General features: G+C 33.9%; 6 protein-coding genes, 2 long non-coding RNA genes, 1 other non-coding gene and 2 pseudogenes across 11 annotated transcripts; 5 read left to right on the top strand and 6 right to left on the bottom strand.

Annotated features, from left to right (window-relative positions):
* Positions 1-9,196: 9,196 nt before the first annotated feature.
* LOC108834915 (two-component response regulator ARR5) lies at positions 9,197-11,296 on the top strand. Its single transcript, XM_018608228.2, has 5 exons — positions 9,197-9,530; positions 9,655-9,731; positions 9,819-9,896; positions 9,990-10,060; positions 10,800-11,296. Exons 1-5 carry the CDS (start codon positions 9,380-9,382, stop codon positions 10,972-10,974), a joined length of 552 nt encoding a protein of 183 aa, XP_018463730.2. The 5' UTR covers positions 9,197-9,379; the 3' UTR covers positions 10,975-11,296.
* A 25,010-nt stretch (positions 11,297-36,306) lies between these two features.
* On the top strand, positions 36,307-38,647 carry LOC108838839 (protein EDS1B). The gene is made up of 3 exons (XM_057000195.1): positions 36,307-36,673; positions 36,754-37,500; positions 37,718-38,647. Exons 1-3 carry the CDS (start codon positions 36,371-36,373, stop codon positions 38,435-38,437), a joined length of 1,770 nt encoding a protein of 589 aa, XP_056856175.1. The 5' UTR covers positions 36,307-36,370; the 3' UTR covers positions 38,438-38,647.
* Positions 38,648-43,832: 5,185 nt separating this feature from the next.
* Positions 43,833-46,087, top strand: LOC108828312 (protein EDS1B). The gene is made up of 3 exons (XM_018601963.2): positions 43,833-44,241; positions 44,318-45,049; positions 45,169-46,087. The coding sequence occupies exons 1-3, from the start codon at positions 43,918-43,920 to the stop codon at positions 45,895-45,897; spliced, it is 1,785 nt and encodes a 594-aa protein (XP_018457465.2). The 5' UTR covers positions 43,833-43,917; the 3' UTR covers positions 45,898-46,087.
* A 1,613-nt stretch (positions 46,088-47,700) lies between these two features.
* LOC108841054 (uncharacterized) lies at positions 47,701-51,568 on the top strand. Of its 2 annotated transcripts, XR_001948045.2 has the most exons (7): positions 47,701-47,863; positions 47,933-47,998; positions 48,106-48,160; positions 48,271-48,346; positions 48,455-48,597; positions 48,732-48,799; positions 48,894-51,568. It is a non-coding gene; the product is annotated as an uncharacterized LOC108841054 (long non-coding RNA). The 2 variants fall into 2 exon arrangements; XR_008942738.1 differs by having other exon boundaries at positions 47,933-48,346.
* A 3,119-nt stretch (positions 51,569-54,687) lies between these two features.
* Positions 54,688-57,311, bottom strand: LOC108835444 (probable serine/threonine-protein kinase At1g01540; annotated as a pseudogene).
* A 953-nt stretch (positions 57,312-58,264) lies between these two features.
* LOC108835436 (uncharacterized) lies at positions 58,265-61,984 on the bottom strand (annotated as a pseudogene).
* A 24,471-nt stretch (positions 61,985-86,455) lies between these two features.
* Positions 86,456-88,818, bottom strand: LOC108819576 (glutamyl-tRNA reductase 2, chloroplastic). The gene is made up of 4 exons (XM_057000173.1): positions 88,462-88,818; positions 88,193-88,385; positions 87,853-88,094; positions 86,456-87,731 (listed from the first exon to the last, which is right to left on the bottom strand). The coding sequence occupies exons 2-4, from the start codon at positions 88,380-88,382 to the stop codon at positions 86,625-86,627; spliced, it is 1,539 nt and encodes a 512-aa protein (XP_056856153.1). The 5' UTR covers positions 88,383-88,385; positions 88,462-88,818; the 3' UTR covers positions 86,456-86,624.
* A 7,531-nt stretch (positions 88,819-96,349) lies between these two features.
* LOC108820305 (E3 ubiquitin-protein ligase SIS3) lies at positions 96,350-98,985 on the top strand. 2 transcript variants are annotated; one of them, XM_018593272.2, is made up of 11 exons: positions 96,350-96,367; positions 96,477-96,593; positions 96,688-96,726; positions 96,892-96,958; positions 97,051-97,124; positions 97,224-97,362; positions 97,446-97,538; positions 97,623-97,688; positions 97,795-97,914; positions 98,138-98,251; positions 98,391-98,985. In XM_018593272.2, exons 2-11 carry the CDS (start codon positions 96,565-96,567, stop codon positions 98,727-98,729), a joined length of 1,080 nt encoding a protein of 359 aa, XP_018448774.2. In that variant the 5' UTR covers positions 96,350-96,367; positions 96,477-96,564; the 3' UTR covers positions 98,730-98,985. The 2 variants fall into 2 exon arrangements, with proteins under 2 accessions (XP_018448774.2, XP_018448768.2); XM_018593266.2 differs by lacking the exon at positions 96,350-96,367 and having other exon boundaries at positions 96,407-96,593.
* A 3,709-nt stretch (positions 98,986-102,694) lies between these two features.
* Positions 102,695-103,927, bottom strand: LOC130508776 (uncharacterized). Its single transcript, XR_008942961.1, has 2 exons — positions 103,123-103,927; positions 102,695-103,050 (listed from the first exon to the last, which is right to left on the bottom strand). It is a non-coding gene; the product is annotated as an uncharacterized LOC130508776 (long non-coding RNA).
* A 5,235-nt stretch (positions 103,928-109,162) lies between these two features.
* LOC108828974 (uncharacterized) lies at positions 109,163-112,333 on the bottom strand. The gene is made up of 5 exons (XM_018602623.2): positions 111,829-112,333; positions 111,005-111,138; positions 110,769-110,916; positions 109,668-109,774; positions 109,163-109,512 (listed from the first exon to the last, which is right to left on the bottom strand). Exons 1-5 carry the CDS (start codon positions 112,169-112,171, stop codon positions 109,471-109,473), a joined length of 774 nt encoding a protein of 257 aa, XP_018458125.2. The 5' UTR covers positions 112,172-112,333; the 3' UTR covers positions 109,163-109,470.
* Positions 112,334-116,375: 4,042 nt separating this feature from the next.
* Positions 116,376-116,482, bottom strand: LOC130508813 (small nucleolar RNA R71). Its single transcript, XR_008942994.1, has one exon. It is a non-coding gene; the product is annotated as a small nucleolar RNA R71 (small nucleolar RNA).
* Positions 116,483-130,062: the final 13,580 nt, after the last annotated feature.

Raw genomic sequence — 130,062 nt, 5'->3', positions numbered from 1 at the left:
ATTATAATTAATAAGTTGATTAAAAGTTGGTATGTTTGTAAAATATTTGTGATGGTTTATTATGCGATACTAAAATGATTTAATAATAACTTACCAATGTTAACACATTATAACATTACAAAATATTTAAAACATATTATTATGATAAAATATAATAATTACAATATATTATAATTAATAATTGTATTATGTTTGTTTTTTATTTGTTTAAGTTAGATTAAATTTATAATTTAAATAAATTTGTTTTGGAAATTTATATTAAACCTTTTGAAAGAATATTTTGTTTCGTTTATATATGTATATATCTTTATATATGTATATATTGATGTTTAAAAATTATGGTGAATATTCTTGATTTATAGTTTTTATAAATAAAATGTTATACTGTTAGTGAATTTAAATTAAATTTTGAAATGTACATATATTTTATTTCTAAACTTTCAATATTAAATTTTTAATTTAAAACCTTAAAATATTTTAGAAAATAATTTATATTTATTTATAATTTTAAACCTTAAAATATTTTAGAAAATAATTTATATTTATTTATCTGCAACCATTCACAACTGATTTATAGCATTATGTGATTATTGGAAAACATCAATATCCGAAAGTTGTGTTTGTGGTGGTAGCTGAGAAATAAGTTAAGAAATAAGTTATACCCTTAAAAAGTTCGATAAAAGATTTGTTTACAAAAAAAAAAAGTTCGATAAAATATTGACCTATTAGCTCTATTTGACTATAGTTTATTTCGTGAGAGTGTTAGAAAATTAATAAAATACTCTTTTTATTATCTGTAATTTGAACGTCTGGATCGATTATTATCGATTAATTATGTTATTACAATGATGAGAATATTACAAAGACGATTATACAGCCGACAATTCTACCATCTTATGAGAATACACGCCTGACTGCACCTCTCCGAGCCGTCATATGAGATCCATGTTCGATGGTACGCCATGCACCAAGCTGAAGATCTCCTGTAATTCATTTCTCCATAAACTGCATAATTTGGTATTTTCTGGGGTTTGAACCCCAAACCTCCGGGTGTAGAAGCATTACATGAATCCTTAGTCAAACCATTGGACCAACGGGGCTTCCACATTATCTGTAATTCAGATAATTTTGAAAACCTAATTTCTTAGTGGCAGTGAGACGTACAGCTTGAAGCCAAGATTTTAAGATATGTCAGTATAGTGTTTCCATGCATGGTGCTACTAACGATGGCAGCAAATGCCAAATAGGCGGATACAATTCTTCCTATCTCCTTATAAATAATTATTAGCTCTATAGATATATTTGCTGCCAAAAAAAAAATATAATAATTATTAGCTCTATAGATATATTTGAACTGGAAACAGTTGTGGATAATTATAAAAAATATTTTACATCACATCACTTATATAAGTGACTCTGATTATAAATATCACAAGTATCGTAACTACACATCCTGTAGTTGAGATAATTTAGGCTTTTTAATATATTTGTTAAAATGGATAATTTTATTTGGGGGTTGTCGTAGTTTTTGAAAGAAATAGCAACACATCACTTTTTTGTATTTAAGTAAAATTAGTTTCCACTTGGGATTAAAACTTTTTTATTGGCGCAAATTAGTTGATCTAGAATTCCGTTTTTAACCGATGCAAGTTAAATAAAATAGCATCATTTTTAGAAAGATTGATGTTAAAATATATTTATAATTACATAATTTTATTTAAAAAGTTCGTAGCATCACTTTTTAGTGATACAAAATATGTATCAGTTTAATAAGTGATGTTAACCAAAAAAATAAATGCATCAGTTGTTTAACCGATATAAACTTATACAATAGCATCATTTTTGTTAAAATGATATAATATTTATAAAAATGATATCATTTTATTGAATTGATGCCAAGTCAACTGATAATAACATCAGTTGTTATAATTGATGTTATATTACATATTTTTTGTTTCATTTAATAATAAGTGACTTAAAAAAATATTACTTATTTTTATGATACAATTTAAGTGATGTAATTCAATCCTTTTTTTTTGTAGTGACACATGAAGCCACTTAATACCATAAGTTATCAATACTATTAAAACAGGAGCGATATTTATCGACTACTTTTTGGACTATTAAAAAAGTCTATGTTAGTCATTTCTATAATAATCTAATTAACTTAACATATTATATATATTCATATATTTATATATCTAATTTAATTGTAATTAAATATACATAATTCCTTAAATAGAGGAACTAACTAACTAAGATATTATTTTTATAAACTAATCAATTTAATTTATATAAATACGAAATTTCATTAAAAATAAATTAAATTTTATTTATTAATGTAATAAGTAATTATATATGTCTATTAATTCGTATATATACAACTATATATTAATCCTAATGAAAAAAACATACATGAAAACTTTTTATCTACTTACAAGTAGTCTAGATTGGACAATTTCATTGATTTATATTCTATTTTTTCTCTTACAACTAACTTAATTACTATTAAATATATACTATATTCAATCTATTATTTTTATATTTTCAAAATAAGATATCTAAAAAGATATTGTCAAGTATCATTTTCCAAGATTTTATTTTACTAATATCTTTTAATATCTTTTTATTTAATATGTAAACATAAAATTCTTTTAAATATTTAGTTTTAAATAATAAAATTCGTATTAATATTAATAAAATTATTTACAAATATTAATTCTTTCATTATAGAACAAGAAATAATACCCATAATATTTATATTCATAATTAAATTAATACATAAACTAAATATAAAGTGACTTAATTCATTTATTAAATATTTTACAAATCATAAAACTAAAGACTAACATACATTCATGAATTTTACCACATATACTTCAACGTATTAAAACAAAATAGTAAATTAAGATATATAAAATAATAAATAATTACATAGTTAAATTAAAATATTAAACATAATTCAATATAGTATGATATGGGTTGAATGAAATATAATTAATTTATATAATATTAAAGTAAGCTTTGACCAAGATAAAAATAAAAAAATAAATTTTTACAATAATTTACAGTTTTAAAATATAAGTAAATTAATAAGGACGGGTTATATAAATGAATTATCTTAGTTTCATAAAATTATATTTATTAATTTTAATTTAATTATCTATAAATAAAAAATTTAATAAAAATACATGTATGAAATTTCTAATTTTCAGTAAATAAATTGTTGGAAAAAATGATTCCGTATATCCGGGTCAGGAAAATATAAATATAGTATCTTTATTTCAAAAATAACAGAACGGTTTATATATCTCTCTAACAAAAAAGGAAAAATCATAATTGAACTGAAACAGAAATCCAAAACGAAAAACAACCTAAAACCAAAACCAAAATCGAAAACTGAACATCATATTTAAACACATTGATGAAAAAAAGACGAGTTAAATAAATTTGTCAACAAAATATATATATATATATATATATATATATATATATATATATATATAAATATCTTATGTCCCAACGAGAATCATCAAAATGCAAACTTTTAAGATTGATAATAATCTCAGACATTTAACAAACCCAATACATAAGATGATGACAAAAAAAAATCTCGCCCGCCCTTTGAAAGGGCGGGTCAAACTCTAGTCTATACTATTAAAAGGGAAGCAGTTTTGAAAAGTCGACTTATACAAGTTGTTTTGGACCCTTTCATTAATCTACTTAGACCAACTAAATAATCTTTCTAAATATCTTCTAATTATATTAGCTCCTATATATAAGGTTCTGATTTAGAGTATCATTAATATTATCAGAATATTATCTATATACATCTACAATAATATCCTTAGAATATTGTTCTTATTTAGTACTATTACCTTTATTTTATTAAATAATATGGTTACCATATCTTACATTAATATTCACGTGAATTGTAATCTATCTTATTAAAACAGAAACATTGTGTTGGACCTAACATTTATTTTGTAAGTTTTTAAATTAAATACACATTTATACTTTATAGTTAAACCTACATTAAATCACTAATATTCTTTTCTTTATACTACTATCCATGTTTCCAAACAATATATTTATTTCTTTATACTACTATCAATGTTTCCAAACAATATATTTTTATACTACTATCAATGTTTCCAAACAATACAATAATTAATCTTAGTTATTTTATATCTATCATTTTCTCTTTAAAATTTTGTAGAAACGTTATAATTTCATAAATTGCAAAATAATGAACTTTAAAATTTGGATTATAAGACTACAAAATATGAAACTATTACAATTTAAATCCAATTAGATTACATATCGGTCATCCATCAGTTCAATCGGTTAGTCTCGGGTTTTAGTGATTTTTTTTAATATGAATATTTTAAAAACCTAAATTGAATTGTCAGATCTCCGGATTAACCGGTATAATTACAATCGGGTTGAATTTAGAAAAACTGATTTAAATACAAAAATATTTTAAATATACACTCTTTAAAAATTACCAAAATATTTGTTAAGTTATTAGTGAAATTTTTCATCGTAAAATATTCCGCGCTTCCAAAGCGCGGGTCAAAATCTAGTGTCCAATTATAATGTTAGACGACGGCTAATACATCACAAAACCGAAATTATATCGAGACATTCATATAATAATATATGCTTAGACGTAATAATGTATTTGAAAATTTGTGGTCCGGGTTCGGATTGATTCATTTCGGGTACACATCAATAATTCAATGAATACATGTAAAACACATGTATTTTCTGGGTAGATAACATCTCTAGATCGGTTCGAATTTTTAATACCATGAAAAAAATTTAAAATATCTAAAATCTCAAAAATACTCAAAAACAAAAAAAAATCACAAACACAAAAACATACCAGAAAACTCAAATAAATACCCAAAATATTCGTATATCCAAAAAAATCCAAAATTTAACTTTAAATTTGATCCGAGGAACCAAAAAATATCCAATTTATATTTTAAAATTTTGAAATTGTACCCGAACCCGAAACTACAATTAAAATTAAAATTAAAATTATTCGTTATACTGTAAACATATTTGAAATGCTCAAATATAGCTAATTACACAAAATAATTTGGGTTTTTTGGATACACTAACTAATGTACACAAAATATTTTGGATAATTTTGGATACACTATGGAATTTCGTGTAAGACATGGACTCAACAAAGATTTGCGGGTCCAAAAAAGATATTCAATAATACTTTTGTTCTTAACTTGGACCAAACCCAAATCTGTATCTTTTGAGTAGGTTTTAGTTCATTTTTTGGGTCTGAGTAAAAACTCAAGCCTAAAATAGAATTACATAAAAATATATATACAAAATCTCAAATAAACTAATTCATAAACTAAATAATTTTGAAAATTTCTTCTTCGCCATAATATTTTTTAACATAATAATATATAATAATTAAAATATATGATTTTATTTCAAAAAATATAATCCATAGCGCGGGTCAAAAAATCAATGAGAGAGAAGGTTTGGCAATTCAAGTTTTGGGGACGGATACAAATCGATTCCTTTCAGGTCTTTGTTCTTTGAATTCTAAATTTTTGGACATAACTAGGTATTTCAAATATTTTGGTTCGTGTTCAGGTCTGTCTTTCTGAGATTCATGTCGGTCTCGGTCGATAATTGAAAATACCTATAAGAATACATAAAAATTCCAGATTGGTTTTGGGAGTTCAGAACCCGGAAAATAATTTAAATACCCGAAAATCTCCAAAAAAAAAATACTGGAACACAATCTGAAAACCCAAATAAATATTTAAAAATTCTTCAATACCCAAAACACCCAAAATTTTACATGAATCTGACATGAAGAACCAAAAAGTTCTTTTTTTTCTGAATACCTGAAATGTTTTTTTTTAAATTGAAATTTTATCCGATACCAAAAAATATAATCGAAAACAAAAACTCGAAACTTAAAAAAGTATTTGTAATCCCGAAAACATATTTGAGATCCCAGAAAACCTAATATACCCAAAAATTAAACTAGATACCCAAAAATATTTAAAATACATGAAACAAAAAAAAATACCCAAAAATATTCAAATACTCAAAATGATCTGAATATGACATGAAATCTGACCCGATAAACCAAAAAGTATCTAAACTTTCATCAAAATACCCAAAATATATTTCTAAATTTGAAATTTTACCTGAAGCGTGAAACTATAACCGAAAACAAAAATCCAAAACTTAAAAAAATATTAGTAGTATGACATCATATTTAGAATATCAAAATATATCTAATATACACAAAAGTTTCAGGTAATTTGAGTACTCTATCAGATCTCGAGTAATATCTAGAATATCAGAGACCGTTGGTTTAAGAAAATACTTAATATATATTTTGCCTTTGACACGAATCCGAACCAATATCAATGCATTGTCAGTCTGTACATATCTTTTTTACTTGTATTTAATAAGAGAACAAAATCCGCGCTTTCAAGCGCAGGTCAAAATCTAGTTAATGCTTAAAGCATCTTCGTCCCGACCTCAAATTTTTAAATTTTTAAATTTTTGTCATTCCAACCGTATATTAAATCTTCAAATTTTGAGGTTTTGGATAGTGACATCTCAAATTTAAAGTTTCATTATTCAGAACCTCAAACTACTATTCATTTTCTTCTTAATCCTTACAATTATTTTTTTCACAAACACATCTACTAATTTTATTTACAATAACTTAAACACACCAAAATAAAATAAAATATAATAAATATTACATAATATTAAAATAAAGTGCACACAAAATAAAATACATTAAAAACTTAACATAAATTAAAAAAATTATATAAACATTCAAATATACATATCTTACAAGTGGTACCCAAATACAGAAATTCATTGGCTAACTGGTATGTGTCGTTTTATTATATTTGTAGTTTTTTTTATTTTTATTATATAATATTGTAATATTTTGTTTTTTATAATATATTAAAAATATGTTTTATATGTATTTGTGAAGTTTTATCATTACTAATAATTTTTATTAATGTCGAAAATTATAGTATAAATAAATAAATAAAATTTTAAAGTTTTTTTGCGATTTCATGATTGGAGTAATCAACCCTCACATCTTTATTTCGAGGTTTTGATCTTATTAAAATAAGGTTTTAGGTTGGAGATGTTCTTGGAAAATTAAAAAATTTGAGTAGCCTAAGAATCATTATTTCACATTTTGGAGAGATCAAATCGTTAATGCTAAATTAAACTTAATAGCATTTGCATCATGTTAAACTCTCTAGCCTTTCTTCAAGAAAAAAGCACGCTCTTGGTGCTCCGAGCGGTCCTAACCATTTTCTGCGGTGCAACATCATCTCTTCCCCATCAGCCAAACTTCACACGTAGTGATAGTTGAAATTGACCAAAGTGTGCGTCCATATAATACATTATAACTTGAATATAGTATGGATTTTCAGCTATTATATATAAATAAATAAATATATATAATACATATTATCCTTTTCTCTTTTATTTTTATATAAGAGTATGTTTAATCTATAACTTGTGTTTTCTAAAAGCGTTAAATGAAAAACGCCAAATTTCAAATCATATTGGAAGGCCATCATATTGGAAGGCAATCTACTAAATAACAGATGTAAAATTTTCAATCATTGATTAATTAAGATAAAGTTATGATTGTTAGAGTCAATGCAAATAATCAGTTTAACAATAAAATCCTCACAAATAAATTTATCTCAAAAGCACAGGCAGCCAGAAAAAGAAAACTGGACTACTTGCTTACAACTACTTAAACATCTTTTTTTTTTCAGGTAAAACAGTACGTTTTTTTTTTTTTTAACTCGAAGAAAGTTGAGATACATAGTGTCCATAAAAAACCAAAGACAAAGAACATAAACCAAACAAAATAAAATAAAGACATAAACTGAGCCTAAAACCCATATATGTCCACAAATCTATTCCTTCCATATTTCGAGAAGAATTCGATATCAATGGAGGTGACCTAAAGAACAAATGTCTTGAGCAGTCCCAACCCTGAAGAGAATATCACCAAGCCATATTAGAACCAGCAATATCAGAAACAATCGAGAGGTCAAATCTATACCAACTCCAGCAGCTGCTATCCATGTGAAACTTGCATGACCAGAAACCACCACTAAAACTAAGATACAAGGACAAAAGACCTTGAAACGCTACTTGGGAAAACGTCAAAGAAGACCACCAGTTCTTACACGCGGACACTCGCAAGGCAGCCAAGTGACCTACAGAACAAAGACTGCCCACCTCCTCGCAAGAGAAAAACTGAAGATTAAGTTAACTGCTTCGTCTAGAAACCATCTCCCAAAACCACAAAGGTCCAAGATAAGGTCTAGTAGATACCTCCACAGCGAACATAAATCACAAAAAACGAACCCAAAAAGCTAACTTAGGATGCGACGAAGTGACTGAAACAACAAGAACCAAACAAAAGCAGTATTCCCACGACTTCAAACTAATATTAATTCACCACACAAGAACATAAGTTTCGGTGATCGAGATGCTAGAAAAACCATCCTTCCTAGAGACACAAAGCCGACGATAGAGATGTTAGAAGAACCATCCCTTCCCAGAGACAGAAAGCCGGCGGTAAAGAGCTTTGAGAGCCTCTTTCCCTAGAGTCTTACCCGCTCCCGGTGGTGGTGAGAACCACCAACCACCGGAGCCAGAAAAAGAAGACCGACGGCTACTCTTCTAACTAGGGTTTTTTTGCAACTCAGAAAAATTGAACTACTACTTAAACATCATCAGAAGTTTTCTTTATTAAATGTTTATTACCGGATATTACATTTTCTGTTTTAGTACATTTTGTTCAAATGGAAAGTTCAAGAGAAATACGAAATTATAGGAAATGTACAAATACAAAATCAAAGTTCCATGATCTGATTCTGAACAATACTGGAGAGAGATCGTCATGATACGATCTATGATTCATTTTCCCTTCCAGAATATCCGATATGATTTTTTTCACCACTCAGAATATTATTTGACTATTCTTAGAAAAGTATATATAAAGAAGTCGATCACTTTGATTTATTTTTTCCGCCAGAAAACTTTATTACAGATGATTATATTTATATTTGAATTTGACAATTTTGAATATGACTTTTTCTGAAAGAGAGTAAACAAATAATATTCCACGCGCAATCGACAGACAAAATCCCACAGATATGCAAAGATCTCTCAGAATCTCTCGATATCATATTTCCCTCTCTTTTCCCCCACTCTTCCTTATAAATCCTTATTTCTCCATCCTCCTTTGCAAAGTCAAATCTCTCACTTTCTTCTCAAATCATAAGCAAATTCTCTTTCTCTCTCGTTTAACGATCTTTGATTCATTATGGCGGAGGTTTTGCGTCCGGAGAAGTTGGACATATCCAACGACACTTCTTCCTTGGCATCGCCGGAGCTTCTTCACGTTCTCGCCGTCGATGACAGCATCGTCGACCGTAAATTCATAGAGCGATTGCTCAGAGTATCTTCTTGCAAAGGTAAGAAGTGATAAGTTTCTATTCATCTCGAAGACTCTGTTTAATGTTCGAAATCTGACAGTTTCTTTTTGAATTTTTTTTTTTTGTAACTAAAATAAATTATCTTTTTTGAAAATTTGATCAGTTACTGTTGTCGATAGCGCGACAAGAGCTTTGCAGTACCTTGGATTAGATGGAGACAACAGTTCTGTTGGATTTCAGGTAATAAATCTGAATTGCAATGATCCTTGATTAGTGTTGGGAATCCATTCAAATTTGGTATTGAAGTTTCTGAATAATATTTATCAGGATCTGAAGATTAATCTGATAATGACGGACTACTCTATGCCTGGGATGACTGGTTACGAACTACTGAAGAAGATCAAAGTAAGTATTTTTTTCTGATGATTCAATTGATTCGAAAAATAAAAATGGAAGTTTTTGATCTAACCTGCTGTATGTTTTTTCGAATTCTTATAGGAATCATCAGTTTTCAGAGAAATACCGGTTGTGATTATGTCCTCAGAGAACATCTTGCCTCGTATCGATAGGTATTATCTTCATCACCATCCCTAGTCTTTGCTTTAAGTTCATTATCGTCTATTAATATGCATGATTAACCAGTTATAGTAATTTTATTAGATTTTGTTGCATTTATTACTTTGGGATGATCAACGGGTTTGTTAAGGGAAACTTTTAGTTAATCAGGATTTTATTAAAAGATACCGTTAAGCAATATGCATTGACCTAATTAAATTTATTTTTATAATCATATCAGGTTAGTAAGATAATGAAAATGATATAGTTTCTTTAAACTATCATGGGTAACACTGGTGGTAGTTGTAACTTTTGATCAAAGTTAAAGATTTGGTGTCACTTTAGTGGGTCCTTAAAAGATTTAATAAAAGGATATTAGGAATATGTAATAATAAAAAAAATGTTTCTTGTGGCCCCAACATAAGAAAAGAATAATCCGCCATAATAAGTTAAACAAGATCTTCTCTTGAGATTTGATTTTATTGCCGGTGATGTGTTTGTTAATAACCCCGAATTTTTAAATATTAAATATGTTTTTAGTTTTGTTTGCATAATCTTTGGTAGGGTCTATTATAAATCCAATCCTCGTGATAGACACCTCACATGCATTTGTTTATTATTAAGGAACCATCTTTACCAAATTAAAGTCTAATCATGTAGTTTCTTATTGTTATGAGCTGGCCATTTTCTTGATCCAAAGCTATCAACTTAAAAGATTAGATCACTAATATTTGATTCTATAAAAAAAATCAGATGTCTTGAAGAAGGTGCTGAAGATTTCTTATTGAAGCCTGTGAAGTTGGCTGATGTTAAGAGATTAAGAGATTCTTTAATGAAAGCTGAGGAAAGAGTATTCAAGAATATTATGCACAAGAGGGAGCTAGAAGCTAATGATATCTTCTCGCAGCTAAAACGCGCAAAGATCTGAGTCTTCTTTGGTTCTTATTCCATGATATGAACTTACAAAGGCTCAAACGTTGACAAAAAAAAGGCTCAAAGATTCAAACGCACTTCAGCATGTCCTGATTCCTTCGACTAACGATTTTTGCGAACGTAACAGCCTTTTTAGCTGGTAGAACTACAGACCGAGGAGTGTTTTTTCATAAAATAGAAATGTAAATTGATAGTCTGAAAAAGTTGGGATTCATTAGAGAGGACAAATACATTGTTTTTTTTTCTTTACATGAAAAATGTAAAATGATGATGCTAATTTACAACTAGCTAGGCATTTTGTGCCTTTTTGGCCTTCAGTTTATATGGCAAAGTGTTATTTACTTACGAGCTAAGCGAAGGCTTTTAGCGAGTAAATTTCTGGAGGCTAAAAAACCGTTTTGATGTAGTTCTAATAGAATAACTAGATATCGACGGTTTCTTTTTCATTTTTATAAATATATTTACTTATTTTAGTTAATTAGTGGTATACAATTTTAACGTTAACTATATATCTAAATGTTTATAAACCTATTTCAAATATAATAATTTTATAGTTTATATGGTGTAATTAATCAATACTTTAAAATCATCATATGTATTTTTCGCTTCTTATTATATATTTATGTTAATTTATTTAGATTTAGTTAAACAAATTAATATATACATGAGAAAATATATTTAAAAATTATTTTGTATCAAATTAATATTCAATTCTGACCCGGCAACCTTCAAAGTCGTATTTCCTATTTAATATTTTTTTCTACATTTATTCATTTTAAAATATTCTTTTGATATACAAAAGTGTAAGTATGTCAATTTTTATACATGTAACATATAGTTTGTGAATGTTAAATCTTTAAGTCATCGTATTATATTTTAGCATTAATATTTTATATTTATAAAAATAGAATTATAAATTTATCAATTTAATATAATTTATCATCTTTAATTAAATATAATATTTTCATCTTAACATGAATTATTATCATTATTATTATTATTATAAAATAGATAAAAATAAGCTATAATTTTGTGTTTCATTTTATAAACGATAGTTGAATATATATTAATGCATAATAATGGTTCATTACTACAAAATTAATTAAAATATTTATATAAACATCCTGAAAATTAAGATATTGCTAAACTATTTTCAACAGATTTTTTAGAATTATATATATGTATATATATATATATTTATATATTTATAGTTAAAATGAAAAGATGTCATGATTAAAATAGTTACAAAAGTTTTATATTAGTAGCTTTAATGAAATACATGTTAAATTTTATACATGTATTATATAGTTTGCTAATGTTAACCCTTGTTACAAACATATTATATTATGAAAATAAATATATACAATATATAATTTAATTATTTAATATAATTTATCATATTTAGTTCAATATAATAATTTTCTCTTAATATGATTGATTATTATTATATAATAGATAAAACAAGATAAAATTTAATCTTCATTTTTAAACTATATGAATGTATGATAATGTTTTAAAACTAATTACGAATTATTAAAAATATTTACATAGAATTTGAAAATTAAGATCTGGTTAACATCTTTTAAAAATATTTACATATAATTTAAATATGTGTCTGTTAACCAATCTGATTTTATAGGAGTCGATTGTTATATTGGGAATGATATATTATTGAGTCATATTATTATGAACAAATGAATGATAAATCATTTCTAGTGAGTGTTCATTTTTTTAAATATAACACATAAATCAAGGTTATAACTTCTGTTTTAATATATAAGAGGTTAACAAATTTTAAATATTTCGGCACTAAATGTTAAGATTTTTATTCAAGTTATATGGTTAAATTTTTCAAATATTTTGCTTTAATTTAGGAAAGACAATCTAGAAATATCATGTATATATTGTCCCCATCACTCACTATTTTGCAAGGTGGTTATATAATCTGGATTTATTTTGTATATTTTGAAATACTTTTAGAAAATGATTAATTTATAAATTGTCAAAAATAAATTTATATATTTCAAATTGTTTAGTCATATCTTGATTTTTAAAAAATATGATTTTTATGAGAATACTATGATGTTTATAAACAGGATTTATAACCCACTGCGATTTATAAAATACATTAAACTTTAATTTAAAATATAAGAAACCATATTGACAAACATGTATGTCTTTTTTTTGACATCAAAAGGCTATTCTATTACTCAAGCTTGAGGTGGTCTGGATAACCAGACCGGAATAGAAGACAAACATGTATGTCAAAATAATTATAAAATACATATTTTATATTCACAATGACTTGCATGCATTGGGGACAAAGGATTTGATAATGGCTCGTGCTTTAACAACGTTTGTATTTTCTGCTTGTTATGAACCGATATATATATATATATATATATATGATCGACATATTTCTTTATCATTATCTTTATGTTATATTGGTATTTATCTTATAGTTAGGATAACTATAAAATCATGTATATTTACGATGGTTTTAAGTTAATGAAAGACCAAGCTTTCCCCGTTACTTATCAAACACGTTATCAGCAACGATACTGCTTTAAAAACCCTAGCTAATCGCCAACCATAAACACAGAAACCAAATAGCCTTCTTCTTACCGGCTGATGTTTTGCATATTTCTATTGTTTTATCTTCATAAGTTTAGAATAGGATTTAGGCATGCTTAGGCTGCATTTTGCACGCATGAGTCCTTATCAGGTATTGGAGTACCACATGGAGCATTTGGGATGCATTGGGGACTCAAAAGAGGCAAAAGAAGTGACTTAGAGACGACCAAGGCCACAGCGACCTCAGTGCAGCGACCCTCGCCACTCGCTGCGACCTCATCACCCGGAGCGGCCTCAACCCAGCGACTCCCACCGCCTGCTGCGACTCACCCTCCTGGAGCGGCTTCACCTCAGCGGCCCGTGCTGCTCGCTCGTCTTCTCCGGAGCGACCCGTCCCAGCGGCCCATCCTGGTCGCTGTGAATCACTACCTGGAGCGGCCTCGGCGCAGCGAGGAGACCAGCTCGCTCGTCTCATCTGCAGCGACCATGCGGAGCGACCCCTCCTGGTCGCTCCGAACCCGTTTCATCTCGAACTTAAACATTTCTCAAGGGCATTTTAGTCATTTGTATGCACTTTTTTCTATTCTAAAACCTAAGTTTAAGTATTGTGTAAGCCACCAGAGGCTAATCTATCTTTTGTTACTTGGTAAACATCAAAAACTATTGGAGATTTCATCTTTTGGATCATTGATTCTCTTGTTCTTATTTTATTTATTGTTGATTTCTGTTATTTCATCTCTGTTTATGATCAATCTGAAACTCAATATGGGTTTAAGAATGATCATTAACCTTAGTGAGTAATCCACCATTGAATTCATGGGTTAGGAAGATTTAGGGTGATTAAGTTAGTTCTAGGATATTTTAGTATAAATCAAACCTTATTCCTTGCCTAGGAGAGTATTCGTAATGCATCTGTTGAGTTGGCCTCTCAAAAGTTGATCTTTAGACATCTCCCACCCACAAGGTGTTCAATGATATGTCTGAGTCAACTCTCCTAAGCTCTTAACACACTTTACCAAAGACATTTGTTGTTAAGGGTGTTAAGATAGCCAATAGACTTGTTGTTAATGATTGCTTCTATATTATTCACCCAAAGACATTTGATGTCTGAAATATGTTAGCAAAAGAACATTCATCTAGACATAGAGTTTGTTTAGGATTGTGTCTAAGCTTAAGGTTGATTAGTTTGATTGATTGTTGCCATCCTTAGTTCGAAGCTTGATCACCCAAGGTCTAAATTCCTATACCCATGAGTTCTCCTACTCATAAAAGAGAGTTCATTGATTTACTGTTTTTATTGTTTAGTTATTGCATTCTAGGTTCTAGAAATCATCAAATCATCGATTGCGCTTAGATTAAGGAAGTACTTGCATGCTTGGTGCTTTGAATCCCTTGGAATTGGTTCGACATTTCACTCATATTACAACATTTGTTTTAGGAGCTTTGAAACTCCTAGCATCAAATTGGCGCCGTTGCCTGGGAACTTTGAATGTTTTAGGAGCTTTGAAACTCCCCCAAACTTGTCCTTTATTTGTCCTCAAGTGAACTTTCTAGGACTCATAGGGAAAGATGTTTGAAAGCGGGAGCTCATAGCCAAGAGAAACACACAAGCACTCGCTTCAACATAAGAATTCAGCACAAGCACACTCTCCTTTATTATTCTCTAGCTTCTCTAGGCCTATCTTAACTCAACATTATTCATTCACACATTCAGTTCAGCCAACTCTCACATTCATTAAGCAATACAACAAGTGAGTTCTATGCAAATGGTCAATTGGTCCAAATCATTTGGGTAAGGGAAGGCTTTTTGTTCTAGTGATCAAGGGGCTCAAAACTCATTATCTTCAAGGGGGTTCACTCTCAAAACAAGTAGCCTTGACATTGCACATAATATATCTAAGAAAGGGATCAACTAATGCATACAATGCTCAATCTTCATTGTTCTACCCTTTTTCAAACATACAAGTGACACAATTATTCCCCAAGTTACACCCCACTCACATCTCTCACCCAAAAATCTTAAGAACACATCCACAAACTCTTCAATCAAGGGAAAAGATTTAAACTAAAAAAAAAACACAACCTCTTAGCTCATTCACATTTTGCTAGCCTCCTTTTTTTTTTCTTTTTTTTGTTTTCTTTTTTTTTATTGTTGTTTTCTCTTTTTTTTTTTTTAATTTTGGGGCCAAGACTTTCACAACTCGAGCTAGAGGTTTTATACAATTCCCAATAAAACAATTAAGCACAAAAGTTCAATCATTTTCTTTCAACCTTCAATTTCCCAAGTCAAACTTCACAACACTCACCCCCCACCTATAGCTAGACAATAGTGTATCCAATCTAGCAAAAATAAAGACTGAGCATTGTCGTTCCCAATACTCTCAAGATTATGCACATGCAAGACTTTCCGAAAAAGGCCTCACTCAACAATCAATGAAGGCTTAAAAGGAGGAGAGGGTTTTAGGGAGTGGACTGCCACTAGAGATTGTTAAAAAGATCGGCATAAAAGGCGTGACAACTCTAGTGTGTATATCCATGACTCAGCACACAAGGGACCATTAGCAAGAAATTAAGTTCATTCAGTTCATTCAAGGTTGTAGTTGGCTTAAGAGATTGAGTTTCAGAGAGAGTTTTCAAGGCTCGAAGCTTACAAGGTTTTCAAGAGAAGCGCATGAACTAAACGAGGCTAGACAGTGCTCTCTACAAGGCATTTTAAATCATTGCTCCCAATGCAAATGAATGCAATCTTTATGCTCTAGACTCTCCTAAAAGTGCAAATGATGCAAACTAAATGATTCTTCTTTTTTTTTTTCAATTTTTTTTGGCTTTTCTATGCAAATAGGTATGCGAAATGCAAGACTCAATGCAAGACCATCAAAGCAAACATGGTTAAATACTTGGTACCTCTCCCAAACTTAAGTCACACAGTCTCTGTGTTGTCAAGCTGAGAGAGATACCGAAAATAAATCCTAATATACAAAGAAAAGCTAGTATATACAAGAGAAGGTTACGGAGTACCTCCTATGGGTAGCGAGTAGAGGCAGATGCCTCGTACTCATCGGTGTCAGGTGGGAACGTGGTGTAGTAGCCGCCTGGCATGGTGTTGTGCTCCTCGAATCGTGGCTGGCTAGAGATCTCCAGGATCTCGATTTCCTCCTCAGAATCAGCAAGGGAGGACGATTTGTTTCTCGAGGAAGAGGGGAGGATGGGTGGGTTTCTCCAGCGACGTTGTTGCTGCCTTTCAGTGAGAGGGAAGCTAAGCACTACAAGAAAACACGATTTTAACGACGACCATTTTCCTCGCTAAATCGTCGTAAATACGTATTTACGACGATTTAGCGAGGAAACGCATATCGTCGTTAAAGTTTGGTCGTAACGGATATTTAATCGCCATTTCGTCGTAAAAGTACGAGGGACCCATTTCGTCGTAAAAGGAAGGTTAATATTTCGTCGTAAAGAACACGTAGATTTCCACGTAAAGTGGACGCTATATTTCCACGTAAAAGACACGTAATATTTCCTCGTAAAATACACGTAAACTATCCTCGTAAGAAAAACGTAAATAATACTCGTAAAGTAAACGTAAATAATACACGTAAAATAGACGTAAACTTTCGTCGTAAAGGGAACGTAGAATTTGACACGTAGATTCGTCGTAAGGTTTCGTCGTTCTTTACACGTCCACTTACTCGTCAATTCCTCGTGAGTTAACGAGGAATTTGCTTCGATTTTTATAACTAATTTATTTTTTAAATTTAAATTTTAATATTATAGAAAATAATTATTTCAAAAATATTAGAAATATAAATAATTACTAATGCGAAAACATTAAAAATTTGGAATAAATTAAAACCGAAAATATTATATAAATAAAAGTTTAGAATTTTAATATTACATAGAAAAAAAAAAACTAAGTCGGGCCGGGGCGGTGGATCGTTTCCCGGTAGAGGTCTTCACTCCTCCTCTGTAGTTCCTCCTCTTGCTGCTGAGTACGAGAAGGCTCGGGAACCGGGTTCCGTCGTCGCATATCCGCCAACAACTCCTCCCATTGGGGATTTCCAGAAGATATAACTTCCAGAAACCCCTCCACTCCACCCATACGAGCTTGGAATGATTGGCGCGTAGACTCCAACTCCGTCTGCGTCGACGCCAACTGAGTCCGCGTCGAATGTAACTCCGAACGCAGCTCAGTGACTTCGTCGGCTCGTCTCTGACCATAAGACGATGTCGCTCTTGGGACATCGTTGACGGAACCGATTCCCAACGTACGTCCCTTTTTCTTAGGGACGACCTACAAAGAAAAAATAAAGTTTAATGTTAATAATTTAAAAAAATAGATTAAAAGTAGATTAAAAGGTAAAATTTTTACCTCCTCGTAAATCTGATCCACTTCTTGAGTGGATAATACGACCGGTATTCCATCGGGAGATTGCTGGGTCAGCTGGGTTTGGCGGTCTTCAATCCGAGCAACGACATCGTTGTAGATTTGCTCGGACCTCGGATCCACAAATACCCCCGCCTTGGTCTTGTGGGTCCTCTTGTAAAGCTCTTTAAGAGACGGGAGTTGTCCCGTCTCTTTGGCCTGAAAATATTTAAAAATTAAAATGTTAGAATCAATATACATATATAAGTACATATTAATTATTAAAATATTTAATATGAAAAAAAATTAGAAATTAATTACCATTTCCAAGCGGACACGGGCATGGGGTTTTTGACCCGTACAGTGAAGCATCGGACCGTTGCCGTGCTCGTCTTTGGTGTTACGAGAGGCGGAGCAGGCGTTGGAGATCGCAATGGATGATGGCAGCTCCCAGTAACGGATGAGACCATCGTAGACATCCTTGGTCAGCTCAGCGGGTTGCCCGTCCTTGTAACCCTTGTAGATCCAGTCCTCCTTCCAGTTGCCTACGGTGTCCAACAACCGCTTCTTCGCCTTTGCGGTGAACTCTCGTTTCACGTCCTCGTGAACCCCGATGGACCAATGGTATCTTTGCTGCATTTTTAAACCCAAAAAAATTAATAATTAGTTAAAAAATATTAATGAAATAAAAGTTAATAATAAAAATTAAACATAAAATAATTATTTTAAAAAACTTACAGCAAACATCTTGAACCACGTGTTTCTAACGTGGTGCGGCGTCTTTTTCCAGTTTAGGTGAGCCTGTGAGAAGTATCCTTTGATGATATCGGATACGCTCGTAGCGACAGAATTGTCGACCCCAAACCTGAAAAAAACAAAGTTAAAGTATTAAAAAAAATATTAATAGTTTTAAAAATATTTAAATAAAAAAAATTACGTACCACAGAATCCCCTCTGGTCGGTCGGGGTCTAAAACCGGTAAACCGGCTCGGCCTGGTTGAGCGAGAAGATCCTCAACCGTGTACCGAGCAAAAGGAGCAGTCGGCGGCACCCGCAACTCCGGATGAATGTATCCGGGTGCAACTGGATCTGGAACCGCCTGAGGTGCAGCATGTGGGGGTGGTGCACCAGATGGAGGAACCGGTGGTGGCTGTGACTGAGACTCCAGGACAATCTCCGGGATGGAGGAACCGGGAGCTGAAGATGATGATCCAGCAGCAGGATCACCACAGAACATCTGACTGTAGTGGGGGGTTTTCTTCTGCTTGTTCTTTCTAACCATCTGAAAAAAAAAATTCAGATTGTTAGAAAAAACAAGTAGAAGAAATCAAACTAATCAAAATTCTCTTCACTAACCACCTAATCAACTATAAACCTATCTAAATTCACTAAACTAAACCACCTAATTCTAGAGAGAGATTAGAGAGAACCTTGGGAGGTGTAGGAGAGGAAATTGGGACGAAATGAAGTGGGTGGTTCTCGCGGGTATATATAAGATTACAAAGGGACGTAAAGTTCTCGTAAATTTACGACGAAACAGCAAGGCCCGTGTCATAATTTACGACGATTTTGCAAGGCCCGTCTTTTTAACTTTACGACGAAATTGCAAGGCCCGTGTTTTTTGTTCACGTGGATATTACGACGAAACCGTGGATTTAGCATTTGTTTTTTACATTCCCTAAACCCCAAATTCCTAATTTTTATTATTTTTTTAATCATGAAATTTTAATTATATAGGTTTAATTTATTTTTTAAGTGAATCGTAACCGTATATATATAGATTGAGGTTTGGGGTTTAGGGTATAGGGATTTCATAAAAACATGTTAATTCCTCGTAAACAAGCGTGGTTATTACGACGAAAAAAGAAACAATCCTTGCTAATTCCACGTAAGCAAGTTTCGTCGTAAAGACCTCGCAAGCTTACGTGGAATTAGCAAGGATAGTTTCTTTTTTCGTCGTAAAGGACACGTTAATTACGAGTTTTTAACGAGGTTATTTTGTAAATCCCTAAACCCCTAACCCTTTACCCTAAATCCCTAAATCCCTAAACCCCTATCCCATTACTAGTAACATCTATATGTGTTAAGTTAATTTAATCAAGAAATTTTAAATATGCATGTTTATTAAGTCTTCTTGAGTGAATTGAGTTTAGCAATGTAAACCTTATATATGATTCACTTATAAGTTAAGGAAGTTTTGGTTAGTTTTGGGTTTGATGTTTTAAATTCTTAATTTTTTTAATCATACAATGTTAATTATACAGGTTTATTGTGTCTTCTAAGTGAAAACATATATAGATTGAGGTTTGGGGTTTGGGGTTTAGAGTTTTAGGGATTTAAACACGAAACTCGTTAAATCAACGTAAATTAACGAGGTCTTTACGACGAAACAGCTAAAAGGCTTGTTATTTCCACGTAAGCTGATTTCGTCGTAAACACCACGCACGCTTACGTGGAATTTGCAAGGCCCGTGTTTATTTTTAACGTGTGCTTTACGACGAAATCAGCTTACGTGGATTTTGCAAGGCCCGTGTTTTTCTTTACGAGGAATTAACGTCGATAACCTTAAAATCCCTAAAAATGTAAACCACAAACACCAAACCTCAAACATCCTTTAACTTATAACTCAATCTCAAACACCAAACCCCATACCCTAAACCCCAAATGCATTAATCAAGTCTGAAAATAAATAATATTTTTAAAAAATTACATCATCAATCAGATACATCATCATTCTCTTCAACACTAGAAACATCATCACTTTCATTAAACTCGTCCTCAACAGCATCGTCAGTGGTATCGTCGGGAAGATCTTCATACTCATGATTATGCGGATCAATGAGTAGGATGTCTTCCATTTGTTGTTCAGGTTCTTCGACTTCATTGATGTGTTCTTCTTGCAAAGGTGGTTCTTCTCCACCGATTATTCGTCCACGGGGTGTAACTTTGATAACAGCTAACCAACTTATTCCAGATTCTCGCAACCTCGGGTATGGTAGGAAGCTAACTTGGTCTGCTTGCGAAGCTAATATGAAAGGCTCGAATTTGTTGTACCTCCGTCCACCATTGACAGCAACTACACCGAATTTGTTAAATCGAACACCTCTGTTGACCACGGGGTCGAACCAGTCACATTTGAATATGACGCATTTCAGCTTCAATAACCCAAGGAATTCCACTTCAATAATCTCCTGCAAGATCCCGTAGAAATCGGTTTCGCCTTTCACACAAATTCCATAATTGCTGGTCGTCCGGTGTTTACCATACTCGTACGTATGAAAAGTAAAGCCTCGTGAGAAATACATTGGTGATGTGGTGACCTTTGCAAGTGGACCCTGAACTAATTCGTGAAACCATATGGGATAATCTAGATCCTCATATTCAACCTGCAAAATTAAATTAAAGAGAACATTGAAACAAACGTCTTTCGTTACACCCCGTGGACGAAAGAAATATCGGATTGGAGTAAATACCTGACTCTTCAACCATTTAATAAAGTGTCGATCTTTCCTTTTATCTACCTCACTTGTGGATATACCTGGGATAGCTTCTTGGACTTGACTAACAAATAGGCTGTAAAATGCACATATTTTATTAGTTATATCATCATTTGAAAAATATATTTTAATTACAATTAGTTTAGAACTTTCCATATATGTTACCTTTCAAAATAGCGCATAAATGGATCCTCACAATTAAGTAGAATGTAAGTGTGTGCACTATGGGCGTCTTCATCACTCGACCACCAAACCTCTTTCGTTTTCCCACCCATTCGTCCAATCTGGCTAAAGATATCCGGAACACCAGCAACTGCATATGTTGGGGCAACACCACCATCATCATATCTTCTTGGAGCTCTTTGTCGGGTCCGTACATTAGGTGCAAAGTAGTACGATGTGAAGTGAGATGTTTCTTCCGTCAAACTTCCAGCAATTATAGAACCTTCAACCTTTGCGAAGTTTTTTGCCTTTCCCTTCATATATTTCATGGCCCGCTCATACTGATACATCCATCCATAATGTACTGGTCCTCGAAGCAATGCCTCATACGGGAGGTGGACAGCTAAATGTTCCATGACGTCAAAAAATGAGGAAGGAAATATCATCTCCAAGTTGCACAATAAGATTGGAATGTTCTCGTGAAGTTGTTCTACGACATCCTCTTTAAGAGTGCGAGTGCTCAAGTCCCTGAAAAATGCTCCAATGGCTTTGTATATTCCAAAAACAATTAAGCAAATTATTAGTGCATATTTTTGAAAAATAAATTAAGAAATTAATTAGTGTGAGTAATAATATATTACCTGCAAGTGCTTCATGTACTTTTGTTGGAAGTAGCTTCGCAAATGCAAAGGGAAGTAGTCTTTGCATAAAGACATGACAATCATGACTCTTCATCCCGGAGAACTTTTGGCCCTTTTCAACACATCTAGAGAGGTTTGAAACATACCCATCAGGAAACTTCACTGCTGATGCAACCCAGTTGAACAAGACCGACTTTTGTTCTGAAGACAATCTGAATACCGGTACAGGAACTTGTCCATTGCTTTTATATGTAACTCGGGTCTTGAGCAAATATCAGGCAAGTCCAACCTCGATTTTTGATTGTCTTTTGTCTTCCCTGGAACATTCAATATTGTATTCATGATGTTCTCAAAAAAATTCTTCTCAATATGCATCACATCTAGGTTGTGGCGCAAAAAAAGATCCTTCCAATACGGCAACTCCCAAAATATACTCTTCTTGTGCCAGTTGTGCTGAACTCCATAATAATCAGGCATATTACCGGGAACATGCCAATTACCACCACAACGAACTGTTTCTTGAGCTCCGTAGTAATCGATTTGCTGTTCAATTTGTTCTCCAGTTAAATACGGAGGAGGAGTGTCTCTCACAACCCTTTTCTGCCTGAACAATTTCCTGTTTCTTCGATAAGGATGATTAATGGGAAGAAATCGCCGGTGACAATCGAACCAACTTGTCTTCCTACCGTTCTTCAGCTGAAATGCATCTGTCGTTCCATTACAATATGGACAAGATAATCTCCCATGTGTAGTCCACCCAGACAACATCCCATAAGCAGGAAAGTCACTTATGGTCCACAAAAGCATCGCTCGCATCGTAAAATTTGTCTTCGTTGAGCAGTCGTACGTCCTCACCCCTGTTGACCACAAATCTTTCAACTCTTTTATCAGTGGCTGTAGAAAGACATCCAGAGACCTTTTTGGATGGTTCGGACCAGGTATTAATATGGTCAAGAACAGAAACTCCCGTTGCATGCACATATCTGGAGGCAGGTTGTATGGCGTCATAAAGACTGGCCACAATGAATATTGTCTCCCTGACATACCGAAGGGACTAAATCCATCCGTGCATAATCCCATATACACATTTCGGCTATTGCTAGCGAATGGTGGATATATTTTGTTAAAATGTTTCCAAGCTCTTGCATCTGATGGATGAGTCATCTCACCATCCGTCTGAGTATGCTCGGCATGCCATCTCATTTTTTCCAGCAGTCTCCTCAGATTGGTACAATCTTTTCAATCTGTCGGTAATTGGTAGGTACCACATCCTTTGGTACGGTACCCTATTACGTCCTCGTCCTTGCGGTTTGAATCATGGCTTCTTGCAGAATCGACACTCTTCTAACTTCTCATCATCTCCCCAGTAGAGCATGCATTTGTCGATGCAAACGTCTATCATCTCAGAAGGCAACCCCAGACTATAAACTAGTTTCTGAATCTCATAATAAGAATCGGCAGAGACATTGTCTTCCGGCAAATACTCTTTAAACAAGTCTGTCCATGCATTCATGCAACTTTCAGTTAGATTATGATCAGTTTTAATACTCATCATTCTAGCAGCCAACGACAATTTAGAGAGACCTTCTCTACAACCACTGTAAAGTGGCTGATTCGCAGCATCTAACATTTCATAAAACTTTTTTGCATCTATGTTAGGTTCTTCAACTTCATCATCATCATGAGCAACAAATGCATCAGCTACCATATCATGAACCCTATCATAATTATCTACCATCTGCTCCTCCTGATGGTATCTATGTTGATTATGCAAATGATCAACCGGTTCATTCTGAAAATTGCTATTACTACTACTAGCTTCATTCTCATAATTATAACCTTCTCCATGTTGAAACCAGATATAGTAATTTGGCATGAAACCTCTATTTATAAAATGCTTCCAAACATTTTCACGAGTTGCCAGTTTTAAATTGTTGCATTTTCGACAAGGACAAAACATCTTACCGCTTTCTTGGGCGAGCGGTGTAGAATCTGCTTGATGCATAAATGTCTCTAGTCCTTCCAAATACTCTTTCGTCACTCTCCCGTTAGCATCTCTATGCGTGTACATCCATCTCCGCAACTCTAAATAATTTCCATCACCAGACATTTTTTTTTTCACGCTTTTAGATTTTTTTTTCTTTTGCATGTGGTGCGTTTCAAATGTTCCTCAAATGACATATTTATAGGAAAATTCGAAATTGGTAGGTGAGATTTTACTACGAATTAACGACGAAATATGGGTAGTTAGACAAGATAAAAAACGTGTGTCACCTAAAATTAGGTGACACTCGCAAAAACCACGTAAATATTTTCCTCGTTAATTACACGTTAATTATTACGTGTTCATTACGACGAAATGCTGTTTCCTCGTAAAAACGACGTTCCTTTACGTTTGTTTTACGACGAAACTCTTTCGTCGTTAATTAACGACGAAATAACGTGTTTATTGTCTTTTCACGTAACTTCCTCGTAAAGGCTTCGTAATTTTACGAGGAAATTATTTCGTCGCTAACTTTCGTCGCTAAGCCCGTGTTTTCTTGTAGTGAAGGGCTGAGCGGTTTGGTGGAGGTTGGGGTACTGGGTCGTCTGGGAACTCAAAGTCCGCTCTGCTACATACCGCTATACCTCCCTTAGTCAAGACATCAGCTATCTTTCTCAAGATCTTGGATGTTGACTTCGCTTTCCGCTTCGCAGTCTTGCTCATTTCCTTGCACTTTTTCTTGAGATTTTCAATCGTCCTATCTTGAGCCTTGTTCCATCTCTGGAGCCTACTGATATGATCAAGGGCGTCGCGAAGGGCACCAGGGGGAAGGGTTCCGGAATATGGTGTGAATGTGTAGCGAAGCTGCCCATAGACGGGCTCAACATCCTCATCTTCCACTGTATCAGCTTCTGGCATAACTCTTCCAATATTCTCTTCAGCTTCCGTGCACGGGCCGATGGGGTCAAGGGACCCATGCTCACCAAGGAAAGCACCCGTAGGAATGATGAAGCTGATACCGCAGGGCCCAGCTAGGCTTGTCAGCTCTCTGTTTGGGAGGACCACCTCGGCCTTTTTGCCCTCAATCTTGTAGTGGTAGACGTAGTCACCCTTGTATCTCCCACTAAAGTAAGTGGCTTGCCGCAAGTAAGGAGCATCCAAGAATATCGGTGCTGTCGCGTCATTTCCCAACGAGATACCCTTGAACTCAAGCAATGGTGTGATCAATCCTCCAATCCCAATCTTTGGTGAGGAGCCACCGGTGGTCCAAGCCCAATCTCTGTAGTGCCGAAGACATCCCACAAAGAACCTGACCCATCCAACCTCTGAGTAGAGCTCCATGGAGAAAGGGAGCTGCGTGTGTGTGGCGTAGGGCTTAATGGCTGGGAAGAAGAGGTACATGTCTTCATCAGTGATGGTACCAACTTCCTTTCGTGGGTAGAAGATATGGACCAGTAGCCTGTGTAGATAACGCACTGAAGGATGCCTGATATGAGAATTCTTGTCTTTTCCAGTAGTGCGTTCTTTACCACTGATCAGCTTCCAAAGCTTCTGGGGGAGGTCGTCGGTTTTTTCAGGAAAAGAGTACTGCAAATCTGGAAAACCCATCACTCGCTCGATTTCCTTGAAGCTCATGGTGTAGCTTCTCCCATGCACTGTGAAGGCGATCTTTCCCCATTCTTCCCTTGCGTGCTTAGTTTTGTGAACAGTGACGAAGAGGGAAGAGAGGAACTGGCATGAGACATCTTTGTAGAGAGGATATGCCATGGTGTGAAGCTTGGGCATCTTCAAATGAACCAGCATTGCCTCGATATCAGCTTCAAGACCCAGCTATCGCAGCAACTGAACATCCGCAAACCTCGTTGGCATCCAATTTATCTCATTCTTCAGATGGTGATAGAGTTGCTTAACAGTTGGCTTCTTTTCTCTGTCTTTTTCAACCACAGCTCCTTTTCCCTTAGACGTTTTGGCTCTCTTTGGTGGAGCAGGCTCGTCTGCACTTTCAGAATCGCTCTCTTCAATCTCAGGCACTGTTACACTCTTTCCCGCTCTCTTCTCCTCTGCCAACTTTTTCCTTTCAGCTGCCGCTGCTTGCCTCTGTATCTACTGTGTTCCAGAACCAGATGCGGGCGCTTTCCCTCGAGCGGCTTGCTCCTTAATCTCCTTTGCCGTCTTGGTTGTCTTAGTCATTGTACCTGAACACAAGACAAACTTGGAAAGGAGTAAGTTGAATGAAGCAAGAATCACACTTTTCAAAATCTCATGAGATGAAAGTTAAGATGAACAAAGTGATTCTAGAGTCATAAGAGTTTCAGCTCAAGCTTCTAAACAACTTATCAAGCAAACTCAACCACAAACACACTCAATTAGGACCCAATTCGAAAATCCCCAAATCCATGAACCCTAATTTGCAAAAGTTCAATTTCAACTCAATTTCACCATGGAATCAACAACCCAACTTAATATATAAGCTTTCCCTAGTCTATTTCACAACAATCAAGCAAGAAAAAACCCAAAATTTGATTTTGAAAATCTAGAGTTCATGGACTTACGAAATTGGTTTCAAGAACACAATACCTTGCTTTGGATGGATGGAAAAGGTGAATATGTGTGGGGAAGTAGACTACAGGGGCGAAAGCTTGGATTTGAGTGAAAGAATGAGGTGATTTGGTGAAGATTTGAGTGAGATATGGGGTTTGAAGTGGTGAGAGCTTGAGAGAGTTTGTGAGTTGAGGGAGGGGACTAGAGTGAGGGAGAAGATGTCGTGGGGGGGAGTTGGGTAGGTGTAGGGTCGGGTTGGTCCGGTTAGAGTGGGTAGGATCGGTTCAATTAGATTGAACCGGGTTTCAGATTAGAGAGCTTACCTGACCGAAAGCCGGAGCGACGGGAGTGACCCGCTGAGCGTAGGCCGCTGCACGAGATGGAGCGACGGGAGCGACCCGCTGAGGAGCCTCGCTGCCGATGCTCGAAAATAACGAGCGGCCGGCTCTAGTCGCTGGGGGTGAGTCGCTGCGGGCTGGAGTGGCCAGTGCTACCCGCTGCCCCTTGGTCGCTCTGCACCTGCAACACTGTTCACAACACTTTTTTTCATTTTAATTATCTATCGCTCTTGTGTATCATAAATCTGATTAATAAAACAGCCGACATCACAACCATAGCTGGTACATCTAATCTAATCGAAGGCTGCGGCCAAACATGCATTTTATTGCCTAATGGTACACATCTAGAGATAGATGATGCATTGTATACACCTAGCTCTAATAGGAGCCTGTTAAGTTTCAAAGACATAAGACTTAATGGTTTTCATATTGAAACCAAGGGTGAAGGAAATAAAGATTTTTTCAGATTTATAATATCACCCAAGGCAATAAAAGAGTCCTTGAGACTATGCCATCATGTGGGACTGGACTTTACTATGTTAAGACCAGTCTGGTTGAAGCTAATGCCGTGATGAACAAAGAACTCAAAGAAGAGTTCACTCTTTGGCATGACAGGCTGGGTCACCCCGGTTCAGTGATGATGAGAAAAATCATAACAAATTCAAATGGTCACAATTGGAAAAATAAAAGAGTTATCCCTAAATACCTCATATGTGAAGCATGTTCACAAGGAAAACTAATCACTAGGCCATCACCAGCCAAAGTGAATAAGGAAATGATAAATTTTCTGGAAAGAATACAAGTTGATATTTGTGGACCGATACACCCACCCTGTGGGACTTTTAGATTTTTATGGTCTTAATTGATGCATCTACAAGATGGTCACATGTTTGTCTCTTATCAACTCGTTATCTAGCACTTGCGAGGTTGCTGGCTCAGATTATAAGACTTAGAGCACACTTTCCAGATTTTCCTTTAAAGACTATACGTCTTGACAATGCTAGTGAATTCACTTCCCAAACTTTTAATGACTAATGTATGTCCATGGGGGTAAGTGTGGAACATTCTGTAGCACATGTCCATACTCAGAACGGCCTGGCTGAGTCTTTTATAAAAAGAATTCAGTGGATTGCCCGACCACTCTTAATGAATACTAAACTCCCAATATCAGCTTGGGGACATGTTGTGCTACATGCAGCCGAGTTAATTAGACTCAGGCCATCAAGTGAGCATAAATAATAAAGGGTCATGAGCCAGATATTTCCCATCTAAGAGTTTTTGGATGTGCAGTCCAAGTGCCTATAGCACCACCACAGAGAACAAAGATGGGACCTCAAAGGAGGATGAGAGTATACGTTGGATACGATTCCCCCACTATCATTAAATACCTAGAGCCAACAACTGGTGATTTGTTTAAGGCCAGGTTTGCGGATTGTCATTATAATCATTGAAAAAGAGAGGTGTATTTGGACTGATCATCCGGACGCCCCATGATATAAAACCAGTGGGATACAAATGGGTTTTTGTGAGAAAAAGAAATGAGAAAGGTGAAGTTGTGAGATACAAAGCACGACTTGTTGCACAAGGATTCTCACAAAGACCAGAAATAGATTACGAGGAAACTTATTCCCATGTGGTGGATGCTACGACCTTGAGATTTTTAATAAGTCTGGCTATAAGAGAAGATCTAGATATGCGGTTAATGGATGTTGTAACTGCCTACTTGTATGGTCCACTGGATAATGAGATATACATGAAAATTCCAGATGGTATTGAAAACAAAGAGAGTTCTCGAGAACAACATTGTATCAGATTGAACAAGTCTCTTTATGGATTAAAGCAATCAGGTCGAATGTGGTACAATAGACTATCTGAATATCTCCTGAAAGAAGGATACAAAAACGACCAGGTCTACCCATGTATTTTCATAAAGAAGTTCAATAAGGATTTTGTAATCATTGCAGTATATGTAGATGATTTAAATATCCTATTAACATCTGGAGAAATTTCTCAAACTGTTGAATATCTCAAGAAAGAATTCGAGATGAAAGATCTTGGAAAAACAAAGTTTTGTTTGGGTTTACAATTTGAGTATGTGAAAGATGGAATCTTTGTGCATCAAGAAACGTATACAGAAAAGATACTCAAGAAATTTAATATGGACCAATCTCACCCATTAAACAGTCCCATGGTCGTGAGAAGTCTTGGTACGGACACGGATCCATTTGGTCCGAAGAAGGATGATGAAGAGGTCCTTGGTCCAGAGGTGCCATATCTCAGTGCCATAGGAGCCCTGATGTATTTAGCTGGGCATACACGACCATGCATCAGTTTTACTGTGAACTTACTATCTAGGTTCAGCTCATGTCCGATCCAAAGGCACTGGAATGGGATAAAACATGTACTTCGTTATTTACAAGGAACGAAGGATTTGGGTCTTATGTTTACTAACCAATCTAAGGAAGGTTTAGTTGGTTTTGCTGATGCAGGTTACCTATCTGATCCACATTATGGTAGATCTCAGACTGGATATGTTTTTACACATAGAGGGACCGCAATATCTTGGCGGTCCATGAAACAGACCATGGCGACTACTTCCTCCAATAATACAGAAATATTGGCTATGCATGAGGCTAGTTGAGAGAGTGTATGGTTAAGGTCCATGACACAGCATATCAGTACCACTTGTGGTATAACCAAAGGAAAGGATTCACCTACCATCCTATACAAAGATAACACAGCCTGCATTGTTCAGCTTAAAGATGGATACATCAAAGGAGACCGGATGAAGCATATTATTCCAAAGTTCTTCTTTACCCACGAGCTCCAGAAGGCAGGAGAGGTCCAAGTGTTACAAGTCAGTTCAAGTGAGAATTCAACCGATCTCTTCACCAAGTCCGTAGCCACATCAGTGTTCAAGAAGCTCGTGCACTAGATAGGCATGCATCGACTGAAGGATCTTCAGTGATGCATTAATCAGGGGAAGTTCATGTGTTGTACTATTTTTCCTTATCCATGGTTTTGTCCCACTGGATTTTTCTAAAAAGGTTTTAATGAGGCAACATCAAAAGCATGAATGAACCCTGAACTGGATGTGTCGATCAAGGAGGAGTGTTATAAACCGATTTATATATGATCGATATATTTCTTTATCATTATCTCTATGTTATATTGGTGTTTATCTTATAGATCATGTATATATATGATGATTTTAAGTTAATGAAAGACCAAGCTTTCCCCGTTACTTATCGAACACTTCTTTAACAACGTTTGTATAAAATACGGTTAATATGCTAGTTTAGATAATGGGCGGGCCACGTGATACAATTAAGGGAAGGGTCAATTTTTATCGGTAAAACTGTTATACAATTATTTGGTTAATTTTCTAGATGACAGTCTATTTTAAAATACCACACATTAAAAAAAATAATGACTTCTCTTTTAATATAATACTAGATTATGACCCGCTCGATCGTGTCAATTTTTTTAATATTTGTTCGTAATAAATGGTTCATCTGATTGCTATGTGTACTAATTTTAAATTTTGAGAAATAAAAATGTGTTCTAATGTATTTAAATAAAAAATGTGTACTAATGTGTTTAAATAAACAATGTGTTTTGATTTTGATTTTGTACATTACAAAGTTTAATTTTTTAAAACAATTCTTACATAATTTCAAAGTGGATTTTATCTCTGAAGTCTAATATATTTGTGTGTATAATGATCCAAAGCATTTTTGATATATATTATATTTCAGTTTTCTTTGTTTTTAGTACTATTGTATAAAAAAGTGAATACTATACATTACAAAGACTATGAATCTTTATTGTTGTTTTTTATAAAAACTTTATTGTTTGTTAAAGTTTTAATTTTCAATAGTTTACGTTTTGTGATAGTTCTATTTCTCTCTCTTCTGATGATAGATCTGATGTTTGTAAGAGTAGTTTAGTGTTTAGCCATAACCTTGATAGATCGTCGACATGCAATTCCAAAACTGGTATCATATTTTTTTTTGTTCTTCTCTTAATAAAACACTCAGATAAATGCTCCGGGTTATGAAGACAGCTGAGAACGAAGATATCATCTTTTCGAAGGACACGAAGATATCCACTCTCCAACTGGTAAATCACGTTGCATATGATAAATCTGGTTCTTTTGGCACGCAGCTACGATCTTTACACCCTATAAAACAGAAAAAGAAACTTGTGTTTATAAACCAGTAGAATAGAAATAAACTTATAAAATCTGAAACAAATGCAAGTACAGATTATCTGCGAGGATGCACTCAAATGTGTCGAACCGGTGTTTTGTTTCCAACAATGAAGAACTTTTACTCGAATTTTCCAATTGTTTCTTAAAGGTTTCACACCATAATGTCGTTTAATTGGGAGTTTTTGTGAATGTCGTATGGTGAATAGGACATCAAGTATTTATGGACAAATTTTTGTGAGGTCAAAAAGAATATTTCACATTCAATTAAATCAACCATAATATATACAAAATATTACAAGTTGATCGACTCCTAGATTTTAGCTTGGGTAAAATATACTTGCAGAATGAGATTTTCCATAACTGATTATTTTAACAACTTGGAGAAAGAGTTTTTCTATAAAAGAATATTGACTGTATTTTTAAAGGAAAAGAATATTCGATAATCAATTACATTAACCATAGTAATATAGCAGAACATCGATTTTATTGTTTCCTAGATTTTAGGTTTGATAGAATAAACTTGGAGAATAATATTTTCCATAACCGATGTTTAAAACTTGCGATATTATTAAATCCGATATAGTAGACATGTTAAATCAATTTGGAGAAGTAGTTTTTCATAACCGATTTTTAAAACTTGCGATATTAGTAAATCTGGTATTGTAGGTATGTTAAATCAAATTGGAGAAGTAGTTTTGCTATAAAAGATTATTTAATGTATATTTTAGAATTGAGAGATTCAATTTTTTAAAGGAACAATATGGACCAATCTTTAGATGAATTTTGTTCCATATTGCAATATATAATTGGAATATGGAAAAATAGATGATTAAATATAATTGTGATGTGGACCAATCTTAAGTAGTTGGATGAGTGTGCGCATCATAGTTTTATTATGAATACTATGTCTAATTTGTATATGATAATGGCAGGGATTATAGTTGCACATTTGAGTTGTTCAGATATATTAGTATCCAATTTCTATGTATGTGATGATTCATATGTATATGATCATGGCAGGGATTATGGTACGTATTTCAGAGGAATGGTATCTATATATCTATATAGTATCTATATAGTATTTAAGAGAAATGGTATCTATATATCTATATATTATATCTATATATTATATCTAAAAGTAAGATTTAGTTTCAGAGCAATGGTACGTATTATATTTTTAGTATATAAATCGAGATGTAATAATGGTACGTATTAAATCCACGTATAGTTACATGTGGAAGCCTTATAAGGTATGTTTTATAGATAAGGGATTAGAATTTAAATATAAGAGGTCCACCTTTAAAATCTACCTAGAAGAAGTTGTAATGTTTATATTTTAATTAGGGGTGGGCAAAAAAACCGAACCGAACCGAGTCAAACCGAACCAACCGAACCAAACCGAGTCAAAACCGAACCAAACTAGTAATGATTTACTTCGGTTGGAAAAATTCTAGAACCGATTTAACCAAACCGAACCAAACCAAAACCGAATCCATAAATAACCGAAGTGCCACTCCTATTGTTTATAGTATTTATATTAGGTTGAAAGATAATAATCTAAAATAAGTAGATTACATTTTAATGTTTGGTTTTATGTTTGGTTTTACGTTTAAACAGAAAGAAATTATTGATTTAATTATATATTTGATTTAATTCACATAATTTATTTTTTATTGTTACCAACATGATGATTTCATGACCATGAGTTGATGTTTCAAAATATGATTTCTTTTAAAAAAATTAAACTAAAAAAAATCGATTAAACCGAACCGAAATACAAACCGAACCGAATACAAACTGAACCGAAACCGATCCCAACCAAACTAAATATGGTTTACTTCAACTTGAAAATTTCTAGAACCGAATTAGCCAAACCGAACCGAATCCGAACCGAACCAAAAAAATAACCAAAGTGCCCACCCCTAGTTTTAATAAGATAGATATATTCAGAAATTCTCAAACTCAGTTTTATAGTTTTAACTTTTAAGTTAATTATCAAATCATTTGCTTTAATTGTACTAAAAATTGTAAAAATTTATTTCGTCCAGTGGTTTAACAAATTCGTTAATATATATTTTTTTTTTGAAACTAGAATTCGTTAATATTTTTACAATAGAAGATCTGAGTTTCGATCACAGCAAATGTGAATTATGCAAAGCGGAATTACCCATAACCCAAGAGGAGTAGAGGTAGATTCGGTGTGATCTTTTTAGTACAATTCTAGGTCTTATTCGGATGCAGCTATCTGCTTTGTTTTCCTTAATTGCTTTTTAAAACAGATTTATTATCTATTTTAATTTTTGTGTGTTTTTACAATAATTTTCAGATAATCATCTTTTTTATTTTACTTTTTTTCATAAAGACGTAACGAAAAATCATACTCATTTTTTTCATGTCCGACCTATACTCACCGTAGAGATTGAATAGCAGTGAGGTTGAAGTAAGCTGAAAAGATGATCTATTAAATTTTGAAATTTTAGCGGAGCTCGAGAGGTGTATTCAACACACGATAACAATAAAGTTATCTGTTGTAATATCTCGGGTGTGTAGTGGAACAATCTGTTACTTTAGAAAAATAAATTTAATTTCGTCATACCTATGATTTTAGCATCTAATATTGATTTTTAGATGTAACAACTATGTGTTATGATGCAGCGAAAGGGTTAAGTAAAAATATTGGGCTTTAGTATCATATATATATTTTAAAATATGTTCTTAAAGTCTTTCCAGAATCCAAATTAGATTTGTCCTGTTTGTCGTGGGATCTGTAATTGCAGTTTGTGCCAAAATCATAAAAGTTGGGTTCCAACTGCCCCGGTCTACGAAAGGTGTGGTACGATCATCTTATCTTACCATATTACTATTTGGTCAGGTTAGTGAAAGAAAAAAACAATCATTTTTTTTGACAGACTTGAATCTTGCCTGAGAACAAAGTTTTTTTCTCTCTGTCACTGATATTCTTATCCTGCAAACAGTCAATTCATGCTTGGGAAAAAGATTTATGTGTGAAGGTTGGTTCAGTTCCATGGTCCAAAAGTTTAGAAGAAGTGCAGTATATGCTTCTATACGTTTGAGTGGTCCAGTGGGACAATAAAGTGTGTGAAAAAACACATTCCAGAACGCTAAGTCGTGTATTGGACAGAGATAAATGGAACTTCATGTGTACATATTTCTGATCTTGATGTTAATTGGGATCCTGTAGGCTGAAGTTGACACTGGAGAAATCATGGGATTATGACCAGCATTTTCATGTATGGAGTCAGTCTCAAAACATGAACTTGAAAAAGGACAACAGTTTCAAAACAGGAACTTGGTTTCATGAGAAGAATAATAACAACAAAAGCCACATGTACGAAAAGGTTGGGAATTGGAGCAGTACGGATCAACAATGAAGAGAGAATAAAGAATGAGAGGAGCTCGGATGGAGGATTGTCGATGTGGAATTGGAGAGGAAGAAGCAAAGGTGGGTTAATTCAGCCATATTCGAGTGGTTTAGGTAGGAGTCCTACCGTAGGACTTTAACCTTCTTAAATCAAACAGACTTAGAGTATCTCTTGATAAATATATTGAATAGAAGTCTCAAAATTGGACTATGAATTTTTAACACAGGTTGTTATGGATACAAAGATCATACTCGATCATAACTTTGCATGAAAATTTTATATTAAGCGTTTGTTTTCATTTCAAACCAAATAATCATGTTCCCCATACTGTCTCTCTCTGCCCGTATGATTTCAATGTTTAACTTTGACTGTTTTTAGTGGACTTGGCCAATAGTACGAACACAACAACAAATTAATCATTTTATATAAACTTAGTGATTAACTCAATATTTAAAAGTTCATAATTAAATTACGCCAATTGAAAAATTATAACTAAAGAATTTCCCAGAATTTTAAACTTTCTTTAGTTACCCACAAATAAACTTCATTTTTTTTGTTAGAAACTGGACTAATTGTTCGCTTCGAACTGTTCATCAAACAAATTACAAAATCTCACCTTATGAGTTCAATAGGCCAACATTTTAAACTAAAATAAAATGCATACTTATACCCAAACAAATAAAAACTAACTATAGATAGCCCACAAGTAAAGTAAAATAATATTTAGCATAAAAAATAATTTACTATTATAAACAAGTAAAGTTGTGAAACCATTGTATGATGGTACACACAAATCACACCAATTAAGTTCAAACTCACACCCTATTAATATATCATTCAAATGATAAAAGAATACAAAATATAGACAACACAAAATTAATTAATACATCAAAACATACGTTAAAATAATACATTCCAGAAACACCATTTTCAACTATCTATAATTGGTTTTACATTTAACAAAACTTTACATCAAAACTTGTATAAGTTAGACAAAACAATATTTAGATCATGGGTCTGATTAATTAGTTGGGTTGTAAGTACAGAAATTTTGTTGTAAGAATTTAGTTTGTAGTTTTTTTAGTGACATAGTTGTAGTTTTTAGTAACATAGTTATAAGTTTTTTTCATATATATATACCTATTAATATAGATTTAAAACGCATGGCCAATTAAATTACTTGGAGATTAATATGGAAAGACCTTTTATAAAAAACATTCAAGTGAAATGAGCATTTCTACAAAAAAATTATTGGAGACGAAGACCGCAAAAGTCAAGCTACAAAATTTCTATTGGAGACGAAGACCTCAAAAGTCAAGCCACAAATTTTCTAAAGCAAGATTAAGAAAACACCGAGAAAAACTTTCGGACAAAAGCTGAATGAGAATTGCTTGGAAATTCCACTCTTGTCGGACGTAAAGAACTATGATCCAATGAGAACTTACCACGTGAATTGGTAATGTTTCGTTTACCTAGTGACCAATACCAAAAGCAGAGTCAACTATTGTATAAGCAAATCATTTTCATTCAAAAAGAATAAAATACTATAAGCTCTCACGTTTTCGATGGGTATTTTGGTAATTATGTTTTGTACATCTCTCTGCCTTTATATCCACACTTGGTCCAAATAGAAGAAGAAAGACCATAAGCAGAAGAAAGAGAGAAAAGGTCCACAAGAAAGAGATTATTACATCAATGGCGTTAGATGCTCTTGCCGGACTCAGTAATGATCTAATCACCCGATCATGGATGGCTTCGAACACGACTAAGCCTTTTCACAAGGAGGAAGAAGGCAATACCGTCTTTTTCGGTTTCAAATCATCTTTCTTGGAGAAAGATTTGTTTGATCCAGAGAATGAGTCTCCGTTTGGAGAAACTAAGATGAACCGTGAACAGTTCCCTTGTATGAGAAGCATTGGCAACGACGTTGACGCTACCGTTAACGAAGCTTTCCTCAAGAATCTTCAGCTTCTCGTTTCAACCTCATTTCCTCATTCAGTAAGTATAACAAACTCTTTTGACCTTTTATGGGGACATCAGTTGGAAACATACAATTCATTTATGTCTGAAACTTTCAGGTTAAAACGGTTGTCGACAGCATGAGAAGTCAACGGATAGTATTCACAGGACATTCTTCAGGAGGCGCAACTGCAATCTTAGCAACAGTTTGGTACTTGGAGACATACTTCACAAAGCAGAGCGGTTTCTTCCCGGAGCCTCTTTGTTTAACCTTTGGAGCTCCTTTGGTTGGTGACTATGTCTTCAAGCACGCTCTTGGGAGAGAGAACTGGAGCCGGTTCTTCGTGAACTTCGTCACAAGATTCGATATCGTCCCTCGGATAATGCTTGCTAGAAAGGCATCAACAAAGCAAGATCTGCCTCGTGTTCTTAGCCAACTGGATCCTAGAGCTGGGAACCAAGGAAACGACCAGAGCATCACAGGGTTTTTCGCAACGGTGATGAAAGACACAGCGACTGTTGCACACCAAGCTGTCTGTAAACTGATTGGAAACGGAGAGCCGTTTTTGAAAACGCTTTCAAGTTTCCTTGAGCTGAGTCCTTATAGACCCGCAGGCACTTTTGTCTTCTCTACAGGGACGAGATTGGTTTCAGTGAGCAACTCAGACGCCATTCTTCAGATTCTGTTTTATGCTTCTCAGTCAAGCAACGAGCAGGAATTAATTCTAAGACCATATCAGAGCATAAGTGATCACCGTAGCTATGAGGAAATGGTACACTCGATGGGAATGAAAGTGGTTAGTCAATTAGATTTGCATCACTTGCCTTTGAATGGAGAAGAATCTGCCCTCGGTGACCTTGGACTGGTAAAATAGTTCTCTCTTCTCCATAGTTTGATCCTTCTAGACTACAAGGATATGAGATTTAGGGGGCTATAAATATTTTTTGGTTAATCTTGGTAAAAAAAGTTAGGACAATTTGGGGTCATATGGCCTACGTATAATATTTTTTTTAAAAGTTTGGGAGGCAATGTAATGTTTCATCCGGCTCTGCTCATTGATGTTTTTTTTTTTGCTTTGGCAGAGCACAAGAGCCAGACAATGCGTCCATGCTGCATTTGAGGCAGAGAAGAAACGAGTCGATAACCAAAGCAAGATAGACGCTAAGCAGCCTAAAATAGTAGAGAAGCTGGTATGGATAGAGGATGAATACAAGCCAAAGTGTCTAACTCATAAAATCGGGTACTATGATTCCTTCAAGGAATCTAATGAAGAGAAAGACTTCAGAGCAAACGTCATTAGAGCTGAGTTAGCTGGTATTTATGACGAGGTGCTCGGTCTAGTGAAAGAAGGACAACTTCCAGATGGGTTTGAGGGGCGCATTGAGTGGATAGATTTGGCAAATCGCTACCGTAGATTGATCGAACCACTTGATATTTCAAACTACCATAGGCACTTGAAGAACGAAGACACAGGGCCTTATATGATACATGGAAGACCAAACCGTTACAAACACTCTCAGAGAGGGTATGAGCATGAACTACTGAAGGCAGGCAGGAGTGCTGAAGAGATAAAGAGATCTGACTGTGGATCTTGCTTTTGGGCTGAGGTTGAAGAACTCAGGAGAAAAGAATATGATGAGGCAAGGGTTAAGAAACTAGAAGAGTTGCTTGAGGGATGGATCAGAGACAAGGAAGTAGATGAAGAACATATATTTCTGGAGGGCTCATCATTTAGAAAGTGGTGGCACTCACTTCCTGAGGTTCACAGATGCGGCTCTAGCTTGCGAGTGCGTATGGGTTAAACAATAGCCAACCTGAACCTGGAGAAGTTTTAGCTACTGGAAGTGCCTTGTGCACATTTATCTAGTTAAGAGATGTTATAGCTCTCTATTCTAATGTTTTTAAATTTGGTTTCCAGTTTAAGTTGATCTTAAAATAAGATGATCTAAAGATCATTGTTATGTTAAATGATGTAATGGCTCTATGTTATAATGTCAAATTTGTTTTCCACTCTTAAGCGTTGACGGAAGGAAATATACAGTGAAACTACAAAGAAGCCTCCTGAATGTACTAAAAATGTGGGTTAAACAATACTAACTTCTAATCCTCAAAGCATTTGGCTGTCAAAACGGTCCAAGTTGTAGCTACTAATAAGTAATAACCAAGGAAGAAAATGTTTACAACTCTATCCAAAATTCAAAACTTGCGATTGAGCTTCTTCTGCATTGCTAGTTTATTTATATGAAAAAACTGGTTATCATATTACTAGTTCGTAGTTTTCTTAATGAAAATTATAAATATAGAAAAGTTCCCTGACTACAAAAAATTATTCAGCTCTGTATTGTTTTAATATAAAATAAATTAAAAATTAAGAAGAAGAACTAAACAGAATTTTAGATGGGAAATTGCCAAAAATACAATTTTTACAGTACCACTTTCATCTTTACATTAACCATTTTTACCACCACTTTTAATGAAATGTTTAGATTTGAAGGTTTATGATTTATGGTTTAGATTTGATGTTTTAGGGTGTAGGGTATATAGTTTAGGATTCAGAATTGAGGATTTAGGGTTTATAGTTGAGGTTTTAGGGTTTAGGATTTAAGGTATTGAATTTAGGGTATAGAGTTTAGGGTTTATGGTTTAGAGTTGAGGATTTATAGTTTAGAGTTGAGGATTTATGGTTTAGAATTTAGAATTGAGAGTTCAAGATTTAGAATTTGGGGTTAGGATTTTGAAAAACATATAAAAACAAAGATATAAGAGTTTTTAACCTTTTAATAAATATGATATTTTTTAAAATGTGTCTTTAGTTGTGGTAAAAATGAATAATGATACATTTAAAGTGGTATTGTTAAAAATTCCATTTTTAGACCTACTTTTTGTTTTTTTGTTAGAAAACTTCACTCAAAACAAAACATATTCTAATGGAAACATTTCTACATCAGAAGATTGAGTTTTGAATCTTTGAAAATACGATTTATCACCAATTTTTGCTGATTAGTGGAAAAATCTTACGATTTATCAACTTTTTTTTATAATTGAGATTTCTATTTTTCCTAATAAAGGAATGAATTGTATTCTTCTATTTATAGTATACTGCTATTTCAAAAGATACACTATAATAAATTTCATCTATATTATAGAACTCTTCCATTTTTAAGATAAAAATAATAAAATATACCGGAGATGCTAGGAAGGTGTTTTCCTAGAGTAGAATTGTAGATTTTAAACCAGAGAATTGGGATTAATTAGAGGATAAATACGTTATTTTTATAATTTATTTACTTTGAGATATGTGTGTTAAAAAGATATGTAAATGGTGCTGATACTAGCTAGGAACTTTGTGACTTTTTGGCTTTCACTTTACGTGGTCTAAATGTTAAGTGAAAGAAGCGTTGTTACTTGGATCTATCTTATTAAAATAGGAACATTACAACTTTTTCTAGATAGATTTTTAAAGATGTACCTCATATATTTAAATTAAATGTCTCATTCTTTATATATAATACGTATCATAGTCTAACTTTGCATTGATGTATTTCTTTAAATACAGTTCTTCTTTTTGTCCATATTCCATATATGATTTTTACATTTATTACATGTCGATTTAAATAAGATATATACTAAAATACTAAAAATATTAATCGTTCTATAATTATCCTATACAATTCATTTTAAATTGATCAGTATACTTTCATTGGCCATATTAATTTTATTAGTACGAATAACATTAGGTAGATAAGTCATAGACACATACATAAAGATATGACTATTCTTATAACTATGTTGGGCCTAATCTACTTTCTAAAACAAATAACACATAACTTCATATATTGTATAGAATATAGTAATATTATATAGTATTATATTTATACATTAATACTAAAAACAAACCAAACTAAAATATAATATATGTCAAAAATGCTTTGAACCATTACACACAAAATATATTAGACCTCAGAGATCAAATTCATTTTGAAATTACGTAATAATTATTTTTAAAAATTAAATTTCGTAATGTACAAAAAAACATAAGTTTTATATAAAATTTTGTGTTACAATAAAAAGACACAACTCGCGATTGCAAAATGTTATTTTTACATACGAAAGACAGTTTTGATATTGTTCTTTAAACACAAAATTGAATATACAAACTCGATACTACATAAAACTAAATAATATAGAATACATTTTAAAAATAAAACCCGTGCGGGTGTCCATATGTTTATATAATATATAAATATATTATGTTACACATAATTTTATATAAATAATATCCCAATGTAAGTTTTATATGATAAATGTTGAAAATACAAAATATATAGCACTATATATTTTAAATAATATAGAAAAAATTACTTTACGTTATCATAAAATTTAAAAATCAAATTTAGTAATTAAACACATTACTTATTTAAACACATTAGTACACATTGTTATTTATCAAAATTTTATATTAATACATATTGCGATCATGTATACATTTAGTTAAAACAAAGATAAAAAAAATTGACTCCCGCTCGGTCGAGCGGATCATGATCTAGTTAGTTTAATACAAGCAAATCTCTTGTCTAATTAAACTAAGCTGTCAACTTGTACTACAAGTTTACTACAACCTGTCAACTAGGTACGGATCCACTAAGATATGTTAATTATTTAAAATATTGGACCACAGTAAATAACATTTCCTAGAAATTTCCGAATTGAGTGAGTATTTTATTAAAGACCACGACGATCCTAGTCTCCAAGACTTTTCCATCTGAAAGCAAATACTCGTATGGTTGCTAACATAAAAGGAAACAAATGCGTGTATCAAAAATCTAACAGTTTTAACATAACTGAATAAAACTAAAACTGTATTGTAAATGATTGACAAAAAGACTTAAAATCAGTTTAATCAAATATATTCATTGAATTGGGTCTGTTAAATTGGTTTTGGTCAACTGACAAAAATGAAATGGAATTGAAAAAGAAAACAAATATTATCTCTGAATAGATGTTTTTTTTTTTGTGTCAACCCTCTGAATAGATGTTTTTCGCTAGAAAACCTCACTCAGAAGTCAAAAACGGAACCGAAGGCATGAAATTTGATTATAATCCGGTTCGTGTCATTCGTTGATCTAAAACTAAAAGTCAATTGGAACGCCCCAAGAAAACAGTCGTGAGTCTGTTTCGGTTTACTTTTTAGGTCAATTCGAATAAAATTGAACCGGTTTGATAAATGATATGTAGAAGCATGGGTAAAACAAAGTTGAGGAAGAGAAAATTCCATAAAAATACCCGAACTAAATTTTGTTAAGTTTTTTAATACCCAAACTTTTTCACTATCCAGTTTGATACCCCAATTAATTATTTTGCTCATTTTAATATCCAAACTTTTAAAACTGTGCCCACTTTAATACCCAAATTTTATTTATTTTAATAAAATATTAATAAGTTTCAAATAAAAGTTTTAAAAAACTCTAAAATTTACAAAATAAACTCAGAAAATTCTAAACTTTTTTGGTGTTTGAGAAATAAAAATAACTAAATAGTATAAAATATTAAATTTTGTAATAAAATTTCTGAGTTTTAAATATTGTATTTAGTTTGTTTTCTGAAATAAAAACGAAAATTATTTTTATCATTCAAATTCATTTATATATTAAAAAAATAAATTTCCATGGTTTATCTACCTTCTTTTCTAAATCTTAAAATAAAATAGAATTTTTAATATTTTTTCCTTAGATTTTTTAGATTTTATTAAGTTTTGTTTGAAATTTATTTGTATTTTTATTTAAATAAATAAAATTTGGGTATTAAAGTGGGTACATTGTTAAAAATTTGGGTAATAAAATTAGCAAAATAATTAGTTGGGGTATTAAACTGGGTAGTGAAAAAGTTTGGATATTAAAAAGCTTAACAAAATTTAGTTCGGGTATTTTTATGGAATTGCCCCTTTTTTTTTACTCAAATTGAAATATATTAAACAATGGCTAAAAGCCCAATCCATACAAATTGCTTAAAGGGCTCAACTAATTGCGGCCGAACTAAACATCAAAAACCGAGAACCCAGGTCCAAAGGAGACCACACTCCACCGTGTGCCTCCCTCGCCCTAACCATGCGCCTACGCGCCCAAGACTGCTCCGACACCACCGCCGGAAGAGAATCTCCGTTGCAGGGTCCGCGCCTCAACTGCTACACCGCTGGAGCTTGCTTCCCAACCATGAGGGAGACGGGATACACTCCATCCATCATCAATGCTTTTGGCTCAAACCCTAGGAGAGCATCATCGAAACACACCAAGATCTCACCACGATTCGTCGCCATCGCCGTCTTCAACCTCAACGAGATCTCAAGCCGATCCAACACCACAACCATACCCTAGGAGCCAACGAAACAAAACGGAGCATAACGGAGCCTCCGTCAAAACACCAACAAGAGCCGACCGCTCACCTCATACGGAGAGGAGCCACGGCGGCGAACAAGACCGACCGCTCACCTCTGTCGGAGAGGAACCACGGCGGCGAACAAGGCCGACCGCTCATCTAGAGGGAGATGCAGCGGCGGAAGCAAAAATATACATCTCTAGACCATACAAACATGAGAACATACACCAGTAAAAGAGGTAGGCCGGACCGACGGTGTCTGACGAAGCCCACGCCATCGCCCGGAGCTATGAAAAACGGTGAGATCTGCTTTCTCTCTCTTCGCACTTTCTCTCTTTTGCCCCTTTTAAAAATTTTAATATTTTTGGCCCAATAAATTTGATGAACGCTTGAAAGTAATAATATTCTTTTGTAACTTTAGGACAAAGAAACTTCCGACAAAATTTTACCAAAAAAAAGAAAAATTCCGACAAAACGTGAATAAATCTAAAATCTATGAGTTACTACAAAACACCAGCGATGTCGATAAGTTAATGAAAAGAGAAAAACTTTCGGCTCAAAGCCGAATGAGATTTGCTAGGAAATTCCACTCATGTTGGACGTACAAAAACTGTTATCCAATAAATTTTCCACGTGGATGGCTAAGATTCGTTTACCTAGTCACCCAATAGTTAAAGCAGAGTCAATTACGAAAAGAAAAACAATTACGAAGTAAAGACAACAGTTCTAAAAAAATATCCCCAAAACCCCATGTTGCAGTGAACTATCTACTCGCGTTTTCGATGGGTACTTTTGGTAATTATTTTTTCGTACATCTCTCTGCCTTTAAATCTCCATTCCACATTGAGAAGAAAGACCATAAGCAAGAACAGAGAGAGAAAAGGTCCACAAGAAAGAGATTATTACATCAATGGCGTTAGATGCTCTTCCCGGACTCAGTAGTGATCTAATCGCCACTTCGTTGAAGGAATCGACCAAAGGGTTCAGCAACGACCACTTCCACCAAGAAGTAGAAGACGATACCGTCTTTTTCGCTTTCAGACCATCTTTCTTGGTGAATAACTGGTTTGGTCCGGAGAATGAGTCTTCCTTTGGGGAAACTAAGATGAATCGTGCTCAGTTCCCTTGTATGATAAGCTTCAGCAACGACGTTGACGCTGACGCTCGCGCTACCGTTAACGAAGCTTTCCTCAAGAATCTTCAACTTCTCATTTCAACCTCGTTTCCTGCTTCTGTAAGTAACAAAACTCTTTTGACCTCTTTTTTTTTGGGGACATCAAGTTGAAAACATATGACTTATTAACTTGCAGGTTAAAACGCTTGTCGAGAAAATCAGACCTCGACGGATAGTGTTCACAGGACATTCCTCAGGAGGGGCAACTGCAATCCTGGCAACAGTTTGGTATTTGGAGACATTCTTCACAAAGAAGAGTAGTAATGAGTTCTCTTTCCCAGAGCCTCTTTGTTTGACCTTTGGAGCTCCTTTGGTCGGTGACTATGTCTTCAAGCACGCTCTTGGGAGAGAGAACTGGGGCAGGCTCTTCTTTAATTTCGTCACAATATTCGATATCGTCCCTCGGATAATGCTTGCTCCAAAGGCATCAACAAAGCAAGCTCTGCCTTATGCTCTTTCCCTCCTGGGTCGTAGAGCTTCGATCCAAGAAAACGACCAGACCATCGCAGATTTCTACGCAACGGTGATGAAAGACGTGGAAACTGCTGCTCGCCAAGCCAATTGTGAATTGATTGGAGACGGAGGAAATGCGTTTTTGGAAACCTTTTCAAGTTTCCTTGAGCTGAGTCCTTATAGACCGGCAGGCACTTTTGTCTTCTCTACGGGGACGAGATTGGTCGCAATGGACAACTCAGACGTCATTCTTCAGATCCTGTTTTATGCTTCTCAGTCAAGCAACGAGCGAGAATTGTCTCTAAGACCAAATCAAAGCATAAGAGATCACCATAGCTATCAGGAAATGGTAGATTCAAATCTTGACATGGATCACTTGGCTTTGGATGAATCTGCGCTCATTGACTTTGGACTGGTAAACTCTTTCTCTCTTTTCTCCATGGACTGATCCTTATATGTTTTTTTTTTTTTTTGCTGAATAAGAAAAAAAGAAAGATCATTTGTCGTACAATTGATGTTTCTTTTTTTTTGCAGAGCACAAGCGCGGCCAGAGAATGCGTCCATGCTGCATTTGAGGCAGAGAAGAAACGAGTAGATAATCAGAGCAAGATAGAAACCACCAAACAGTCTAAAATAGTAGATAAGCTGAAATGGATAGAGGAGGAATACAAGCAGCCAAGGTGTCAAGCTCCTGCAAAAGGGTACTATGATTCCTTCAAGGAATCTAATGAAGAGAACGACTTCAATGCGAACGTCACTAGAGCTGAGTTAGCTGGTTCATTTGACGATGTGCTGGGTTTACTGAAGAAAGGTCAACTTCCAGATGGGTTCGAGGGGAGCAGTGTGTGGACCGATCTAGTAACTCGCTACCGCAAATTAATGGAACCACTTGATATTGGAAACTACTACAGGCATTTGAAGAACGAAGACACGGGGAGTTACATGGAAAAAGGAAGACCAAAACGTTACAAACACGCTCAGAAGTTGTACGAGCATGTCCTACTGAAGGCAGGACGGAGTGCAGAGGAGATAGAGGCATCCGGCTTAGGACCGTGCTTTTGGGCAGAGGTTGAAGAACTAAGGGGAATAGCATATAATGAGGCAAGGGTTAATAGACTAGAAGAGTTGCTTCAAGGATGGATCAGAGATAAGGAAGTAGATGATGAGCATATTTTTCTGGAGGGCTCAACATTCAGAAAGTGGTGGCAGTCACTTCCTGAGGTTCACAGAAGCCGTTCTTGTCTTCGAGTGAGTATGGGTTAAACAAGAGCCATCTGAAAGCTATTGGAACTTCCTTTGTGTAATAAAGAGATGTTATAACTCTCTATTCTCATTTTCTTTTTTCAGTTTGATTTCTACTTCAGGATGATCTTAAATAAGAAACATGCTCTAAGATCATGAAGATATGTAATACTTCTCTATTTTAACATCAAATTTGGTTTCCACTTAACAATTATCTTGTAATAAGTAAACTTGCTTTAAAGCCTAAAGCCAACTTAAAAAGCATGAACCAGCAATAAACAACCTTCCTTAGGGTTGACAAAAAGGAATTTACAGTGAAAGAAAACTACAATACACATCACAAAGGAGCTGGAGGATATTGCAACCTCAAAACATTTGGCTGAGCAAACGCTCCAAGTTCAAGCTACTACAATAACTTAGGAAGAAATGATTAAAACTTGCCCTTTCTACTTCTATATTGCTATAGATTATCCGATATGAAGGCTTCGCTTAGGTATCTGTTTCTTAGACACAAGTAAACACAGTTTCAGTCCACTAGAAGCCACCAACGCTAATTGCAATGATCATGCACTAGTCTACTAACACAAGGACTTACTAGTTTGTATCAGCCCGCAAGATCTACAAATAGAACGTTGATGGAACCAGAAAGTCTACCAGTGACAACAGGAAAATTCTCGTTGAAGATAATGTGTGACCGAACTGGGAGGCCAGAAACTAAAACTGCACAAGACCTTTGTCTCTTCTTGGGAATTCCTCAAAAATCAAATATCCGAGCAGTCTCAATACTTGTTATTACACACTTGGACACAAATTGACAGTTCCAAGCTGAAATACAGCAATTAGGGACGCACTTTTAGTTAACGGTTGATCATATTACAAATAAATAATATACAAGTGAATGTTAAACCATTTCAAAATCATGAATTTCAACTTGAAGTAGGTCTTCCAATAATTCGACAAGTCACATATAATGCTCCAACTACAGTTTTTAAACACTAAATAAGGAAACTTAAAACATAAATAAAGATGAACAAAGATAATTTTCCTGAAGATTGGTAGATAAGCCAGCTTACAGCAATAATAACTCCAAAAACTTTCATGAGAAGAGATCCAGCTGTTTAATTTCTCTGGTGATTTTCCATTGGAGGTCAACTCTTTATCAACTTGTATTTCCAGAACCAAACATGCTCTCAGGATTCAAAACTCAGAGACATGAAACTAAACTAAATTAAAATTTTGAATTGTATAACAAAAACTACATACAGTGCTTCCAATTCCCAAGAAGATTCCCAATTACGAAACTCCTGAACAAAAGCGCCTGTACATTTATCAAATCCAACATCAGAACACAAGAAAAAAAGAAGCTTATCTATTGTACAAAATGTAAGATCCTGATATGAAATTACACATCAGTTGGAGCAGAGAGGTACAAGAAAACTTTACTTGTCAAAAGCAATCTATGCTTCTACTAGATTCCCAACGCGGTAACTTTGTAGAGAACAAAACAGGTCAGCTAGCATTAAAATGGGAGGGAATGAAAATAAGTTTTCATCTTTGTTATAAGGTATGTTTTAAAGATCAAACGACGACGTGTGCTATGAAGACAACGTGGCAAGGAACCGGTTCGGTTTATGTGGTTTTATAAGAATTAATACAAGATCGGTTCAACGACAAAAGCGAATCGACTCAAATTTAAAATATAACCGTTGGTAGATGACGCGTGTTGTCAAACTCACAATTTTATTTTCAAAATCGAGTCGAATTTGAAATATAACCGTTATGCGACGCGTGTAGTCAAACGCGATAATACATTTTACAAGCAAACATTATTCTCCCAAAGCATTCAATCTCGACAGTTTTTCAGAGGAAAAAAAAAAACTTCTCTCATCTTTCTCTCTTCTTTGTTTCTCTTTTCTTTGAAAAATTCTATCAATCGACTCTTCTAGATTTTTGAAGAAACAGCAAATACGCCAACATACTCAGATTAGTAAGTAACTCGATCTCTGCAAACTTGAAATTGTTCGAGTAAAATATTTGATCGCGATTTTTTTTTCAGGTTTTCTCTAATCGTTTAATTAATTTCCCTTTAAAACCAATTCGACTGGTTGGGATTTCTCGCTCGGTACGTCATCTCGGTCTATGTTAGGGTTTCTTGTAAATCCTTCGTATGTCGCGATTGTTTTTTAGGGTTTTCAATATTCCTAATTGTTCAAAGCGTAACTGTTGCAGTAATCTTGAATACGTTAAGAATCTGTGTTTAATTGGGTTTCCAGTTTTCGTTAGGGTGAGTTTTTGAAATTTTCTGTACTTTTTACAAAAAAACTTGTTTGATGCTGAGGATCATTAGTGGTTCTGTTACTAATCTGATATGCAATAATTTCTGATCATTGGAAGGAAGCAACAGAGATTTTCTATGTACGCCGATCACATTCTCAGTCGCTGCTCTGATTCCGGTGGTGGTGTGGTCAAGGTCTCTGATCAGATCCATACTTCACTACATCCAAAGCTTTTGTGTTTTAGACTTCAGGAATCTATAAATTGTTTTATTCGTCTTTATGTTTTTTTTTTCTGATTGTAGGTTTTGTTGTGAACCTTGCAAGTGATGGAGCATTTGGTGGGCTACCATTGATCACAAAATGAAGGAGATGAATGATTAGGTGGAGGATCAAGATCACCAGTCTGGGTTAGAAAAGATATAGCAGATCAGTGTGGAAAAGGAAGGTATCTCGAAAGCTACATATTTCTAATGCCTTAGTGTTACACTTCATTTTAACCATTACGGAGGATTTTATAACAGATTGTTTATGAAGAGTTTTCACCATTTTCTTTCGTAATTGGCTTTTAACTTTTGGCAGTGACTTTGGTTGGGCTTTCTTATTCCGGCTGTGCTCTGAAGCTTGACTCCGCGTGAAACGTCTTTAAGGTATGCATCCTTTGTCTGTGCTCTGAAGTTTGTTTTTCATTTGAAACCCAAAAAAAAATCATAGGCAGGCACTAATGTAATAGTGTTCTTTCAGAATCTTTTTTGGAAACATTGTCCCCTGCTGCCTCTCGAAACATATGCCATCACCCTAACAAGATTCTATGGGTTGGTAGTGCATGTCAAAATAAAGATGTTAGGGGATGGTAAATAAAGACCATACGGCTTAATAGTCTTAACACAAGACTTTACTACCCGCGGCTTTCTATAATCTGTTTTCGATTATAAATATGGATGGATTATAATGACCAACAAAGTCTTGAGACAAAAGACTATAAATCGAAAACAGATTCATTACTCTATACCCACGGCTTATAAGTCTTTAGAGCAAGACAGTGACATGTCGGTTAAGAATGGACAATGTTCTTAGACAAAGACTAATGAGAACCATTGGATGGGAAAATTACTACAACCCTTAGGCTTACAGAAATAATAAGCAAAAGACTTTTAAGACAGGTCAGTTTAAAAGGATGGGTGGGACATGTCCTAAGACCATAAGGCTTAATAGTCTTAACACAGAAGACTATAATCTGTTTTCGATTGTAAAGATGGATGGATTATAACGACCAACAAAGTCTTAAGACAAAAGACTATAAATCGAAAACAGAGTTTTCTTTCTCTTCTTTACCCACGGCTTGCAAGTCTTTAGAGAAAGATAGAGACAAAAACTTTTTAAGACGTCTCGGTTATGAATGGACAATGTCCTTAGACAAAGGCATTAGCAAAAGACATTTAAGACAGGTCAGTTTAAAAGGATGGGACATGTCCTAAGACCATACTAGTCTAAACACAAGACTTCTTCAACCCACGGCTTTCTATAATCTGTTTTCGATTACAAAGATGGATGGATTATAACGACCAACAGTCTTAAGACAAAAGACTATAAACCAAAAACAGATTCTTTACTCTATACCCACGACTTACATTTCTGTAAAGAAAGACAGGGACAAAAACTTTTGAAGACATGCCGGTTATGAATGGACAATGTCCTTAGACAGAGGCTATCGAGAACCATTTAGATGGAAAAAAACTACTACAACCCTCGGCTTACAGAAGTCATTAGTAAAAGACTTTTAAGACAGGTCAGTTTACAAGGATGGGACATATCCTAAGACTAGAAGGCTTAATGGCCTTAACACAAAAGACTATAATCTGTTTTCGATAATAAAGATGGATGGATTATAACGACCAACAAATTCTTAAGACAAAAGACTATAAATCGAAAACAGACTATTTACACTATTACCCATGGCTTACAAGTCCTTAGAGAAAGACAGAGACAAAAACTTTTAAGACATGTCGGTTATGAATGGGAAATGTCCTTAGACAAAGGCTATGAATGGTGAACAAGAACCATTTGGATGGGAAAAAATTACAACAGCCTCAGCTTATAGAAGTCATTAGCAAGACTTTTAAGACAGGTCAGTTTATGGATTGGACATGTCAACACAATACTTTACTACTCTTAAAGACAGGTCCGTTTACAAGAGATAAAGAATGGGACATTTCCTGCTCGTAACACAATACTTGACTACTCCTAAGACAGGTCCGTTTAAAAGACTTAAGGATGGGACATGTCCTACTCTTAACACAATAATTGAAGACATGTCGGTTATGAATGGTGAACGAGAACCATTTGGATGGAAAAATTACAACAACTCTCTTCTTACAGAAGTCACTAGGCAAATACTTTTCAGACAGGTTAGTTTAAAGACTTAAGGATGGGAAAACACAATACTCTACTAGTCTTAAGACAGGTCTGTTTAAAAGACATAAGGATGGGACATGTCCTACTCCTAAACACAATACTTAACTACCCACAGGTTTCCGCAATATGTTTTCAATTATTAAAGATTGATGGAGTTTAACGACCCACAAAGTCTTAAAGAGAAAAGACTACAAATCGAAAACAGACTCCTTATTCTTTACCCATGGCTTACAAGTCTTTCGAGAAAAAGACAAAAACGTATAAGATATGTGGTTAAAATGACTTATAAATGGAAAATTCCTTAGACAAAGGCTTTGGATAGTGAACGAGAACCATTTGAATGGCAAAATTACAACAAACCCTCGGCTTACAAAAGTCATTAGCTAAAAACTTTTAGGACAGGTCGGTTTAAAAGACTAAGGATGGAAAATATCCTAAGATCATACGGCTTAATAGTCTAAACACAAGACTTTACTTGGTACCCACGGCTTTCTATAATCTGTTTTCGATTTAAAAGATGGATATGGAGTATAACTGTTTAACATTGTCTTAAGACAAAAGACTACAAATCGAAAACAGATCCCTTACTCTTAACCCACGGCTTACAAGTCTTTAGAGAAAGACAAAGACAAAAACAAATACTTTTAAGACAAAAGACGACTAACCGAAAACAAAGTCCTTAAATTTTACCCACGGCTCAATAGTCTTAACACAAGACTTTACTACCCACGGCTTTCTATAATATGTGTTCGATTATAACGACCAATAAATTCTTAAGACTAAAGACTAGAAATCAAAAACAATTCCTTACTCTTCTTTAAGCACTGCTAATTTCTTAAGACATGTCAGTTATGAATGGTGGAACGAGAACCATTTGGATGGGAAAAATTACAACAACTCTCGGTTTATAAAAGTCATAAGCAAAGGACTTTTAAGACAAGTCAGCTTAAAAGACGTAAGGATGTGACATGTCCTATTCTTAACACAATACTTTACTACTCTTAAGGCAGGTCCGTTTAAAAGACTTAAGGATGGGCATGTCCTTCTCTTAATACAATATTTTACTACTCTTAAGACAGGTCAGTTTAAAATACTTAAGAATGGGACATGCCCTACTCTTAAGACAGGTCCATTTGAAATACTTAATAATGGGACATGTCCTACTCTTAACACAATACTTTACTACCCACGGCTTTCTATAACCTGTTTTTGATTATAAAGATGGATGGATTATAACGACCAACAAAGTCCTAAAGACAAAAGACTGTAAATCAAAAACAGAGTTTTCTTACTCTTCTTTACCCACGGGCTTACAAGTCTTTAGAGAAAGACTTGCTGGATGGAACTAACGACCAGAGACGGACACAAGTATTTAAGATAAAGACTGAAAGTAAAACAGATTCTTTATTTCACGACATAGAAAAGTTCTTCTATGGGTTTGTTTCGGCTTGTTGGATGGAACAAACGAGCAGCAAGTATGAAAGAAGTAGACCGACGCTTGAAAAAGACTTGTGTGATGGGACCTATGATCTCGAAAGACAAATTAAAGGGAAACAAACTCTTTGTTTTTGCCATTGAAAGACAAAAGACTATGGGTTTGTGTTCAGCTTGTTGGATGGACTAACGACCAAAAGCTGAAAGAAGTTCTAAGAGAAATCAGCGACAATATTTTCTCTTCTACAAGGTTTATAATGGATGGAACAACAACCAACAACTTCAAAATTCAACGAATCAGAAAGTGATTCGAATGCTGATTTGTAATCTGGGAAATGATAGTAACAAGGTAAGTATGAGACATATCCATGAAGAAAAGAGACTAACTAATTCTATTTTTTTCAGGTTTGAGCTTCAGGAGGCGTTTAAATTGTGATTCTGCAGAGATTTCAAGTGTAGCAGACTTTTGTGAAAGGTATGTACTTTTCGAACCTCTTTGTAATTAGTTGAGTCTAAAGTAGATATAAAGGTATGCATTTTATGGTTATATTTCCTTGAATCTCGAAACTACTTGTTTGTTTTATCCACTAAACCCTTTGGTGATCACTCTAATGATATGAAATGGCATTTTGCAATCTTATTTATAACTAATTTTTGTTGTTGTATGAACATCGTACTGCATTAGTGTTAGCCTTTGTGTGAACATCCTACACATTATGCATTAATAATGGTTTTTGCATGAGCATCATGCACATTATGCTTCAGTTCCGGTTGTTGTATGAGCATTATGCATTTTACACATTGCTGCATTATGCATCATTTCCTTGCAATCTTTTTGTTAAATTCTGCCATTATGACATTTTGTAATCTTATAACTAATTTTGGTTGTTGTATGAGCGTCCTTGTACATTTTGCACTAGTTTTGGCTGTTGAGTGAATATCCTACACATTCTGCATTAATTTGGTTGCTGTATGAGCATCCTGGACATTCTGCGTTAGTTTTGATTTTTGCATGGGCTTTATGCGTTTTACACATTGGTGTCCTTCCAATCTTTTAGTTAAATTTCGTCATTAATTAGGCATCATGATTCGTTTATTATATCTCTTGCACTTGGTTTTGTTTATTATTTACTCCATATATAACATTTCAAGAATATAGTGGTTCTCGTTGGTTGTTTGTTTGTTTAGTATGAATAATTTAAAACCAAAAGTTAATTGTTATATGTTATATAACTAATTTATTGCATAATTTAAACTACATCTTAATTGTATTGTAATGACTTGATTTTACTGGTTATTGCATAATTTAAACTACATCTTAATTGTATTGTTTGTTGTGTGATATTTGCTTTGAACTCATGTGTTTTCCAGTTTCAAACTATTATATAAATAGTTTGCTTATATCTTAAATCATCGAAATTTATTAATAATCACAAAACCTAAGACTGAACAGAACCTTATGCAAAATTGTACTATTTTCCGTCTAACGTTGCTAACCTAATTTTTTGACACATTGTTAACTAATTTTAGTAGAAGTTGTTTGTGGACAATCTTAATCATATTCTTTCTTTTGGAACATTTTTAAACATGTACATTAATTTTTTTAGTTTTGCTTGTGTATAGAACGTTCATAAATTATTCTTTGATATTTAATAAGTTTATGTCTTAATTATGTGTTTAACGATTTAATAAACATGTACCTTTTTTTACGTTTTTGCTTGTGTAAGAATGTTCATAAATTATTCTTTTGCGATTAAGAAGTCTATATTAATTATGTGTTTAAAGATATCATCAACATGTACATTTTGTTTTGCCTTATTCCTTGTATACATAATTTTTTTTTATTTTTTTTGTAAAACATAATTTATTATTTTGTGGTTCTAATAAGTCTATTTCTTAATTATCATTGATTAGTCAACATTATACACTTAATGTAAACAAAGAAAAATATATATTTTTTACTCGAAGACACATTTAAATTATTGCAAATTTAGAAGCCACATTAAAATTTGTTGCAAAATTACAAGCCATAATTTAATTATTGCATAACATACATCAATCACTTAAATTAATGGTATTCCCAATCTATTCCATATTTTCTAACCATAAATCAGAATCTTTGAAATAAATGTTAGAAACATATAAATATGTTATTTTAAATTGGTGTGTATGTATTATTTTAATATTAAATATAGTTTTTTATTTGAAATGCTATCTTTAACAAATTATAGGTTCTAATAAACAAATCACTATTTTAGATTATTATTACAACAGGAATCTCCTTCTTAAGAATAAAAAAACATTTAATCAAAAATGCAATAATGTGCCATAAAAACTTCTAATCAAAAGCAACTAACAAATTTGTGGAATTTACTCTCCAAGTCCAATCAACAAAACTACAAAAAACTTCGAGATGGTATAAAAGGGAAGAAAACTGTACAACATCTATAACACAAATCGCTATTTAGACAATCCTCACATGATGTGAAATAATACATATAAAATCTCTTTTTTTTTAAAAAAAAAAAAAGAAGAAAACTTGAATCTACACTACACACAAGAAAAATGTTTTATATGTATTCTTTCACATTTTTATTACTGCAAAGATACATGAATCTACACATACACACAAGAAAAACTTTTAAAAGCAGTGTACCAAAATTATAATGCCAAAGCTTCCTTTTTCTCTTTACCGAATCTCCTCATTCTCCAAAGCTTACTGGTCATTCTTGATAAGAATGGAATTAACGCTCTCATCCTCTGATCCCGTGACACTCATCTTTTTCGGTGACCTTCTTGGATCTCCTCCTCCTCCTCCCCCGCCGGAGTTTCTCCTATAATCTCTCGAAACTAAAGTCCTCAGCTTCAAGCATGTGAATAACATGACCCATCTATGGTCTCTTTTGAGCATTAGGATCAACACATCTCAAAGCCACCAGGGTACGCTTTAACAACCTCAGAGACGGTTTCTCCACCAACCTCGGAATCCAAAACCCCTTCTGCTTCTCGATTCAACACCATTATCTTCAACCACTCCACAAGATTCACTTCCCCAACAGGCCTGCTATAATCCACAGGGTTCCTCCCTGATATCATCTCCATAACAAGAACATCGAAGCTATAAACATAGCTCCTCTCATTCAACATCCCAGTGCTCGCGTACTCAGGAGCCACATACCCAAACGTACCCATCACACGAGTAGTCACATAGCTCATCTCTGAACCCAAGAGCTTAGCCAGCCCAAAATCCGAAACTTTCGTGTTCCATTGCTTGTCAAGCAATATATTACTCGACTTGATATCTGTATGAACAACTTTAGTTAGGTTCAAGACCTTCGTGCAGTGGCGAAGCTAGACTTTTTTTTAACTGGGTGCAAAATTATTTATAAAATTAGTGTTGGTGGGTGTCGAACCTAGGTTGTTGAGAAACTGTGGGCGCAACATAACCATTTTAGCCACTTACATCTTAGTTGTCCGATGTAAAACGTTAAATCCTTAAAATCTACTGGGTGCACGTGCACCCATATCACTCTACCTAGCTTCGCCCCTGCCTTCGTGTAAATACATCAACCCTTTAGCTGTTCCGAGAACGATGTTCATTTTAATCTCCCAAGTGAGAGGACTCTTCGAACCCAACCCATCACCGTGAAGCCACTGCTCTAAGTTCTTCTATCTTGTTTTTCTCTTCTCAACTTGTGTTAATTGTGGATGAGTTCTCGTTAGGTAAGCTCGTCTTTGAACGCAAGGTTGAGCATTCCTCTCCTGAAATTCTGTTTTACTATCCTGCCGCTCGACATCCTTTTTTTCTTTGTTTTTGATAGCTTTAGGGATTTGTGTTATATCCAACTTTTGGCTCCGAATGGTACATGTTACTTCGCTGGCTCTTGGTTCAGGAAGGGTAGGCAAATTTCTTTATCCTTGTTTTCTCATCAGCTTCTTACGCTTCTTGATCTCTGAAATGCAATACTGTAATCACAATTATGTCTAGCCAATAGTTATGATAATTGTTCAGGAAGGGTAGGAAAGTTTCTTTATCCTTGTTTTCTCATCAGCTTCTTACGCTTCTTGATCTCTGAAATGCAATACTGTAATCACAATTATGTCTAGCCAATAATTATGATTATTGTTTATAATCATGTTACCAACACACACAAATAGGGACAATGATAAGCTTTTGGGATGATACACTTTTTAAGGGTATCTTGATGTGTGAAAACTTTATCAGATTTTAATTCTATCCCTGACTATATATTTTGCAGAGACTGATCACCAAGCTAAACTCAAAACTGTTTCTCCTTTTCGAACACCAAATTTGTGGAAGATGATTAACTGAAATCCATGTAACAGAAGCTCCTTCACGTAAATCTGTATTCGCATTAATTATAATTTTTCTTGAACCAGAAAGATCCATCTTCTGAGCTATTGTAATCATCTTAGTTCAACTAAAGGTCCACAACTTTGTGGGTGATTGGTTGGACTATTACTGTAAAAAATAGTTTTAAAATTTGGATTGTAAATGTTTTGATTGTAGCTTTAAATTTGCAGTTGTAGATATTTTGCAAAAAAATTTGCTGCAATTATTTGACTTGCATAGCTGTAAGTTATTTGGTGTAATTTATCAAAACTGTAGCTGTAAAAATATTTGTTATAATAGTATCCTAATTTTAATGTAATAATAAAAAATGTTTATGGTATTATTACCTCTCCCCTCTGAAAGTTAATAGTTTATGATAAAAAACCATCTAACAATAGTAAAACCACTATCTAGATTAATAGTTTATACCTAAGAAATTTCATAAATTCATTGCATTCTCGTCACGAAAACCTTCCATGTATTCTTTAAAAGTGACAATTTGGACATCTTCAGGTTCTTCAATCTCCTCATCTAACGCTGTTTGATGGTTGCCACCTTGTTCCCAATTTACTTCAAAGTCAAGATCTGGTATAGTTGATTTTCATACAAAGTTATGAAGTGTCATCGTTGCTGCCACAAGTTTTCTTGTCGTCTGAATATCATATCTTGCTCAGTCTTGCATTATCTTCAATTTTCCTTTCCACACTCCAAATATTCTTTCAATAATTTCGAATCAACGAGTGAACACGATCAAATTTTTCTTTGTAGTTGCTGGGTGGTGCTTGATTTTGAAACTGGCCGTGATGGTATTGTGCTTGTCTACATGGTCCTAAATATCCATGCCGTAAAGTATATCCTAAATCAACAAGATAGTATTTACCTATAGGCGGATGCGGAAAAATAGGATCACTTTCCCTAGCAATTGCAAGAACCTTTTCATCATGAGCAGACCCGGGCATACCAATATGTAAACAACATATCTAAGTTGTAATCATCTGATTTCAAATTCCCAGTTTCAACACCAACCCAACCAACATCAATGACAAAAAAAACATCAATGACAAACTGAGTTATGAACTAAAAGGCATAAAAAATATTCACCCTCCTAGTTTGTGTTGTACACCTAGGGCTGGGCAAAAAATCCGAACCCGAAAAACCGAACCGAACCCGATCCAAAAAAGTAACACCGAACCCGAACCGAAATTGATTAAATATCCGAACGGGTTCAAAATTTCGGTATTTAAAGAACCGAAACCGAACCCGATCCGAACCGAAATATTTTGGGTACCCGAATGTATCCGAAATAAATTTATATACTTAAATATATACATTGTTTTTATATATAATGTATATTAAAAATATTAAAAATATATAAGATACCTTTAAGTTTTCCAAAATACTTGGAAAATATATGCAAATAGTCAAAAGTGAATGTTTAAAATAGCTAAAGTATACTGAAAACACCAAAATAGTTAAATATCTATTGATTTTTTATCCAAATATTCAAAGAACACCAGTTTATATGTTAAATTAAGGTATTTTGACATATATGTTATGAAAATTTATATGTAATATATTATCTTTCTTATAGATTTTGAAAATTTAAAGTATATAATGAATTTTGAAAATTTAAAAACATTTTAAATAGGTTATCCGAACCCGAACCGAACCCGCAAAGATCCGAACCGAACCCGAACCGAAATTTAGAAATATCCGAATGGGGCTGAAATCTTTGACTCCGAAAACCCGAAACCCGAATGGACTGAACCGAAACTCGAATGGGTACCCGAACGCCCAGCCCTATGTACACCACCTATAATTACGCAAGAGTTAAAAAAATGTGGTAAATATTATTTGTTAAACACAAACGTAATAAATAAAACAATTGTGGCTTACTTGTCATCAAAGACAGCAATAAGGACTTCTACTCAAGTTTGTTTTATAACAAAGGCGTGTCGTCTGACTTCGACGTTCCTAAAGAAAAAGGATGCGTCTCTATTTCTGTTCCATCTTGGCTCTGATCTTCTCCTCGAGTAACTCTAGTTCGAGCTCAAACATTCGGTTGAGAGCTTCCATGTTCTCCAGCGTCTCAGGCAGGGGTCTGTTCTCAGTGTCATCGCATCTCAAGTGTTTCATTGGACCGTGCAGGATCTTGTTCACCATACCTCGGGTTAGATCCTCTACTGCTTCTTTCGTCTTCTTGTCCATGTCTTTGCCATATCTCAACATAAACTTTTCAACCGAACCAGCTCTGATTCTCTCTGTTTTCTTCTTCGTTTCTTGATTGTTGGAAGTACATAAGCATGGTTCTAGGAGATAATGGAATAGACTTATTGCAACTTTATGTACTCACACACACCACTACTCTACATGAGCACCACATGTTTCATAAGAAGAAGTGTTATTGACATAAAAGAACATAGATCATAGCTCTTACGTGCGAAAAGATACATCTTATACAAGTGAAAAACGTATAACATGCGAGGAAGAGGAAGGGACGAAACAAACAGACACAGTCCGAGAAAATCAACATCCGCACTCCTCCTCATGACCTGCAAAGCATGCTAGAAGACCGAGCGAGCCGAATAGTCAGACCACCACTTGGAACACTAGTCTCCTCAGCCATGATTATGTTCTCCTCGTATGGCTTTCTGCAACCTGGACAACGCCCATCTCCATCTCAGATCGTCTTGTGGCAGAAAAGGCAGAGACGGAATCCACAAGGGCATGGTAAGAAATTAGAATCAGTCAAGTCCAGATCTTCTAGCAAATGGGGCAAGAAGATGGCACTTCGATAGAACTAAAATGTAAGTTCATCATGACCGGAAAACTAAACTGCTTTCCCAGATTAAGAAAACCCTGAGGACGGAGCTCATCGTCTGGCCTCCATGCCTGGTTGCTCTTTTGCTTCCTTGACATTGTCATCTGGCAATCCCTTAAAGCCACATCAATTGAATGCTTGATAATACTCTCATGCTCTTCACAGGACTCAGGAGAATGATTCTGTTTCTCTTCATCAGCTGCTAAAGCCTCCCAGTCATCATCTTCTTCCTGCTAAAACTGGTGACTGAGTTGATCCCACTCAAAATGCTATTCGAAAGTGTCTCTATAAAGCTCTCGCGATGATGTACTCCAGTGTTATCCTTTTCTTCTCTATGCTGCACATCTGTTTTCTCTTTATCCCCTTTGTTAATCATCGCAACTGAAAGTAAAAAAAAGAAACCCAAATCAATATACACAAATTGAGCATAGAAGAAACAAAAGATTCTGTCTTTATTGAAGATACCTTGAGAAAGCTATTGCTCACGGCAGAGGCCTAGCTTGCTCTGTTTCTATTTGGATGACATGTTCGTCTGCCACACCCAGTGCAAATAAGAAACAAATCGATGAGTCAATCAAACAGAGAGAGAGAGATGATATAAAGAGATTACGGAAATTCCTATACTTTCCCGTGGCAACAATACACACTGAGGTAGAGGTTGTTTTGTCATTCTGTCAGACTCACCTTTGTGAGTTTCTGCACCCCATGAAAAACAGTAGCGCATAGTGGACTATGTTATGAATATTATAGTGATCGACCCATAATCGGCCGGACTATGTAGTACCAGACCATGACTAAGCCCGGCCCATGACCGGCCAAAAAAGAAATAAAGATGACGACCAGATAGAGATGGAGATTGGCGATCAAGACAAGCAAGGAAGATCCATAATTATCTATATGTTATGTTTACATATTAGTGTTTATCATTTTCCTAGATAGACTAGGAATATGTACTTATCCCTTATTTTATGGGATTAGGAATTATCCATATCTCTCATGTAATCATGTATATATAAAGGAACCTCTGGTCCTTGAGATTAATAGGAAGAAACACATTACTTTCACAACACATTATCAGCATGAGACTCTAAATCCCTAAGCTAAAACCCGGCGGCCACAAAATCCTATTTCCCGGCGCAACTTCAAACCGTACGTTCTCTCAGACCACAAGGATACAGACGATGAATAACATATCAAATTGAAGCTCTCGACGAGACGAAGCTACAGCCGCACACCTCGAGTCATTCCGATCTCTGACGCACCCTCACGCTCCGTTTCAGTAAGCACCGCCAGAACCATAAACCCTAATCCGGCTGAAAACTAAATCCTCTTCTCTTTACTTTTATTCTCTCTCTTTGATGATTTATATTGTTGAGATTTAAGTGTTCCAGCCTGATTTCACCTCTGTTCTTGATCAGACAAAGACGTCCAGCTCCTGACCCGTCCAAAGCAATCCGTTCGTCTGCAGGCTCATCTCTCTCGGTGGTCTGGTTCAGATCTTCATAATTCTAAAGGTAAATTCCTGAAACCCTAATCAGAACCCACCATCGAATCCTAACTTCTTGATAAAGGTTTAAGACAATTAAAATTTTGCAAAACCCATAAAACCCTAGATCAATAAGTCCAAACTTTTCCATGAGTAAATCAAAGCTCTTAAACCAAAAGTTTGATCTTAAGATTGTTGATCAATTAAAATCACAGTCTCAATGGCTTGTTGAATCTCGAAAACCCTATTGATCTGAATGATCAAATCGAATTCATTAAGTCTTGAAGTTGATCATTCCCCTAAAACCTAATTATGATCGATTTCATTGAAACCCTAATTTGTTTTGATAGAAATCGAATTGTATGTTTGATCTATTGGCTTGATTGAATTGTTCTGTATGTTCCTGATGATTGTTTGAACTTATTAGAACTGATTAGGATTGAGAATTAAGAAAAAATCTGATTGCTAATGATTGGATCTGTAAATACAAAGTTTCCTTTTTATAGAAATTTTTTTTTCTGAAGTTTCCTTTTATGATTGATTTCCTCATTCATAAACACCTAGAACATGACTGCTAAGTTGATTAAAACTGGTTGCATTAGAAATCAGGATTGTTCATCCCATTGGAACTGTGTGGTTCGTTTGCATACATGATGATGTTTAGGTTGCTAGCATGATTACTCACTTCAGCTGCTAGTTTGTTTGATTCGTTTGGTTGATAGATAAAACCCGAGTCTGATTGTTCACAGCCGTGTGGCTTGCATCATCTTGTAATGGCCGTGTGACCTAATGGTTATAAGACCTAATGCATTATAACCTTGGTCATATTGCTTGATAGATTTAACAGCATATTGTGATTTGCATAACTGAAATCAAATTGATCTGAGGTTTAGAAGTTTACATCCGAACTCAAATTTATTCAGCATGTTCGAAATTGTTTGATCATCATAAGGCTATGTGTTCCTGACCTCAGTTGTCAAGTTGAACATGATCATAATGGTTGCATCTTTTGATTGCATTAAAAGCTAAGGTGATAGATTGTTTGATTCACTTGTGATCTGAAATCACAAATTGAGCATAGAAGAAGCTAAAGATTCTGTCTTTATTGAAGATACCTTGAGAAAGCCACTGCTCACGGCGGAGGCCTAGCTTGCTCTGTTTCTATTTGGCTGACTTGTTCGTTTGCCACACCCAATGCAAATTAGAAACCAATCGATGAGTGAAAATCAAACAGAATCAAACAGAGAGAGATATAAAGAGATTACGGAAACTCCTAGACTTTCCTCTGGCAACAATACACACTGAGGTAGGGGCTGTTTTGTCATTCTGTCAGACCCACCCCATGAAAAACAGTAGCGCACAGTGGACTATCTATATTATTAAATTGAAGTACATTTTGACACTGTTTGGATAACAAATTAAATGAAAACTGTTTGGAAACTTCGATAGCAGATTAAATGAAAACTGTTTGGAAACATGAATAGCATATTAAATACTTCATTTTAATTGCACATTTAACCATTGCTTTTACAATAAATTAATTATTTACTTTTTGTATTTTTTTTATCTACATATTCTGCAACTGCATTTAAAATCATTTTAAATTAATTAACTAAAATTTCAAAGCTCATCTAAACAAATCAATACTCATATATTGACCAAATCGAAAATTCTTTTCTTTGGGGTGAAAATAAAACCCAAACTGAAATATATAGTATATATTATATATAAAACAATTACAATATTAAATTATTTAGTTTAGTCACATATAATATTTTGAGAGTTCAATTTAAAAAAAAAACAAAATATCACAAAATTAATAATAATTCATAGAAACTAATGAAAGAAAAATTAAAAATTCTAGTAAGTTGTTTCATTTTAAACTAAACTAACAAAAACAAAACAGGTTAATATATGTATAGTAAAATTACATCAAATTGCATCAAGTTATAAAACTTTTAATATAATATTATGTACAATAAAAATATATTATCAAAGATCTATATTAGAAAACAAAAGAAAACTTCAAAGCCCGCGCGGGTGCGCGGATCAAAATCTAGTTCGTTTTATACGTGCGGAAAAATCATATGATTTACACATAGAAAAGGGTATCTTCACTGTTACTGTATAATTTTATTTATATATATTCTATTAAAATATATTTTTTTATGTGTGATATTTTAAAATGAACCATCATTTATTTATTTTTATTTTTTTTCACAACAATATGGTTAATTGCATAAGAGATTTTTTTTAATTAAGTATTTTTTTTCCTTTTTAAGGATAAAACTATATTTTGATCTGGAAGTTCGGGTAACATTTTATTTATAAATATAATTATTTTATACTATTTTGTGTATAATGATTTAAAATATATATTGCTGTCATTTTAAAAATAAATAATTAGATAATATTAGTTCTAAATATAAAAAATTAACATATATTAATAATTCTTTTTGTAAAAATTATTACAGAATACCCAATTTAATCATTTTAAAAGTCGAATAATATTTTAGTCAATTTAAACTGTGAATGATATTTTATTTATTTATCTAAATAAAAATAAATTTTCAAAAGATATTTGTTTTCAATATAATTTAATATGTGATTCATTTATTACTTTTATTTTAATATAATATAGACTATACTTATAAAATTTATAAAATTAGCAAATAATTTTATTATTTTGTTTATAACATAATTTGAATTAAATTAATTAATAATAATATTATACTACTAATTACGAAATTAATCAGTGCATTAATTAAATAAATATTTGTTTTTAAAAAGATTTTCTTAGATTTGTTTTCATCAGATTTTGTTTTTACTAAAACTAAAATTTAAATTTACAGTTAAAATAGTTTTTTTTATTAATATCCTCTTAAATATTTAGACATGTTATACATTAAATAAACTAATGTAAATAATAAAAAAGGTAACTGAATATATGGACCTAGTATGACTATTTTTTGTAGATAAAATGGTACTTCTTTTTTAATAGAGAAGATTATTGTAAGTCTAATTTATATATTGCATTTTTCAATTTTTATGAAATAATACATGTTTATATAAATTGTGACTTTTATTTTAATAGATAAATTAATTATAAGTCCAACATATATTACATTATTATATTATGAAATAACATATTTTTACATAAATAATTATATAAAAATTAAAATAAGATGATATAATTAATTAACTTATATCTAATTTATCATATCTTTTAAATATATTTCGTTTACAATGTTTCAAATAATTTATATGAAATGTTGTCTATTTCAGTTTCCAAATTTATATCATCATCAATCAAAGTAACGAAATAAAGGTTAATCACAAGTTTGATGATTAAATAATGTGTAGATGTAAACCAGGTCGGACCAAAGTTTTTAGACAGTGGCACTCTATGTAATCCTTTTTATATTGTCTGAGAAGCGCTATTATTAAATAACGTTACCTTCGTCACTTCATCTAAACTATTAAAACTGAAGTACATTTTGTACTTCCCCTTAGTTTTCCTCAATATTTATCACTGAATGCCACTGCATTTAAAACACATCCTTTTGACTTTTTTTAAAAAATAAAACGACATAATCTTTGCTTGATTACTAAATCATTAAATGACACACCAATTATAAACTACATCTTATCACTTTCCTATCGTTATTTAAAATTATTAAAACATACAATTACTAAAACATTATTAAACGGTAACATTACCATCCCAAATTACTACATTTGTATAACATTCCTAAAACATAAAACATCAAAACTAAATTATTACGTAACTTTAGTTCATATTCGTCTACTGAATCAGATTAGTCATTACAGACACTCCTAACTTTAGTTCATATTCGTCTACTGAATCAGATTAGTCATTACAGACACTCCTACATAGATTTTCATATTTATACTTCAATATCAAATTCCATTGTGATAATACCTTGGTTACTCTTGATCTGCAGAATCAAAACCACAATTAGAATCTCAATGTCGGGTCAATAAAGCCTGTTCATAAGTTATATCATTATTAATCAAATACGAAATTATCATTTAGAATAATTTAATTCAAAATCAAATCTAATAAATTATTAATTTCCTAAACGATTTTACCTTCCAAATACTATTCCTATATTTATGCAATTTCCATAACAATTAGAATCAAAATTCTATAACCAAATCTAATAATTTATTACTTTCCTAAACGATTTTACCTTCCCAAATCTATTCCTATATTTAAGAAATTATCATAACAATTAGAATCAAATTTCTATAATCAAATCTAATAATTTGTTAATTTCCTAAACGATTTTACATTTCCAAATATATTCATATATTTAAGCAATCACCATAACAATTAGGATATCAATCAAATACCACAAGATTCTTTTTTTTGTTTCTTATCTTGCAAATATTCTTTTTTGTTTCTAAACTTTTACGATAGTTTATATTGTTTGTGTCTTTTTTTTTAAAATACTGATTATAATTTATAAATATATCTATAGTCACTTAATTTATTGTAAAATTTAATAAAAATAAACAAAATGTTATCTAATCACTCTAATTTTTTATACTATCATGTTTTTGTCACCAAATTCAATGAATAAAATTATAAAAATATGAAGAATACGATATTATAGTTTAAAAATATCCAATAAACAAAATGGACAAGATACACTAATATTAGAACTCAATAACCCATGGAAAAAAAATATTGCAACAAACAAAAACATATGATTACATAGAACATAAACCCGCGCGGGTGCGCGGATCAAAAGCTAGTGTGTAATTAATCAAAATGCAATTACTTAGTTGTCATTCTTAGAGTTCTTCTCATAGCCTTAAATAAAATACCCTTCTTTCACTAGATTAATTACATAAAATACCATTACTCATCTAACTTTGGTGTGACCATAATAAAACCATACAAGTTCGTTATTGGCTGGTATATACACTGTCATAAACCCTTTATAAATATACATAAATTCAAACTATTTAAAGAGTCCCCATGGCCAGTAACATATATTTTTTTTTCTGTTGGTTTGTCCCCAATTAACAAATACTCGACCATGAAAAACTCCTTCAAATGTCAACCTCTTACTCATGACTAATACATAGAAGAATTGCATATGCTGAAAGGAGCAATAACAGCCTACTCATGAACAAAACATAGAATAATTTATAGATAAACAAACATTTAAGTATAGTTATTTTTTACAAAATAAAAATTAAAAATTTCTTTGAAAATTTATTATTCTAACATTTTGTCTGCAAGTATTCAAATGCTTTGTAACATATGTGAGAAAGCAAATCTTCTTTAATCAAGTAAGCATGCTCATGAACAATTCGTCAACACTATGTTTTATAAGTATTTATTTTTTTAAATAAGTATTCAGTTTTAGCTTCTCTAAAGTTTCTTCCTAACATTTCGTCTACACGTATTCAAAGGATGTAGATCCTAAAATCTAAACTAAGTATTTGATAGTTTTTGCGATGTAAAGTGGGGGATGAAAATGATGTTAGCAACAATATCCTTAGAACACAACGATGTAATCGGAAATCGATAGACAAAAATAGAATTTTATTGAGTAAAGATCGGTTACAATGGATGAAATGAAATCCGAAACTACAACAGAAATAGATAAGAGAATCGATCTAAAGCGATGTAAATGAAGTCGAAGTGTATTGTATGCTATCTCTAGGGTTTTTTCGTGTCCTTGATACTTGATTTCTTCTCTTCTTTTATAGATGTTTCATTCCGCGATCTTTGCAACTTATCCCTCGATCTCCGGACTCGAAGACTCCGTCTCGAGCTCACATGCTTGCTATGGGCCCTTGTCCCACAGCCTTTATGCTTAGTCTCGGCCAATTAAAAAAATGTCCGTAATTGGGTCTAACTTTTGTCCCCCAGTCTTTTTTCCTTTAAGCAAAAGGTAAAGAGGAGGTTCGACTAGGCCTGATTTTGTTATTTAAAACTGGTTCAATCCTGGTTAGGTTATCGTGACCCTTGCGAGCCGTCATTTCGCGCCTCTCTAGGCACATAATGGCTACGTGCGCTTGCTTTTAGGATTAAACCTAGGCAATTATTGCTTTTCTCGGGAGCAGCGATAGAGCCGTTAGGGTTGAGAAAGCCTTTAAATACTCGAGTGATTTCCTTCTTGTTTCAACTCTTATCTCTCTTCCTTTCTTCCTTTTTTATCGTCGTTGTTCTTACGCTATTAGGTCTTCGTCGAGATGACTTTGTTTTCTTCTCCTCTTCAACGACCACGAAGGATCAGATAGAGAATCTGTATTCCTCGTGCAATGTTGATCGCGCCTTTATCCTTGATCTTGCTTCTGATTCCGAGGTCCCGAAGAACGTTCGAGGAGGATATTGTGGAGCTTATTTGTCCTTCTTCAAGACTTGCGGTCTCTCCTTTCCGACTCCAGGGCAAGTAATCGAGATGCTCGCCGAACTCGGTGTTTCCTTCTCTCATATATTTAGAGAATATTGTTTATAATAAATGATTTAATAATAAAATGTCTAAAGATATACATTAATAAGTTGGATCTATTTATATTAATTTTTTATAGAAACCAATAATAGATTAGTATGAACGACAATTTAAAAATAATAGAAAGAATAGTCAATATGTATCTATCAGTATATAATATAATATATAGAGATGCTAATAAATTTATCAAATAAAAAGATAGGTAAAATATATAATTATTATATGTAACTTTTATCATACATATTATCATACAAAATATGAATTCAACAGTGTATTGACAATTTTTAATCATACATTTTATCTAGATTAATCAAGCATCATGATAGGTAACTTTATTGTCTAGTTAAAATGTACGATTTAGATAATAAAATGCATAATAAAACACTACTCTTGCAGCTATATTAAAGGAGCAACATAATAGGTAAAAAGTATGATAAATACTTTTACAATAATGTATTACCAGTTTCTACGCATCGAGAAATTTACATAATATTAAAACATAAAAATTATAAATTATTAAAATTATAAATACATTATAAATAGATTTATAAATATAATTTATACATTTGTCAATGCAAAACAATAAATAGATAAGAATAGCTAAAAACTAAATATTAAAAAAAAAATTGATAAACAAACATAAATTAAAGAAAAAAAATCAAATTTTAAAAATATTTTCACAAAAGATATATATATATATATAAATTTTTATTTAAATAACTTACAATTATCATAAAACATAAAAAATAATTATTAATACAGATTCGAGCATATCACGAATATAATATATGTGAAAATTATATACAAGTTTTCCTTTGATATTTAAGAAAAATTAACAATGTTATCTTGTAAATATTAACAATTTTTTCTAGTTGTTGCTAACTATTATTGTATATCCTAATTTTATACATAATTTCTACTAACCTATTAACAACATATGACGTGTTATTAGTTTGATATTCCATTATTTCGATTTGAATAGATTATATAAGAAAATTTGAAATATTTTTCAAATTTAAAACTAAAGTCCATAATTTATTAAAAAAATAAAGAATAATTTTAAATTTTCAAATTTTTTAAAATTTTTTAAATTTAAAATAAAACCATAATTTAGCGAGTTTAGATCACAAAATTTTGATGTAATACTATGATATTATTTAAAATTTTAAATATACGACTATAATAATTACCATAAATTAGATCTTGTTTCTGCTGATAAAAAAGGATAAATTATTTTGTTGTAACAATAATTGGTTATATAGCTAACAAAAACAAAATACAGGTAAGTTCCATACAACTTAATCGATGTATATACGTTAAAAAGAAACAGCAAAGAAACTAAAAACAAATTCTAAAAATACTCATCATTTCCTTTACTATATAATTCACCATGACTAACACAATATCAGAATCATCTTGTTCAGGATCTAAAAAGACAAAATTAATACACATTTCACATTTTTTTTTATCATATATACATTATGAAAACTCAAATTTTGAAAAATTCATGCCCTATTTTCATGATTATAGCTATATGTATAATGATATTTTCGGCACAAATTTCTCTTTCAACCAATGTTGAGATATGTATCAAACACTGCATCTCGAATCAGTGCATGAAAGTATCCGGAAAACCAGATCCGACGACTTGTGAAGTAGATTGCAAAACATTTTGCGGTAAACAACTAACAAGTCATGAAGAATTTATTGTTCCTAAATCTAATCCTGTTGCAGATTATGTTCGGGATTTAGCATGCAAAAAGTTTAATATATGTAAAACATAGTTTGTTTCAATTTTACAGTCTTCCATCATCTTGTTGTTTCTTTCATATTCAATATAAATGTACCGTATATTTGCGTGTTTGGTCTGATATATATATTATATGTATGTTGTTATATTAAATGTTACTATTTGTTTTGTTAATTTGTAACAAGTTTCTGTTGGTGTAAATAATCATTTATTAATAATTATAATCACAAAAACAAATTAAAATAATTTCAATAACCAGCGCAATTACAACCAACTAAAATAGTTCATGTTTTAGTTTTAAAGAACAACAGTGAGGAGAGTAGTTTGAATCATAGACACAACATAACCAATACATTTACACTAATACTATACAATTATCACTTTGGTATCAGAAGTTAAGTTATAAGTCAACACACTAATGTGTATCTGTAAGGTGCCCCAGTAATTATTACTGATAGAAAATTTTGGTTTTGTTCGCCTTCGGTTTTCCAATTAGACTTGTTATTAAATGTATAGATGATGTTTACTAAGAGTGCTCGAGTTGTTAGAATTATAATATTATTATAATAATATAAATAATAATGATAATTACGATGGAATTCTTTAACATTAATGATATAATTTATGTGAAAAATATATACAAGTTTTGGTTTGATATTTAAGAAAAATTAACAAATGTTATATCATAAATATTAACAATTTTTTTGTAGTCGTTGCTAATTATTATTTTATATCTTATTTAAACATAATTTCTACTAACCTATTAAAAATATATGACGTGTTATTAGTTTGATATTCCATTATTTCGATTTGAATAAATTATATAAGAAAATTTGAACTATTTTTAAATTTAAAACATAAATCCATAATTTTTTAAAAAATAAAGAATAATTTTAAATTATCAAAACTTTTAAATTTTTAAATTTCAAAATAAAACTGTATTTTGGCGAGTTTAGATCACAAATTTTTGATGTAATACTGTGATATTATTTAAAATTTTAAATATGCGACTAATAATTACCAAAAGATTTCGAAAAAACTATATGACTGAGTTATGGTTATCCCATGAAGTTATTAAAATCTGGTTTTTTCAAATTGGTTTTGCTTAAACCCGTAGCTTAGCGTTTTTTGGGGGATGAGTTAATTTTCGACATCAGTTTAATAAGAGACTTACTCTTATTTAGAGTAATTTAAGGGTATAAATAGACATAATGAGAATTTTTTTGTTTGTGTTCATGTGAGTTAATTAATTGTTAAGCTGTTGCCTATAAAATTTTATTTTTCCTATAATTACTCTGCCATGATCAGTCATGCCATTATGATTGATTGTATAGTTATGAATGCATACCTTAAGACAATCAATTTTGTTTCCTAATCCACATTATTTGAGCTATTCAGCCGTAGATATTCAATCACGCAAAATTTCATGCACAAGTTCAATCTTAAAAATATTTAGTAATTAGTGCAAGATTGACGCTAATTGATTTGACGCTAATTGACACAAACAAATTTCGGTAATACAAAAGGAGAAAATGACATAAACTGATATATTGGTTCATAAATAATTGTACATATTCCCTTAAATTATACAGTAAAGCAATTGCTTAATCAATTAGTCTGCTATACAATTTAAGGGAATACTAGGTTGAGATCCGCGCCCTGCGCGGAGTGAGACTATACAATTAAAAAATAAATATTACATTTGATTTTAAAATTTTAGTTTAGATTTTGGTTTAGATTTTAATAATCATTTTATCAGAAACGACCATTATTAAAAGACATTTACAATATTGAAATAAGTTTTGAGGTAAAGAATTAATAAATGTTAAGTGTAACATAAGTTATAATGAAAAATAATTTAAAGTATATAATACATTACATATTTTACAATTTTAAAAACTAAACATGAAATATATGGACCAAAGTGAAAACAATTATTTGTAAAACTATAAACATTGTGATGAGCCCAAATTCGTGTTTGAACTGATGGGCTTCATAAACAAAACCCAATAACTGACATGTGCGTAAACGAATCAATACAATTAAAACAGCAGCCTTTTTTTGGACATCCCCTTAATGTTTCTAATTATTTACAGGAATGCCACTCTCTTTTATTATTATTTTTTAAAAATAAAATGCTAATTATTGTAACCAACAATCTATTTTCCTTAAATATCTCACCTAATCATAACTCTTAAAATATCAGGCATTTTGATTTTAAGGCGTAAAGGCATTTGAAAATAGTGTTTTATATTATCACTTTATCATATAGGAGTAATATATGATTTTAAACATGGACAAATTAAACATTTTATATATACGCGACATTTCTAACTTCCTTTTTACTATGTAGTATAATAATCATATCATATATGAACATTTCCACTAAATCTCATATCATATACCGTACTTTTCAATTGTCAATAGTTTATTAGATATCTCAATATCTGATAATGTTATAGCAGTCAAATTATTTTTTTTGCATCTATTATTTAATAATATAAAATAATTGTTTATTAAAAATCAAAGTTTTACACAAAATTAAATTAGTTAAAATACATTTTAGTTATATTGCATTGATAATTTATAAAGGGTAAACTATTAAAATTCAGCAATTTAAATACAAAAACTATATTAAAAACATATGTCCCATATTATAATAACTATCAATTTATAATCAAATACGACAAAGTATTATAAAATAAAAATTAAAAAGTTAAAATTGAAAACTGATGAATTTCTGAGTTATCCGGTATTTTATCCAAAAAAAATCAAATGTAATCCATAAACATGAACCAAACCAGAATCAAATTGAACTCACAATCTCTAACATTAGTATTCGAACCAAACCACAAACCGAAATCCAAACAAAAACCAAACTCAAATTCAAATTCATAAATAAACGAATAGTTTTTATATCTATTGATAAAGAAAAAAATAGAAAACCACAACATAATTGAACCAAAAAAAATACAATTTAAAAACGAACCTGAAACGAACACACACATAAACATATTAGTGAACAAATAAACGGGTTAATAAATTTGTTAACAAAAATAATCCCGCGCTTTAAAAGCGCGGGTCAAAATCTAGTGTCTCATTATTGTTTTACGGCATTTGAATAGAGAAAAAGCATATCGTGATCCTCATATTTTTCGGTTTAATAAAAAAAATACAAAAGAGGATTAGGGTTGTCGTTGTTCTTCAATCGACAGAACAGAAAAATTAATTGTACCAGTTTTCAAAGAAGAAAAATGCTGTACTCTCACCGATTACTACAGGTGAGATTTGATTATTCCTTATTTGTCTTCTTTTTGTTTGATTCTCAATTTATATAAACTGCGATCAAAATTGTTGCAGATCATGGTGGATCTCGGTGACTGGGCCTGGATGACGGCAGAGACGACTTCCTTGAACGACGTTGTGGGGTGGTTGAGCCATTACCCGATTCAGCTCGCGTGTCTCCTTCGTAGAGTCGATTTGGGACTCCTCGGAATCTTATCCCAAAACGACATCATCTTTGTGCTTGACGGTTCTGCTTCCCAACATTCTAATTGGTGGTCACTGATTATTACAGGTACTAATGGAACTTAGAAACCAATCAAATATACTTCGTTCATCAAGTAATGATAATATAGTTTGCTGTAAAAAATAGGCAGGTAGAATATTAAGGAGATGCTTTTGTGATAGTACGATCAGTTTGTCAATTTGAAATCACTTTAATATAATAATAACTAAACGACTAATTGAGCAAAAAATAAAATTGAGAAAATAATTGACTCTTTCTTCACGTAACTTGACGGGTGAACAAAGCTTAATTCAAAGAAATACTTAATGATAAGATAAAATAAAAATGTTTAATAGAAAAAAAACTGTTGAAAATAGTAGAAATAACATTATATAATAAGATCATAAATTTACATATTAGCATACAACCGTCATATATTTTATTACCATGTATAGTTCGAAGATTTTATTTTCTTTATCAATTAGGTCTTGTAATATATATCTTCTTGTGATTGATTTACTCGGATTTTAGAAAATATATTATTTCTGAAATTTGATATATAGTGGTCTCATATTACCTTGACTATAAATTCTAATGATAAATACCATAGCTGTCATTTAAGATTTATTGGTCAAAGTTAACAGATTATGTTCATCCTTGATTCATGTGAATCAAAAAATCCTTTCAGAAAAGTGAAATTTAAACGGCCCACAAATAACTCATAACAATAAGTCCATATAAGATATATGTGAAATTATACTGCATAACCCGTTAACGAACTGTCATCAATTTTTAAAGTTACTAATGTGATCATCTTGGTATTTTTTTACTTCCTACAGTAATTTTTATATTAAGCAATACTTTATAAAATAAACGTTGCAGCAAAGCCGATCAAAAGAAATTTATAATACCAAGTTTAAACCATATTCTTTATTTTCATTTCTAATACTGGCTAAGTAAAATGATGGGCTTGTCTAGATTTATGCTACTTAATCATTCTTCTTCTTCATTACAGGAAACCTGGTATCAGACAAATTGTCCTCAAACTAAACTTCAAACCAAGCGGAGTACTACATATTAGATCTAAGAAAGATAATATAGAGGCAGAATACTTTAGGGTGATTAAAAACATACATTTCCAAACTTTTATCTTCCCAAACCTCATAACACAGATCAATGGATTGTCACCTCGAATTTGGATAGAATCATTGACATCCTGAGCAAATTTACCCCATAACACCATTGGAATACGATAATCCCTAAAAAAATGAAACAGTAGAAGTTAATAAAACTACAAAACAGGATGAAAATTCCAAATTTAACTAATCATTAGGTTCATAGAAAAATATTCTGAAAACCAAAATCAAAACTATTGAGGAACGAAGATGAATTTCCAAATTTAGCATTACTCTTGGTTCCGAAGTTGCAGGGAAAGCTTTGGGGTATCTTTTCTATGGACAGCAACAACTTCGATATGAGAAACCTCCACGATTTGACCGATGACATCTAATAGAAATATAAAAAAAATATATATTAGAAGAAGATAAACAATAATTGTATAAGAAACAAAATATGGAAACGTAAGCATACTTACCAACCAAAAAATCTGTGTCTAGATTTCCAGACATGAGGTCTTTGTAGTTCAAAGGGTTGAAACCACTCAAATTATGTGGCAAATATTCAGAGTTCCTCACTCTAGTTGTGGCTTGAAACACAATCTTGTAAGGATGTTTGGATACACGATATGATCCACATGACGGGCTCACAGTGAAGTTCACCATTACCCGAGTAACACCTCGTAATCCCTAATGACTGATCTTAAAATATATATATATAGAAAGTGATAATAATGCAACTAATTTCGTATGCAAATCATGGAAAAACGAATCTAATTAGTTCCTAATTCACTCACTATTTAATATTAGACTTGGTTTAGTTTCCATATGCAAAACAAAATTGGAAGATCTTCGTAAAGATCATTTCAAAAAATGGAAAGTGGAAAGGAAGAGAATAATCAAAATTCGATTTCGAAATAAAAAGATCATAATTCACTCTCTATTTAATATGAGTCATAATTCGATTTCCATATGAGTCATAATTCGATTTCAATTGCCAAAAAAAGAAGCTCTTTCCACTCTCTATTTAATATGAGTCATAATTCGATTTCCATGTGCAAAACAAATTTACAAAATCTTATTAAAGATGAATTCAAAATATAGAAAGTGGAAAGGAATGAAAAAATCACGTGAACCATACACTTGAATCCTAAAATTGACTTCTTTCCTTTTATACATGTTCGGACATGAAACTATGTATCATTTGCATACAAATATGCATGTCTGTCCAATGACAATAGCCGTAATATCCTAGAGTGAGTAAGCCTTCTTTCATAAAGGGTATGAGAAGGAACCTCGTGCCGACACGTCGTCAAATTGGCAAAATCGAAAATATAGTACTCTTTAAAGGTTATTCTCTTTTTTTGCTTCCATTTTAATACTAAGGGGATGTACAATTATTGATTGGTCAATAAATAATTGTACATATTCCCTTAAATTGTATAGCAAACTAATTGATAAAGCAATTGTTTTACTATATTTATACATCTCTTAAAGCAATTGAATATATCTTTCAGCTTTTAACGTTTGCTTTTAGTTTGAAATGGCCGGACTTCTAGATTTTATGGTATATAAACTAAAATATGATGTGATTTTAAATATTTAATTTTCCTCTCACCCCGTACAAAGTGCGGATCATATCCTAGTTATATCTTATTTCTGCTGATAAAAAAATAAAAAAGGATAATAAAAGTGATTAATCGAGGCTCCATAGAGCGTTCACATCAGCAAACAAACATTCTTCTAGAATAAGCCACGTGGTATTTTACATTTTAAATTAATATACAATTTAAATAATTGAAATTCTATTTTTAAACACTTATATGAAAAATATATAGTTTTATATTTTTATTAATTTAAATATAATAAGTAAATATATAATTTAACAAATGGAAATACTACATTAAACATATATTATCTAAAAATGTATAGTTTTACATTTTTATTTGTTTAGATATAACTTTTATACTAATATCATAAAAAACATATTTATAAAACTCAATATCCGAGCAACAAACCCATGGAAGAAGACCTTAAAGAAAACTCCATAAAAAAAAACAATGGCTCCACCATCGACCCTTGCCATCCCAAAAACGTTTGACTTCCTCCAAAGAGATTTCTGTACCAAAGAAGTTTTGGTTAGGCTGATTCATTGCTGGGAAGCCTGCAACTTTTTGAAGGGGAACATATTCATGGGAGTTGAGTTACTCCTCCTCGACCAAAGGTATTCTCGCAAACTTACCTAGCCCATAACTTTATTGTTACAGTCATCACTAACTCTTCTTACCTAATGAAACCACCATAGTCAAACAACAATTCAAGGGTTTATTTTGACACGCTTTCTGCCATGCTTCAAAGATGAACTGAAACCAAGCACAATTTACAAGCTCAACAGGTTTAGCATCAGACCTTTCAAATCAGTGTTGGGGGAAAAGGAAGCACGGCGCAGCGGAATGTTACGGCCGTGTTCCCCTGACATTTTGTGAACCTGTGAGGAAAATATTTCGACGATAGCAGGATATGCAATAAGCGATAAATAAACGAGACAAACAATTTTAACGTTGGAAAACCTCTTCGATGTTGTATGAAGAAAAAAACAACAGGACCGTAGTCCACTCAAAAATCCACTATATAAATGGTATGAGTACAACCACGTCCTCCTTGTTCAACAACCTGAACAGAACAGAGATAATAACTACAAAGAGCTATCTCCAACACAAGATACTACAACAACAAGAGAGCAATCCAAACGACCTCAGGTCACAATGATTCCAGCAACCAGAGACTAATCCCACCGTACAAATCTAAGATGAACAAGTCTACAACACCTCTGCCAAATCTCAGCTCAATCAGAGAAGATCTCACCGTCGGATTTACCAAATGTTCAAGATAGTACTGCTGAAGAATTGTGGCAGCCAGCTTCACCAAAACACATGCAACAGAAGATCCAACTTTTAGAATCCAAATCCCTTCGATGCACCTTTAACCCACTGACTGAAGAAGCTTCCCACAAAGTATCAGCCTGATACGGATCCGTTTGACCCTCTAATCTGCCTTGACAAACCCAGACGAAATATGTCTTCTTCTCTCCTTTTCTCTCTTTTGTCTAATGAGTCTTCTTAAGCACTCTTCGTTCTTGTGTCAACTCTAATTTCTCTGTTGACTGCACACAATTAGGTTAAAAGACTTTATATAGTGTCTTACTAACCCCAATAACTTCCAAATTCCAATACTAATCTCATGGACTAATACCAATGACCCAACTTCCAAGTTTGGTTATCACCAACCAAACCTAATGAGTTTCCTCCATCTAGAAGGAACCCAACAAACTCCCCCTCCGACTAGATGGATGAAACAACCAATCCAGTTATAACTCGGCATACTTCAAGCTTCCCCTCAGCAAAGACTTTGTCATCATATCAGCTCTATTATCATATGTATGAACTTTTGCAAGTTACACTTCCTTAGAAGCAACCACATCTCTATCCAATGATACCTTCTCTGGATGTGTTTTGACTTCGAATGAAATGTAGAATTCCTCCTGAGACAAATGACGCTTTGACTATCACAAAGCAGCTTATACTTTTCTTGCTTGCAACCGGTTTCTTCACAGAATTTCTACATCCACAACACCTCTTTACAAGCTTCAACTGCAGCCAGAACTCTGCCTCAGTTGTAGAAAGTGCAACACACTTTTGCAGCCTTGATTGCCATGCAAGAGCTCCACCCGCAAATGTTACCAAGTAACCCGAAGTAGACTTGCTAGAATCAACTGATCATGAGTTAAATGAGTTAACTCGAGATCAAAAACAAAATAAAAATAACAAAATAATTAAAAACATAGAAATGCTTGTTTAGGCCTGTGAGTCCGTTTATTTTTTTTAAATGCAGTTTAATTATTTTAAATACAGATTTGTCATTGGTACACATACGAAATTAAAAGAAAAATTATACAAAAACACATACAAACTAAACATAATTTAACTATTTTGTTTCAAAAACACAACTATGATTTTTAAAAACATATCTCTATATTCGTTTTAAAAATATAAATTTTTAATTTTCTTAAAAAATTGTTTTTAAAAAAACTTATAAATGGGCCAAAACGGATACCCGTTTAGTTAACGAGTATGCCATCAACGAAACAGGTCTAAACAGACCAACCCGTACAGACCCGTTTATTTCTGCATGATTATAAACGGGTCACGGGTCAGTCCGCTTACATTAAACCCGCTTAAGCCCGCAGTCTTCAAACCATTTTAACATCCCTACTTTAGTATATAGGGGATTCAACTTCTTCGGCTTGGCACTGAGGGATGAGTGGGGGTAGAAGCAGAGAGGGAAGATCTGTTCTAGGAGAATAAGCGTGTCAGAAATTCTCTCGTTCCTCTTGACTTGTCTTCCTTTATTCAATTAATCGAAATCGAACATAATTTTTGTAACGCTTCGACCGTCCACGACAAATTGGTCACCTACGGTCGTTCCCTCGGCTCATGGTTCCCATCCCGTTCTAATGGTCGGCCCGTTAATTTTTCCAAAAGCTCGAATCATTGTTTACTGATCATGCAATCACCACTTGACCTTTCTCCGTGCTTTGGCCTCACTCGCACGGTATCACAAATCACTTCCCGGTAGGTCACTCATCTTTTCACTTACACCAGCTCAAGCATACTTAACTCTGGAGTTCTAAACGGATGTATGACAGAAAATGTAAGTCAACTTTGGTGACATAGGTAGTCAAATCAATTCTCTTAATCTTTTCCATATATCACAACTCGGGATGTTACAATTCAACATCTCTTAAAGAACGAAACATTCTCGTTGAGCTCCACGACAAGTCTCAAGACGCCTCTCGGGTCAAAACCGAGATGGTTACTCAGCCCTGATACCACTTGTAAAGCCCCGACCGTCCACGACTAATGGGTCACCCACGTCCGCTCTCTCTCGGCATCTGGGCCTCATCCCGTTCCAACGCTCGATTCGTTAATTTTTCCAATTGAAATCATTGTTTACTGACTCTACAATCACCATCCGATCTTTCTCCGTACTTTGATCTCACTCATATGGTATCGCAAATCACTTCTCAATAAGTCACACATCCTTTCACTACTCAAGCACAATTGCACAAGCATGCTTAACTTTGGAGTTTTAAACGGATGTATGACAAAAAAATGTAAATTGATTTTGGTGATATAGGTAACCAAATTAATTCTTTTATGTTTTTCCAAATACGGATGTTTCACTTTCTTTCAGGGTTACCGATTTCTCTGTACACAATACTTGTTCTCTTTGATTCATAATCAGAATCATTGGATGAAATGTTCTGGATACTATTCTCCAGAATTCGATAGATTGAATTGAATATTTTTCCTCCTTGTCGTTTTAAACTTTGAAACTGAGATACAGTTGTGGTGTTTTGTTTCACATTTTGAGTCGGTGTGCTCTGGCATAAGTGTCTTTCTGTTCGTTTGAGAATCTCTCAAGTTTCAGACTGTATAAAACTCTCTATTCATAAGTGATTTTTGTTGGAGAACAACTTCGTGTTTATGCTTGAGTATAAAAAACTGATTCTTTCAGTGTTCTAATCAATGACAGGCTTCCACTGTAGCCTATAGGCCAGCGAAATTGTGTGGAAAGTGTCTCGACTAGATACTAGTGCTACTCCCTATGTTCTTGAATATGCACCGCTGTTTTTTTTCTTGATTGAAAAAAAACTGATCATTTCTTGCGGATGATGATACCATTTGCAGGCGCACTTGTGACTGCGAGAGTGCTCAAGGCTGGGGTGACTAGTTTCAGAAGAGGCAATTCACAGTTGGGTCAGGTTTTGATGAGAGCTAGAGTGGTAGTCCGGGAGGGTGCCACTGTCGCTTTAATGGTTGGCACCGCTTATTACGGTGATAATTCCTGGATCAAATGATCTCCACCTACTACTTGTCACCAGAGCCGTCTTAAACTTTATATAGACTCTGTTCAAAAAATAATTAAGACCTTTTTAATGATTTGAAATAATTTAGATTTTTCACAAAATATCATTAAAGTATAAAATAAATACTTTAATTTAATTATTTTATATCTAAATACCCCATTTACCAATTTAATTATTTCAATGCAAAATCATCAATCAAATTATCAAATTTGATCATTCTTCTAGCTTTTCTAGTTTTTCTTTTACGTTTATTATCTTTTGATTAGACACGACATTTTTTTTTTGTCGGCAGAAGTTGTAGGTTAGTTTTTTCCTTTGTGTTTGCTATTTTTTATTAAAAAAAGGTGAAGAAAATAAATCTTTTTCTCTCTATTTATAATCACTAATTGGTAATTGTTTCCTTAACATAATCAAATTAGAATATGTTAACTTTCTATACTGCCATTGAATATACAATTGATATAAATACTAATTACTTCATAATTTACTGCATTTCTAGTTTAAATAAAGAATTGTAATTTATATTCATTGGTTATAAATACGAAAATTAAATTCAAATATAGTATTCTGTTTTCTTATAAATATCTATATTATTAAAACAGAAACATTACAACTTTTTTTAGGTGGATTTTAAAGTTGGTCCTCTTATTATTTTACCTATCTTAACCAATTTTAATATATTTCCTTAAATGACGTTTACTAATAACTATAAACATTCTCTTCCGCATCCTACCTATAATTATAATATAGATGCGTACACAGTACACTTCGTATGTTTCCAAATTAAAAACGAAAAATAACATTCACTTTTTTTTTGGTAGGTCGAAAACTAACATTCACTAATGACCATACATTTCGTATGTCTCACCAGATGTCATCTATAAACATTAACATTTTAATTGCCCTATTTTATATTTTATATTTGATATTTTATAGTTTATATAAACACTGATCTGGGTTTATATAAAATCATCGTTTACTTTTCATTTACTTTTCATTCATAAATAAACCGATATAAGTATACTATGCATAGATATCGGGTTAATATCCAAAATATAAACTATTTTAAAGTTGTCTAAAATATTTAAAAAAATTTAAAATAGTCAAAAGTAAACATCTAAAGTAGGTAAACAATAATCAAAACACCAAAAATACTTAAAATATATACTTATTTTCTATCCAAATATTCAAGCTAAACCTGTTTTAATTTAAAATTTAGGTATTTTGGCTTACACTATTTAAATTTATATTTTAAAAAATTTAAAGTATATATAAATTTTGAAAATTTCAAAATAATTTAAACGGGTTATCCGAGGCCGAACCGAACCCAAAAATATCTAAATCGAACCAGAACCAATATTTATAAATATTTGAATAGAGCTGAAATTTTTAAACTCGAAAATCTCAAACTCGAATAGATTTTAATCGAGTCCAAGTGGATATCCAAGTACCCATCCCTAACTTAGTAATGTAAAACGATCAAATATTAAAAATACATAATTTAGTATAAATAAATAAAAAGTAAAATAGAAAAATAATACCCGTGCGGTCGCACGGGTCATGATCTAGTATGATTTTAAATTTATAACTATTACTAAATAAAAAAAAATATTGACCATGTTCGACTGCTCTATTTGCACGTGCAAATAGACGATCCTGCTTGTCACATCTTCAAAACAAAAGGAGATTTACGGGCAGATATCTTCGGTCTTGTATCTTTGATCAATTGACTAAATTGATTTTTTGAGGGAACTTTCATAAAACCATATACCACAATCTCATTATTTTCCAGCCACACAATGTATGTGTTGTTTATTTGCTCACACTTGTTTCGACTTCTTGAAAGCGGGCTCCAATGTGAAACATGAGAAAATGAGTCATCACAAACATATCTGCATAGACTCTACTTTCAAGATTTAATGTGTAGAGATTGTGCCAACTTGATTCTATTGATTACGTGAAAGTACAATATATACTGAGTACAATGTGTGACTAGGTCAAAGATATTTACATAATAAGTCCTCATAGTCTCTATCTCTTACACGCCCCCGCAAGATGGAGGCAGGTATGTGACTCCAATCTTGGAAGATAGTTCAGTGAATCTCGGTCTCGGAAGAGGCTTGGTTAGAGCATCAGCTAGTTGATCCTTTGTAGATATGTGAGTAACGCGAAGGATGCCAGATCGAACATTGTCACGGATGAAGTGGTAGTCAAGCGCGAGGTGCTTCATACGGGAGTGAAAGATGGGGTTGGCAGAGAGATAAGTCGCACCAACATTGTCACAATACACTACAGGTACTGTCGGCAATGGTATACCAAGGTCAGTGAAGAGTGAGCAGATCCAGCGGAGTTCGGAGGCAGTGTTTGCAACGGATCTGTATTCTGCTTCCGTGGAGGACCTTGCGACACCTTTTTGCTTCTTAGAGGACCACGATATCGGATTGTTGCCTATGTAGACGATGTAAGCATTTGTGGAGACGAAGTCATCAGAATCTCCTGCCCAGTCAGCGTCGGAGTATGCATGGAGAGTAAGAGGAGAACCTTTCCGTATGAGAATTCCATGTGTTGCAGTCCCGGCGAGATACCGAAGTACACGTTTTGCTGCCTGCCAGTGGAGCTCAGTCGGTTGGTGCATAAATTGGGATAGGCGATTGACCGCAAAAGCAACGTCAGGTCGCGTTAGAGACAGGTACTGCAAGCTACCAACAACACGACGGTATTCAGTGGGATTTGAGAGACGATCACCGGAGTTGAGAGACAGTTTGGGCGTTGGCGCCATCGGAGTGGAAACTGGTTTTGCGCCCAACATTTTTGTTTTCTCAAGTAGGTCAGTGATGTATCGTTGTTGCATAAGATGCAAGCCCGCTGTCGTCCGAGTGGCTTCAATCCCAAGAAAATATCGGAGCTCTCCAAGATCTTTAATGGAGAACTTTGAAGCTAGACTCGAGAGACAAGTCTGAATAATTTTTGCAGAGCTCCCGGTGATAAGCATATCGTCGACGTAGACAAGGATATACGCATAGTCAGAGCCAACTCTAAGAGTAAAGAGAGAGGTATCCGCAGTGCTATTGATGAAGCCGAGTCCGGTGAGATGACTACGAAGTTCTTGGTACCATGCTCGCGGGGCTTGGCGGAGGCCATACAGGGCTTTCTTTAGCTTGCAGACATGATGGGGTCTGTCTCGATCAACAAAACCTTGAGGTTGAGCAACATAAACCTCTTCATGTAGAGTGCCTTGGAGAAAGGCGTTATTGACGTCAAGCTGTCGAACAGGCCATGACTTGTTTACTGCAACATTGAGGACAGAGCGAATCGTAGTGGCCTTGATGACAGGACTGAAAGTCTCAGTGAAATCTTGTCCTTGACGTTGGTGAAACCCTTTGGCAACGAACCGGGCCTTGTAGCGATCAATCTCACCGTTAGGTAGATACTTGATAGTGAAAACCCATTTCCCACCAACGATGTTCTGCCATTCTTCCGGTGGGACCAGAACATATGTGCCGTTCTTAATGATGGCGTTAATCTCATCACACATAGCTTTGCGCCAGCGAGGGTCGCGGAGAGCCTCTGCAACAGACGTGGGAATTTTGGGTTTGGTCGTGGAGACTGAGGCTGTAAGGGTAAGTTTCTGGTTTGGTTTCTTGATCTGGTTTTTAGCACGAGTTCTCATCGGGTGTATATTTAGGGGAGCTGGTGGTGGAGGTGGGACAGTTGGTGAAGGGGGTGGATGAGTAGGCGTGGGTGATGGAGGAGTAGGCGTGGGTGATGGAGGTTCGGGTGATGGAGTAGGAGTCGCGTTAGGTAGAGGAGAGGGCGCAGGCGATGCAGGTGAAGTCGCAGAGACCTGTGGAGAAGAAGAAACAGAGTGATTTGAAGAGTTCGTACCTGTCACCGGAGATGAAGGACCTGAGCACGTAGGCGACTTTGAAGGAGCTATACGAGTAGGCGCAGTCGGTACAGGTGTGGCTAGAGGGAAGGGTTGTGGTGTGGCTTCTTCAGGTTGTGGTGCTTTGGGTAGAGGAGACGGTGAGGAGTAGGGGAACTCTGTTTCCACAAACCGAACATGTCGCGAGGTGTAGATGCGTCCAGTTGGTTTGTCTAGACAGAGGTAGGCACTTTGAGTTGGCGAGTAGCCGATGAAGACACATGGTAAGGAGGGCGATTGGAGCTTGTGTTTGGTGTAGGGACGGAGCCATGGGAAACAGAGGCAACCGTAGACTCTAAGTTTGGTGTAGTTCGGTGCTTGACGGAATAGTTTGTGGTAGGGGGAATCGCCTTGAAGTAATGGCGTGGGCATACGGTTTATGAGGTATGTGGCTGTGGAGAGAGCATAACTCCAGTAGGTTTTGGGCATTGAGGACTTGGTGAGTAACGTGAGGCCAGTCTCGACAATATGGCGGTGTTTGCGCTCAGAGATTCCATTGAGTTGAGGGGTGTGAGGCGGTGTGGTGTAGTGAGTGATCCCATGGTTCGCTAGGAAGGCTCGGAGGGCGATGAACTCACCACCATTGTCGGAGTAGAGAGTTCCAATCCGCTGTTTCAGTTTGTTTTCAACCAGTGCGGTAAAGGTGATGAAGGTGTCCTTGACTTGGGACTTTTGTTTGAGTGGATATAACCAAGTGTAGCGGGTATAGTGATCGACGATAACAAGATAGTACTTGTAGTTATCTATCGACAAGATCGGTGAGGTCCAAACATCACTATAAAGGTATTCAAGAGGGTATGAAGAGGAGATAGTGTTTGTATGAAAGGGAAGTTGATGACTTTTATTAAGTAAACAATCGGTGCAAGAAACAGTTTCTTTTAAAGAGTTTGTAACTGGTAAAGAAAAATGAGCAACAATAGATCGTAAAACAGCAAGAGACGGATGGCCAAGTCGAGCATGCCATGAGGTGAGGGACGTTTTGGGTGTAGGTGAGGCAAGGAAGGTGGAGGCGAGGTGAGGGGTGACTGGCCATTCGTATAGTTCTTTCCTAGTCTTGCCTTGGAGCAACGGGGTTCCCGTGCTGAGGTCCTTCACCTGAAAATGAGCAGGAAAGAATTCAACAGACACTTTGTTAGTGTTGCACAATCGATAGACTGAGATTAAATTCTTCTGAACATCAGGAACACATAGAACTTCATTCAGCTTCAACGGACGATCAAGAGTATTAAGAGTAGTGAAACCAGAATGAGTAATGGGCAAACCAGAACCATCGGCTATGGTGACGTCTTCCCCGCCAAGGTAGGGCTGGTGTAGCGCCAGATTGTTGAGGTCAGACGTCAAGTGATGTGTGGCTCCGCTATCGAGAAGCCAATTGTTGGCGTTGTAGTTAGCTGGAGCGGAGACCATATTTGCCCGAGGTTGCCAAGGCGCATAGGAGGATGAAGACGAGGCAGCCGAGTTCTGGTAGTCCCGAGTAGGTTGCTGGAGTTGAGAGCACTTGCGAGCACTGTGGCCAAAGACGCCACAGATTTGGCACTTGCCTTGATAGCCACGCGGAGTGTATTGCTGCTGCTGGTTCCTTGGCGCGGGTTGGTGCTGCTGCTGGTTCCTTGGCACGAACTGTTGTTGCTGCCAGGTCTGATTGTAGCCACGAGTGTTGTTGCGACGGTTATTGTATGAGTTGTTGTTGCCACGATGAGACGCTGCATTCGCCGAGATAGGGACTGGAGTAACAGCAGCCGCAACTTGAAGTGTAGCTTCTCTGTTTCGGAGTTTCTCGTGAACTTCCGAGAGAGATGGTGCGAGATCGCGACCTTCAATCTGATCAGCAACAGTTTTGTATTCTTCAGGTAAGCCGGCAAGAATAAATTCAATCTGATCCTCATGGTCATATGGTTTGCCGAGAAGTGCAAGATGATCGAAACGAGTTGTGAAACCTTGGAAGTACTCGTCGATTGACTTGGTTCCCTTGGTCCACTCCCTGACTTGTTGCTTGATTTGTTTGACATGGCTTCTGCTAGGCTTAGCGTACGTCTCAGACAAACGGGACCAGATCTCAGCGGAGGTTTGTGCCGTGGACAAGAGAGGCTGAAGCGTGGTGGTGATCGCACCGAGGAGTCCACTGAAGATGAGGCTGTCTTGGTGCTTCCAGAGAGAGTATGAGGGGTTTGGGACAGTGTTCCCGTCGGTAGTGATCGTAGGAGAGGGAGGGGCAGTCGATCCATCGATATGTGCTGCAAGATCATATCCATTGAGCAAGGCTGTTACTTGACGGCTCCACATCAAGAAGTTCTCAGAGGTAAGCTTAGTAACATTTGTCATATTGATATTAAGAATGGTGGGATTTTCAGTGATGGTGATGGTTTCATTGGAAGAAGACGACATGTTTGTCGTGAAAAAAATTTTGAAAAGAAAAAAAAAAGGAATTGGCGGCTGAAAGTTTTTAGGTCTAGGTATCGAGGCGCTCTGATACCATGTAGAGATTGTGCCAACTTGATTCTATTGATTACGTGAAAGTACAATATATACTGAGTACAATGTGTGACTAGGTCAAAGATATTTACATAATAAGTCCTCATAGTCTCTATCTCTTACATAATGTATCAGACGGCAAACCATGTCGAGTTTCTTTGTCACATCCTTGTGTTTCTTATCACCGTATTACGGTTCTTGATCCTCTAAATGTAAAATTCTGATCAAATTATGTTCGTTTTAGCCAGGCATTATGATGATTAATCATGTCACCAAGACAAGATCTTTCACGTAAATCTTCATCCCATCATCAACAATAACACTTCTGAACCAGAAACATCCATCTTTAAGCTCTGTATTATGTTTGGTTATCTCTGTTCTTGCTCTTTTCGTACGTATCCTCCACCTGATTCTCAAACTTCTCTATAAGTTCCCACCTTTTATTCAGTTTCAATACCAGCCAGATCTCCCTTCTTCCTCCCTTATTCACTTTATTCGACACATGGGCTTCTCTCTACAAACTCTACTTGCTTGTTTGTCATCAAAGACATCATAAACAAAACGAGGTTATGATCTAAAAAGGCTGTAAAAGGTTACTCACTCTTACTAGTCTGTGTTGTATACCACCGATTATCATTCTTTCGGAACGCAAGAGTTAAAAATTACCAAACACAAACGTAATAAATAAAACAATTGTGGCTTACTTGTCATCAAAATGAGGACATGTTCACTCTCTACTCATGTTTAAAAAAATGGATGCCTCTCTCTCTCTCTATTTCTGTTCCATCTTTGCTCTGATCTTCTCCTCGAGTAACTCTAGTTCGAGTTCAAACATTCTGTTGAGAGCCTCCATGTTCTCCAGCGTCTCATGCAGCCGTCTGTTCTCAGTGTCATCGCATCTCAAGTGTTTCATTGGACCGTGCAGGATCTTGTTCACCATACCTCGGGTTAGATCCTCTACTGCTTCCTTCGTCTTCTTGTCCATGTCTTTCCCATATTTCGACATGAACTTTTCAACCGAAACAGCTCTGATTCTATCTATTTTTCTTCTTAGTTTCTTGATTGTTGGAACCGTCTGCAAAGAGTCCCTCCACGCTTCAAACTTTCTACTTTCCTCTCTTATTATATCCTGAGCTTCCATTGCTTTCCTCGCCCTGTCTTCTTTGTTGGCAGCAACAACTTCTTTGAGGTCATCCACGTTGTAAACCCGCGCGCCGTCTAATTCAGCAACACAAGATCCAACGTTTCTAGGAACAGAGATATCAACAAAGAGCCTCGGAGCACCCGTAAGATGGAGAGACTCGACGTGCTCCTTCAAGAACAATGGTGTCTCAGATGCTGTGCTGGTAAAGATTACACTGGCTTCTGCAGCACAAGCTAGCATCTCATCAAGGGGTTTATAAATGATCTCAACGCCAGATGGCATCTCCTCTTGAATAGCTGCAACTCTCTCTTGGCTCCGGTTCACAACAACCATTCTAGTGCAACCTCTAGCAACCAGGTGCTTGATCACAAGCTTCCCCATCTTTCCTGCGCCAACAACCAGCATCATAGCAGAGGAGGATGCATATCCTGGTGGAAGCTTGGTGAGAGCAAGCTCGACGGCAGCAGAGCTAACGGAAACAGCCCCAGAGGCGATACCCGTCCCTGCTCTGGCACGCTTCCCAGCGGTAATAGCCTTTTCAAACAGCCCAGGGATGACCATACCAAACCCACTTCGTAGTTTTTCTCTGACTTGTTTAACCTGTGAGAGTATCTGACCTTCTCCTAGGACAAGAGAGTCGAGACCAGCTGAGACTTCAAACAGATGTTGCGTGGCGTCATTGTTGTACAGAAGAAACCAGTGGTGACAGATGTCAGAAACTGGGATTCCACTTCTCTGGCAAAAAAGATCAAATAGCATTGATTGTAACACTAAAAGATTCAACAAACATATAACTATCAAAATATTGAATAATTATCAAGTGTAGTAGTAAGTGCAGGAGACAGAGAGAAAGAACCTTGGACATCCATTGGGTGACTTCTCTGACACCACGGTGGTGAGAGAGGGCCAAGACATAAATCTCCATACGGTTACAGGTAGAGAGAACAGCAGCTTCTTCGATATGGTTCAAAGCGCACAACTCAGAGATAGCAAGAGGCCATTCAGCAACAGGAATGGAAAGCTTCTCACGCATCTCTAAAGGAGCAGTGTGGACGCTAAGACCAATCACAACAATGCTGCTTCTCTCCTTTGTGTATCCTGCAGAGAGAGAGAGAGAGAGAGAGAGAGAGATAGAGAGAGTATAACATATCAGAAAATATCAAACACAATCAGAGAGAGAGAGAGAGATTGGTTACTGTCAATGGAGGACTTCTTAAGCTGCTGAAGAGCCGAGACCGTTGATGAAGAAACCTCGCAACGGATCAGACCTCCAGTTGTCTTGTTGCTCATCGGAAAAGCACGAATGCCTAACATGGTCGGAGAATGGTGTTGTCTCGATGATAACGACGGCTGGCTAACAACAAATGCACCAGAAATAGCCGCCATAGCCTTTGATTTTACAAGCAAATTTCTAATCTCAGACAATGTGAAATAAGAGGAGAAACCAAACCCAAAAGAATTAAACCTTTAACGTGTGGTGTGGTTCTGTTATTATTGCTCCTCAAATGCCTTGTGTAGAGAGAGATCGCGTCAGTTGTCTTAACGAGGCGCGTTCTGTTGCATCAGAAAGGTTAGGGGCGATTTTGGTTGAGGATGGCGGTTTCCCTTGTTGGCTGGCTGGCTGGCTACGGACAAAATTGGTTCTATAATCAGTGGCGGATCCAGAAACATTTTTAGTCTGGGGGCATAATACTAAAAACTAGGGTCTGTAAAAAGAAATTAGAATTCGAAGGACTGAACCGAATCTGATAAAAATTGTATCGAATCTGTCGAAATTTGATTAAATATCCGTACGGATTCAAAATTTTAATATGTAGAGAACTGAATCTGATCCAAATCCAACCCGAGACTAAATATTTCAGATACCTTAATGTATCTGAAATAAATTTATATATCTAAATATATTAATTATTTTTAGATTTACTGTATATTAAAAACATCCAAAATATATAGCTATCCAAAATACTTGAAAAAATATATACAAATAGTCAAAAGTAAATGTTTAAAAAAGCTAAAAGTATACTCAAAACAGTAAAAAAATACTTAAAAGATCTGTTGATTTTCTATCCAAATATTCAAACCAAACTAATTTATATATTATGTTTATATATTTTAAAATATGTTATTCAAATTTATATGTAATATATTATTTTGTTTATATATTTTGTGAAGTTTAAATTATATAATGAATTTTTAAAAAATTAAAATAATTTAAATGAGTTATCCGAACCCGAACGGAACCTGTAAAAATTCGAACGGAATCCAAACCAAAATTTAGAAATACGAGAATGAAGCTTGAATCTTTGACCCTGAAAACCCCGAAATCCGAATAGATTCAACCCCGAATTGGTACCCGAACGCTAATCTCTACTAAAAAAAAAAAAAAAAAGAATGTTATGAGTTGAGGGCACTTTATCTATTTATTCATTAATGTAACAACAATTTATTCAAATAATCATAAATTTTTCCAAAAAAAAAAGAGTAGAGGGCACGTGCCCCCATACCCCTACACCTGCGTCCGCCCCTGTCTATGATGATGATGATGATGCTCCGGTGTGCTAAGGTAAAGAGGAAGCAGCAAAACGACATTGTTTTCAATTCTGAACACTGGGCAAATAAACAGAATCTCATCTTTCCGAACCGACTCCGATCCGATACAAATGAACTGAACCCATTCAAACCCGACATAAATACTGAATGGATCTTGTTTTATGGTTGTTGAGGTTATGGACATTATCCGAACCGAACTCGAACATAAATGGATATCCGATAGAATCTGAAACGTTCAAACCCGAAAAAAATCTTGTATAAAATATGATATCAATTCCTAATAAATATTCTAAATATATTAAACATCTAATATACTTATCTATTACATGAAGGTTGATGATTCTATAACATCAATGTTGATGGTTGAATGTGGCTTTTAAATCTTGAAATATTTAGATTTAGATTTTGTTTTTATTAAACAATGTTACTCATTTTATAAGGACTTGAACTTCATTTTATACTTTCATATATTTGTTTTTTCATTAATAAATATATTTCTCTTTTCTTTGATTTTGAATGATCACAGTGGATGTTCGTTTTTCATTTTTGAATCGATTTTACTTATGTTTTGGTTAGAAAAATGTTTTGGTTTGTACTGGTTATGTTTTGGTTACAAAGTGGGTACACATTAGGTATTTTTGTAATCAAAGAACCGATTGGGACCCAAATCCAAAAGTACATTGGGTTGTACCGGTTCTTTGAAGATTTACCAACCCGACCTAAACTCGATATAACCCAAACCAATCTTAAACCAAACTTTCAAATAATCCGAATGGAGCTGATTTTCATAAGCTCGAAAAACTGAAACCCGATTGGGACTCCGAATGCCCATGCCTACTGAGCATCACCAGGAGAGACATCATCTCAAACTCTCTTAGTTGAAAATTTTAAATCACTTATATCCTTCCAAAATCTTCATATCCTTCATCTCTATAATATTATTTGAGAACTCAGTTTCCTATGTGTCGCACTCACGTTAACTTTCACGATGATTGATTACATTGATACCCTTAATGAAAAAAAATACTATATTTAAATACTATTATTGATTTTTATTTAGTTTCCTTTTTTAAATTTTCCAAATAATATATATAATAAAAAAGAAACATTTATAAAGTTTAAAAATCGAATTTAAAAACGAAAAATATATGTATAAATAATATTATTTCATTAAAAAGGAAATTTCACAAAATAGTAAAATTCCATTTAAAAATAACATAAAATATACTTTCTTTATATTCATATTTTCACAGACTATCTTTATATTAGAAAAATAAATATTATTTCTTATAAAACATAATTTTAAACAGTAGAACAATATATCAATATATTTTCAAAGTAATAGAAATATATTTATATATCTATATATTGTTTTAGATGATTTACATAAAATATTTAAGTAACATAAACTAATAGATGTTTTACTGCTTATTTTAGAAAGATATCAAAAAAACTAAAAATAAATTTTAACAAGAAACATCTTTTGATCAAATAATTATAAAATATTTTAAAACAACATCCCACTATATACTTTAAAGAGGTAAATATATTATATTTTATCATTATTAAATTGTGTATATTTTTTTCTTTTGAAATTTTATTTTTTATGTTCGTTGAATCTAATATAACCATAATTAAAAGGCATAAATTATTTACAATTTATAAAAATATTTTAATTATATGTAGATATTGATATGTCTTGTATTAGTTACTTATATATGTAACTACCTATATATTATCGCTTTATTTTCTAATATCTTTAAAAACAACAATTAATTTGATATAGATTATGAAAATACATACACATTTAATGATAAATAAAATTAATTTGACTTGAGTTAATTATAATAAAATAATTATACTTCGGTTTGAATTTGAAAAAATATATCTAACTCAATATATTCATAACATCAGTGACTTCACTAATCCAACTTATATCTAAAATCATAGATTTAATTACAATAAGAAAATATAATTTTATAATAATTATAATTTGTTTTATAAATATAAATTATAGGATGACTCAAAACACATTAACAAATGAAAAAAATATTAATCAACTGTTACAATTTAGTTCTTTTGTAAAATTTATATATATGCATGTGACTTCAGAATATTATCGTTACACTAATTTACGTAATTTGGAGTCAAACAATTTGGTTTATTTATATTTAATTATAAGCACAATATATCTTAAGTTATACATAAATTACTAAAATATATTTACATATCTAAAACAAAAATCAACCTAAATGCAAATAAAAAATTAATTAAAATCGTACTATATTTAGAATAAAAAATATTATAGTTGAATTCAAATAAATGTATATAATCCAATATACCCAAATGATAACTAAATCAACAGTAGAAACAATGAAGTCGACTAGATATAACATATCTAAAATCATAGTTCTAATTAAAGTAATATAATATTATAATATATTATGCATACAAATTATAAAATAATTTAAAATTAAAAGTAAATAGCAATAAATTATTTTAATATATATTTACTTTATAAATATTTATATCCGTGCATGAGCACGGGAAAATCACCTAGTATTCATTAAAGGATCTGCATTTACAATATTAACCTATGATAATATAAAATAAATTAAATAAAAATCAAAAAGAATAATAAACGAAAAGCATTTTGGTTTGTTGAATTTGCGGTTTCTTGTTTTGTGTTTTCTCGTTTAGAAAACGAAACCAGACGAGAGCGACTCGGGGTTCTTCTCTCCCACTCGAAAGCTGCTCTGGTCGGTCCTCCTTCGTTCTCCGCTGCTTTGTAAGGTCCAATCGTATCCCCTGTCCACCACTGGTGTATCCTCCACTGTCGAAGGTTCAAAACGGGTATGTTTTACGGTTTCATAGCTTTTGAATAAGCTGGAAAACCTGATTAGGATGGATTTAGATGTTGCACCTTGTTATTTAAATCCATTATGACTTGAATTGAGTATGCGAATGCTTGCATTGTTTGATTCATAGTGCATTGAATGTAGATTTCAAAATCAATACAGATATGAGAGGAGAACTGGGGAAACTAGTATTATTGATAATTGTGGTAGAACTACTAATACTGTTATATCTTCAAAACTTTCTGCATACGGATTACTTTTGTAGGGATGATTTTTCTATGCATAATGGATGGTATCAATGCTTTTGGCAGGTTCCAATGAGCAACAACCTCATCATACACTTAAGATGTGAAGATCACATGTATTGTTCAGTGTTGAAGAATGATACGTACGAGGTAACTGTTTCAATCGTAGAAGCTCGGATATGCAAAAAGCTCGCGGTAGATGAAAGTAATGTGAAGTTGAAATTGGGTTACATTCCACTGCTGGTTGGGTTTGAGGAAAAAGTTCCCATTTGTGATGATGACGACCTTTATGGTTATCTATTTCCCATTGATAAAAACAACTGTATGTGCATTTTATTTGTGCAGGTCATCAAAAGCACAGAATTCCCAAAGCAACTTTCAAGAGCGGACAAACGAAGTACTTTAGGTATGAACTATGAGGTGTGGCAATCGAATGATGATGAAATCAGAGATAAAGCCATAACTTTATATGGTGACAACAATCAATTTGATAAACAACCCGAGGAGTGAATTGTGGCGATTGAGGAGATGTTGGAAAAAGTGATGAAGAAGTAAATGTGGATGAAAATGTTGATGGCCATGTTGATGGCAATGTAAAGGAAAATGTTGATGGCATTGTGGATAATGGTCATGAAGACAGAGAATTTTGGGATGGAAATGTAGATGTTCCACCTATTGTCGAACCGATTCAGTTTATGGAGGAATGGGAAGACGGTCTAGGTTTGAAAATACAACAAGAGTTTGCTAGCAGAAAGGTAGTGCAAGAAGTGGTGAATAGAGACGCATGTAAGAAAACTTTTGGGTTTAATGTGGTAAAATCGGAAAAGAAGCGATTAGTGCTAAAATGTATTAAGGAATGATGTAAATGGGGACTACGGGCTGCGAAGATTAAAAACTCCAAATGTTCTCTATCAGAACATACAACAAGATGCATACATGCTCGCATGGAAGTCAGAGTAACTGCAACTCAAAGAGGAAAGACACGCCACATCTAGTTGCATCTATATTGCATGATGATTATCCAGAAGAAATGGAAACTCCTCTTCCCAGCATTATCAAGGTTATGTTGACAAAATTGTGTGTCAATATATCATACTCCACTGTTTTGAGAGGTAAAAAAAAAGTTGTGAGCATTTTGCGTGGGACTCCCAAAGAAAGTTATCAAATGTTTATTCTTATTTGTACATGTTATAGAAGATCAATCATCAGACAATCATGAGTGTGAAATTGGATGATTCGGGCAGATTCAAGTACTTGTTCATTGTTCTGGGAGCCATCATAGAAGGTTTTAAAGTGATGAGGAAAGTTGTAACCGTCCACACAAGAGCTTCAATCTCCAAGTGTAGAGGTGACTGACTCGCTCTTGTATTCCTTGCTCCCATTAATCTAATTCCGGTTTTTGTATCACCCTTGTCTTGAGAATAATTTTTTGTCTTTCCATGACCCATCTGAGAAGCACCATTTACCTGGGATGACCGGGATTGGAACACTAGAGTCTGATTGAGATTGATCGGTTCTCTGATCAGTTGGGATTTGTGTCTCATGCCAGATTTGTGATTCTGTTTCAGCTAATTGAAGGATATCTCGAGGATCCACATCCAAATTACTAAAAACTTTATTGTTTTGTGCCTTTCAAATATACCATAAAATATGTGTTTCTAAGAAACAAGTGTTTAGCTTCGTCAAAGAGAGATTAAATGACCGGAAAAACTCATGGTCGATGAAGTTTCTTTCAAAAGGGAGCAAGGAAGTTCAGGTCAAAGAAGTAGCGCAGTACCGTCCTATGTTATGTCGTGCCATCTTCTGCCACAAGGAATAACAAAAAATCTTACGAGCGCAGTCGCAAGATTCTGTGGAGTACCAAGGAAAATAATAGAGGTCTTCATTGGGTGACTTGGGATAAGATCTGTGTACTGACGGAAGAAGGAGGACTGGGGTTTCATGATTTTCAAGACTTCAACATCACTCTTCTAGCAAAACAGACGTGGAGAACGCTCAAGTACCCTCATTCCCTCCTAGTTCTGATTTTGAAAGGCATGTATTACAGACATACAACACCAATGAAAGTAGAGCGAGCAAATAATCCTTCCTACGGCTGGCGCATCATAGTCGCATCGAGACAGGTCCTGCAACGAGGTCTTAGGAAAAAGATAGAAATCAGACATGATACATAGATTTGTGAGGGACCTTGGCTCCAAAAAAAACCCTGCGAGACCTCCTACTAATGTCAGAACGTCACAAGATGAGAATCTATGGGTACATCATTTGATTGACACTGAGCGACCGGAACGGAACTCCGACTTGATAAACGTGATGGTTCAGCAGAGGACATACCCCACTTCACTTCGATACGAGTGAGCATAACAAGATGAAACAAATGCTACGGTGGGGACTTATTTAAGTCTCGACTATATACAGTAAAGTCAGGTTACTTTGTCGCAAGCGATATCCAAACCGCTGACCATTGTTCACTAGTTTTGGAACCGAGTACGATAGGGCTAAAAAGAAATTTGGAAGTTCAAAGCTTCACGAAAGCTCAAACATTTCATATGGCAAGAAAATGCTGGTTATTTAGCCACAGTAAAACAATTAAAATATCACCATTGTGCAAGAGACATTACTTGTATGCGATGTGATGCAGAGAAAAAGTCTATAAATCACACCTTTTTTAATGTCCTCCATCTCTCCAAGTTTGCCATATCTCTTATACAAACTTTTCCATGACGTTTCCCGTGCATAACTATATGCGAATATTGACTAACTTCTCATACGTATAAAGGAACAAGGGACAAACGCTGTAATGATGGCTTCGATCTCGTGGATACTATGGTATATATGGAAGGCAAGAAATGGAAAATTTTTCAACAACAAAGATGTAACATACACTTCAAATAACGGCAAAGGAAGCGGAAATTTGGACCTTAGCTCAGCGAGTAACAGAATTTGAAGACAACTTGCATGAGGAGCCGCAAAATACTACATGTTCCCTGCCACAGATCCCTAGTCCATTACAATGGAGTTGCCAAACGGACGCATCCTGGATAAGCAATAACGAAAGAGCTGGCTTGGGTTTTTTGCTTTTGAACGCATGATTCCCGACCTTGTTTGGGGGTGCAAGGAGAAGAATGCGACATCGCCTCTCCATGCAGAAGCTGAAGAATTCGTCAAGCTGATACACACTGAAGAAGATTGGCCTCTTATGGCAGCTGAATTTGATAAATTAAAACTCTATCTATGGTACTTCTTGAAATTTCCAAAACACATATTCTGAAATCGTTGAATGTCTGTGCAGACTGCCTTACCAAAGGCGGAAGATCATGAGTATGCAACTCTCCGCATGTCTACTGCTCTGCTCCAAATTGGCTAAATGATACTGGCCAAACGAGAGCAACACAATTTCGTTTGAAGTTTTATTTCGATAATAACAAAAAAATAACTAGCAATAGTAAGATATTTTTAGTAGTTATATTGATAATATAAACATTTATAAAAGGGTTTATTACCACCACATTTAGCCACCAAACTAAGATAAACCTTTGTTTAAAACTTTTTTAAGTCAGTGGATAATCTACTTCAACATCAATTTTTATTCCTTTTGAAGTTGAACAAACCTAATCTGTTAAAAGCTAATTCGATCCACATTAGTGATAAACACGACATGACGGAAAACTAACGCATCAAAACTACCAAATCGTGAAACCTTCTTTATCAGTGAGAGGTTTTCCGTTTTCTCTTTCATATCTTTTATCGCTCCATTGCTTTACTTTGCTCCAGAAACCCCTTTTTTTCTCCTCCCACTCACCAATCCTAAATCTTTTCTCCATCAGCTGAGGATTCGATTTCAAGCATTTCAAAACTTCAGAGGGTTTCTCGGATTTGAAATCTCAATCTTACCTCTCTCTCTCTCTCTCTCTAATGGCGATGAGAGGTGTCGATTTCAAGTGGTGAGATGAATTTAGATCTCCTATTCACATTGCGTTTCGTATTCGTTTTAACTGTTAACTTTCTCTGTGTGTAACGTTTATATAACTTGTGCAGGTACGATGGGTTCTTCTTGTCGATGCTCGCAACTAGTGTGTATCCTTCCCTTATCTCTCTCTCTCTACTTGTTGGGTTCCCGATCCAATTTTAGTTTTTGTTTTCCCCTCTCATGGAATTGAGCAACTATTCAAAATCCTGCACTGGGCTTTGCTTTTCTAGGGTTTAAGGTGATTTTTTTTGTTTCCTTAAATGGTTGATTAGAATCATTGTAGCTATCAATTGGAAGAGATACCATGCCTGCCAATACCCCTTGCATATATGGATCGTGGTATTTGCTTCCCTCTCTCTCTCTCTCTCTCTCTCTTGTTTATCTATGAGCTTTTTTTCTTTTGATTTCTTCTGCTTCTCTAACTTCCTCAGGTTGATTACACCACCGTCTTTATCTTCCGCGTCTTAATGTTTGTTGACAATGGTCTTGCTGCTGGGCTTGGCTTGTAAGTCCCACTCCTTCACTGTTATCTTATTCTTCTGAATATGTTGTTCAATCTTGATGCTTCTGGAATGGCTGTGTTTATTTGTTTCACATCAATTAGGGATTTTGGAAGTCAACAGCGGAACATTGGGTTTTGTGGGAGAGTGGTGGTGCTCTCTATCCTATCTCTCCTTCTCTATCCGTTTCTGTGGGCTTGGACTGTTATCGGTACAATATGGTTTACAAGGGCAAGAAGCTGTGTAAGCATTTCTTTTTTTTTTAATGATCATGTCATATTGATTATTATTGTTGCTGAGCTATTGTATATTTCTCTTTGTGATAGTTACCTGAAGAAGGCCAAAAATGGGGTTTCCTCATTTGGCTGATATTCAGCTACTCTGGCCTCCTCTGCATTGCGTGCATCTGTGTCGGGAAGGTAAGGCTCTCTCATCAAGCCTTTTGTTGCCCTAAAGAGGACACGCCAGCTATATGTGTGTTCTTATGTGAGTTTACTTGACAGTGGTTGGCGCGAAGACAGGTGCACGTATTACGTGCTCAGCAGGGAATCCCGAGTTCAGAGTTCGGGGTGAGTTTCAGGATCCAGTTATTCAGCTTCGCTTCTTTTATACAAAAGAAGATCATTTGCGGAAATGCAGTTATCTACTGACACTTGTCTGTTTTCTTGTGCCCAGATTCTAGTTGACATGATAAGGGTCCCTGACTGGGCATTTGAAGCCGCGGGCCAAGAGATGAGAGGCATAAGTCAAGATGCTGCTGCATACCATCCTGGTCTTTACTTGACTCCTGCTCAGGCAAGTCTTGTCCTTTTCTTCTCACTTCTCAGTACATGAACATGAATCGAAGCTACTCTATCCGTGGTTGCAATTTCACATATTCTGTAGAGGAAGAAAACCTTCTTCGAAATGATGCCAAAGAACATATCGTTGGCGGGCTGTGATTATGTCCAAATGTACCTTTACAAACATCTTTTTTTCAAGATTCCTAACATCTAATGCTTGCTGCACTAATAAACAGACTGAAGCTGTCGAAGCACTTATTCAAGAGCTTCCAAAGTTCAGGTTAAAAGCTGTACCAGATGATTGCGGTGAATGCTTAATCTGCTTAGAGGAGTTCCATATCGGACATGAGGTACGAAACATCTCTAAACATTGTGAGGGGATTAACCAACTTCTTATGCATAAGTTTCGCTACAATACTGTCTATGCGAACGTGCTTTTCTGGTCCCAATGCTTTCCTTAGATGAGTGGAAAGTGTCTGAATTTTACAGGTTAGAGGTTTACCTTGCGCCCATAATTTCCATGTTGAGTGCATAGACCAGTGGCTGCGTTTAAACGTGAAATGTCCTCGGTGCCGGTGCTCAGTTTTTCCAGACCTTGATCTCAGCGCATTATCCAACCTCCAGAGCTCATCAACACAGCAGCCCCCACAGGGGGAGAACACGGAAACAACAGAAGCTCGGTACATAAGAAGCCAACCACAAAGCGAGAGCTACTTTTTGAGAGTTCAGTCTCTAATTCACCCAGTTCACACAGACACCGCTCTGGAGACCGCAGAGAACGGTGGGGTTCCTCCTGTCTTGGCTGGTCGATCTCCATCAAGGAGATGAGAGACAGAAGTGTGAGTCGAGGTGGTTATTCTACTACTCATTACTAACTCTCGACTGATTGAAGGGAAAAAAAAAACATTCCGAGTCTTACTACCCCTTGAAAGTATTCACTTTTGACAGTCTTGCAATGTAAATAAATTGGGGTTGAAAGAACAGGAAAAAAAAAACACAATCTTTGGGGTTTTAGATTTGAAATGAAGAACTGTACATGTCCAGACTCTTTAACGGTAGAGAATGTTCATACTACTTTTACTTAGTTGTGGTTACTTACGGTTGACACCAAATTATATTTTGTTTACCCAAATCATGTGAGCAGTTAATTAGTTTCATAGCAGACACTAGTTTTCGTATGATAATTTGGGCCTTTTCGTATGATAATTTGGGTCTTGCACAGAGTGAATTCTTTTAACTATGATGTGTTTAATATTATAAATAATATTCATTTTATTATTGATAACTTTTTTAATATTAGATTAAAGAGGAGCATTCGGGTATCATTTGGTTCGGTTTGGTTGTGTTCAGTTTGAATTTTTTTTAAATTGGTTCGGTTGCTTCGGATCTTTGCGGGTTCGGTTTGGGTTTTGATAATCCATTTTAATTTTATTAAAAACTAAAGTTTATATATACTTTAATTTCCAAAAATCTAAAAGTAAAAATAATATATAACATATAAATTTTTAAAATGTATACTCAAATACTTAAACATAACATAAAAATTAGTTTAGCTTAAATATTTGAATAGAAAATCAATAGAATTTTAAATACTTTGAGTATCATTTAGCTATTTTAAACATATACTTTATTGGTATGTATTTCCAAGTATTTTGGACAATCTAAAACATCTTATGTACTTTTTATATTCTTTTAGATATTTAATTTTAAAATAATTAATATATTTAAATATACAAATTTGGTTCGAATACACTTAGACACCCGAAATATTTCGGTTCATATCGGATTCGGTTCCGGTTCTCTAAATACCAAAGTTTTGAATCCGTACGGATATCTTAACCAATTTTTGTTAAAGTTCAGTATTACTTTTCAAATTGGATATGGTTCGATTTTTGGATTCATATTTTTCTCAACCCTATATTTTTTAGGGAAAATTCCATAAAAATACTTGAACTAAATTTTGTTAAGCTTTTTAATACCCAAACTTTTTCACTACCCAGTTTAATACCCCAACTAATTATTTTGCTCAATTTAATATCCAAACTTTTAAAACTGTGCCCACTTTAATACCTGAACTTTATTTATTTTAATAAAAAATACTAATAAGTTTCAAATAAAAGTTTAAAAAATCTCTAAAATTTACAAAATATACTCAGAAAATTCTAATTTTTTTTGGTGTTTGAGAAATAAAAATAATAAATAGTGTAAAATATTAAATTTTGTAATAAAAATTTCTAAGTTTTAAATATTGTATTTAATTTGTTTTCTGAAATAAAAAAACGAAACTTATTTTTATCATTCAAATTCATTTAGTTTTTGGAAAAATAAAATTTCCATGGTTTATCTACCTTCTTTTCTAAATCTTAAAATAAAATTAGAATTTTTAATATTTTTTTCTTAGATTTTTTGATATTTTATTAAGTTTTGTTTGAAACTTATTAGTATTTTTATTTAAATAAATAAAGTTTGGGTATTAAAGTGGGTACAGTGTTAAAAGTTTAGGTATTAAAATGAGCAAAATAATTAGTTGGGGTATTAAACTGGGTAGTGAAAAAGTTTGGGTATTAAAAAGCTTAACAAAATTTAGTTCGGGTATTTTTATGGAATTTTCCCTATTTTTTACTGTAAAAAAATAAATGAAAGTAATGATAGTTCATATTTATTTTGGGTATACAATAACTTTTAAACCAAAACTACATTCTACTATATACGTGATTCATTTAGGTAATCATTAAAAATTATTCTAGACCTATATAAGGAAAACGATAGACTCGACTAAAAAATGTTACTATTTCATATTGTCAAATTCCAAATTAATCTTTGTCAGTGTTGTGAGAAAAGAGATTAGGGTTAGGAAAGGAAATGTATTGTGTAATTCATATTCTCGCTAGGTGATTTCGTTAGTTTCTAACTAAATCTTTCATGTATCGTTTCTTGTAAGATTTTTATTTAAAATATTAATTAATAAGATCACTTGCTAAAGTAATCAATTTTTCTTTTAATTAATATATACATACATATATATATATGAGATTAGAATAATCACATAAAACAAAAACTCCTCTTTTTTATTTACAATATTTTTACGGTAAGTAAATCAAAATAATTATTTTACTGATTTTATATGGTATATAATTGAATTTGAATGACATTGAGATATATATATATATATATATAATATTTCAATATGAATATTTATTAGCATATAGTTTTATTAACATTTGTATCTTTGCTGTAACAAAAAATTTAAATCGTTAATCTCAAATTTTTTGATGTGATAGTTTTTCAATGAAAATTTCAAATTAATATATTTATATATTTTGTATTGTACATATTTCAATTTAAATGATATTAATATATAAATATATATTAAATGAGAATTCATATTCATGAGATTTTATGATCATTTGTATCTTGTTATAAAAACAAAATTCTTTCATTGATCACAAAATTTTGAAAGTGAGCTTTTTATAATTTTTAGTAATTTATAGTCATTTAAAAAAATTCAAAATATTACATATTAAAAATCTAAATTTTTTATTGTTTAATTTCTTTTAATAATATAAAATATTTAAAAAATGAGAGAGAATACAAAAATTGTTATCAACTTTTTATTATTCATAATCATTAATGCTCATATATATGTTTATCATATTAGGTAATTCTGTACCTTTTATTTAAGGAAAAAATTGAGAATATTTTTTTATACATTAATAATCAATTTAATAGTTGGTTAATAAAAATATATAATATATATTAGGATGAACCAACCTATTTTTCTAAAGATTCTAAGAATCATCCTCGTGATTACATGTGGCTTCCAAAAAAATGTTACAATGACGTTTGACTGAGTAACATATTGTTTCAATATAATGTATGAACCAAAGCCAATAAGAATTACTCAATTCTTATTATTAGCTTGAAAAAATTCTCTCAAAAACTTAACTTCTCATAAAAATCTCTCAAAACTCATAAGTTATATCACAAGTCGATATCTTCTTATATAGATCTTAAAAATTCCTAAACTCACTTAACAAAACATATTTCCTATTATTCTTATCATAACTCAAGTAAAACTAGTATTTCTTTGACTACAAGTTAACATCAAGTCTGAAATCGAGCTACATGAGCAAAGACTCCTACAAAATCGATGGTATATCGTTGTATATATCCCTTAACTACCAATCTTGACTTCTATTTATTTATACTTCCATTTACGTTTCTTTTAATCTCGAATATCCACTTAAGACCTATTGCTTTAGCACCTTCAGGCAAGTCAACAAGATCCCATGTATTATTTTCACGATTGATTCCATCTCATATTGACACGCATCTCTCCAGACTTTGTCTTCCATAGCTTCATCCTAACTCCACGGTTCTTCATTTAGAAGTAATAGAAGACGTTCTCCTTCAACTTCCGCAAGCAATATGTAATCGTCTAGATAAGACAGTTTCTTACTCGTTCTTGATGACCTCCTAGGTTGTGCTTCTTCCATGCACTACAAGAAAAATGGTTTTTATTAGCGGACGAAAAACGTTATCTATCAATATGATAGCGGTTTATGAAGCGCTGTGTCATCGCCCGTCATAATAGGTCAAGCACTTTAGATAGCGGTTTTTTGCACTGCTATCTTATTGTCATATATTATAGCGTTTTTTATATGCAATTAAATAGTCTTTCGTAACATTTATTTTCTGTTATTATTTATATTATTAAAATGAAAAAAAAAAATATATATATATATATATTTCATTTTCAATATTTATAAATAATCTTTTTAAAAAATGTAATATACTAAAATTATAATTTATAAATTAGATTGAATTAAAAATTACAAAAGGTTTACATGAAAAAATAAACCAAACCTAAACCAAGCTTAACCCTAAACCTATTTGCTAACTAAACCTAATAACAAAACCACGCCGCTTTCAAGCTTCTCAACTCGGCCGCCGTCAACCACCATTCGCTGTGAAGACCAAGCCCTTGCGTCTCTCTCTTCTTTCCTTTGACGTCGGAGACGGCGACGGAATCACCACGGCTCTTCCCACTCACTGTCGTCGAGCTCGTCTTCGGCTCACCACTGCTTATCTATCCTCTCCGCGCACCTTTGTCTCAAGCATCAAGTTTCATAGAAAGCAAGCTCTCCAACTAATAAAAAATAAAACGATTTAATCAGTTATAAACCCTAGAAATCGATTTCAGATCTATATTGATTTCTACCTGTTTCTGGATCGATGAAGCAGAAGCAATGGATAAGCAACGTATTGAAGTTTCTGTGTGAATTGAAGACGTTAGCGACACTTTTGGAGCAAGCTCTCTTACACTTGGATTTCCAGATCTCGACCATGTGTCCATGTTGTCTTCTCTTCCGTCCTTCCTCGAAGTTCACCGCCATTTGAACAAGAGGAATAAGAAGAGACGGTGGTGGTCGTGGTTTAGAGAACAAGAAAGAGAGGCGTACAGTTGAAAAAAAAAAAAAAATTGCCAAAAATACCATTTTCATAGTACCACTTTTCATGTTTACACTAATCACTTTTACCACTACTTTTAATGAAGGGTTTAGAATTGAAGGTTTAGGATTTAGGGTTTAGATTTAATGTTTTAGGGTTTAAGGATATAGTTTAGGGTTTAGAGTTGAGGATTTAGGGTTTAGAGTTGAGGATTTAGGGTTTATAGTTTAGACTTTAGGGTTTAGGGTTTATGATATTGAATTTAGGGTATATAGTTTAGGGTTTAGGGTTTAGAGTTGAAGATTTTGGGTTTAGAGTTTAGAATTGGAGGTTTAGTATTTAGAATTTGGGATTAGAATTTTGAAAAGCATATAAATACAAAGATATAAGAGTTTTTACCATTTTAATAAATAAGGTATTTTTGAAAATATGTTTTTAGCGGTGGTAAAGATGAATATAATGGTACCTTGGAAATGGTATTTTTGAAAATTCCCAAAAAAAAAAAAAGAAGAGAAGTTATGGCGTAGAGAAGAACAACAAAATAAAAAGGAAAGAAAAAGTTTGGAGACAGATAAATAAATTAGAAAAATTGGTTAATTAACTGTGGCCATTGGATCAACATTTATCAAAGACTGAAAGTAGCGATCTTTGTCAGCCACATTATTGACCAATCAGAAAACAGTTAGTGAATCACTATCTTTAGATCCAAAAGAAGATCATGTGGTTCGTATATAACCACTAGTCCAAGTCCAAAAATTTTCAAATTGTGACATGAAATTAGTTTAAAGGTTTAAAGTAAAAGAGTATAGTAAATGAAATTAGTTTAAATTTAGATGTTTGAGTATATGGTTTAAAAAGTTTGTATTTTGATTTAAGATTTAAAGTTATAAATTTGGAATAAATGTTTGAATATAGGGTTTGAGGGTTAAAAGTTTAGAGTAGAATTTAAGATTAATTATTGAAAAGAAATAGTATTGAGTTTATGTATAATATTTGAGGTTAAATTTAAGATTTGATATTAAAATAGTTAGATTTTGAAATTATGTTTAGAGTTTAGAGTTTAAAAACTTGTTTAGGGTTTAAAGATTTATAAAGTCAAAGATAACGTTTTTAATAATGTGCTATTAAAAATACTCTATCATAGCATTTTTAAATATACAATTATATCATAGCGTTTCCAAAAATACAAACGCTATCTAAAACTAACGGATATATCAACCATAGCAGAAAGCGAGAAAATGCTATCCTCGTATGCTATTAAAACGCATTTTTCTTGTAGTGATGGTGTTGTCATTTGTCATGTTATCAGGTGATTCGTCTTCATAATCATTGTTTCCTTGCTCATTCGTTTTATCAACCACATATTCTTCGATCTCTTCTGTTCTTATCCCTTGGTTAAACTTTCCTGGCTCATCGTCGATATTGTTTATGTCATTGCTCCACTTCTAGCTTTTATTCTCATCGAAGATAACATCTCTGCTCACTATTATTTTCTGCTTGTTGGATCAAACATTCTATAATCCTTGGATGCTGGCTCGGTTCCAAGATGCAGCAAAGTTCTTGACCTATCGTCCAAATTTCTCAGGTGCTGTGAATCAGTCTTCACATATCCAATGCACCCGAACACTTTCAGATGCTTGACACTGGGATTCCTTCCTTTAAACACTTCGTATGGCGTCTGAGATTTCAACGATCAGGTTGCAACCCTATTAATAAGATAACAGGCGTGTCTCACGGCTTCTCCCCATAGATAATTTGGGTAAGTTCATATGCTTCAAAATTCTCCAAGTCATCTCCATTAAGGTTCTATTACCCCTCTCCACCACTCCGCTATGTTGTGGCGTCTAAGGAGCGGTTAGGTACCTTTCAATTCCTGATGCTTCATAGAACCTACTAAACTCCATCGATGTGAATTCACCTCCCTTGTCCGTTCTAAACATCTTTATAGACATTTTTGTTTCATGTTCGACAATACTTTTGAAAGATTTAAACTTCTCAAAAGCTTCGACAATATTGTTTCAATTTCAATTTATGAACCAAAGATCAATAAGAATAACTGAACTCTTATTATTAGTTTAAGAAAACCTTTTCAGAAACTTAAACTCTTACAAAGATCTCTCAAAACTCATCATAAGTTATATCACAAGTTGATATCTCCTTATATAGATCTTAAAACTTCCTAAGTTCACTTAACACAACATTTCCTATTCTCCTAATCCTAACTCAAGTAGGACTAGTATTTCTTGGACTCCAAGTTAACATCAAGTTTACATCCAACATAACATGCCGGTTTTGAGAGAGGATGAGTTGGATACTATGTTTTGATACTAAAGTAGGTTGCATTCCCGCACTCAGATTAGGGAGATTCTTTTGACGTTTTCAAAATTATAATTTACTTAATATATTTTTTCATAAAAGAATAATTATTTCCAAACGATAACTTCTATTTAAAAATGTTCTTCTATCCTATTCCGCATTTACTTCAAAATAAATTTAACTAAAAAATATTTCTAATCATATTTTATTTTATACTTTATAAAAAATAAAATAAATAAAATGAGATAATTCCAAAAATAAAATAATTTTTTTTTTATTATTTTGTTTATACTTCAAAATGAAGTTGAGTTGGAATACAACTCAACTGCATTGTAAAATTTCTCCATCTTTAGAAAATGAAATAAATGTTCTAAGTGGTATAAATTTATAGTATGAACTTACACTTGCTATTCTCTCTAACCATTCTAGATAGATAAATGCCATGGCTTATCAATATTTAATATTGTGTCTGGTTAATGAACATAGCATATGTTTTTTTCTGAACTTATAAATAGCATATGTTACACTCGCAAAACCTAGGTGTGGCCCATTTCTACAGTCTCAAGTATTTTTGTGTACTCACCTAATCCAATTTTTTTACTAAAACTAAGGTTCCAATGTCAATTTGGATTTTTATTTCGTACTCTCATCACTCATGATCATTTTTTCAGTTAACCCGAAAGACTATTTTCGATTGCTTCTTCTACTTGTTTGGGATAATTAAGAGGAATACAGCTACAAAATATGAAATCAGGCACAAGTACTAATGCATAAAAAACTGCTTTCAGTAATCATGCAAAAAGCTAATGTAAGTGAAATAGATTGTAAAATGTGTGTGTTTTAATCAATGTCGAGCAGAATATATACAAGAGATGAAGAACTTACCGTAAGAAGAGTTTGTATTTAGATAACTATAACATGAGAACTAACATTATCTCTATATTTCATATCATTATCTCTTTACTCCTCTTCAATTTTGACGGTTAAAATCTTGAATCTCCAACTTGGACAATAGATATGAAAATGTAGGATCCGGTAAATCTTTGGTTAGATATCTGCAGGCTGTTCAGTAGTAGAAATATGTTTGTACTAATAAGCTTGTTTTAAACTGCATCTCGAACAAAATGACAGTCCGATTAAATGTGTTTTGTATGTTCTTATTTAATGGGTTTGCTGAGATGTAGATAGCCGATTTTCTGTCACAAAATAGTTGCACCGGTTTATCATGAGTAACTCCAAACACATGTATTCCCAACAGAGATTTTTTTGACGAATTCCCGATGAATTTTTTTGTAGAGAAAATCCGTAGAGAAGCCGTCGAGAATTATCAATTGACATGGTTTGTCGGGAATTACCGACCGACATGATCTGTCAGGAATTTTGAAAATTAAACAATTTTTTATTTTTTTATTTTTAAAATTAAACAAAATATAAAAAAAAATTTATAGAAAAAAAATCTTAAAAATGTGTTCTAACATATATCATTTTACCTAACAAATTAGACATATAGATGCTAAATTTTTAATTCTAAACTTAAAATAATAAAATTGTAAATATTAAATAATAATTAAAAAATTTGAAATATTTTTAATTAAAAAAAAGTGTACTTAATGACTGTGACAAGTTACAAAAATTGGAAGTATGTAAAATTGTTTTTATGTATTTGAATAATTGTAAAAAAATAATTTTAAATATTATAATTACTAACAAAAACGTTAATACATATATATACATATATATATATATATACTAAAATAGTAAAACCGATTTTTAGATATATAATATTTTAAAAACATTTTTATATTTAAAACTTAAAAATATTTTCTTAAAATGTATTATAACAAAAAAGTAGTTTATTTAGATCTTAAAATTTAATTTTAAATGATAAAACATTTTTGAAATTACATAAACACATAATAATAATCTTAAACTAACAAAAACAATCAAAATATTAACTAACAAAACACTAAGAATACAGTCCCTAAAATCTAAGTTCCAAAACATCAAATCCAACATCCTAACATGTATCTAACATAACAAAAAGATAAAGATTGAAAACTTACACGATTTTGGTGAGGATTGGAAAGGAGATAAGTAAAATTTGAAGAAGTAACGCTTGACATCTGCAGGTAAAGAAAAAGAAAAGTTGTGATGTTTAGAAAGAGAGAGGATAATGGAGGAAGGAAAAGACATGAAAAAATATATATATATATATTTATATATATATATATGTAAAAAAAATCTTGACGGAAAAAATCTGTCTGGAATCTATGTAGGTAAATTTCACCAAAATATTTCGACGGTCAATATTCCGGGTTAATTTCCCCAAAAAAATTCTGGCGGTCAATTTTTTCTCACGGATTACCAACAGATTTCCTACAAATTCCCTAATTTGTGGTTTCGTGTCTTTTAAACAAACATATAAGGTTTTGTTACTCCAAACATGATGGAAAACATTGTAAACCAATTTGTAGAAAATTAAAACAAACATCGTCAATAAAATATGTAAGTACATTGTTGGCATTTTCAAATAGTATACTATCCTATTGTACAATTAGCTTGAATGGAAAGATCATAGTCAGCAAGTAGTAGCATCCCTTGACTAGGAGAACCTTTAAGATAATGCACCATTCGCAATTCTGCGTCCCAATGGACATGTAAAAGAGATTGCATGAACTCTGCTAGAATACGGACAGCGTAACACAACTCTGGTCGGATAAAAATAAGGTAGATCAGCCTTCCGACCAAACTTCGATAAGCTTCCTGTTAGCAAATTTAGGACTAATGGCCAGTGATAGTTTATGGTTAAGTTCAATCGGAGTTGAACATGGTTTAGTAAGCCAGCCTCTGAAATGATGTACAATGTATACTTTCACTGAAAAGAAAAATGCCTTCATTGTTGCGAGCAACTTCAATTCCAAGAAAATATTTGAGTTTGCCCATGTTTTTCATATGAAAGCACTTACTCAAATAGTTCTTGAACTTGTGTATAGTAGAGAGATCATTTTCTGCGATAATAAAATCATCCACATATATCAAGATGTGTAGACATATGTTTCCCTTAATGAGCGAGAAGTGTGAGTAGTCGGCCCTGCTCTATTTGAAACAATAACTTTTATAAGCTTGGCAAACCAGCAGCATAGAGACTGTTTAAGACCGTAAATAGATTTGCATAAGCAAAATACTTTTGTAGGATTTGGATGTTCAGAACCATAATGAAACTTCATATAAACTTCCTCTTTTAAATCTCCATGTAATAATGGGTTGTGAGCATCCATTTGCTAGATTTCCCACTTCTTTGCCACAGCGTTTTCAAGTAAGATACGAACATGAGCAAACGTATTGGTCTAGTCGAGAACTTCTACTTTGAACATCTAGTACTCACCGTCATAAGAACAAGATTTTCCATCGCAGCATAAAATACCTTTGTAAAGATCAAGAAAATAATCTTAATTATAAAGATTTTCCATCGCAGTATAAAATACCTTTGTAAAGATAAAGAAAATAATTTTAATTATACCGTGTCCATGTGTCTAGATGTATGATGATATATAGTACTGATACGCAGTATTATTTCCCTAAAATATTTGAGCTCAACTTAAAAACCCAAAAACAAAAAAAATTAGTTAACAAATTTTGTGGAATTATGTATATTTGTGTATGTATATTCATTTATGTATGGGGTACGAGTACGTCGACCATCTTCGCTAAATGGCTAACATAAATAAAAAATCTGCACAAGAACTCCTCCACCAATGTGTCTATACATGCATATAACACTCTTGACGTCCCTTTTTCATCGTCAAAATTTCAAGTTTTTCTTCAAGTAACACACGATCTCTTGCTGCAAAGTTTAAAACATCCAATCAGATATTTTTACAGCATGAAGCCAGTAATATTTGTGTAAGAAAAACAGATGAGAAAGTAATTAAAAAAAATATATATATATATATATATATATAATGGAGACGAAATCGAGATGTGTTAGGCAAGGCTTACGAGGAAGCAGAGGAGGACGCAAGCCGCTGCACCTGGAAATAATACGTACCAAAAGTTCAACTTTTGTAACTTTGCTCCGTCAATGAACAGTAGTGGTAAACTCGCCGCTGTTTTTCAGATGTATAAATTATATGAAAAGATTAATCAATTATACATTCTGATGAAAGAAAACTAATCAATTTTATGTCAGATATATAAATCATATGAAATATGAATCAATTATTAATCGGAAGAAAACCTATAAAAGTAAAAAAACAGATTGATAGAAAATCTTACATTATGCACAAGAAAATGGAATACATAGAACTGATATTTTTTTTTGCAAGAGAAGTGAACTATTTTTTTTTCAAAAAAAAAAATATAGAACTGATCTCATTCATTCACGAGGCTGTACTTTTATATCTCCGTGTTATAGAACCCTAACGCAATATTCAATTATGCATGCCTTTTTTTTTTTTTTTGTAACTGTGCATGCATGCCTTTTTTCAAATAACAAAACTAGTCTCTAGAATAAAATGTTTGTACATGGAACTATTACCTAAATCCCGTACAACAATTTTCGCTATTCGAAAATCTCCTTCGTACTGCCACTCTTATTATTGGTTTTTATACACTTATCACAATTCCCCTATTATAAATTAAGGAATATATGATACCAGTTGGGTTTGGATAATTTTTTTCTCTTGGAAATGAGAGGGATTTGATGTTTAAGAGATTCCACATTTGAAATAAGATTTGTGTGACTCTATCTACAGATATTTTATATTTTATTGTATATGTTTTCATTTTTTTGTTTGCCAAGATGTTTTCATATATTACTTTCCCTTCTCTTTAGTCATTTATGAGACATTAAACAATTATTGTTATGCGTGGCAATTCATATTTCCCGCTCTCTATTTATTTCTCATATTTCTAACCCTTTCAACAGATATTAAGAAATAAATTTGTTTTTTCTGTGATGATTAAGTTAGTTCAAAATTGCAGAAATTGAATTATTTATAAACTTTTTTCTAAACTGTTTTTTCATATCTTTGATTTTTTTTTATAAACTTTCAAAGATAAGAAAAGTTATTTAAAAAGAAGAACGTTGTATTCAGTTACCAGGAGGATGATTAGCACGAGCAATGACCATAAATGCAATGGAAGCGGCGAGAGCTGTGCTGCGGGAGAGCCAACCCGGCCCAAAAATAGAAAAGGCCAACACTCCAATGGCTGCACATCCTATTTGAGCCATGAATATATTGTATTTCTGAAATTAATAAACATGCACCACCCATTCAACGTTTTGATCAATATACGTTTTAATCGCAAGAAAGGAAACGGGTTTAGGAAATTACCCTAGCAGCAGGTGCAGAAGGAGTGGTGAAGAGAATGGCAGAAACGGCACCAAGTGGTGCAACTGACATTGAGATCCCTTTAGGGTTTAGCATTTGATCTATCCTTCCCATTATCGCCATAGCCGCAAACGCTCCTTTTCTCGTACCAGAGAATATTAATAGAAAACATTTTAAATCTTTTCAATACATCCATACATATATTTGATTCATCAAACCGGTCATAAATCCAAGGTTAGACATACATGTAGGCTATGTGACCTATAATTTATCAAGTAATTCATTTCGTTTGTATGCATGTTAGAAAATTATGATGGCATCATTGGCATGGCATGATTATACTGTATTGTGCTATAGATGTTCCTTTTCATTTGACATCTTTTTTTTTCTTTTGAGAAAGATTATTTGACATCTTTATAACAATATATATACCAACTAAGTAATTTATGTCTCCGCTCAAGATTTGCATAGACGATAACTACTTTTTAATAGGCATTATCTAAATAATTCACAAACAACCTTGTCTGTCTGACTACAGATTATACGAATAACAAAAAACAAAATTATACGAATTAATTATTAACTATTAATAATTATGATTCTTATTTCTTACTATATTCAAGAAATGGTCAACCTCAAACAGTTATTATCAATAGCTACTTGGTCGCTGGAAGAGACACGATCTCTCTGTCTCTCTCTCCTCCCTCATCTTCGGACAAAAGAAAATTGCTGTCTAATAATCTTCTTTTTTTTTTTTTCGCTAAAGTGTCTAATAATCTTATCATTTTACTTGTGACAATCTTTTTATATATATATAACAAACTTACCTGCTGCAGGCCAAATGACGTCACTTAGTGACGGAGCCACCGTGGTCTTCTCGGGCTTCCAAGAATCCCAAGAAACGGCCGGTAAATCCTCAGCCGAAGCCACTGGCATAGACACTCCTGCGGTTTTGCTTACTCGGCGACGACTGCTCCACGACCTTATGCTTCTCATATGCCTTACAGATTCATGGAGACATAGATCATAAGACGGGAGCCCTACAAAATGATGGCTTCTGAAACCGGCAGAAACCATTGTCAGAGCTGTTGAAACCGCCGGAGTAATATGATGCCCGCTGAAAACCTGAAAGCGGTGGAAAGACAGAGGCTTCACCGGAAGCAAAGCCATGGTTGCTGGGAGGCTTTTGATATAAATATATCAACAAAGACTCAAAACCTGTCCCTCTTTCTAATTATACCAAAAGGATGAGAGAGAGAGAGAGGAAACACAAGTGTGCAATGACTTCAACAAACACTCAGATTTGTGTATTTAACTATAAATATATAAATATATTTGATAAAAAAGACTATAAATATGTATGTCTATGCATATATGTGTATATGTGTGAGTGATGCAAATATAGGAGTTCACAAGTTGGAATTAAGTATACATGTAGAGGTCACACAAATAACAAAACGGACGCTTGCTAGATGGATCCTGGACAGCCAATGATCAATTTAGTGGATGTGGATGGGTCTAAATGGATAGTGGAAGGAATACTCAACTCATGGGAACAAAATACTTATCAAGACGAGAATCAGCTTTGCACTCGAAATTAGAAGCACTGCGATGGGCGATGGAGAATATGTTACAACACTCGACATGCCAGAACTTCGGGACAGACTGCAAGGACCTGATTGTTATGATCAAGGAGCCCCATGCTTGGCCAAGCTTTGTCACGGAATTGGAGAGGATTGAAACGCTTATAATATGCTTCCCGGACTTCAACATCTTTTATGTTCCTCGAACGCGCAATCAGTTTTCAGATTTTTTAGCTAAGACATCTAGATCCTTCTATAGGAAGTTACTCTATATTGATTGTTCTATTCCGGTCTGTTTACCGAAACTACCTCAAGTTTGAGTAATAGAATAGCCGTTTGCCGTAAAAAAAATAAAAAAATAACAAAACGGACTGTTTACATTAGTAATTTTAGGCAACCAAATATGGAATGGACTAGAACAGTTAAGTTTATATATAGTATCAATATATTGCAGTTTTACATTTTTATCAACGATGTTTGTTGGTTAAAAGAAATTGGTACAAACTATTATTTATTAATGTTTTTTTTGTAAACAACGTAAACAGTCCTTTGCAAACCAAATTAATAATTCTGAATCTACATGAATAACAGAAGACGTTTGATTCGGAGCTATTAATGAAAATCAAAACTTAGTTTAAAAAAATATTAGTTGAGATTTGAGTTCTATGAAAATCAGTATTAAAACACTATTATTTACAATATTAAAAAAATTCAAAAATGAGTTTTAAGAAATACTAGTTGAGATCTGAGTTATATGAAAATCAGTATAAAAACATATTGGTACATTTCTTTTTATTTAGATTTTTAGTACCAACTAATTGTATTTATGCTCTTTAACCTCTTTCCACATGTAAATGACGCTGCAAATCTCGCCGCTCCCGTCAAAAACCAGTAAAACGCTGACAGGGATTTTTATTTCCTCTTTCGACCAAACTATTTGCTTAGTTGATATTATTTATACTGATTATATAATTGAATAAGAAAAAGGACCTACATGTATTATAGTAGTAACTAATGGAGGAATGGCTTTCTATTTTAAAATGAGAGATGCAAGAGGATATGCCAAAAAAGCAGTGGCCATATAAGAGGTGGACGGGTTCAAATGTGAGCCTCTTTGATCAGTCGAAAGGTCATTGGATGACAATAGTGCCTTCATCTAATACTTAAATTAGCCTTACGCCTCGTTATTTTGATTTCGTTTAATATGTAATAACCAGAGATTTGTACTTGTGTTTGTCGCCTTCACATGCATACACATGTCTCATGTTTCAAATCGTGAACACCAATCAAAATAAAATATATTATCAGATAATATAGCCAAACTTTTGACATAAACCTAAAATTTGTGTCCTCCCTCAATGAGGAAGGAATCTTCGATTGCTGGTTCAAAAGGTCAATTCATTGTTCTTCACTCATTATAACTTTTTGCTTTATCTTATAGTGGGTTTACAAAGTAATTCACTTTATGATAGGATTGGCACTGATTGGGGAAAAGCAGAGAATGCCAAGTCTTTGGGTTTGTACCTTCAAACCCATACCAATCAATTAAACCCAAGGTGTTTAAATAAGCCCAAAGATTATGCTGTCTATTCACACAGTCCACAATTTTTTAAAAAAATATCCACCATGAACATTATCTTCGTGCTCTTATAAAATAGCATAAATACCTTTTCCCATGTACAAGAACAGAGGATACAAGAAAAATTTAATGTTGCAGAGAAGCTAAGACTGAGGATACAATGTGAAGTGGACCAGTGACTATAACCATTCCTGCTTCACCAGTTGTGTTGTGTTTGAGAAGCTCATACGAAAGCTTTAAGGAACCAAACACAGTTCTGTCTTCGGCAACTTCCATAACCCTAAACCTAACACATCGCAACTGATCATTCAAAACCGAACATGAGGTTGATCTTAATATGTTGTGTCTTGACACATTGTACATCGTTTTCTGAATTGTTTTATAGTTTTTATCGGGTCTTTCTAGTCTATTTTGAATCATTACAGTCTTTTAGTTGTATTAGATGGGAAATAGATCACTTGGAATTAAAGTGAAAAAGTACAAATTGGAGATTTTCATGCAATGCAGTCTAGCGGAGCATCCAAGTGTCTGCTACAACGGAAGAAATTTTTAAGGAAACTACAAAATATTTCGGAATTTATCCTAATCATCCCAATTTTCTCTCTGAGCTACCAGGGACCTTTACATATATTCTTTTCCTCTTTTCTATTATTTTCTACGCTGGTTTTCACAGAGAAAAAAAACCTCTAGAGCTTTTCATATTGCGATTTTGCTATCTTGTAAAGTGAGAAGGTCATATCTGGTGTTTAGAGAAGAACCTCATGAACTCTATTTCTATTTTTTTTATAATCACTGTGATGTATTATTCAGTTTCAATCTCTGTGTTTTCTTGCTTTATGGTTGAGTAGTCGGCTTGCTTAGTCTGGGGTGTTCATGTATTATATCCGTGAGCTAAACATGAATAAGTTATTAATTAATTGTCTTCATTCATTGCAAGACATATTGCTTATGCTAAACTGATCACTTACTGTATGAATCTAGGATTAATCTATTCATTAACTGTGTTATAGGTTGCTAGACATTGAATGAATGAGCATTGCATCCATAGCCAACGAAAATAGATGTTAGAGTGTTTTGTGAACAGATCCGACTTGATCTTAATGTTTTTCAATCGCGTCTCAGTCCAAACGAAAATTAGGTACTGATATAGATCGACAAAAGGTGAAGCTCCACGACAGTGGTCTGATCTATTAGTGTGTTTGGAGTTCTAAATTCGTGCTTAATTGAACTTGAATAATTGTTTGGCTCACATCTGTTTGACACCCGATGAAACCACCATAGGCTAGCATTTTTAATTATCTGAAAACTCAAATCAAACCTGTTACGATTTCTTAGTTTTAAAATTACCATATTGTTTTAGATTGATATTGATCCAATAGAAATAAAGTGTAAACTGGTCCTCTGAAATTGAATCTAAAGTATTACTACAACCATTGGCTTGACAGTTGCAAGGATTAATTTTAGCGTATCAAGTTTTATCACTTTTGCGATGAGAACCAGCTTTTTACCTTTATTTTTCCATTAAATATCTAGTATAAGATCTCTAACTTACTTTATCCCATCTATTGCAGCTAATGTTTCAGGTGCATGACCAGTAGACATACTGGGGAAAACGCACAAGGAGAATTAGTTACGCTTACCAACTAGGGGCTAGCAAGGTTCGAAAGAAAAAACCGTAAACAGCCAAGACGGACCAACGCAATAATGGGCGATTACGAAAACCAGGATGATCTCTCTGCCACAATGCAACCGATGCAACAACATATGCAGCAGATCATCCAAGCGCAACAAGAATCTGATCTACTCGCTGCGCAGCAGTAGCACGAACAGGAGGAGCAAGCCGCTTCTATTGGGCAGATAAACCTTCCGCGTAACTTCCTTGCAATGCGCTCTGCCATTACTCCTCAAACCCTGCCCAAGGAATGACTTCGAGATCAAGCCTGCTTGATCGCTTTAGTGTAGAGGAAAGTGTTCACTGGTCTTCCGACAGACATTCCGACGGAGCATATTGAAAGCTTCGAACAAGTCTGCAGCTAGATTTATTCTCGCGAACGGAGTACCACTTGACTACATCAAGTGCATGCTATTTCCGTTTTCTGTTGATGAAAAGATTGCACAGTGGTTAAATTATCTCCCTACCGGCTCTTATACTTCGTGGGAACATGTCCGATAAGCATTCTTAAGCAACTTCTACACGAAGGCAAAGACTGCAGCATTGAGGAACAAGATCTCCTCTTTCAAACAGCTCACTGATGAATCTTTTTGCGAAGAAAGGGAGCGTTTCAAGGACTACCGCAGAGAATGCTCTCACCATGGATCTGATGATGATTACCTCCTGACATTTTATATGATGGAGTAAACTGGCAATACCGAAGTGCTGTAAACTCTGCGAGCAATGGAGACTGCATGGCTCAGACCACTGAAGAAGCATTCAAGTTGATTGAGAACATGGCAGCAAGCTCATCCAAAAAAAATCAGGAGAGGGATCACTCTACGAAAGTCAACAATGTCGACACCCATAAGATAGATGAACTAACAACCAAGGTTGATCAGCTACTAAAAAACAACAAGGGCAATATTCATTATGGAGGAAGTTACAGCTGAGCAGATTCAGAACACTCAAGAGGTTTCTTCTGAGGCTGAAAAAATGAAACGATCAACAAGAGGTTAGCTACATCAATAGACATGTGCATGTGCAGAAAAACTAGACACAAGGTGCGGGGTATGAACAAGGCTACCCGCATAACTTTCAGGGTAAAACCTTTGTTTTCAGTCAGACACATAACCGGTTTGTGGGTCTATATCAGAATTAGAACCAGGAATAGCCGCATAGCAATCAGAAACTGCCCCAGCTTCCATGAGTGGTCCGCAAGATGATGCAACAGAAGCTCCAGCTGAGAGCGTCAAGAGACAGCAAGGGACGCTACCTGGAAAAACTAATAAAAATCCTAGGGAGGAGCACTGTAATGAAATAGAGCTGAGATGTGAGGAAGCTGAGGGAGGAGAAATATAGCATCTATTTGCTGAGACTGCTTTAGATGCAGAAGAGAGAACAGAGCACACTGCTAGCTTTGAAACGACTACTCCTAGTGAACCTGGTGAGATTCCACCAGCTCGAGTCTATGTTTCTAAAGTTCCCTATCCACTTCCACCTAGACATCTTATGGATCCCATTAGTGCAGAGCAGCTGGATGGATTTAGTAAAATGGTGAGAAGGCAACACTGAAGAGGTAATTAAGTCTCTCTTTACTGAAGCGTTGACACCAACACTGAAGGTATTGTCTAAGGTTCTTGACCCTAAAAGTTTGTTTTTCCATGTTTCGTTGCTGGAGTGGAATTTAAGGAAACTCTTTGTGACTCCGGGTCTAATGGTAATCTTGTCTCAAAGGCAATTGTAGACAAGCTGGGAATTGTAGATGTTGAGCCTTCTAAGCTGACTATGGCGTTTGCAAACTCTTCTACAGCAGTCCTTTATAGTACCATTCTCATTTTTCCTGTCATAGTAGGGGACTGTATTCTCCATACTGAATTTCAGGTTGTTGAGATCAGCAGGGATTATGAGATGCCTTTGATCTTTGGAAGGTCTTTATGGCCACAATGGTAGCAATCACCAATATGCCTAATAATAGAGTATTCTTCTCCAACATCAACAAAAAAGTTTTCTAGAAGGTTGTCTCGACTAGATTTCCCACACTACACGCCTCTTGCATCTCAATGGTTAGTGGAGAAGAGCTGAAAATTGTTCCTAAGAAGGAGCTTGGTGAAAAGAGTGAGATCAAAGAAGTCCTAGATGGAGATCCTCACACTTATACTAAGAAACTCAGTGGGAATGAGAAGGTGAATGAAAAAGTCGAGAAGAAAAGGGTCAATGGTGATCCTACAATAACTTTGATACCTTGCATGTGTGATGAGTAATCCATTGAGTATGAGGTAAAATGCAAAGGTACCTATAAACTCTTTATATAAAGTTAGAGCGATCCTCACATATGAGCTTAAGGAGAAAGGTGAAGCTGCTGTGAATGGGCTGTTGAGCAGAGTTCTGAAGCAGAATATGTATGATTGCGGAGCTTGTTTTGGAACAAGCCCTCATGTTCAACCCGGCTGAGTCCTATCACCAAGTTAAGCTAGTGACTTTAACAAAGTGTTTGGTGGGAGGCAACCCACCGGTAAGTGTAAATATAACTTGGTTCTATTTTGTTTAGCTTAATTTTTGTTTTAGTTTATTAAGTCTTAGGTCAAAAAGCAGAAAAGTATGAGATATTTCGTAAAATTATGGGTCGCAGAAATGGAGCACCTTGCCATCCGAAAAGAGCGCGTGGCCGCTCCAAGAAAAGATCTGACGATGGAGCACCCATAATTTTTCGGAGCACCCGCTCCACTCAAGTAAGTATCTCGACCAAAAATGTCTATTCTTGTTAACACCTTCTCTCTGATTTATTTTCACAAGAAGGATGGTGTGAAATAAGTATGGGGGAGGATCTTTGTAGTTTACCAACTCGTTCTTTTCTTTTGTTTTTCTTTTGAGTCAGTTGAGTTAGTCTTCAGGATCGAGTCAGTCAAAAAAATTATGGGAATTAGGACCCTATTTGTGATAATTATTAACCACCTCGTGTTTTAGTTATCTTATTCATTGACCTTAGCAGTGACGAAATATACACATGTGGACCTGGAACACCCTGACATTATCTCACTTAATTTCTCAAAAGGCTTTTATTTTTTCGAGGTTACGCTGGAAAGATGTAGCTCCATTTAACTTGAACCTAATATTGACTACAATTCTTCTTATTATGGGTGCTAGATCAGGGAAACGAGAATTACACTCAGGACTTCTTATTTTTTCCCATCTTGCTGATCTTGAGTGCCTAGCTCATCTTTAACTTGTTCCCACCCTGCACCTTAGCCTTTATTCCACCTTCATGCATTTGTTTTTAGTGTTATATGTGCAGATATGTGCAAAACGTTCGGAGAAGAAAGGATAAACGCAGCCTCTTAATCGTTACTGTTGCAAAAATTCAGATAGTCAAGGAGAACATGCAGTTTAAGGGAGCAACCGCTCCATAACCAGTGAACCGCACAAGATCAGGGTTGAGAACCAGAATGGCTGCGAAACAGGACCACCATCGGCATTCATAACCATCATATGTTACCTCCTTCTTTGTCACATCACCATATCCTATTCAGTTCCCAAAAAAACAAACAAAATGATGAGTATAAGGGGATTGAGAAGGGGAAGAATCCAAGGAAACATAGCTGCTCAAAGTTCGATAAAAAGAGTTAAATTCTGAGTTGAAAGGATGAATAGCAGGAGGATGAACTGAGTAGCCTGATGGCTGATCCTGAACGGAGCAGTCGTTCCAAAGGAAGCAAACACAAGTGGAGGCTTGTGTACATTAATGGATCTATCATCTCCTACAGTTTTACACAATATCATGCATCCTCTACAAAGTAATGGTAGCCCCTAAACACTACTAACTCCACCATTAAATAACTTGTTCAATACGTAGACCGTCTACTATGAATAGTGAATGTGATGAGAAGCTCATGCCACTCTTAATTGAATGTAAGGAGTTTTGTCTTGAAAGTGTGGCATTTGCAGGTTTGAGATAGTATGGAGCCAATTTTGAATAGCAGCCAGTCGGTTTCGGTAAGGGTGTGTTATCCTAGTTTTACTGCTTGTATGGTTCAGATAATCATGATTAAAGGATGGTTGCAGAGAATAGGAGAGTTTCCACACTTTCAAACATTTCTCCTTATTCTTGATACTTGATATTTTTTGAGGACAAAGAAGGATCTAAGTCTGTGGAAATTGATATGTTGTGTTTTTGACACATTGTACATACGTTTTCTGAATTTTTTAAGAGTCTTTATCGAGTCTTTCTAGTCCTTTCTGATTCATTAGAGGTCTTAAGTTGTATTGGATGAAAAATGGATCACTTGGAGCAAAAAAGGCAAAAAAGAATACAAATTGGAGATTTTCATGCGGAGCAGACTAGCAGAGCACCCGGGTACCTGCCCCAGTGGCATAGATCTTTAAGGAAACTACAAGATATTTCGAGATTTTCCTTAATCATCCTAATTTTCTCTCTGAGCCGCCATGGACCTTTACATATATTCTCTTCCACTTTTGTATTATTTTCTACGCTGCTTTTCACTGGGAAAAAAAACTCTAGAGCTTTTCATATTGCGATCTTGCTACCTTGTAAAGAGAGAAGACCATTTATCTCGTTTAGAAAAGAACTCCATGAACCTTATTTCTATTTCTTTTATAATCGCAGTGATGTATTATCCAGTTTCAATCTCAGTGTTTTCTTGCTTCATGGCTGAGTAGTCGGCTTGTTTAGTTTAGGGTGTTCAGGTGTTATATTCGTGAGCTAAATATGAATAATTTATTAATTGATTGTCTTCATTCATTGCAAGACATATTGCTTATGGTAAACTGATCACTTACTGTATAAATCTAGGATTAACCTATTTATTAACTATGTTATAGGTTGATAGACATTGAATGAATGAGCATTGCATCCATAGCCAACGAAAATAGATGTTAGAGTGTTTTGTGAACAGATCAGACTTCATCTTAATGTTTTTTAATTGCGTCTCAGTCCAAACGACAGTTTAGGTACTGAGATAGATTGGCAAAAGGTGAAGTTCTACGAAAGTGGGCTGATCTATTAGTGTGTTCTGAGTTCTCGAATCGTGCTTAATTGAAATTGAATAATTGTTTGGTCACATCTGTTTGACACCCGATGAAACCACCCTAGGCTAGCATTTTCAATCATCTGAAAACTCCAAATCAAACCTGTTACTTGCTTGTTATGATTTCTTAGTTTTAAAACCACTATATTGTTTTAGCTTGATATTGATCCCATAAAAATAAAGTGTGAACTGGTTCTTTGGAAATGTTTAGTATTACAACAACCACTGTTAACTTGACATTTGCAAAGATTCATTTTAGTGTATCAGATCTAACCTTGCCTCCACAGATGTCATTTTCTGTTAGAAATACTGCTTTTGGTCTCACACCTGAGAGAAGTTCTTTTCCAAAGGACACATGATCATTGTCACTAGCTATTGCAAATGATACATGATCCGAGTAGCTTCATCTGTCACTAGCCATTGCAAAGAAAACATGATCCGATTGGCTTCAACTGTCAAAAGCCATTGAATTTTGGAGTTGGTGACTGTGGACCATACTAAAACTCAATATAAGCATGTAGAGTGTTTGTTTGTTGTAGATTATCACTACAAGAAAACATGCATTTTTCCAATACGGAATCAGTAGCTAATTAGTCGCCGAAGTTAAGTTTCGAGCTGATTTGCGACTGATGCTCGTAGTCGCAAAACTTATAAGTTTTAAATTAGTCGCAATTTAATCAGAGATTAAAGTGAGATTCTCGTGAGACATAAAAATAATAAAGAAGGAAAAAAAAGAGATAGAGGCCATGTTCGTCTGTTCATCTGAAAGGTGTATCCAGATGGTCCATCTATATGCCATATCCAAATGTAACATATGAATGGTGTTCTTTGTGTATTTTGTTTATGCATCCTGATGAAGCATCTCAATGCAACTATGTTCAAATGGATCCAAATGCATTTGTTACAAATTGACTAAAATAAACATGTTTAAAGGTTTTGGCGGAAAAGTATGTTTTGCGGTTTTGAGAAAAAAAATTGTTTTCGGATTTTAATGGAAAAGTAGGTTTTTACGGTTTTGGTGGAAAAGTGCCTTCTACGGTTTTACCGGAAAAGTGCTTTTAGCGGGTTTGATGGAAAAGTGCGTTTTAGCGGTTTTGATGGAAAAGTTTGTTTTACGGTATGACGGAAATGTGTGTTTAAAGAGTTTTAACCGAAAAGTGCGTTTATGATGTTTTGGCGGGAAAGTGCTTTTTGCAGTTATAGCGAAAAGTACATTTTTGGTTTTGATGGGAAAGTGCATTTCAACAATTTTGGTCGAAAATGTGTTTTTAAAGTTTTGACGGGAAAGTGTGTTATGAGTTTGGTAGGAAAGTAGGATTTTGCGGGTTTTGGCAGAAAAATGCGTTGGTTATGGAGGGAAATTGATTTTTTTTTTGGTTTTGGTCGAAAGTATGTTTTTACGGTTTTGGCCAAAAATTGAAATTTTTATGGTTTGGGCTGAAAAGTGTGTTTTTGTGGTTTTAGCCGAAAGTACGTTTTTGTTGTTTCAGCGGAAAATTGCGTTTTGCGGTTTCAGCAGAAAATGTGTTTTGCGGTTTCGGCGGAAAAATGTATTTTTATGGTTTTAGTGAGAAATTGCGTTTTTGCGGTTTTGATGAGAAAGTGCGTTATTTACAATTTTGACCCTAAAATGCGTTTTTATGTTTTAATTGAAAATTACAGTTTGCGATTTGGCGGAAAAGTGAATTTTTACGGTTTTGGCTGAAAAGTGTTTGTTTATGGATTTGGCGAAAACATGTGTTTTTGCTGTTCTGCCCAAAAATGTGTGTTTACAGGGTTTTACTGGAAAGTACGTTTTAGGGTTTTAATAGAAAATTGTGGTTTTACAGTTTTAAGGGAATTTTTTTTTCATAAAATATGATTTTAGTTTGAAAAGAATATGTAGATTCATAGTATTAGGTTTGAAGAAATTATTTTAAATTTAAAAGGTTATTTTGTCATTTGTAATTAATTTTGGACTGGATTAGGTTCATCCAGATCCTCGAGAAGGTTACTCCGGCGAGCTCTAATGCGATGACCAGAGCATCGTCGTGAGGTGTGTCGATGTCGCTTTCTCCGATTGACGATCGCTCTCCCATTTCGGGGACGGAGCGACGTTTATGGTATCTTTAAAGGTTGCAGATCATTTCGATTTCGATCTATTGGATTCTTTTTGGGTTGATTAGGATCCATAATCGTGCTTAGAAATCCTAGATTGGGTTTTTAGCAAGGATGTTTTTCGTTTATCTTCCCCACAGTAGGCGCCAAAATGTAGATTCTAAAATATACACTAAGTATTTGATAGTGTTTGTGATGTAAAATGGGGAATGAAAAGGATGTGAGCAACGATATCCTTAGAACACAACGATGTAATCGTAAATCAGTAGACAAAAATGGACTTTTATTGAATAAAGAGATTGGTTACAATGGATGAAATGAGATCCGAAACTTCAACAGAAATAGATAAGAGAATCGATCTAAAGCGAAATCAAACAAACTCGATGTGTATTGTGTGCTTTCTCTAGGGCTTTTTCCGTGTCTCGATACTTGATTTTTTCTCTTCTTTTATAGATATCTCGTTCCGTGATCCTCGCAACCTCTGCCGCGATCTATGGGCTCTCAAAGACTCCGTCCCGAGCTCGCATGTTTGATATGGGCTCTTATCCATTCCGCCCATATTTCTGATCTGGCCCATTAGAGAAATGGGCCAAAATTGGGTCCAACACGTTGTAAGAGTGATTCCAATATGGTTTGCTTGCGTGGTTTACTACCTTGCAATAACATTGCAAATGACTTATCTGGTCTTCCAAGCGCTCCAGAGCGACCGGAGATTGGGTTCATGTGGCTTCAAGATTTCCGGCGCCACCTATGTAGTGTTCTTGATGTCGGGTATAACGGTTTTCATCATATTATATGACCGTGTTCTTGTCCCGTCTCTCATAAGAGTGACATGGCTAGAAAATGGTATAACTCTCTTGCAAAGAATCGAATCCGGCATTTTCTTTGCGCTTTTGAGTTTGTTGGTTTCCGGGTTCGTAGAAGAACACAGGAGAGCTACTGCACTAACAAAACCTACACTTGGGATCAGACCCCGAGAAGGAGAAATCTCATCAATGTCAGCGATGTGGCTGATACCGCAGCTCATGCTTACCGGGATAGCATAAGCTTTTGCAGCCATTGGACAAATGGAGTTTTACTACAAGCAGTTTCCTGAAAACATGAAGAGCTTTGTGGGTTCATCTTCTATGTCGGTGGAGGAGTTTCTAGCTACCTCGCTAGCTGCTTGATCTCAACTGTCTATAAGACAACTGAGTATTCACCTACGGGGAATTGGCTTGCTGAGGATCTGAACAAAGGGAAACTGGATGACTTTTATTTCATGCTCACAGGAATCATGTTTGTTAACATGGGTTACTTCTTGTTAATGTCCAAATTTTATAGATACAAAGTCACTAACGAAGAAGCAAATTCTGTGATTAAGACCAATGAAGAAGAGGCCAAGCCGCATCAACAACAAGACAAGAAATACATCTGATCTTGAGACTTTAATTCTACTTGTCTTCTACTCCAGTCTCCTCTTTGTTGTTGTACCTCATAGATATAATTCACTTCATCTCTCTAAACATGTTTTGTAGAAGAAGCTTTTGGTTGATAATATCACACATACAGTGTAGGAAGATTCTCTTTTGTCTTCCACCACAACATAGCAAAACAAACCACTACAAAGATTTACAGCATATGTAATTATCTGACTAATAGAGAAAACATTATAAAGAAACTGAGATCAACTTGCTATCTCTATCTCGGATAAGTGTAAGCTTGTTGAATGGTTTCATTAGAGATTGCCACAATTTGGTCAATGCAATCTCAGATGTGTGTGTGTGTGTGGGGGGGGGGGGGGTGTAATGATCCTCACGAGTTGATAGAATTTTGGTCAAGAAAATTCTGAAAATCTGCTCCGATTTTATTCGATCAGAATTATGAAAATAAAAATCAAATCGATGAATTAATGGCTAGTCGGAACTGTCTTGTGGTAGAAAGGCATTCACTTGATAGTTCTGATCGATTATTGATTATGTTGGTAGAATTTTAATCAAGTTGGACGATTTAGTCGAAAGCAGGATGAGATTCAAGGTTGAGAATTTTTTAGTCAAAAACTGTCGAAAAAGATCGATCAGCTTCTTATTGTGTCTAACCCATCACATGACATGCACCTTCCTACTTGCTTGCTTTGTAGTAAATGGCACATGCTAATCACAAGCTGCATGTGTGCTTGTTCTTTTCCTCTTGATTACTTATGATTGGCTGGAGACTTCTCGGGGGAAGGAAAGGACAGTGTGCTGAAGATGATGAAGAAGGTCACCAGCTGTCTCCACCGCCCCCTTGCTTTGGTTCCTCAGCTGGACACTCAGTCAAAAACCATCAGAAGTATTTAAACCTCTCATCCAGCTGATTTCCCACGTCCAGACACAGCAAAAAAAATCAGAGAGTTTTCAAAGAGAAAGAGAGAAAGAAGAACAGAAAAAATCAGTGATTCTGAAAAATAAATCAAGAAAATATTTCTGGTGATCTGATCTTCAATCCTTGATCACTTTGTTTCTGTGAGAAAGATAAGAAGTCCAGCTGCAAGCTTACCTTGGAGAGGAGAACTATCCAAGTTCATCAAACGGTTTAAATTTTGGGTCGTCCAGCCTTGTTCAAGTGCAACTCAAGACTTGTTCAAACCAGTTTTAAGACTAATCCCTTAGGTGAGTCTAGATGGATGTTGAGTTAGATCATGAATGAATGCATGATTAAATTGAAGCAAATGATTTCAGTTAGTTTAGTAAAATCTCTGAAATTTTTATGAATTGCATTGTGTTTACTTAATGTAAACACTTACACTTAAAGAATAATCGGAAATGTTAACTAAGGTTAATCGTAATCTTAGTACTTGTTCACAAGTATTGATTTTAATTATGAATTAATTATAGTGAAATAATTATGGATTAATTATAGTGAAATAATTATGGATTAATTATAGTGAAATAATTATGGATTAATTAAGGATATTAATATGGATTAATTTTGATTGATTATGGATTCATAATTGATTATTCATGGATTAATTAATTATTAATTATTATTTATTGATTACTTACGGGATAATTATAGATGTGCAAAATCATGTGAAGTCCTTATTATATTTTCTATCTCTAAAGTCCCCGTTTTACCGTGACTTGGTCATGCGAACAGAACAAGGTCATTAAGACACGATGATGGGATAGCACCCTGGAAACCGTGTACTTCATGGCGATGCAGTCCCGAATTTTCATAAGAACGTTTGAGGACGATGGTAATGCTAATTCCCTAGGCTCGGTTAGCCTTAGTGGTTTCTCGGGTCTAGTATATATATTGTATTATATGAGTATGGTGACGAGCAGGTGTTGAAAGTGATATTTAAAATACGAGTTCACAATGATAAGTTATGTACTTAAGTATAGTACTAGTACTTGCATTATCATGTATATGCATATGATAATTGTTTGGTTTATTATAGATTGTGTAGTTGGATCTAGATTCAATGAGTAAACTAGTTGCTCATGGCTTACTTGTGTGTACAGTAACCCTTAGGCGGAAGACTTACTCTTTTGGACGGAAGGAACGGCCAACCAGCTGTAGAATTTTGTTGTACTTGCAACGTACCTTTTGATGTATATATACTTAAAACGTTGTTGGGGGAAATGCCGTAGGATAAAAATATTACTTTTAAGATGTTTAAAGTAGATAAATAATATATAAAAGAATATTTATAAATCACGAGTTCTCATATTATATTAGTCTTTATTCGGGATGAACTAACTATCAGGTATTGCTTTGTCGGGTTAAAAGCCTAGAGTGATATCCGATAGGAGCGTTGGTGTTCTTTGATTGTTGGTCTAAGAGAATTGGAAGTATTCCGAGAACCTTGGGTCGATCATCTGGGAACATAAAGTATGTCATTTCCGGTCATCTACGATCGGGTGTCACAGGTAGGTGTTGACACTTTACCCGATATCCGAACCCGACTCAAAAAACCCGAACCGAAATCCAAACCAAAATAGAAAAAAATACCCGAACGGGTATTAATTTAGCAGAGATTGGATATCTGAACTCGAACGAGTAATATCCGAACCCGAATGGATATCCGAAGATCACCGAACATATGTATACTTACCGTTATATTTATAGTTTACATTTCTCATTTTATTTAAAATATTTATATTGAAAAAAATGATTCGACACTCATTTAAAATGCATGTCAAGCTTTTTGTTTCATGTATTAGCGAAAGTTAGATCCAAATTCTATAAACAATAGCCAAGTAAATGTCTATTTATTTTTGAAATATTACTTCATAATATATTAATCATTCGATCTACTAAAAATAAAAGACTTAGTTAATCGAAATCTATGTTTTTAAATATAAAAAACCTAAAAGATGAAAATTTATTTTATTTTTTCAAAATCTAAATATTTGAACCCGGACCGAAATAACTGAACCCAAAATAAAAATACCTGAACCCGGCCCCAAGTACAGAAAAGAAAGGGAGTACTCGTAGTTGAAATAATACGATACAGATGCGGGTTCTATACCATATACTGAAATATCCGAAAATCCGAAATTCCTGATCCAAACCCGAACGAGTACCTGAACGCCCACCCATAGTCACATGGAGTTTGATGAATCTGTTATTCATGTTAATTTTGAATATAGGTCAGTTTTACAAGCATAGAATTTATTGTCTACACCGTTCAGTTCAGACATCTTTATGGTTTCGAGTGTCAATGCCAATTTAGATTATCTCTTCTCACAGAAAATAGTAATCAAGATCTCAAGCTGGATAGATATCATTATAGATGGATTATTTGGTATTTTTAAAAGTTTCAAAATGACAAGTAATTCAAAGGAATTGACAAAGACCTATTAGAGTAGATTAGACATGTAGAACAAGAATCCAAAGCTTGGTTTTCAATAAATGCAACAACCACTAAAGATTTGCAGTCACTAAATCTAAGTGTTTCACAAGTCGTATGCTTAAAGAACATTTTTTTATGTTGGATATTTCATGGATTTCCAGCGAAATATAGCGTGTGTGAATGTGTTTGGAACAATTCATCTGAAAATTAAATTTATGGGCACAAAAGCAAAGAAAAAGAGAATTATACCTGCATTCGAAGCTAGAAAGCAATTGATGTTTCATTAGCTAGGATTGCATTCGGAGCTAGAAAGCATGATACGTAATTTTACTTGCTAGAATATTGGATCGAACAGCAATGATTTTTTCTCCATGATTGAAGAACCACATGCATGGTCAATATTCTCACTATAGTAGAGGAGATAGTAGCCCCAAAAAGAAGATTTCAATCCTCCAAGCTTTCCTACATACCTCATACCTGGGTCCATAATGTAATTGTTGATTCATCAGCTAATACTTCTCGATTATTTCATAGAGATATCTTTATTATATTGGTTGTTATATGATGGTATAGGTTCGAAGATCACTTCTTATTTGAGTAATATAACATCATTTGTATCTAAAAAAATCCAATATGATCTAACATAAAATATTTTCAATTTTATTTGGGTACAAGTTTTCTTCCAAAGTTTAATTGTTTCTTACCAAGCTATACAACAGAGATTTCTTAGTATTATAACTAATTTCTTTTGATCTTAAATTTGTAATTATTACTCTCTATGTTTTGCAAAGAATGTCGATTTGACATTTCACACATACTGAGAAGATAATTGAAATACATTCATGGTTTTTATTAATTATACTCATTTTTTCAATAGTATCTGAGATAGTTAAAATTATAAATAAAATCAATGCATTTGTAATTAGAGAAAATTCCATAAAACTATTGTAACTAAATTCATTTAAGATTTTTAATACCCAAACTTTTTCTATATTAAGTTTAATACTCAAACTAATTATTTTGCTCATTTTAGTACACTTACTTCTAAAATCATGTTCATTCTAATACCTAAAGTATGCTCATTTTAATAATAAGTTTCAAATAAAAATTAAAAATCTCTAAAATTCAAAAACAAATATTAAAATTTCGAGTTTTATGTTAACTTTTAAGTATAAAATAACTAAATTTTGGGTGATCTTATTTTTATAATATTAGTTTTAGTTTCTTATTTAGTTTATTTTGTGAATTTTAAAAGTAATTTATTTATTTATTTATAACTAAGTTCTTATAAATTTTAAAATATTATACAAAACTTATTTACCTATCTTCTTAAAACTTAAAATAAAAATTTTAAAAATTCCGCATAGTTTGGTGTTCCGTTAGAATTTTTTAAAATTTTATTGTATGTTTTAAGAAGAAAAGTAAATAAGTTTCGTATAATATTTTAAAATTTATAAGAACTTAGTTATAAATAAATAAATAAATAAATAAATTACTTTTAAAATTAAATCTGTATATTAAATATTTTGGTATGATGAATAGTGTTACATCAAATTTGATATAACACTATTCACTTTACACCAAATTTTATAGACTAATATAATTTTGATGTTTTATTAGAGATGAAATTATACCAAATTATTGTTTTAGTGTAGTTGGCGTTAACCTTGCTCCCGAAACAATACGCTCCACAGATCTATCCATTCCTAAGATTAACTAATCTACCTTAATCTAATAAATGTTAATCATAAGAATATATAAATGTTTATTTAAATATTTAATAAAAAAGTTTAATCTTATATGTAGGCCTGGGCATTCGGATTACCGGTTCGGATCCGGGTCGGATATTTCGGATTTCGGATATTTCGGAACTAGTAAAAATGGTACCGATCGGATAATTTAAAAATTCGGTTCGGATACGGTTCGGTACCTGTCGGATCCGGTTATATCCGAAGTAACCAAAAAGTTAACGGATCCGATTAATATTTATAAATTTATTATTATATATATATATATAAACTTTAAAATACATATATAAACACTATATGATGCATTGGTGTAGTGTCACGTGATGTGGTAAGTTTAGGATGAGGTTCATGGTTCGATTCGCTAGTGATGTATATTAAATTTTACATCTCGGATACCCGTACGGATCTCGGATTTTTCGGATATCCATACGGATCTCGGATTTCTCGAATACCCGTACGGATCTCGGATATACCCGGAACTGATCCGGTACCCGACCAAATTTAAAACTTCATCCGACCGGGTATTTTTCTAGAACCGA

The sequence above is a fragment of the Raphanus sativus genome, chromosome 2 (assembly GCF_000801105.2).
Source record: "Raphanus sativus cultivar WK10039 chromosome 2, ASM80110v3, whole genome shotgun sequence".
Lineage (NCBI taxonomy): Eukaryota > Viridiplantae > Streptophyta > Magnoliopsida > Brassicales > Brassicaceae > Raphanus > Raphanus sativus.
This window is presented reverse-complemented; position numbering and strand designations above follow the sequence as displayed.

What these genes read in the sequence shown, in the direction of transcription:
- LOC108834915 (XM_018608228.2), top strand. Translation starts at nt 9,380, where the DNA reads ATGGCGGAGGTTTTGCGTCCGGAGAAGTTGGACATATCCAACGACACT. An exon ending in CAGAGTATCTTCTTGCAAAG is followed by an intron (nt 9,531 to 9,654) that starts GTAAGAAGTGAT and finishes AAATTTGATCAG; the next exon opens with TTACTGTTGTCGATAGCGCG. An exon ending in ATCTTGCCTCGTATCGATAG is followed by an intron (nt 10,061 to 10,799) that starts GTATTATCTTCA and finishes AAAAAAAATCAG; the next exon opens with ATGTCTTGAAGAAGGTGCTG.
- LOC108838839 (XM_057000195.1), top strand. Translation starts at nt 36,371, where the DNA reads ATGGCGTTAGATGCTCTTGCCGGACTCAGTAATGATCTAATCACCCGA. An exon ending in CAACCTCATTTCCTCATTCA is followed by an intron (nt 36,674 to 36,753) that starts GTAAGTATAACA and finishes TGAAACTTTCAG; the next exon opens with GTTAAAACGGTTGTCGACAG. An exon ending in CCCTCGGTGACCTTGGACTG is followed by an intron (nt 37,501 to 37,717) that starts GTAAAATAGTTC and finishes TTGCTTTGGCAG; the next exon opens with AGCACAAGAGCCAGACAATG.
- LOC108828312 (XM_018601963.2), top strand. Translation starts at nt 43,918, where the DNA reads ATGGCGTTAGATGCTCTTCCCGGACTCAGTAGTGATCTAATCGCCACT. An exon ending in CAACCTCGTTTCCTGCTTCT is followed by an intron (nt 44,242 to 44,317) that starts GTAAGTAACAAA and finishes ATTAACTTGCAG; the next exon opens with GTTAAAACGCTTGTCGAGAA. An exon ending in CGCTCATTGACTTTGGACTG is followed by an intron (nt 45,050 to 45,168) that starts GTAAACTCTTTC and finishes TTTTTTTTGCAG; the next exon opens with AGCACAAGCGCGGCCAGAGA.
- LOC108819576 (XM_057000173.1), bottom strand. Translation starts at nt 88,382, where the DNA reads ATGGCGGCTATTTCTGGTGCATTTGTTGTTAGCCAGCCGTCGTTATCA. An exon ending in TAAGAAGTCCTCCATTGACA is followed by an intron (nt 88,095 to 88,192) that starts GTAACCAATCTC and finishes CTCTCTCTGCAG; the next exon opens with GATACACAAAGGAGAGAAGC. An exon ending in TCACCCAATGGATGTCCAAG is followed by an intron (nt 87,732 to 87,852) that starts GTTCTTTCTCTC and finishes CTTTTTTGCCAG; the next exon opens with AGAAGTGGAATCCCAGTTTC.
- LOC108820305 (XM_018593272.2), top strand. Translation starts at nt 96,565, where the DNA reads ATGGCGATGAGAGGTGTCGATTTCAAGTG. An exon ending in CCTTGCATATATGGATCGTG is followed by an intron (nt 96,959 to 97,050) that starts GTATTTGCTTCC and finishes TAACTTCCTCAG; the next exon opens with GTTGATTACACCACCGTCTT. An exon ending in TTACAAGGGCAAGAAGCTGT is followed by an intron (nt 97,363 to 97,445) that starts GTAAGCATTTCT and finishes TCTTTGTGATAG; the next exon opens with TTACCTGAAGAAGGCCAAAA.
- LOC108828974 (XM_018602623.2), bottom strand. Translation starts at nt 112,171, where the DNA reads ATGGCTTTGCTTCCGGTGAAGCCTCTGTCTTTCCACCGCTTTCAGGTT. An exon ending in CGTCATTTGGCCTGCAGCAG is followed by an intron (nt 111,139 to 111,828) that starts GTAAGTTTGTTA and finishes GTACGAGAAAAG; the next exon opens with GAGCGTTTGCGGCTATGGCG. An exon ending in CTTCTGCACCTGCTGCTAGG is followed by an intron (nt 110,917 to 111,004) that starts GTAATTTCCTAA and finishes TATTAATTTCAG; the next exon opens with AAATACAATATATTCATGGC.